Source organism: Sorex araneus, chromosome 2 (assembly GCF_027595985.1).
Source record: "Sorex araneus isolate mSorAra2 chromosome 2, mSorAra2.pri, whole genome shotgun sequence".
Classification (NCBI taxonomy): Eukaryota; Metazoa; Chordata; class Mammalia; order Eulipotyphla; family Soricidae; genus Sorex; species Sorex araneus.
This window is the reverse complement of record NC_073303.1, coordinates 105842151-105986329: the sequence shown is the minus strand read 5'-3', so window position 1 is coordinate 105986329 and position 144179 is coordinate 105842151. Positions and strand designations below refer to the sequence as shown.

General features: G+C 36.9%; 1 long non-coding RNA gene across 1 annotated transcript; it reads right to left on the bottom strand.

The window, feature by feature from the left end:
* Positions 1–23154: 23154 nt before the first annotated feature.
* LOC129402523 (uncharacterized) lies at positions 23155–143716 on the bottom strand. Its single transcript, XR_008628683.1, has 6 exons — positions 143622–143716; positions 40451–40612; positions 31485–31592; positions 30841–30930; positions 27038–27154; positions 23155–23604 (listed from the first exon to the last, which is right to left on the bottom strand). It is a non-coding gene; the product is annotated as an uncharacterized LOC129402523 (long non-coding RNA).
* Positions 143717–144179: the final 463 nt, after the last annotated feature.

Here is a 144179-nt window from a genome sequence, read left to right as displayed (position 1 = left end):
AAGAAATAGATCTTGGCACTTCGCTGTTTAAAGTATCCTTATATGTTATATTGAATTTTGAATTAAACTTTCAGATGAATCACATAAAGTACCTTATTATTTACCTTAAAGTTGAGGGTTGACATAATATGAAATAGTCTGATCCAATTTGCTGTAGACACAGTTTATCCTACTCCTTTAGTACTAGTTTTGTTTTTTGTTTGTTTGTTTGTTTGCTTTTTGGGTCACACCCAGCGAAACTCAGGTTACCCCTGGCTCTCAGGAATTACTTCTGACTGTGCACAGAGGGACCATATGGGATGCCGAGGATCGAACCCAGGTTGGCTACGTGCAAGGCAAATGCCTTCCCCACTGTACTTTCACTCCAGCCCCAGTACTGGGGTTTTCAAAGTGTTCATGATGAATACTTGAACCATTAAGAGGAATGATGGCAGCTTTGGTTCTAAGTGGGGATACTCTTTCTGTTAAACAATAGAAAAAGCTAATTTTCATGGGGAGGGTGGGGAATGAACTTTTTATTTCTGAAAAGGAAATCATAGGCCAAATAAGTTTGGGAACCTCTGCCAAAAGTCCAACCACTTGGACTTTATTATTTGTTTCTGTTTTCGTTTTGTTCATTGGCTGTTTTCTTATTTTTGAGGCTACATTCTGCAGTTCTCAGGGGCTACTCCAAGTAAATTACTTTGGTCACTCCTGGGGGTGCTCAGGACTCTTAGTAGCAAGAATAAAACCAGGGACTCCCAAATGCACTGCACTAGCCCTTTGAGCTATCTCCCTGGCCTCTTCTTTCTTGCTTCTTGTACCCATAAGTTAACTTCCTCAGAAGAATCTTTGAATAAGTCATATATATCTCTGGATTATTTATCCCCAAGATTATGATATGACTGGTTGCTTTCCAACAGTCAGATTTCAACTCAATTATATGCCTAGAACACCTTAATTACGTTAGTTAATGCTTTATGATTTACCCATGAAGGCAATCAGGATTTTTATATGATCCATAATTACCCATATGCCCTGTATAATCCCCTTCCTTTGAGTGTGTATGAGATCTGGGGAAATGTTCGGATATCACTGTCTTGATTATGTTACTCTATTTGGCACACAGAAGTAGGCAGATATAAGGAGGTCCCCTAATCAGTTTATTGTAATTATATAAAAGGATAATTTTCTTGGATGGCCCTGACCTATTCAAAAGAGTCCTTAGAAAGTAGAAATAATCTTTTGTTTATCTGGAAGAAGAAATCTTCCTCTTTTTCCTTTTAAGTCTGTGGAGGAAGTCACAAGACTTGCACCTGAGGCTAACTCAGACACGAAGATTACATATGGTCAATAATCAACAAGGAAACAAGGACCTTAGAACTTTCACTGCAAGGAGTTAAATCTGTCACCAACATGAACTCAGAGCTCAACATGAGACTGTACAACCACTTAACATCCCAAGTGAGTCTGTGAACAGAAGAGCCACTTATCTGTAATGTAGATTCTTCATCTAGAAAATTCCTGAGCTGATAAATAGCTTTACTTTCAATTGCTAATTTACTGGTAATTTATTATTCAATAACAGAAAATAAATGTACCCAATGTTAATCTCTAGTACATTGCATTATTTTTTCACATCTTAAAAACTTTTTGAAACTTTTTATATTTTCTTGTTGATCCCATTATCTCCCCCAAGAACCCACATTCTTACTAGAAAAGGAATTTGGGTGTCATGCTGCTAAGTTGATTCTCACCATTCTATGGAGAGATAAATTGGAATAAATTTTAAATCTGTTTCTATTTTCATGTTTTTTCATAAGAAGAACTAATATATTGCCATTTTCTCTGTTGGACAAAATTAACTTTCTTTGGTATTCTTCAGTTTACCAAATAATTAAGTATGAGGAATGAGGAAAAGATTTGATGCTTCAAAACGAGAAAAGCATCAAGCCAAAGTTTTACTATAAATCAGAGGCATGTGCTCTGTTACTTTTCAAATAATGCCGTAGTTTATAGAAGCCATGCAACATTTCAGCACAGAATTTTATTTTGCATAATGAATATTTGGGGGTGGGGGATTTCCCCCTCTGTTGTTATTGTGACCACATGTAGTGATGGTGCCAGAATATTCTTCCCTCCTGTGTTTCATGCCCAATGATCAGCAAATCACAGATGTGGTGGAGTTTTGTTGTTGCTCTTTTCTGTTTGGTTTTAATTGCTGTTATTGTTATCCTGACAAGATAATCAGCAACTGCCTGTGCCAAAGAGGAGAAAGATCAAATGATTTTTTTTTACCTTTAATGTGGAGACTTGAACTAGGACACTCTTCTTTTGCTAAACCATGGAAAAAATATATGTATATATATATATACATTATATAATGATTTCAGATAATATTTTATTATCTGGGAAACTTATTTAAATATATACTCTGCGACATTATATTTTTGCTGCAAGTTTTAGGACTAGAAAAAGAAATGTCTTGAACGTAACGAACTAACCCATTCAAGAAGGACTCTTAACTTTATCTAGTACATTGATGTCAGCAAATGCAAAGTTGTATAGCAATGTCATCTTCAAATTCTATGACTTCAAGGTTTTGTAGTATATTCAATCAATATAAACTCACTTCAGTTGGTAAATTGGCTTTATGAAAATTCTAAATCTGGTTCACCACTATTTTTTAACTAAATATGCATCACCATCACCTTATACAAAGTACTTCAAATTCCTCAGAAGTTAGTAAGAGTTCAAATTTTATATAGTAAATTATGATTTTCATTGTGATAACAGTCAAAAGTGAGCAATTAACATATGCTTTATTTCAATCATTTTCCCAAAGTATTTTGAGGTGTTATTATTATTCTCATTTTCAGATATAGAAACTCAGAAAGAGAATGATACTTATAGTCCTCTAGTTTGTTATTTCTGTATCCAACCTTGCTAGACACACACACACACACACACACACAGACACACACGCACACACACGCACGCACACACAGTTTCCCATTGCAACATTTTTGTGCACCTTTATTTAAATTTAGTTTTTCTTAGGGATCTCTTTCTGATCACTCCTTGTCACATCATGCTTAGCATTTTCATTTATGTAAACTCATTTCCATTTAATTATGTATTTATTTACAGATAAAAGAAATGTCAACTTCCTGGGGGTATCCAAGTTCTCTGTAATAGTGGAGTGATGATGTTATGTAATATTTAAATTTAAAATGTCTTGAAATTTTACCTAAACATGGACATCCAGAACTTTAAAAATATTTAAAATATTTTAAATATTTTAATAGAAAACTTACAATTCTCTTGGTTTTCTCTATATCTAAAATATAACAAGAACTGCATGCAATTAATATCTACCTTGTGATTGTACAATAAGACCCATTTTTATGGGTCTTTTTTTAAAGACCCATACCTTTTAAAGACCTTTTAAAGACCTTACCTTTTTTAAAAATTTATTTATTTTATTGAATCACCATGTGGAAAGTTACAAAGTTCTCAGACTTATGTCTCAGTTATACAATGCTCGAACACCCGTCCCTTCACCAGTGCCCATATTCTACCACCAAAAACCCCAGTATAGCTCCCAGCCCCCCACCCTCCAAGCCCCGCCTGCGTAGCTGATAAATTTCACTTCATTTTCTCTTTACCTTTATTACACTCCATATTTCAGCACAAAACTCACTATTGTTGTTAGAGTTTCCCCCCAAAATATCAGCCCTACTGACAAGGAAGCATTTGATAATTAGTTTTCCATTGCTGAGAATGAAGAGATATGAAGTTGCGTAGCTACGATAGCAATAGCACGGTTTAGGATTTCTGTATTTTAGTATTTTAGTAATTAAGTCCAGGGAGATTTATGTTAGAAATTGCATCATTTCCCTTCCTGGGGAAGCATGAGACGATAGCTTAGTTCACAGTCTAGAGACATGGCTGCAAGCAGTTGCTTGGACCAAAAGTAGTCTAGCTGGCCTCTGGATCATGGTCGATTAGCAGCAGAGCAGCCTCACAAAACTGTGGCCACCCAGGTCGAATCTCGGCGGACCGCGCACTGGTATCGCCCCCGGCCCGAGACTGCTCACATGTCCCGCTGTTTCAAGTTCATGACTCTTTTTTATTCTCCTTCCCATGCCACCAAGTTCATACCTGCTTAATAGTCCTCATAATATGGCAGACACCACTTCGCTTTTCCTCGAAAAGTGAAGAAAAACCTAGAAAGAAGGATCTTTCCCCTCCTTAGCTGGCGTGGGGCTATGCCTTAGTTCACAGTCTAGAGACATGGCTGCAAGCAGTTGCTGGGACAAAAAGTAGTCTAGCTGGCCTCCGGATTGTGGTTGATCAGCAGCAGAGCAGATGCACAAATGTGTGGCCATCCGGATTGAATCTCGGCAGAGAGTGCTCCGGTATCGGCCCCCGCCCGAAACTGTCCTTACTTCATATAGAATGCAATTCCATTCTGTTACTGAATAGAGTACATGCTGACTATTGTTTTTTTTCACATTTTCTCAAATAACTGGCGTCAGTGATAGTAGTTTGAATGTCATAGAGGCTTTTTTACTATCGCACAGCAAATTAATTACTTCTAAATTCATCTCTTTGGGTTATTTATATCTTTATGAATTTGAATCAAAACCCAGTGATTCTTAGGTTTTGCTTCTGAAAATGCTTATGGGACCATGTTGTCCCAGAGACGAACCTGGAATTTCAGTGTAAAAGATACATTCTCAAGCCTTTGAGGTTTCTCACTGGCCACCCACCTGTTCTTAAGCATTTCAGCATAAGACCTACACCAATTCTTTCACCTTTTCTTTTTTAATAACTTCTCTGCTAATTCTTCTCTTTACTTTGCTACTCACTTGCTTCTCTCTTTGTCTAATGGCTCTTAACAGTAATTACCCACTAGAAAAAAATTCTCATATTGCAAATAAATAATTGCAAAAATATGTTTGGTAGAAGATATGCTGAGTGAAGACAGTGAAGTCAGTCAGAAGGAAAGGAATAGGTACAGCATGCTGAAAGTAGACTAGAGACTGAACACAATGGCCACTCAATACCTCCATCACAAACCACAACACCCAAAAGGAGAGAGAACAAAATGGAATATCCTGCCACAGAGGCAGGGTAGGGTTGTGGGGGAGGAGACAGGATTGGAGGTTGGGAGGGATACTGGGTTCATTGGTGGTGGAGAATGGACACTGGTGGAGAGATGGGTTCTCAAACATTGTATGAGGGAAACACAAGCACGAAGTTGGGTAAAATTGTAACTGTGTCCTCACGGTGACTCACTTATTAAAAAATAAAGAAAGAAAAAATTTTAAAAAATAATAAAAAAGAAGGAATAAGTACAGAATGGTATTTCTCAACTGCAGAACTTTAAAAAAAACAGAAAAGTAGCAACAAAAGTTCAAAGGCAACAGACTAAGGAGAACTGCTCCATAAAATTGGGGTGCAGAGGAGGTACTTGGGGTCCTCATGAGAGGGTAGGGTGCAATAGTGTTGGGCGTGGTGTTGGAATTATGTGCATGAGAAGAATCCTTATTACCATTATAATCCACAGAATTTCAATAAAAAATTAAATTAAAATTTTAGAATATACATGTTTGGGTCATACATAAAGCAGTAAAATTAAAAGTTCTGGGGTTAGACATTTTTGTACTTAATGTTTTCATACATCTCTAAATTAATTAGGAATATATAGTACATATGAATAGCTTTGATGTCTTATAAAGCTATCCTAGATTATTACATTTAAATGCATGTAAATAATATGGAATGTGAAATCAACTACCTTTAATTTTCTATCCTTACAAACACTGACTACTGGAGTACTAGAATTTAAAATAAAATAAAATATATTTTCCCAACAAAAATGAAGCAACCAGATCTGAAAATTTAGTATGAAACTCTCATCAAAGATTGTTGTTATATGAGCACCAGCAAAGAGGGCAATGAGCTAATCTTTGAAGAAGACAGATGAATGCCAATAGGCAAATGAAAAGTGTTTATCATCACTTATTATGAGGAAAAGCTAAATCAAAACATCAATAAGATTATCTCATGACAGGGAGAATGATCTATGCCAAACAAAAGAAAAATATTGGAAACTATCTGTTGCAGAGATGTGTTGAAAAGGAACTCTCATTCATTGCTGGTGGATTGTTGTCTGGTTTAACCCTTATGAAAAACAATATGAAGATTTCTCAGAAAACCAATAAATGAGCTGCCATATGACTCAGCATTCTTACTTGTTCAGATCTACTCCCAAGACACAAAAACATTTATACAAATGGACATATACACACCATTATTCATTCCAGCACTTAGTACAGTAGCTAAGGTATGTAATTAACCCAGGTGTCCAATAGCATATGAGTGGATAATGAAGATATAATAAATATATTGTGGCATACACAAAGCTGCAAGGAATGATAAAAGGATGCAATTTGCCACTACCTGGATGAAACCAGAGGATATCATATTCAGTGAAGAAAGAAGATGAAGAACAAACACCAGATGATCTTATTTATCTATGTTATATAGCACTGTCACTGTCATCCCATTGTTCATCGATTTGCTCGAGCAGGCACCAGTAACATCTCATTGTGAGACTTGTTACTGTTTTTGGCATATCAAATATGCCATGGGGAGCTTGCCGAATTCTGTTATGTGGGTCGAATACTCTTGGTAGCTTGCCGAAAGTATGGAGCCCACACAGCAGAGCCTGACAAGCTACCTATGTGTATTGGATATGCCAAAAACAGTAACGATAAGTCTCTCAATGAGAGATGTTACTGGTGCCTGCTCGAACAAATCGATGAGCAACGGGATGACAGTGACAGTGACCATGCCATGAATGTGTAGTGTTTGGCATTTTTTTCCTAGTAATAGAATATTAATAATTTAATTTTTTATTTTTATTTTTTAAATTTTCATTTTTTTATTGAATCACCATGGAAAAAGTTACAAAGCTTTTAGGTTCAATTGTCAGTCATTCAATGATCAGACCCCCATCCCTTCACCAGTGTACATGTTCCACCACCAAGAACCCCAGTATACCCTCATCCCACCCCCACCCCACCTGTGTGGCTAATGATCTTCACTTTATTCTCTCTATACTTTGAATACATTCAATATTTCAACAGAAAACTCACTATTATTATTTGGAAGTTTCCCCCAACAATCAAACCTGCTGAAAAGGCATCATTTGATAATTTGTTTTCCATTACTGAGAATGAAAAATATATGAGCTCTTTTGGATTTCTGATATTTTAGCTCAGTTCACAGTCTAGATGCATTTCTATAAGAAGCCGCTAGGTGCCATAATTGGTTAGTAGACCTCCAATCTTTAAGGAGCAGAGGAGCTGTTTCATGTTCGGCTGCTCCGGATCTCATCTGGGTGGAGAGCGTGCCGGTAATACCCCCATCCCATGATCTCCTGTGCACCGCATCACTGCAAACTCATACCTTTGAATAGTGGGATCGAGAAGATGGCGGTCGCCACGTGGGTGCTGCTGCTGCTGCTGCCGCCTCCCCCATAGCAAGGAGGGGTTGAGAGAGAAAAACCTTTCCCCTCCTGGGGTAGCATGGTGTTGTAGCTCAGTTCACAGTCTAGATGCATTTCTATAAGAAGCCTCTGGATGCCAAAATTGGTTAGTACATCTCCAAGATTATAGTCTTTAAGGAGCCTTGGCATTCTTTTAATGCATTGTATATTGCAAACTTTATGGAAACCATGGCAAGTTATTGCTTTCTATCTTTTACCAATGATGAAATTGAGAGGCCAAAAATGTAAAGAGATGGTTTGTTAACACTAAGCTTGTAAATAATTCAATAAAGACTCAAACCAAGAGTTTTGTTCACTATATCTTGCAAACCTATAAAAATATCCTTAAGGAATGAAGGTCAAGATTAATTATACATATGTTAAATTTAATTCTTCTTTCAAACCTTTGGGTCTACATAGTTCCCTACAACAGTTCCATTGATAATTAGTCTTTATACAACTGAGGTATCAGGTTAACTGGTTAACATATTACAGAGTAAAGCAATTGTCAGTGTGATCTATGTAGGATCCAACACACTGCTTATTGAAAATTCTTCCAGAGTTTTGTTGGTTCAAGCATTGAAGATCATGTACAATTGTTAAGTTAAAACTACAATGTCTTTTGCCTTTATCCTCTTTGTTCTACTTTATGTCATGGCAAAGCTATGATGTTTTAAAAGCATATTTATCTTTTCTAGCCAAAAATACATGCTTTCTAACCTACAATCGAAGGAAGGTTTCAGACAAAGTGGCAGGGAGATGGCCAATTCAAACCTTGTTCCAGATGTTGGGTTTTGAGACAGATGGACTATAATTGGATTTGGGAAAAATGATTTCTACCATGAAGCCTGAATAAGTCATTACTTCAAGACAAGATCCTTGACAGAGATTTGATCCCAAAACTCTAGGGGAGAAAATGTCTCTCCTAAAAGAAGCCTCAGGTACACCAGAGGACTGATTTATCAAAGAATTTTTTTCTAAAAATCGAACAGTAAGATACTCCAAAACACCATATGCCGTGATGGCTCTCTAACCATGGAGGAATTGTTATTTTCATGCTTCAAACAATACAAGTTTCTTTCTGGCTTTAAGAGTTTATATATACTGTTTTCCCAAACCAGAAAAAACTCAACCTCTCTTAGAGGTGCTGCTTGGTCCTAATGGATTGTCTTCGCTCAAAAAGTAATCAGTCTCAGGTTTTAATTATTGACCCAGTCCTTATTATGTTGAGAAAAAGTTTGTGGTTGATAATGACTTTCCTGTTCTGTTCATCATGCTTGACTTTGTTTGCAGTTCCATATCTCCACAATGGGGATCCGGCTTTATTCTTTTTCCTTCAAACCATTTGCTAGGTACTAATAATAGCTTCTTTGTTGTATACCTGAACATTGTTTTTGTTTGTTTGTTTTGTCAATGGTAAGATTTCTTTTATATCTACAAGCTCTCTTGATTTTTTTTTTAATTTAACGAATCACCTTGAGATACAGTTACAGACTTACAAATTTTCGTGGTTGTTTCAATCAATGCTGAGTATCCATCCCTCCACCAGTGCCCTTTCTCCACCACCAATGTTTCCAGTGTCCCTCCCACCACCTCCAACCCTTTCCTTCCTCTGCCTCTGTGGCAAACATGTTCCTTCCTACTCTCTCTCTCCTTTTGGGCATTATGTATTGTAATATAGGTACTAAGAAGCCATCATGTTTGGTTCATAGTCTACTATCGGCATACTGCTACCATCACGTGGCTCTCTTGATTCTTGACAGTCATTTGGTCTGCATTCGTATCTCACAGTTATGCACTTATATACACCTCCTCCTCTTATTTCTATATTACAGTAAGTATGTCATGAATTTTAAAGGTCATTAACTCTTCCTATTTGGAGTCATGTTTTTAGACTGAACTTGTTCTTGGAAACTACAGATAGTCTTTATTTTTTCTTGACCCCAGTTCCCAGAGTTTTTTGTTTTGATTCCATCCAAAGGCATCACCAAACTTTGGAAAGACATAATGCATTGGATCTTATAAATTCTAACTGCTGAATATGCAGAGAAATATCCCATCTGATCGATGTGTGCAACTGCATAATCATACATACCATGTAGAACTGCTAGCATATTTTCTTGCAGGCACAATTCCTCTTCCTGTAAATAATCACAACCAGAAGCATTAAATTTTGCAACACCCTGGGAAACCGCTTGAATTATTCTGAGATTCAGGAAAATATCAAGTATCATTCTTGGAATCAACTTTCCTTGGAAGAAGGAGACCATGTTTGCGCTGTCTTGATCACAGCAAGTACTTCCTGCATATTTTGGAAAAAGAACATATGCTTACATCTGTTCTATACTTTCAGGCATATAGTACCTAAATGTCCCCAAATTCCAATTGCAAGCATATTTGAGTTAGTGCTTACTTCACCAGAAAGCTAGGAAATCAAAATAAAAAGTTCCAACTTTTCGGGGGATTTTCAGTTTGAAGTCAGTAATCCTACCCATATTTCTGGCTCTTAGTCAAGTTCTGTATCTTGAGGTAGCATGGTAAGGCACTCAGTTTATGCTTGAGTCCTATTTTATATATCATGTTCATAATTAGAATCATTAGAATAAAAACTACAAGGACACATGTATATCTATTACTAAAATATTTTATTATAGTTTAGGAAATGAGAGGACTGGAGTGATAGCACAGTGGGTGGGGCGTTTGCCTTGCATGCAGACATCCTGAGTTTGATTCCTCCATCCCTCTCAGAGAGCTCAGCAAGCTATTGAGAGTATCCTGCCTGCAAGACAGAGCCTGGCAAGCTCCCTGTGGTGTATTTGATATGCCAAAACAGTAACAACAAGTCTCACAATGGAGACGTTACTGGTGCCTGCTCTAGCAAATCGATGAACAACGGGACAACAGTGCTAGACAGTGCAGTGCTAGGGAATGAGATGCAGTTAAAACAGTGTTCAAGTTTCTGGTGTTGATGTACAAAGTTACTGCCCACCCTCACCACCAGTGTGGTACTCAAGTGCTATTAAGGCCTCCCTATTCTTAAGTCATCTTCAGTTCACTCTTCATTTCCTTTAACTCCCCCTTATTTGTCAATTGATAGTTATGGTTTGGGAGTGCGCTGTTACCTCTTTTACTGCCACCTATGTGCTCAAGATGCTCCACTTACATTTCCTTTAAACTTCCTGGCAATCTACTCTTTTCCCCACTCTCCATCCCCCTAACCTGGCACTCTTAGGTCTACATTCTAGTATCCCAGGATTATTATCAAGTCCGTAACTTTGACTTGTTTCTCTATATATCGTGGATAAATGAGGTCATTCTATGTTTGTTCTTCAACCTCTGACTTATTTTCTCAGCATAATACCCTCCAATTCCATCCAAGTTGCTGTAAACTGCATAACTCTTTTTCCTCTAGTGACTGCATGGTATTTGATTGGGTATATGTGTCACAACTTTAGCCACTTATCTATTGGTTGACATTTGGGTTACTTCCATATCCTGTCTATTATACTAAGAGCTACAATGAACATATGTGTGCATTTATATTTTTGAATTTTTATTTGTGAGATATATACTTGAAATCAGGTGAGAACTCCATTCTTAACTTTGAGAAACCTCCGTATTATTTTTCATAAAGTTCAACATTCTCACCAGTGAATATGGTCCCACTTCACCACCAATAATTGTTGTTCTTAGATTTTTTGATATATGCCTTTTCAATGATGTGAAGTGTTATCTTGTTGTTATTTTGATTTGTATTTCCTAGACTTTAATTGATATGAGAACTTTTTCATACACTTATTGAATATCTTCTATGTGGAAAGATCTTCATTTCCTCATTTTTGATGACGTGATTTGTTATTTTGTTGCTGAATTATGTGAGTGCCTATGGATTTTACACGCTAGTTGCTTATCTGAAGTATTAAGTCTGAGTATCTTCTTCCAGAGGTTTTATTTTAGCCAGCTTATTTTACCCATGTGCTTATCTTTATACAATTTATGATTGTGCATTGACAAGACATTTTACATAAAAACATCAGTATATAGTTTGTCATTATAATTCTCAATTTGGAACCCTAGGAGATAGTGCAGCAGGTAGGGTGCTTACCTTTCGTGTGGTCCACCAGCTTTGATCTCACTGACCTTTGAGGAAAGCCTTAAGACGGAGAAAAACAGGAAATATTAGCCTGTAGGAAGGAGGATCACGTGGAGGCAAGCTCTTAAGTAGGCCTTGTTTTATAGGATGAAAAATGTGATTTTTTTTTTTTTTGGTTTCTTACAAAGCATGAAATGAGCTGATTCCGTCTGGGAGGCATAAGTGGAGACCTCCTTGAGAGACTATGAATTTTAAATTATTAGGGTTTTCTTCCTCATCTTCTCCTCCATGAGTTTGCCTCTATGGCAAATCTGAAACATGCCTCAGCTATATTGTTCATGATAGAATCTCACCGCCTGCTCAGACGGTTGGCTTTAATATCTAGAGGATCCTAATTGCAGGCAATGGGGCTTCTTTTGAATGCCTGTGGGGCTTAGGAAAGCAAATTGTGTGGTTGTTATTTGTCCTCTCTAGGATATACAGTATCAAAAAACAAACCTACCTTCCAAGGCTTCAATCTCTTTTGTTGCTCCAGATTGCAAATGACATCCTGGTGTGGGATGCATTAGGATCCTTTGTGTCCCAGTATCAGCTGGAGGCCTGCTTAGTGTACACCCTGGCAGCTCTCATTATGAGAAATAATAGGCAACATGTTTCCTTAAGATTTGTTATCTTTTCTCACTCAGTCCCAGCCAATGTGTCTGCTGGGCATTTTCTGGATCCTGCTTTGGTGCCATGATGTGGAAGGCAAGATAGCATAACATTTGTTATGGGAACCCAGCTGTAAGTCTGACATCTGCTGAGTATTCTATAACTTCTTTGAACATAATTAAATACAATCACCAGTCTCCCTCTTGGCCTCCCACCATAGACCCCATTAGAAAGGGGAAGGATCTGACATCAAACCTACATGGAAAATGCTGAGCAATGAAACTTATTCAGTCTCAATTTATCCATTCATTTATGCTGAAGAAGCACTTGAATCATGATTTTCTATTAGCTTCTATGCTTTTGTTCTTTTGTTCCTTCGTTCTTTATTTCTCCTCCTCTCTCTCCCTTTTTCTTTCCCAATTTTTATTTTTACATATTTAATTTTTGTCAGGGGAGAGAATTACATGGTTCATAAATCTTTGCCATCCTCTCCTAATTCATTACCTAGACAAGTATTGATTCTGTACCTTGCAACACAAGATAACATCTCCCTATACTAATTTAAAGTTATTACTTAAAGTGAGTTCAAATATATAAAAGAACAATTCAAAAATTCAAAAATAATAAAGTAAAATAAATAAAAGAAAAGAACAATCAGTGGAGTCAGATATACTTAGGTATAACTGACATAAGTATGCTTAGGTCAACTATTTCCTAATACTTCTCAACTATTTCCTAATTTTTCACCCTCTGCATCACCTTCCTTCAGGAATAGAGTGGAATGGAATGTTCTTCATCTTCACTAGGTTATTTGCTGTATGATATATTTTAAATCTTATCACATAATCCCACACATTATAAATTACTTTCTTTTCTTATTGACTCAAGTAGTTGATTGAAAGAGTTTAGATACTCTTCATCTTCTGAACGAATATAACTTGAAAAAATTACATATTGCTTTCAGTGGTTATAATGGTATATTTCAATACTAATAGAACCATGACATTTCAAAGACTTGAAATGACTTATTCTCTATATATGTTAGAAAGTAGACAACATTAAGCATTATTCCACAAATGCTACATTAAATTGAGGATTGATACTTTGCGGGAACTCATATATCATTACTTTTTTCCTAGTATTCCTCCCATTTCATTGTATCGATCTGAGAGCAGAAAAAGCCAGGTCAAGAATCTTGAACACTTTCACTTTGGTGATATAGAGGTAAGGTAATTGTATGGATCAAAATTATAACCGTTAGTAGTAATGTGACCCAAACTACAATTAAAAAAAAAGTTTTCTGAGAAAATGAGGTGGAGAACTGACACATTTGGTAGGAAGATAATGATATTGGTAGTGATTTGGGATTGGAACATTGTATACCTGAGCTCTAGCATTAATTGCATTGTAAAATGTGTCTGTATAGGTATATATGTCAGGGGATATATATGGACATATGTGGTTAAGGGTAAAAGAGAAAACAGAGAAAACATTCTATATTCGGAGTGTATATCTGTGTAACATGTCACTGTATATGCACATCCCTGTATGTACTAACACATACATCTATTGACTGTCACCAGCAAAGAATATTTTGAAACTGTTTTCAAAGAATATTACTAACTTCCAATACAATTAAAATATCCCTATACTGTTCATTTTGATTAACAATAGCCTAGTTCAAGATTAAACAAATATTTATGCTAACTGGATTTTAATCATTTGTAGCTCCATCTGTAAGCCTCCTCATTTCCTCCTCTATGCCTACTGTACTTTGAGGGATCCTCTGAAGGTGATCTCTAAGTTTAGGTCCTTCTCCATCCTGCAGGTTCTCAGGATTTTGTCCATCTCCTCTCAGAGTCCAGCTAAGGAAAGCATTGCCCTTGCTGAGGATTTTATGTAGAATGATTCTCAACTCTTTCTATAGTCCCTCACTCTACATTTCACAAAAATCATTCCCGATTGTACGCTAGTTTATTTTTTGCTTTTACAATTTGTACCTAAGAGTTTATGGAATAAATAATGGAAATGAGAAGAAAAAAATTCCCCAAAATACCCAAAACCAATCAACAACTCCCTATTGTTGATTATTTGGCTTATTTCCAACATTTCATATTATGAGCTCCATTTTCATAACAATCCATGAAACTGAAGCCATTTTCCAAGGCATAGTAATTTTCTCAAAACACTTCATTTTAAATAGCATCACTTTACTAAAGAATAAACAAGTCCACTCTAAACATACAGCTTTTTGTTGTCCATTGTGTTCATATAGTAATTGTCCTTTTGACTGTCACAAATTGTCACAATTATCTTTTGAGGGCATTTGAATAGCTGTTACTAATTTTTTTTATGAGGAAACCGAGGATTGCAGTTTGGCTTCCAGGGCTGGGCTAGTTTGTGGAATGTCAGTTGAGACTTCTTTTGACTCAAATGTATTGCATTATTTATTCCTATTTACTTTCCATTCACTTTTTCTAAAAGAACAATCTTTTAGAATCACTATGAGATATACTTACAGAGTTGTTGATGATTGACTTTCAATCTCTATCTTTCTGTCTCTATTTCTGTCTCTGTCTCTGTCTCTCTCCATTCTCCTCTGTCCCTCTCTCTCTTTCTCTCTCTCTCTGTCACACACACACACACACACACACACACACACACATGCTTTCCTTTTAAGCACTATAACTTAGGCAAAGTAATAGTTTGCAATATTACTCTAAAGGGAATTATTCATATCATTTTTCCTCCTCTCAGCACTCAGTTTTTGTCCAGATTGATCATTTACAACTATCACTGACATAGTGATCTCTTCTCATTGTTATCTATGCCCTTTGCTTGTTTACAATTCACTGGGTTAATAATGGCAAGTAAATTGATGTTTACATAATTTGTATAAAATGCAACCTTGGGCGAATGAAGATTTTGTTTGCTTGGTTGGTTGGTAGGTTTTTGTATTTGGGCCATCCTTCAAGTTGTTCCTGAGTAAGCCCTGGCTTACTTTTGGTTCTGTGCTCAAGGATCATACCTGGCAGGGCTAGATTTCCAACAGCATCCAATTTGCTGTATTATCTCTCCCAGTCCCCTGAAGAAGTTCTTTTTAAATCAAACAGCAATACTAGGACAGATAAAAATTCTTAAATTTTAAAGGTAAGATTTCAAGGAAACAATCTATAAAGCATATAATTATAATGAAAATACTGAATGTTCCTTCTAATCCACACTAACATCACATAATCTCCACTACTTTCTATTACAGAATCACATTCAAACATGTCCTTCCCCTCCTTGTTCTTTTCTTTACCCTAAATGCCTTGACCATATCTATCCTTTTACATTACGTATGCAGTTTATTGTTTTCCAAGCATTTATTTCCACTTTATATAATTGTCAAAAACTATGATCTTTAAATCTTTCTCACTACTTATAATCCCATCCAAATTGTATGTCTTTCCTGAGGTCAGACTCAGTTCTAAAGCTTTGCTTTAAAGAAATCATCTTTAAAGGTCACGATCCTGACCTGGATATATCCAATGTAATGCATAACTTTGTCAAACTAACAAGTAGAGTCTCTTTAAAATCAGTTGCCTATCAGAATGCGTCCTTTTTTCTCATTTTTGACTATTTCAATATTACAATTTATTTTTATTTATCAATTTTAAAAGTTTTAGTCACTATAACTTACAGTTTCAATATTGTCAATATACCATTGCTAAAAGAAACAAAAGATGCAAGAAAATGGAAAAAAATTCCCTGTTCATGGTAAGGTTAACATTATCAAAATCGCAACCCTATCCAAAACACAATACAGATTCAATGCAATCCTGAGCCAGAGAGATAGTTTAGTGAATAGGGTGGTTGCCTTGCATGCAACTGACCCTGGTTTAATCCCAGAACCCCAAATGGTCACCTGAAACCACCAGAGGTAATCCCTGGGCACAAAGTTAGAAGTAAATCTTGGGTACAGTGTGCTCCCTTCACCAAAAAAGAACACAGATTTAATGCTGTTTCAATAAAATACCCGTGACACATTTAGAAGACACAGACTAAACACTATTGAGATTTATATGATGAACTCCCCACCCTAATTAATTCATGAATGTTTAACATAATCCTGAGAATTTTGTCAGAATCATTCCCTTTGCCATATTTTATCAATTGCAAGAAAATAGCAGTTTTCTGCCACAGATGAAGAGAGGATATAGCAGGCAGCTGTGTGACCAGTGAGCAGAGAGCATGAGAACCACTTCATATATGTCTGCCACCATAAGGAACAATTCATATTTTCACAGAGATATACTGAGCTTAAATTTGAGAGTCACTTTCTTTACATCTACAGCTTTCCTCTCTGGATCTCTGCCACACCTTCCTAATGAGGCTCTTTAATTTTAATTCTAAACATTATCTAACAAAGGTCATTAAAAGTTCAGATTCAACATGTCACAAACTGGATTCCCATCCCACATACTGTCTTCATGTTAAAGCTAGAAAATGCAAAATGGAGCTCCTGAGTGGCTACATACTCTCTCTTTGCCTCCAACTCTAGCAACCAGACATCAGCTCTTTCTCCAAGCGCACTTCTTACAGTTCCATTTATGTAATGTGCTATGTCATTCTTCAGCCTTGGTCATCACTTTCCCTCACCTCTCCTGGAATCTCCTTAGCACTGTTAGCACTGTCATCCCATTGTTCATCGATTTGCTCGAGCAAGCACCAGTAACATCTCCATTGTGAGACTTGTTACTGTTTTTGGCATATCAAATATGCCACAGGTAGCTTGCCAGGATCTGCTGTGTGGGTGGGATACTCTCGGTAGCTTGCCAGGCTCTTCGAGAGGGATGGAGGAATAGAACCTGGGTCAGCTGTGTGCAAGGCAAATGCCCTACCCGCTGTCCTATCGCTGCAGTCTGGAACCTCCTTACTGAAACATTTTAACTTGCCTTTTCATCAAAATTTGGCCCCTCTCTCGTATGAAGCCTTCCCTATTAACCACTTGCAAGATTCTCACATTCTTTCATACTTCTCAGCATTATATTGATGTTCTATATCATATTGACAATTTTTTCTCTGTTTCCACTTTGGACTAATTAGTGGAGTTCAAATTAGTCATTTTCAAAATTCTTATAGTTAACATTGTACAAATGTTATTTTAATGAATTAATGAATTGGTGAAGTAGTTCAGTATAGTAAATGTACAATGACAATTTTGTTTCAAGAATTTTTTCTCTGGGGCTGGAGTGATGGCATAGCTGGTAGGGCATTTGCCTTGCATGCAACCGAGCCGGGTTCGAATCCCAGCATCCTATATGGTCCCCTGAGCACCATCAGGGGTGGATCCTGAGTGCACAGCCAGGAGTAATCCCTGTGCAGTGCCGGGTGTGACCCAAAAAGAAAAAAAAAAGAATTTTTTCTTTGGACATTCTTGCTTAGAAGTCTAATAAAAGTATAGATGCTACTTTGTTGCAAATTTAAGTTTCACTATTGCTTTGGAAGAAATCTATAACTCATGATTTTTAGAAAATTTTAATCCTAAAATTAATAATCCAAAATAATTCCACTAAATTAGAAATAACCCCAGAATTAGAAATAATCCCATACAATTATATATCATTATATGTTACCTAATTTTCACTATTGTGCATTTGTCAATAGTTTCTAAACTAATATTTCTATATTTTCCTTTAAGTATTGCTGGAGCAATAGAACAGCAGGTAGAGCATTTGCCTTACACGCGGCCAACCCGAGATTCCTCTGCCCCTCTCGGAGAGCCTGGCAAGCTACCCGTGGCCCATTCAATATGCCAAAAACAGTAACAACAAGTCTCACAATGGAGATGTTACTGGTGCCTGCTCAAGCAAATCGATGAACAATGAGACGACAGTGACAGCGACAGTTCCTTTATTTCTGTGTTCTTATTTCTCGGTTACACAGGATATTAAATTGTTCTTGTGCCAAAGTAGAAGAGAAAAAGTTACTTTCTCTTTCCCTAACATTTTACCACCATCAGAATCGCCATGTTAGATATGTTCAAGTACATATCTTAGAATGCCTTGCATGCAGCAAATATTCAGTGAATATTGTTTGGATTGCTCTATTATTATTCTGTATCCACATACAACATCTTGACTTTACAGACATAAACAAATGTAGAAGTATCAACTTTCCCAATCGAATATTCCTAATTTATAAATCAAATGTGCTTCAACGTTTACCCCACAAAAATGACTGTATGAAGAAGTGCTGAGTAAAACTTAGTATTATATAAATAATATGTAAATGAGTATTTCAATAAGCTATGTTCAGAAAGGTTATTGATAGAAAGGGAAACAGTACAATGGATGGATGTTTGTCTTTCCTGCAGATGACCAAGAGTGGATCCCTGATACCACTCATGATCCTCTGAGATGTATGAGGGGTGATCACTGACCACAGAGCCAGGATTAAACCCTGAGCACCACTGCATGTGACCCCAAAACAAAACAAATGAAAAATCACTTCCATCTAGTCTATGGGTGACTGCATACCACAAATTCAGCTCAGAGTCAAAAGATTAACAAAGATATTTGTTGGAAGGAGTGGCAAAGACCTTGAGGCCAATTTGAATCATCAAATTCTTACAGATGTATTTGAGACCATTTCTGCATAGGTTCTATTCAGGCATTGGAGAATAAATCAGAATATATGAACTTTGTCTCAAGTAACAAGGAAACATTTTTAAAATGAGAATTCTGTATCACTGTCATCCTGTTGTTAATCGATTTACTCAAGCAGGCACAAGTAACGTCTCTATTCCTCCCAGCCCTGAGATTTTAGCAGCCTTGCCTTACTCATCTTTCCCAATGATTGAAGGCTCTTTCAGGATCAGGGGAATGAGACCTATCTTTACTGTTTTTGGCATATTGAATACGCCAGGGTAGCTTGCCAGGCTCTGCCCATATAGGTGGGATATTTTTCGTAGAGTGCTAGGCTCTCTGAAAGGTATATATCATCATCATCATCATCATCATCATAATCATCATCATCATCATCATCATCAGAGCGGTCTCAGTAATGTCTCCATTCGTCCTTCCCAAGATGACGCATTGGAGGCTCTTTCAGGTTCAGAGGAATGAGACCCAGCATTGTTACTGGTTTTGGCATATTAATACACCATGGGGAGTTTTTGAGGCTCTCACACATGGGCAGGAAACTGTAGGTAGCTTGTCAGGTTCTCCCAGAGGAAGAAGTAGGCTATAAGATGTCACTTCTGGGAGTTTGGTTTTATAGTCTCTGGATGTTGGCGGTTGATGGGATTACAGGGGATGGGATTACAGGGCATTGGGGGCAGTCCCTGGGTGTGACTGCCTAGCTACTGGAAAATGGGAAATCTGGGTGTAAGAGGCCCAGTCCTGATCTGAGCAGGCTTGAAGGTCTCAGGCCCTAGTCCCACACACCTGGATTCCTCTGCCAGTACCGTCATGTTTAAGGCTAAGCCGAATGTGTAGAGAGGGGCTAAGGCTCCGGAGGTCTTCAACCACGGAAGTGCTGCTCGGGGTGGGGAAGAAAACTGGAGCCCACACCCTCCGAGAGGCCCCAAGGAAGACAATCAGGCACGAGGGCCAGAGACCTCTGCCCATTTCATATATATATATATATATGTGTGTGTGTGTGTGTGTGTGTGTGTATACATACATGTATGCATATATATATATGTATATATACATATATATATATAACTCTATGATTTGTTGCCTACTATCTGAACTCCATCAAATATAGAGTGGCAATTATGGAAAATGGGTAGTAGTGTCTTATAATGTGTCGGCTGGAGTGTCCAGAAAACAGCTTGGAGCATGGTGGCGGTTGGGTAGTGGAGGTCCGCTGCCAGGGTTGGGTCCCTTGGGGCCGGGAGGGTTCTTACCTGCACCCCTCTGGGCACCCCAAGTGAAAACAGCCTGGCACGGAATCTAATGACAGAGAATTCTGTACTAGTAAGTAATCATTACAGAATTATTTTGTGTGTACTGTCACACATGGGGAAAAACTTAGAAACTGCCTTGGCTTTTACAACCACCAACTTGATTATCTTCTCAGACTCCTCACTTTGCTTTTATTGTAAATATATGTGTGCTCATGTGCATAGAAATATATAAACATGTCTTATGTACATATAAGCATGCTGATATTTAAAAAATATGTATAAATATATTTTATAGTGCAAAATATTTTAACTTTTTAATTCATCTCCTTTATGTGATTATATCAAAGAGAAAAGTAATATATGTATATATAAACAAAACCTTATTTTAAAAATTCCCTACAGCACATTATATAAAAAAATTCCCAATTGTTTGATGATATGATATGTTTTTAAGACCACACAGGATTTGTATCTATTTCTATCTGTCTCTGTCTCTCTCTCTGTCTCTCTATCTGTCTCTGTCTCTGTCTCTCTCTCTGTCTGTCTCTCTCTCTCTCCTTGGTGGTTTTGGGAGGGGGTTGGGGGCTATATCCAGAGGTGCTCAGCATTCACTTCTGGTTCTGTGCTCAGAGAACACTCCTATTGAAGCCCAGGGGACTTTATGTGAAATTAGGAACTGAACCTGTGTGAGCCACATGAAAAGTAAGCATATTACCACTGAGTATTTTCTTTACCCTCCATTTATATTTTTATTTACAAAAATTTAAAAGAAAGTTAAAAATCTCTTTTTTAAGTGACATTTTATATGGCTTCTTAGTAGGGGATAAATTAACAAAAATGTAAAAGTCATCTTTTACATGAACATCTTTTACAGAACATTTAAGTATCATCTCCAGCACCACACAGTGTCTGGCAAGAACTTCCAGGAGTGATCTGGAGCCCAGAAATAAGGCCTAAACAATGTCAGGTGTGCCACGCCTGCAAATAAAAAAATAGGGCAAACTAGGATATAAAATGATATTAACAGGAGAGTAGCAAAATAAGAGATTTTCTATTTATGATATAGTCATCTGTCAATGTCTGTCTGTCACTGTATCCTATTGCTCATCGATTTGCTCAAGCAGGCACCAGTAATGTCTCCATTGTGAGATTTGTTGCTGTTTTTGGCAAATTGAATATGCCATGGTAGCTTGTCAGGCTCTGCCGTGCAGACGAGATACTCTCGGTAGTTTGCCGGGCTCTCCAAGAGGGGCAGAGGAATCAAACCCAGGTAGACCTCATGCAAGGCGAATGCCCTACCACTGTGCTATTGCTCCAGCCCGATGATATAGTCATAAGGATTAAAAAAACATTGAGCAAAAGAAAACGTTTAGGAAGAAAAATTGAATACAAGCAAATCAAAATTTGAGTTACACAAACCATAAATTTATATATCACTAGTTCATGGATTGTGTCTAGTTTCTCCTAGCTTCTATTTTATGCATAATTGGAAAACATTCTCTGGTTAATACATTCTACCATGCAGGGGCAGAATGGGATAGGCATTACAGAGACCATATAGACTGTATGGCCTCTGCGATTTGCTAAACACATCTCTGGATTCCCTCGTCCTAGATCAACAGGAACAAAAAGCAGCACATGGTAGCAGGATTTATTTGTGTTTTACTTGGAAGAATACATTTATCACAATATTGTCAAAAGTTTTATTCATTTTTTTTCTTTTTGGGTCACACTTGGTGATGCACAGGGGTCACTCCTGGCTCTGCCCTCAGGAATTCCCCCTGGCTGTGCTCAGGGGACCATATGGGATGCTGGGAATTGAACCCGGGTAGGCCGCATGCAAGGCAAATGCTCTACCCGCTGTGCTATCGCTCCAGCCACAAGTTTTTTTTTCTTTAATTTTCAAATTTCTTTTTTTTTCTTTATTTTTTAATAAGTGAATCACTGTGAGGGTACAGTTACAGATTTATACATTTTTGTGCTCATGTTTCCCCTGATACAAAGTTTGAGAACCCATTCCTTCACCAGTGCTCATTCTCCACCACAAATAAACCCAGCATCCCTCCAACCCTCCCCAATCCCATCTCCCTTCACCCCACCCTGCCACTGTGGCAGGGTATTCCCTTTTGTTCTCTCTCTCTAATTAGGTGTTGTGGTTTGCAATAAAGATGTTGAGTGGCCATTGTGGTCAGTCTCTAGTCTACATTCAGCACGCATCACCCTTCCCCCGAGTGGCCTCCAACCACATTTAACTTGGTGTTCCCTTCTCTGAGTTGCCCTCTCCCCAGAATGTGAGGCCAGCTTCCAAGCCATGGAGTCAACCTCCTGGTACTTATTTCTACTATTTTTGGGTGTTAGTCTCCTAATCTGTTATTCTATATTCCACAGATGAGTGCAATCTTTCTATGTCTGTCTCTTTCTTTCTGACTCATTTCACTTAGCATGATACTTTCCATGCTGATCCATTTATATGCAAAGTTCATGACCTCATTTTTTCTAATAGCTGCATAGTATTCCATTGTATAGATGTACCAAAGTTTCTTCAACAGTCGTCTGTTCTAGGGCATTCGGGTATTTTCCAGATTCTTCCAGCCCCAAGTTTTATTTTTAAATTTTGGTTGGCCATTTATTATTTGTACAAATCTGAAGTGATTTAACTTTTTTTTCTTCAATCTCCAGAATCTCTGCTTCTTCAGAATGGGAATACATATGGGAATAAGTACTAGGTACTACCAACCAAAATAATTCTTAAAGTTTTATAAGTAAAAAAGCAATCTTTTTTCTTTCTTTTTTTTTTTTTTTGCTTTTTGGGTCACACCTGGCGATGCACAGGGGTTACTCCTGGCTCTGCACTCAGGAATCACCCCTGGCCATGCTCAGGGGACCATATGGGATGCTGGGATTCGAACCCGGGTCGACCGCGTGCAAGGCAAATGCCCCACCCGCTGTGCTATCGCTCCAGCCCCAGCAATCTTTTTTCTTAATTATTACTTTTGAGGTAACATGGTTTATAATAGTGTTAATATGTTTATACTATTATACTTATACATTTGATGTGAAGAGTTATTGCATATCTACCACCACCACAGCTTGCTTATGTCCCTTCTAGTCCACTCACCTCCTGCTCCCACATCATACTTTGGTACCTTCAGTTCTGCTGTTCAAGGATTCATTTATATTGTCACTATCATCCTGTTGTTCATCGATTTGCTCGAACGGGCACCAGTAACGTCTCCATTGTGAGACTTGTTGTTAACTGTTTTTGGCGTATCAAATATGCCACGGGTAGCTTGCCAGGCTCTGCCGTGTGAGCAGGATACTCTCGGTAGCTTGCTGGGCTCTCCGAGAGGGGCGGAGGAATCGAACCCAGGCCCACTGCATGCAAGGCAAACGCCCTACCTGTTCTGCTATGGCTCCATCCTGAAACATATTAATGTGAAATAATTTAATAAATATTTTTTCTTGCTTTTGAGTTTAAAAAATATCTGAAACACATTGGCTAAAACTTAAGAAATTGCAAGTTAGGTATTAACTTTAATTAATAATGCATTCTCATTGATTCACTCGGACAAGTGTACTATAGTCAAATGCAACATTAAAAATAGGAAAAGTTGATAGAGGCTTAATATTAACTTGTCAATTTTTATTCAATCAGGAAATATTCTAAATTTAAAAAATATAAGAAGATTTCTTAAGCAAGAATTCCTAGGCTCATATATTTTCTCAATTATCACAGCTATAAGGTCATATTAAAGTTTAAGAGAATGCTTCTTTTGACACATGACACAAAATTTCATACTTCTTGAATATATTAATTCATTCTACGAAGTATGTTTGAATAGATGGCTGAAAGCAAACCGTATACTAAACACTGTGCCAGACACAGATGTGTTGATGAGTAACTCAGAGTTTAATTGATTTTATCTTTTTCCTTTATTAAAACATAACCTCTGGGTGAATCTAAGCCGCATTTATTTTTCTCACACACTTATTAATATCATATATTTAAAAGACCGAAATGCTTAGTTTTCAATGAGTACCCAGATTGAGTTCAGGCATCTGTGTGACATGTTCCTTATGATTTCTTTCTGCAAAAAATAAGTGAATGTCAACCTAGACTGACCATCTCAGTCCAAGAGCAAAACACAAAGATCATTAAAGGAGGTAGAGAAGCAGGCACACATTAGTACAATTCCCTGGTGACAAGTAATCAGCAGCACATATCTATGTAAAAAGTTTTATAGTATTTCATTAATGCACCATGATTTTTAAAATTATCTATAATTGAGTCTTAGATGATATTTCAGAACCAATCCCAGAGCAAGTATCAACCTACCAGTGTTTTCAGGATCCCTCCCATGTCCACACCCCACTGCAGCCTGCCACCTTGACAGGAAAATCTTTAAGTCTGGCGTCACATATATTGCTAAATGCATTCAAGCAGAATAACATCTTACATGGAGATAAGTTTCGATATAAACCTCAGCGTTAGTAAAGCCAGAAAATGAAAATTGTACTTTCATTGACAGTTTAAATGACAGGATAGTTAGGAGACAGAGATAGCCACAGCCTTGCAACTTACCCCAACACAAGAAAACTGTGACGATGCAAAGAAAAGTAGGGGACAAGGTTGTAGCGCAGAAAGTTCAATGCTGAAGAAAACGGGGTTTTTCTGTTCTTAGTACTGGAAAATTTGAAATTGTTTCAACTATGTGTTCTATGTACTTTGTCTTCTGGACCCACCCAAACACATTTATATAAATTTTGTAGTGAGGGTACATTATTTATTATTTATCCATAATTATTTATCCATAATTCAGTCTTGGCCTGATTGTAGTTCTGTCAGTCTGATGGAAGAACATCATCGCCATGAAATTGTCTGTAGGTACGCAGGCTAGTTGGAGCTTACTTTTCAAGTTGTCATTTAGGTTTGTCAGATAATGTGTGGTTTTCTATACATTCTCATGATCAGACTAAGAGTTTGGAACTGCTCTTACCATATAAAAAAGGTAAATCTTGTTAACATAAGCCAAATAAACTGCTAACCACAGTCCTGAATATTAGCACTGAATCTTGACTCAAGGCTATTACCTTAATAGGTACAACCGAAATTCTGTTGATAAGAGTGGGTAAAATTAATTCTAGTCTCCTTATCTATGGAATGTTGTTCTAGGAAGAATTCTTGCTGAGGTATACTGAAGATAAAATACATATATTCTCACCAGAAAAAAATAAATAAACATGATGAACTGCTTAGAATCAGGGAGGTGGGGAGTCAGCTACTTTTCCAGTGTTAATCCTAAAACACTATCTTTAATGCTGGAATCCATAAAGGGGTGCTGAGAGAAATGAAAACCATGTAAGGACTTCCTTGAAAAACTACAATTGAATTAGCAAACTGGTGTCTGGGCAGTCGAGTAAGCTAGATTTATTGCTTTACTTTTGATCAATAATGCTTTCTTGGTCTGTTATTTTTGTTATTTTTATCTTCTCCAGACTGCTTTGTTTTTTAGACACTTTGTTTTCAAATGCAGCACATATTTAAACATGTGATGGACCTATTTGAATAATTACCTAATAAAGCAAACACTTGTGCAGTCAATTTGAAACCAACAGCTTTTTACTCTTTATCTTTACCCCATTGTGTTTTTCTGGAACAGATAGCCCCAACTCTAAATTTCATTTTCATTATTTTATTGTTTTTTTTTGCTACAGTTTTACTATATCTATCACTGTTATAACTCCAATTGATATGAAAGTAGAATGACAACATATAGAAATTTTATTCATCATGTGTACTTGAAGCAAGTTACTGTTGATAAAAAATGGATCCTTGCTGTCTACAATTACTATTTAATCTCATGAATATTTCACAATTTGTGTATTCATTTTGTTGGACTAAGTATCCTTCCTTCGTATTTCACTAATATTATATCATTTCTGTCAATATCCTTCTATTTAATCTCATGACCCATGGCTCATTTGTTTGTTCACTTAGATTCCACATCAAGGAGAGAATTGGTTATGTGTGATAGCATCAACAGGTTCACATTTACTAGGTAATTCCTATTTTTAGCCCTAAAATAGGTGAGATCACTACCACTGGCAGCAGATGATAATCCCTATTGCTCCACATAGTCATCAACATTTTATATAACCCAACTGCATATTTTGTCCAACTTGCTCTTTGTGAAATATTACCTTAGTCATTTAGTTTATATTTTCCTGTTAATACCATTGAGCCACATTCCATATGTTTCTAGGCATTCTTGTTTATTTTCCTGTGAGATGCTTACATATGTCTTTTAGTATTAACTTCTTTTAAATAAGGAAATTCATTGTATATTTTGTATAAGAGCTCTGTGTCAATTATAAGTGTCAAACATACCTTCTTACTCTGTGTGGTTTATCTTTTTCACTCTTTGGGGTGGGGTAGTTTTTGATGATTAAGGGTTTGTGTTTTTATTTTCAACATAGTTTAATTTGTTAGCTCCTCCTTTCTCTTCTGCATTTTTGTGTCCATTGCAATTTATTTTTTATCATTTTATATATATGTATATATATAAATATATATATATATGTATATACATATACATATATACATGCTTGTTTTGTTTTGTTTTGTTGTACTATGCTTCTCTATGTGTAGCAAATAGTTGTATCACTGAAACTCAGTTTTCAAGATTTCTGTTCACTCCTATACTCAAAAGTTCTTCTGACCTTTTATTTCCTACCTTACTGGTTAAAACTCCATTGTTAAATATGCCATAACAATTTAAAAATTATTCTAAAGCTGAAATTAATAATTACTGAATATAGACTTAAATATAATTCTTCATTTCACCAACATTACCTTTTCCTGAAAGTTCAGAGACTACAGTATTCTCCTTTCTTGGAAACTTATTGTTTTCTTAAATCATAACAAGTGGACTCTGGGAGCCTTTTAAGTCATCTAGGAAGGGATATTTTTCTAAGAAGAAAAGAAAAAAAAATAAGGTTTTCTTTCTAATCCCATACACACATACATTCCTTCTTACAGCCAGATTCACATCAAGACACAAACATCTGCTCTGATTTTTAAACACACTTGAATGAATTGTTTACCTTAAAAATGGCACAATTAAATATATTTTCATGTTTCTATTCAGCTATGCAATGTGGTTCTTGGCTCAAGCTTGTTCCCAACCAAATATCTTACCAAACACAGAGATATTTTTTATCTTTATAATGATACATATGAGGTTTCAAGTATATTTTTCTTATTAAAAAATAATATTCCAGAGAAATTCTTTAATCAAAAATTAGAAAATGTATCTCCTAACTTTTGATCTCAAATAAAGATCACTCAACTAGCTGCAGTGTACTTATAATCCAGTAGAGTATATTGAACCAGCAATTTCAAAGTCTTTGTTTTTTTTTTCTTCCATTTTATTGTATTGAGTGGATATTCATTGTTCTAACACATTTTGGAAGTAAAGGTCCCAGATTTTCAGTTAACACTTAGTATAAGTCCTTCTTCTTGATTAAGTGTATTTATGTCTTTAAATATGCAAGTATCTTTTGTTGTTGTTGTTGTTTAAAAAAAATTTCTAAATTTTCAGAAATCCAGTTTTGACTGATATGTGGTGTGAAAATCAAATATGGTTCTTGATTCAAATTAGATCATTTTTCAAATAAGCCTAAACAAATAAAACCAAAAGAAAAATGTATTTTTGAGTCATTTTTAAATCAATAACCTTTTATTTAGATAATTTGAGAGCACTTTATTGAAAGTGAGAAAATTCTGATTTTTGGGATAGTCATATAAAAGTCACTTCAAAATGTTAATTTATAAAAAGCTTGTAAAGGAAATAATTGTGTACCTCAATAAATAGATAATATTTCTTATAAAATCACCTTTGGATATTATCCTGGAAAATCTCTATTGATGAACAGGCATGGTTATGCACACAAGGAGACTCAGGAATGGCTAAAATGCTGAATCTTAGTAGTCAAAAAATGTAAAATTAGAAGTCATGAATGAAGAGATCATTTTAATCATTGAAAGAAGTTGAAATAATTTGTTCCTTGGCAATTACAGTTGGGAAGCTCAAATAGCTTCACTGCCAAGCAGCTCATTTAATATAAGTAGCAGCATGACACTCTTGGTCAAGTTATTGCTGAGAAGGGAAAGTTGATGGTGAACCTTGACATCAGACCTAAAAAATACACCCTGTTACAGCTTTCTATTCCAAACTTTTAATATGCATCCCAATTATTTGTGGCTCTTGGTAAAACGCAGACTCTAACTTAGCAGATCTAGGTTAGGAACAGAGAGTCCCTCTTCCTGACAGGTTCCCAGGTGATACTGACAGCGGCAGATTATGAAGCACCTTTGAGCAGTGGGACATCAGTAAGCAGATACTTTAAGAGAACTGTTACAATAAGTAAATAAGTGTGAGGCTGAAGTATTGCTCCATGCCTCCAAAAGTCTTCTGATGAAGAGATAGCAGTTCTCATAATGGAAACAAACTATACCACAGATGAAGTCCAAGAGCCCTAAAGCTCATAGGACTTTACAAATTGTTTGGGAGGAGAACTAAACTGAGGAAAAAGATGGCCCAACCAACCACCGTAAATCATGGTGTGCCCTGTATCTGTGTTCTACACTGTCACTACATTCACAATCCAATATGGCTAAATAGCTTGAGAATACATCATAGTACATGAGGCAGTACAAAAGGGTTGATGAAAGCAATGACAATTTCTCAGAATAATAATGAACATAAATCTAGTGACAAAATTACAGAATCATTACAGTGAGATGTTTAGAACATTAAAGCATTTTTTTTTACTCTGCTAAAAACACAGTAGTGCCATTTTAGGATAAAGATCTCACTTAGGGAAAAATATCACATACCTACTTTCTTGTTTTGGCAAGCCATTTATAATTCTCTCTGATAGTAAAAATAATAATAATAATAATAAGCATGCGATAACAAGTCTCCTCCAAGCCAGACCTATCTCTCAGATTCTTCTACACACCCTTCTTGGTGGATTCATGACCTCGAGAAAAATGTTATTCTGCCCCTTGATTAGATACGAAAATTGACTTGCACCTTAGACTGTAGGGTTTAGTCTTACAAAGGTCCCTATGTATCTTCCTGCATGTCTACTTCTATTTGGTTTTAGGGGCACACCCAACTATTTTCAAGATTTACTCCTGCAATCTATGCTCAGGATCACTTCAGATCATGTTCTGGGACCATATGGAATGTTGGGAATTGAAACTGGGTTGGCCAAATTTCTTAATTCCTTAATACTGCTATTTTATGATGTCCCTTGTCCAGTCCTTCCTGGCTACCACACCCCCCCCCACCCCATCCCATACACACCACCTCTCTCAAAGGAAGCTGGAATCTATATTAGTTTATAGTAAAGCAAGAACCTAATCCTGGTGGAATTTTCAGGACTAGCTTAGGGAAGTATGATTTCTGAAAAGATATTTTTTAGGGGGAAGGGGGCGGGGGTCACACTGACAGAGGTCGTTTTACTCCTTGCAGTGGTCAAGACTGACCCCTGGTGGTTTTCAGGAGACAGTGTGCAGTGCCTGGGATCAAACTGGCCCCAGCTGCTCTGAAGCCAAGTGCTTTCCCGTTGATGCTATTTCTCAGGCCCTAAAGAGAGTTTACAGGGCAGTTGGCTCTTGTTTGAATCTATGTTTTCCCTAGAGAATAGATGAGAAAGAAACCTCCAGCTGCACAAATCTATTCAGAATAACCATCATCTTTAGCTCTTTTTAAAGGATCCAATCTTAAGACTGTGATTTCGAAGTGGAGGAAAGAAAACTTTCTATCAAATACTTCCTCTCTTATTACCGATACCAACCTTTCACTTTGTACTATGGAAATATGGAACATTACAAGTGCCAACACTGTCTATTGTTGAATTATTTTTCTTCAAAAGTCTAATTTTTTTTCTGAGTGTCTTGATGAGTGCATCCCTTATGGCTATCATGGAATACGATTAACTAAGGCATGTTCTTAGCCCAGGTTTTTAAAAATGAAAAACAAAGATAAAGGAACGGATACAATTATTGACACTACATTTGGTGGTGACAGGGTGAAAGTTAACTGGTGTATATATATTTTTAAATACATAAAATAGGGAAAGAGGAGAAACAATTTGTTGCTACACTACAGACCAATTCCTTCCATAAGCTTCAAAAGGCTCTGAGGACATTTTCTAGCTCACAGCGTGTTTATTGGAACACAAAGAGAAAACTATATCTCAGAGTAGTTCCCAGACCAGAAAAAAATATGAAATTTAACTACCTGGTTTTCTCCTTCTCCTCCCTCAGTTACTTAGGGTTAAACCCATGATGATTTGATTTATTTAGTCCGTAACTTAAATGATCAGATCCCGGGATGGAGCTATAGTACAGCAGATAGAGCATTTGCCTTGCACGCAGCCAACCTAGGTTTGATTCCCAGCATCCTATATGGTCCCCTGAGTGCCTTCAGGAGTTACTTCCTGAATGCAGAGCCAGAAGTAATCCTTGTGCATCGCCAGGTATGACCCAAAAAGCAAAAACAAAGAAGAAAAAAAATGAACAGATCCCACAGTGATCAGTCAGTAAGGCAGATTCTATGTCTTATATTAGGATATTTGACCTACCTCAAAGGTACAAAGGCACATGGCATTACCAGAACATATAGAGAGGCTTCAAATTAGACTCCGTTCAGCTGCTTCAGAGATCTCCAAGTTCTATAATAAATGACAGTGTGATATGGGAATCAGGTAATATAAAAAAACAAAGTAGGCAGAGGCCAGTGAGATAGCTCAAAGTGCTTAGGTGCATTTAGAGGCAAGGGCCCGATTTCTATCCCCAGCACCCTGTGCTCCCCCCATGTGGCCACCACCAGGCTTGGTCCTGGGAGCCTCACCAGGCTCCAGCAGCACCACACTGCTAAACACTGCTAAACCCTAACCTAACACTGCTAAACCCTAACCTCAGGCCCACAATGCTGGCCACGTACTGCCTGGAGTGGGCCCTATATCCCTGAGCTCCACTGAGCCGTCCCCATTGCCCTCTCTCAGAACAAAGGAGTGCTCGAGGAAACCAGAGGTAGAGCAAAGGGTTCCTATGTGATACCATTCGTCCCTACTTTTCCCAAATATTATTATTTAAAAACATCAAGTTATCATGCTGTATTATAAAATATAGTGTTTTTACCCCCCCCCCCGGAAGAATGAAAATATCATCAATTCTCCCAAAAAAGAATAGTTAAAAGTCGTATCAGGAGCCAGAGCAATAGTACCTTGGGTAGGGCATTTGCTTAGCAGGTGATCAACACAAGTTCTGTCTCCACCTCCTATGGTCCCCTGAGTCCACTAGGAATGAGCCCTGAGTACCACCAGGGGTTACCCTGCAAAAACACCAAAAAAACAAAAGTCAGATCATATATAGACATTCTTCCAATATGGAAACCAGTTGTAGTGTCCTGGTGGCCTACAATGACAACACATTGAGCAAAGGCTTTTTACTCATTTATAAGAACTATCTGATCTAGGAACCAAAATCTGGGTTAAAAAAAACTCTATAATTCAGTGACAGAAGGCCCTGGCACTCATGTTCTATAAACTCACATTGTTGACCATTTATGTAAAACAGGGTTTAATGGCCTAAAGTGGTAAGGTTCTCCTTAATAGCCAAAGTAAAAATATTTGAATACTTAAAAACATGTTAGGCATGCAAAAGAACAATTTGTTTTGTAAATCAACTGTTACTGTCACTGTCATCCCATTGCTCATCAATTTACTCTAGCGGGCACCAGTAACATCTCCATTGAGACTTGCTGTTACTGTTTTTGGCACATCAAATACACTACGGGTAGCTTGCCAGGCTCTTCAGGGGCGGGGGGGGGGGGGTGGGACGAGATACTCTTGGTAGCTTGCCGGTTTCTCCAAGAGGGTCAGCCTTGTGCAGGGCGAACACCCTACCCACTCACTGTTGCTCCAGCCCGTTAAATCAACATGCTGTCTACAAACTATTCATGACTATTTCTATGGAGGCTTGGCATAGTATGAATGATACATGTCAGTTATTGCTTCTGCTTAGAAATAACTACACCATAGCAGTCACAGCATTTAGACTAAACTAGATTTGGCCTTTTAAAAAGGTGAACTCATTTGTGTCATCAAAGATCTGGATAGAGGTATATCAACCAGTCTTAAACCAACAAGCTCTTTGTGATACCAGAAAGAAAAATCAGGAGATGATAAGATTTTTACATGTTCAGAAAAGTTTCCCTTGTCCTAAGGAATTAGAGTTTGCCCTGGGGAAAATGAGCAGAAACTACTAAATAGCAATAGATCCAGATGGATGATGACATGCTGGAGAGTAAAGTCACCAAACTTAAATACCAAACTCTTGCTGGCTTCACTTCTCTATAATTTTAAGTGCTATCCTAAGAAAAAAATAAAATTTAATTATATAAGTTATTACACAAAGACTGACAACATTTTGTGATAAAAATGGGAAGACAAATGATATAGATAAACACATGTTCTTTGCTTCATTCTACTGACAACAGACTAATTATATTTATTTAGTATCAAACTTACTAAGGAGGCAAATAATCTCCAATCTGAAAGTGGCGATTGGGAACCCAATGAAAATTCTTTTTTCCTTCCTACATAGAAAGGTATCTTTCCTGGAATCAGTGCTATTTTTTTTCTTTTTCTTTTTTAGTACTTTTCTTAAAAGGTAGTAAAAATACAAATTTGGGGGTCCTAGTAATTGATTAAAATATAAATCACTAGATACATCATTTCCCAGGAAGTCATATAGAAGACAAGAAATCAAACCTAAAGATAAGTCTTGGGGTTGGAGAGATCCTACAGGGTTAAGATGCTTACATTGTATGACCCTGGCCCCAATTAAGTCCTGAGTAACAATGCCAGTGACCCGAACCCGGGCCCCAGCCTCTCCCCCCCCCCCATAAAAGACATGAATCTTACCCTTTTTTTCCTATGTATAGCTGAACTGGAAATATATCTACTGAAGGAGTCCAAAGGTCACAAAATTCTGGACAGGGAATTGTGTAAAATTGTGAAATCATGATTTCTCTTTATATAGGCCCACTACATTTGCGAAATATACATGATTGTGTAATCTATTCAAGAATAGTTGACTACAGATTACCATTAGTCTCACTTTTCAGATGAGTGAACCAAGGCTCAGGGTGTGCAATTGATTTGTCAAAGACACATTTCCTTACACCAAGTTAAAACAGAGGTCCAGATCTTAAGACTGTAGTTTCTATTACCACAGGCACCAGAGATGTTGAGCCTCCCTTAAAGAAAAGGGGGTGTTGTAGGTAAATTGGGGGTCCATACTGACACTGAATTTTTCCATTAATAATAAAACAAAAATGTGATTAAGTTACCTAGTCACCCTAATCTGAACTATCCCAATGGCATGAAGACCACATCCCTTTGAGATGCAAATTCAGAAAGGGTAAATGAAACATCACCCAGAGAGGGTAGATTCCCTCAGAAAAAGAGAAATTTTTAAGAGTGACTGCTGCAGGCAGATAGGCAGACGGTTCCTGGCAATGAGCTTTTGGGAAATTATAAAATTTAAGAAGAAAGTGTCCAGTCCTGAAGTAGCCAAAGGCATGAAGACTACATCTCTTTGAAATGCAAATCCTGAGGTCTTTGAAGATAAACCAAGGCACTGCCCAGAAAAGGGTGGACCCCTCATAAAGGACATAGTACATAAGAATCAGAAGACAATGGTGAGGCTATGAAATGACCATTAGCTGTCAAGGCTTAGAGATGCCTCCGAAACTTGTACAGGGCTGAGTCTCACCCAGGGCAACCCAGATGGGGGACAGATGAGTCCCTCCCACCTGCTGCAACAGGGCTCTGTCAGCCAAAAAACTCCAGAACTCAATTGCCACCATGCTCATAGCCAACATCCACGGGCTCGGATGAGCCTCATCCACGAGTGAATATTCTGAAAAACTCTGGTATGGCAGGTTTTGTGACCAAAATTTTCAGGCTTGCATGGAATCAGGAATAGACAACCGGCCCCGCCCCCCCTCCCGCCCCATCACCCTGTTCCAGGAGCCTGGCAGTCACACCCATGAACTGCCTCTGGTGCCATATAAACTTATTAGTGGCCATGATGCAGACTCACAAATAAAATTTGGAAGAGAGCAACAAGCTACAGAGATGCCCCTGGACCCCAAAGTCACCATTCTGTTAAAAATTTAACTCCAGCTGTATCACCCTTAATTATTTATTTGTTTGTTTATTTATTTATTTATTTTCTTTTTGGGTCACACCTGGTAATGCTCAGGGGTTACTCCTGGCTCATGCATTCAGGAGTTACTCCTAGCTGTGCTCAGGAGACCATATGGGATGCTGGGAATCGAACCTGGGTCTGCTGTGTGCAAGGCAAATGTCTTACCCACTGTGCTATCGCTCCAGCCCCCTGTATCACCCTTTTAAAATTTTTGAAGTCCTGGAACATGCAGCTGTGACATCTCATACTCTACACCACTGATGTACCAAGAGTGGCACACCACATTTGATGGAGTGTAAAGTAGAAGCAACCATTCTCGATAAAATAGTTGCGCACAGGTTCAACCTGTAACAACATGTTAGTAATCTCTTGTACAATGGCTTAATGGCTTCAGGCTGAGATACAATAATCTTCACACGCTTTCCTCTACGGAAATGTTTTTTATGATTTTCTGTAGATTAGTCCTATTAAGCAATACAAAATAAATTATTTAGGTCCCTCTGCAGTGGCAGGCTTTGGGGGTGGTGGGTGTTGGGTATTGACCCTAAGTGTTTTGGGCTTCATCAGTGAATTTTCCCCTTTCCTCCACCCAGAGAAGTTTGTGGTGTCCTGGCTATCATCCCTAATTTAGTTAAAGTTTATCTTTAACCTTACTTTTGTGTTGGATATTAACCCTAAGTGCTTTAGGCTTCATTAGTGAATTGCCCCCTTTCCTCCTCCCAGAGAAGCTTACTATGCTCTTGCTAGCAATCCTAATTTAGTTAAAGTTTATCTTTAATCTTTTCTTTGTATTTTACCTCTCATTGTCACTATTCCCCAAGTAAGTCTTGATCATTTATAAGCCAAAACTTTCTGGTAATTGTGAACTTTGTTCTGCTTGTATTTGAAGTGCTCTGTATTTGTACCTCCTTTACTATTTCCCCTGTAGCCTTTTATATTTTACTATAGAGAAATGTTCTTTGGTTAAAACACAAAAATACCATAAATGCTATGGTCCTAATATTAGGAATTTGATTGACTGAAATATACCTACTCCTGGGCTTAATTCCTTGCCCATAATTACTTGATTCAGTTGCTATAGTTCATATCACCCCAAAAGGGAGGTCCCCCGGTGGGACTGGAATGAACCTGGGGCAAGTGGCAAAGCTACCCTGACATCAAAATGGGACAATCTAGAAAACATAAATGCATGATCTTGATGCAAGTTGTTATGACTTAAGAGACAGAACCCCTCATGGGGAAGGACAAGCTGAACTGACCTGAGGACTTAGTCTGGGATTTATGGTAAAAACTTGCTTGCCCTCAGAGCCCAGTGAACTAAGTGTTGGGATCTTTGTCTCTTACTGTGTTTATCCAAACAACTACAAGTATTGATAACATACACAACTAGAGAGAAACATAAAGGCAGTGTAGATGTCCCTGGGAGACAGAGTGTCTCCTTGTGTTAATCTCCACAAAAGAGAATTTTATCTATGTAAATGATCTATGTAAACTTCCAGATGTCTTACCTTTGTCAGTGATCAATCACACATATGTTCTTACCTCAACCCCTCTCTAGGTGTTCTATAAGTATGCTAGCAGCTCTGCATTAAATGGGCCATTTGCACCATTCTGTGGTCCCAGTCTCTCTGTCTCTCTGTGGGGAGGACTAGAAAAAGCTCTCACCCAAAGCACAAAGGCACTGTCTCAGCACCCACACTACTTTGTGAATTCAAGTGGGAATATTAGAAATAATAGTAGTGGGAAGTGTAATGGTGGTGGGATTGGTGTTGGAATATTAAAAGTAATAAAATCTATATCACTGTATCACTGTAGTCCTGTTGCTCATAGATTTGTTCAAGCGGGCACCAGTAAGGTCTCCATTAATTCCTGTCACGTTCAAGGTCAGGATAATGAGGCACATTATTGTTATTGTTTGTGGCATATCGAATACACCATGGGTAGCTTGCCAGGCTCTGCTGTGCGAGATTCTGCTAATAAATTATTGTGAGTAATAAAGTATTAATAGTACTTAAAATTATTAATTAATAATCATTAATTATAAAAGTATACATAATGAATATATAAAAATAAAATAATTTTTTAATCAAGGCTTTTCCAGTAACTATGGCAGATTTTATGTATGCAGAGAAGTCCAGGTCAAGGCCATCTGGAGGACTTACATGAAACTTCCCAAGCGCCATTCTAAGCTTGCATGCCATTGTAAGCCTGTGTTCTCTTGAACATGTCTCTCTTCTTTCCTTTTTCTCTCTCTCCCTTCTTACATATCTCTAAATAAAAGTGCTTCACTTCTCCTGAAATTATTTTCTGTGCAGGGTTTAAAACTGACTGGAAGTCCCATGACCTCGTTGAGTGTCTTTCCTTTCCTGTAAAGTGCAATTCCTCATTCCAGCCTGAGTCATTGACTTCCTGAGAACTCAGGTGGGGGACCCATTCCCATGCCGGCCAGAACAAGTGGACTTGAGGCACAGCTTGACAACTGCCTTGAGGGCTTTGTGGGATGTGAGCATCTATGCTGTGTTGGGGCTCGTAGCAGATTTTATTAGTTCTGTCGCACATCAGGCATTTCCCCAGTGGATAAGGTGGCTTAAGCAGAGGTGGAAATGCTCTTTTCTAGAGACACCCCCCTTACTACTGACTTTACCAAGCCATTTGCCACAAAACTAAGCCTCCTAGAACTCTAAAGACCCTCAAGAACCCAAGACATCCTCTACACACCATCAGGACAATAGGCTCATACATCTTGCTTTTCCTCAGCACTGTCTAAAATTTAATTCCAGTGATAGTTACTAACCCATTCCCCCTAGTTATGAAGCTATTAAAAAGAAAAAAATATCTACTTTACTCTGCATTTCTGTTTAAGAGAACTCTTTCATATCATAGAAGGCTTTCTGACCTCTTCCTTTTCTTTATTTGCCCTTAAATATTTTTTTTTCTGAATTTGACTATTTTTTTCTGTCTTCTGATTCCAGTCCTGGCAGCTTGAAGAACCTGAGTATGCTATTACATTATGACTTTCAAATACATCACAGTTATGTGTCTATTATGGCTTGTTAATGGATAAGTGATGATACCCAAATCTGGGCAGCGACAGAGTATAAACATTTTCCTAATGCACCTCTAGAGATTCACCATGGGCACATACCCAAGAAAAACTATCCCCTGCAGAAGACTATAATAACAAGCCACAAAGACATATAACAGAAATCTGCATTGTCTATAGCTTCTTTGCCTAAAGAAGCTTAGACCTGCCCTCCTATTGCACTTTTCTGTTTCTCCTTTGTAAGAAAGAACAAGCAGAGAAGACTTGGGGAAATGAACTACTTTCAGATTTCTTTTCAGTCTGGGGTGATCATTGTACAAGTCTGCACTAGATGAGCTGGGAGGGTTTGGGGTGGGGAACTGAGAGAGAGAATGTGTTTTTGTTCCGCTGCAGTTAAGTTAGCTGCTGTCTGCTGTCTGTTGCCTGCTGGGGCCTCACTAAAACCTAGGTGGTTCTGATGTGTTGACATATGGGATGTCCATGAAGCTTTTTCTGACACTTAGCAAAGGAAGTTGGAAGTCTAACAGAAGAATGGCTATCCACTCATAGATTAGGTTTTAGATAGTATCTGGTCATAGCAGTATTTTGCAGGGGGAACAAACCCATGAATATTATGTAAAAGAAACTTTAAAGACCTCTGGCTCTAGGACAAAACTAAATGGTGAGGTATATTTTGTGATTAGTTACTGTAGATAATATATTTAAGGTGGGATTTTTTTTAATTGGAGCATCCAGCACTCAGACCATCTCAGAGAACAATGTGCCATTAATCAGAAAATTCTAAAACAAAATCTAATACTGGAAGAATCTAAAGTCAATTACACCTTGTTCTTCTCCTTCCAAATTCTTTATCTATCTTATGGAGTGAATTTACTAGGTTTATCTGTGATATTAAATTGAAACTACTTAATCTGTTTTCTTTTAACTTAATTTTGGGTAAAACATACTAGGGCTAAAGTATTGATTTATAGATGATAAATGGAAAAGATCTTTCAAAACAAACACTAAAAACGAGTTTATCTGATGAAGAACTTGAGACCTCCAGGTATAACAAGTTAGAGTTAATAACAAGAAACTTATGTAGGAGGTGTTTACCGTGTACCAGATATCGCAAATTACTTCACAAGATGCCCTAAAATTTCATCACAATTCATATTTTATAAGTAAATAGCATACAAATAAAGAAGTGAACTACTTTGATTAAATGGCAACAAGTTCCAAATTCATAGCCGCGAGATATTTTATAGCTTACTTCTCCCTTTGGAAGAACCTGACAAGCTACCGAGAGTTTCATGCCCACATAAGAGAGCCTCACAAACTCCCCATGGTGTATTCATATGCCAAAACCACTAACAAGCTTGGTTTCATTCCCCTGACTCTGAAAGAGCCTCCAATATGGCATCGTTGGAAAGGACGAGTAGAGAGAGGCTTCTAAAATCTCAGGGGTAGGACGAATGGAGACGTTACTGAGCCCACTCGAGAAATTCGACGATCAACGGGATGATAATGATGATGATGATGAAGTTCCAGAGAGGAGCTCCAATCCTAATGTGCAATATGAACCAGAAACACATAACCCTGGCTTTATATACTCGGTCAGACTTTTAAAGCACTTTATCTGCTAACTACTCTTCAAGGTAGCAGAACTGAAGAGTTATGGGAAAACATAAAAGATTTATCCTGTGGTGGGGCTGGAGCAATAGCACAGCTGGTAGGGCATTTGCCTTGCAAGCAGCCAATCCGGGTTTGATTCCCAGCATCCCATATGGTCCCCTGAGCAGCGCCAGGGGTAATTCCTGAATGCAGAGCCAGGAGTGACCCCTGTGCATCATCAGGTGTGACCCAAAAAGAAAAAAAACAAAACAAAAATAAACCCTCTGTAACTTCCTTTAAACCATTTAATAAAAAAAGATTTATCTTGTGGTAAAAACAATAGACATGGTGGGGGAAGGGTTAAGGGAAGAATGTGTGTGTGTGTGTGTGTGTGTGTGTATGGGAGTGGGGGGAGTATTGGGGGGAGTACTCAATTGCTGAGTACTCTCAAGTCAACTTTCCAGAATAATTATTAAATGAAAGGCCCAGAAAGATAAAACAGGGTTTAAGGTGCTTGAAAGAAGCCAATCCAAGTTCCATTCCCTGCACTGCTTATGTCCACCCACCACTCCCCCTTATACTCCACCAGGGTTTACCCTTAAGCACAGACCAGGAATAGCCCTCGGCACTGTTGGGAATGGCCTCAAAACAAAACACAAAACCTAAAACACAAAAAACATCACTGTCATTGTATCACTGTCCTCCTGTTGCTCATCAATTTGCTCAAGCGGGCACCAGTAACATCTCCATTGTGAGACTTGTTGTTACTGTTCTTGGCATATCGGATATGCCACAGGTAGCTTGCCAGGGACTGCTGTACGGGTGAGATACTCTTGGTAATTTCCCAGGCTCTCCAAGAGGGAACGGAAGAATCGAACCCGGGACAGCCACGTGCAAGGCAAACACCCTACCTGCTGTGTTATCATTCCAGTCACATCCACACTATCGCGACAGTGATACAAAAACATATTCCAGATATTGCAGTTATGTGTCATAATATGCTTCAATCTTCTCTCTAACTTGATTTCATTTGGAACCTTTCAAATGTTCCTATAGTCAGAGATGACTAAGCATCATGAACTTATCTTTCATTTTAGAGTGTTTCACTATGTTAGCTCCTGGATCATTATTTGAAAGCATAACTTAGATAGTATAATTTTACCAGCAAACAGAACTCCCATGCTTTGTCCTTCACTCTAACTAAGGACATTGTTCCAGGTCTATATTCCAGGACTCAGGGATGAGCCCATTCTCTTTTTCATTTTGATCTGAGTGTGCTATGAATAGATGCATAGAGCCAGATGCTCTGAACAACTTTTCAAATTCCCCTGTCTTACTTTGATCTTTGAACTTCCACTTCCTCTATTTACTTGACCAGAGTAGTATTTCTTTTCTTATTCTTCTTTCCATCACCATCTATTCCAGTCAAACTCCATGCATCCATGAAACTACATCACAAATGCCATCTTCCACAGGCAACAAGTTTTGGCTCCATATTCCTAAAAGAAATAAAGGAATCAGTACTGGGCAAAGTAGAAGCTAGACTGAAATACTGTCTTCATAAGCACCATAGTCAATGCATAGGAGCTCTGAAGCTCTGATGACCTCTTAGAATTGTCCTGAATTACCGCAAAAGGGATAGTGTCCTTACATTCCTTTGGACTCCAGCAACTAGCTCTCAGAGCCTTGGTTAAGAATGAAGGGCATTGGGGCTGGAGAGATAGCATAGCGCGTAGGGCGTTTGCCTTGCACTTGGCCAACCCGGGTTCCATTCCCAGCATCCCATATGGTCCCTCTAGCACCGCCAGGAGTAATTCCTGAGCGCATGAGCCAGGAATAAGCCCTGTGCATCGCTGGGTGTGACCCAAAAAGCAAAAAAAAAAAAAAAAAAAGAAAAAAAGAATGAAGGGCATAAAAAATAGGATCTAGCTGTGAATTGTCAGCACTCTTCGAAGATTATTTCTACCAGAAAAGGAGCAAAGACCTGGGTAGAAATTTGAGGAGCACACTACTGGTATTTACAGCATCAACACTGTAGGCTCTCTTACACTCCATGTTGTGGGTCTTGTCTTCTTTAGGTCATGGAAACTAGAAATTATATCCTCAGTAATCTTAGACACCTTGTAGCTTTCCATATACAAGTACATAAGAGGAACTGGATAAATAATTTGCTGAGATGAAGTTACTTTCTTTTGTTTCACAGAACTTTTTCTTTAAAGACATATTAATGAGGTGTGCCAGACATATGCTATCTTTTACAGAAAAAGATAGTGAGATATAGGGTGATAATTAGAGTTGGCGAATGACACAGTTAATTTAGAAATATAAATAAATAAACCTAAGTTTCAGATTCAGATTAATTTAACAAAAATAAAATTATTTAACCAAAGGGAAATAGCAGCTCAAAACAGTCTATAGTCAGGTCAAAAGTTAATAGCCCTGTTCCCTAAATCCCTTCTGAAAAAAAAAAATCCCTACTCTTGGACCTCCCTGAGGTGCTTCCATTTGATAATTTTTTAGACTTCCTTTGGCACATATTCACATGCAAAGAGCCAGAATTTTCAATTGAGATTTAAAGCATCATTGGACCAGTGCCAGGGTCTCGACTGTGGAGCAAGCAGAAAGCATCCTCCAAGAATATGTAAAACCGCCACAATGAGGAGAATGACCTGAGATACCATTCCTGGAATCAATTTCAGCAGACTCTTCAGAGTCATAAACTCAGGTAAAGTCATAAAAATCCTTTGTATGAAACAATAATTTTCTTTCCTCTCCATTTCTGTTCATGGCCCTTCCTCCCTGACCGCCCTATCACGTCTCATAACACACATCCTAAATCATATTCTTAGCCGAGAAAGTCCCTATGATGTAGTCTATTTCTAAGAAAACATGGGAAAGCACCCAGCTGCTTGACCCCAGGCATATACACGAACCTGTTTATGTTGCTCAGAGCCGGTCTATCACTTAGCAAGATTGTCAATTATTACCAAGCCTGGAACTCCAGAATATAAGGGTTTGGTAACACTCTCCATGGGATCCAATTCCCATGGGACAATTGGCATTGTCCCCTTGCACAATTTTCTCCATTTCTCTTGGGTTCTTGATGTATGGAAGGGAACACCTGTAGAAATCACTTAAAAGTGTGGTGTCTAGCAGTATGTGTTGAATGGTTGGACCTATTCTATTTTATCTCTTCAATGACAGAATGTGGATTTGTGTACACCATATCCATCAACTATTCGTGATCATTAGTAAAATCCAACATTTCTAGCTCAGCACCCCTGACTTACTAATTCCATGTTGTTTTTAACATTCTGTTTCCTACTTTTTGATACAAACCCTGCACATCAATAAGTTCTTATAATCAAGGTAATTCCGGTGATTGCCTATTTAGGCTCCTTCAGAACAGTACTCATTGATAGATACTTTATAATTCCTCTGCTGGGAAATAAAAAAGTCTGTATTCTCCTAATAAAAAAAATCCAGTGAATTTCTCACTCCGAATTATTGATGCATTTCACTGATAATTTATATGTTTGCTGGATTGGGGATGAAAATTTATATGTTTGCTGGATTGGGGATGTCATTCACAAGTTTCATATGAAATACACATATACTTTTTACTTCCACATACTTTTCCCACACACATAATACATTTTCATACTTGCAATGTCTTCAAGCTCTATTATTTTCCTCTGTAGAGAAGTGATTTCTCCTTCACATGGTTTCAAATCTCACTAAAAACTCACAACCCAATTCAAAGGCCATCTCTTCCTTGCAATTTCTGTTGATCATTCATGTAAACTATACGTAGTTCCTATCAGTTTCTGCCTTTGTATTATTCTCCAATTCTGTTTCTATTAAAAAGTTTTTGAGGACAAAAACCAGATATCAGCTACTGCTGTATTTGTACAATGTCTAGAAGAATACACAATAAAGAACTGAAAAAAACTAATCTGACTTTTTGAGAATCGTCCATATTGTTTTCCAAAAGGGCTGAACTAGTCGGCATTCCCACCAGCAGTGAAGAAGAGTCCCTTTCTCCCCACATCCACGCCAACACCGGTTGCTTTTGTTCTTTTGGATGTGGGCCAGTCTCTGTGGTGTGAGATGATATCTCATTGTTGTTTTGATCTGCATCTCCCTGATAATTAGTGATGTTGAACATTTTCTCATGTGCCTCTCAGCCATTCGGATTTCTTCTTTGGAAAAGTTTCTGTTCATTTCATCATCCCATTTTTTGATTAGGTTGGCAGTTTTCTTCTTGTGGAGTTCAACCAGTGCATTGTATACCCTTGTTATCAACCCTTTATCGGATGGGTACTGCATAAATATCCTTTCCCATTCTGTAGATTGTCTTTGTATTTTGGTCACTGTTTCTTTTGAGTTGCAGAAGCTTCTTAGTTTGAGATAGTCCCATTTATTTATCTTTGTTTTCACCTGGTTGGCCAGTGGCATGTCAGCTTTGAAGATACCTTTGGCTTCAATGTCGTGGAGGGTTTTGCCGACCTTATCTTCAATGTACCTTAGGGATTCTGGTCTGATGTTGAGGTCTTTAATCCATTTTGATCTGATTTTTGTACATGGTGATAGATGGAGGTCTAAGCCCATTTTTTTGCATGTAGCTGTCCAGTTTTGCCAGCACAATTTGTTAAACATGCTTTCCTTGCTCCACTTCACATTTCTTGCTCCCTTATCAAAGATTAGATGATCATATATTTGGGGGTGTATGTCAGAGCATTCAACCCTATTCCATTGGTCTGCAGCTCTGCCTTTGTTCCAATACCATGCTGTTTTAATGACTACCGCTTTGTAGCAGAGTTGGAAAATTGAGCTCCCATTTGACCCAGCAATACCACTCCTGGGAATATATCCCGAAGAGGCAAAAAGGTATAGTAGAGATGACATCTGCATTTCCATGTTCATTGCCGCTCTGTCTACAATAGCCACAATATGGAAAAAACCAGAGTGCCCGAAAACAGATGATTGGCTAAAGAAACTCTGGTATATTTACACAATGGAATACTACGTAGCTGTCAGAAAACATGAAGTCATGAAATTTGCATATAAGTGGATCAACATGGAAAGTATCATGCTGAGTGAAATGAGTCAGAAAGAAAGAGACAGACATAGAAAGATCGAACTCATATGTGGAATATAAAGTAGCTGAGAGGTACAAGCTTACAATGTTGCGATTCCTGGCAGACATTTCTCTGGACTTAATTACTAGATACTAAAATACAGAAATCCAAAACTATGCTGCTGCTAGTGTGGCCTCCTGACTTCATATCTCTTCATTCTCAGCAATGGAAAACAAATTACCAAATGCTTTCTTTTCAGCAGATCGACATTAGGGGGGAGAAACTCCAAATCAATAATAGTGAATTTTTTTGTTTAAATATTGAATGTAATCAAAGTAAAGTGAAAGTAAAGTGAAATTTACCAGTTACACATGCGGGGTGGGGGGCTGGGGAGATGGGGGGAAGGGGGGAGGTATATCGTGATTCTTGGTGGTGGAATATGTGCACTGGTGAAGGGATGGGTGTTTGAGCATTGTATAACTGAGACTTTAACTTGAACGCTTTGTAACTTTCCACATGGTGAATTAATAAAAGAATTTAAAAAAAACTAATCTGAATATTTGAAAAGTAAATTTGAGAAGTACTTCAAACAAATTTTTACATTGTTATTGAAACAAAATATCTGTAAAATAAACAAAAATGTGTAAGAGTGATTAAATACATGTAATCATGTCCAAAGCACATACAGAGAACATGTTTACATTTCAAATGATCTACCTTCCTCCTCTTGGTGGTTAACTCCCAAATGGAAACAGTATTCTATTTCTACCACCATAAAACATTTTAAACCTCCTCACATATATAGAGTAATAGTTGCCTATAACTGTTTTGATATTTTGTTCATTATTATAATTATGCAATTACAATTACACACAATATCTTATAACCTACTTCTCCCTCTGGGAGAAACTGGTAAGCGTCTGAGAGTTTCCTGACCACATGGGAGAGCCTCGAAAGATTCCCATGGTGTATTTATATACCAAAGACAATTAACAAACTGGGTCTCACTGACCTGACCCTGGAAGAGCCTCCAGTGTGGCATCGTTGGGAAGGCCGAGTAGAGAGAGACTTCTAAAATCTCAGGGATAGAACAAATGGAGAGGTTGCTGAGACCACTCTAGAGATTCGGCAATCAACAGGATGATGATGATGATGATGATTGTAATTATAACTTCATTAATTTGTTTTCTGTGTAGCTCTAACTTATTCTTTCATTGCTGAACAAATTCTTGATGGATAGTGGGCTTTTTTCCAGTTTTCAGCAATTATTTATGAAGCTACTATAAAATTTTCTATATGCTTTTGATGCATCTGTCTATATTTTTTAGTAAGTTCTGAAATTGCCAAGCCAAAATATTTCACATTCTCAGCATTAGTTGATATTGCTCTGCACTTTCTGACTTTGAACTACTATCAATTTTCAATTTGAATTATCATCAATTATAGAAGAGAATCTGCTGCTTCAATCCTGACATTGTTAGGTTTAGACATTTGGTTGTCTGTGTAGGACAAGATTTGTATGTTCTAATTTGCATTCCCTTGATTATAAATAGTGATAAAGAAAAGACATTTTCCTGTGTTTTGGCAAATAATCAGCATAAATACCTTCTGCTACTATGGGATATGCCATATAATTCTCTTAATGTTGTTTCTGATGGAATGAAAGTGATAAATTTTGATTTAATCTAATTAATAAATATTTGAATTTATGGTTAATTACTAACATATATGTATGAACATACATGCAAGTGTATCCTTATTTAATTTGTTTCCTCCAGTTCAGAATAATGAAGTTTTAATGTTATTGCACCACATTATTACCAAAGTGGAGGGTTTTATTTCATGTATATAATTATATTTTATCATATCATTTAGAGGGCTTCATTTATTTTTTTGTCTCAGGTTTATTATTGGTGATGAATTTTACTGAAAGTCTTTTATATAACTAGTAAAGTATACACATGGTTCTTATTTTTATTCTGTTAATTGGTTATTTAATTTCAAATATTAAAACAAGATTTTGTTGGTGAAATAAATGTATTATAAGCATAATATCAGCATTATTTTTATATACTAATGGATTCACTTTCTAGCATATTGTTTAGATTTTCTTGCATGCATGTTCATAAGAGATGTTGGACAATGTTTTCTTTTCTTTTTTCTATGGTTTTTGTCAACTGTGTGATAAGGTCATGCTGGGTCCATGAAATAAGTTTACAAATGTTTTTAATTTTTCTGTTTTCTGGAAGAGTTTAAGTTTTTTGCTTTCTTTTTCTTAAATGTTTAGAAGAATTCACCATTGGAAATATTTGAACCCTTAGATTCATTTGTGAATGTTTTTCATTAAAAATTCAACAAAATTTTCTACTTTATGTTCCTATGTTAGTTTCTAATTTGAGATATTTTTTATATACTTTGTAAAATTTCCCTGATTTCTTATTTTTCTATCTGTGAAATTCACATTTTAATCTAATTTATGCAGTGACATTTTCACTTTCAACTTGTAATAAACATAATTTTAGAAAAAAATTAGGTGTACAACAAAACTGAGAGTAAGATATAGAAATATACCATAAAACCCAGGCTCTAAGATATGTACAGTATGTACAACACTGTCTTCATTATCAATTTCCAAATTAGAATAATGCATTTGTTGCAGTTGAAAAACCTACAATGTCATATAATAACTGAACAACTCATTAGAAAATACAGAGAAAGATCCCAAACACTTTGGTAGCATTGGGGTTCAAACAAGTGCTGTAGACTCTATGTATCATAGATATATAACATGAATCCCCCACTGCAATATCATATAGAATAGTTTCACTCATGAAAATTCCTCTGTACTCTATTCCTCCATCTCCCTGAGTCTTTTATAATCACTGATACTTTTACTATTTTGACTATTTGCCCTTCTCTGAATGTCATTTACTTGCGATAATATAGTACACAGCATTCTAGTTAAATTTCTTTCACTTATTAATAGGTATTTGTCTCTCTATATAATAATAAATTATTTTTAATGATCACTTTAAAAGTATCTGTTATGACAAATAGCCTAAAAATAATAATAGATTATTCACTTTAGACACTGAGAAATATTCTTAGATTTATCACACTTTACCTATAGGAAGGGAACTCTTAGTTGTTTCCAAGTTTTTCAATTCTATATAAAGTTTCTATGAAAATTCTATGTGCAGGTTTTTATTAGACATAACTATTCGTCATAAGTGGGTATAAATAACAGACAAACCCTCAACAATAAAATAAGATGGACTTTGGGCAAGTTATTTTTATGAAAAAGATACTAATATTTAATGAATCCTACAATCTAAGCAAGCATTTAAAATTAATTAGATATCTACTAACTTGACTTGGCTTGAAGAGTCCAATAGACTTGAGGGTCTGTTTTGAAAGAGTGATATATTTTAGAACTTAATTTGCCTAAAATTATGTTGCAATTGAACCTATATATACATTAAGCCAGAGGAAGCACATGATTTCTTTTTTTTAATATATTTATTTTTAATTAGTGAATTACCATGAGGGTACAGTTACAGATTTATATGTTTTTGTGCTCATGTTTCCCTCATACAAAGTTCGAGAACCCATCCCTTCACCAGTGCCCATTCTCCACCACCAGTAAACCCAGCATCCCTCCCACCCTCCCCAATCCCATCTCCCCCCACCCCACCCTGCCACTGTGGCAGGGCATTCCCTTTTGTTCTCTCTCTCTAAATAGCTGTTGGGAAGCACATGATTTCTAACATATTTTTCTTCTAAGTTGATAACAGGCAAAGCATATTTACTTCCTAGGAACCAGTTAGATTCCAGTTCTATGTTTTCAGTTATTTGAAATGCTTCTCTCTTTTAAAGAGTAAGCTTGGATTACATAGAATTAGATTAATAAATATCTACTCAACAACAAATACATAACTGACCATAGAATTGGTTAAATATGTAAGAAATTAAAAGTTCCCAATATGGCTGTATGATTTTTAATTTGTAAGACACTGTTACTCCAGACCCGTAACATCTTTAATTGCTGTCAGTGTTATTTTATTAATAGGTATGTAGTGTTATTATATGGTTTCTTTGATTTCTATTTATTTTAGGAACTATGATGTGAAACATCTTTTTTTTAATTATGATTTTTTAATTAATTTGTTTTTTGATTAGTGAATCACCGTGATGGTACAGTTACACATTTTCGTGCTTGTATTTCCCCTCATACAATGTTCAAGAACCCATCCCTCCACCAGTGCCCATTCTCCACCACCAGTAAACCCAGTATCCCTCCCAGCCCCCAATCCCATCTCCCCCCACCCCACCCTGCCTCTGTGGCAGAGTATTTCCTTTTGTTCTCTCTCTCCAATTGGGTGTTGTGGTTTGCAATAGGGGTATTGGTATTGAGTGGCCATTGTGTTCGGTCTCTAGTCTACTTTCAGCATGCATCTCCCTTCCAGCGAGTGGTCTCCAGCCACATTTTACTTGGCATTCCCTTCTCTATCTGAGCTGCCTTTTCCTCCAGCATGTGAGATCAGCTTCCAAGCCATGGAGCCAACCTCCTAGTATTTATTTCTATTATTCTTGGATATTAATCTCCTACTCTGTTATTTTATATTCCACAGATGAGTACAATCTTTCTATGTCTATCTCTCTCTTTCTGACTCATTTCATTTAGCAAGATACTTTCCATGTTGGTCCACTTATATGCAAAGTTCATGACTTAATCTTTTCTAACAGCTGCATAGTATTCCATTGTATAGACATAGCAAAGTTTCTTTAACCAGTCATCCATTCTACGGCACTCAGATTTTTTTCCAGATTCTGGCTATTGTAAACAGTGCCACGATGAACATATAACTTCAGATGTCATTTCGACTATATTTTTTTGTTTCTCCGGGATATATTCCCAGCAGTGATATTGCTGGGTCAAATGGGAACTCAATTTCTAATTTTTTGAGAAGCGTCCATATTGTTTTCCAAAAGGGCTGAACCAGTCGGCATTCCCACCAGCTGTATAGAAGGGTCCCTTTCTCCCCACATCCTCTCCAACAACGGTTGCTTTTCTTCTTTTGGATGTGTGCCATTCTCTGTGGTGTGAGGTGGTATCTCATGGTTGTTTTGATCTGCATCTTCCTGATAATTAGTGATGTAGAGCACTTTTTCATGTGCCTTTTGACCATTCATATCTCTTCCTTGGTAAAGTTTCTGTTCATTTCTTCAGCCCATTTTATGATATGGTTGGATGTTTTCTTCTTGTAGAGTTCAACCAGTGCCTTATATATCCTTGACATCAACCCCTTATCTGATGGGTATTGGGTGAATATCCTTTCCCATTCTGTAGATTGTCTTTGTATTCTGGTCACTGTATCTTTTGTGGTGCAGAAGCTTCTTAGTTTAATGTCGTCCCATTTGTTTATCTCTGTTTCCACTTGGTTGATCAGTTGTCTGTCATCGTTGAAGATATCTTTAGCTTCAATATCGTGGAGGGTTTTGCCTACCTTGTCTTCAATGTACCTTATGGTTTGTGGTCTGATGTTGAGGTCTTTAATCCATTTTGACCTGACTTTTGTGAAACATCTTTTGATACACATGCTTGTTATCTCTATCTCTATTTTAATAAGTTGTCCATAAAAGTATTTGACCATCAAAAATATTTTTTATTGTTAGGTATTGAGTATTTTTAATTTAGAAAGCAGTCATTTATCAAATATTTTTCAGTTTGAACTTGACTTTGGATTACATTTCAAAGAGAATTTTTTAAAGTTTTAATAAAATTAAAGGAAAAATATATTACATTAATTCAAGAATCATAATTTTTTATATATTAAATTAAAAAGGACATTGCAAAGATTTCATAAATTTTTATATATCTTAAACTTAAGTCTATGATGCATTTGGGTTATTTTTTGTGAAGAGTGTTAAGTGTTTGATTAGATTTTTTTGTTATTGTCTGGATGAAAAAGTGTCATTGGTTAGAAAGACTATCTTTGTCCATTATCTTGCCTGTTCCTATATCAAAGATCTGTTGGCTATATTTATATGGTCCTATTCCTTGACTAATATATGGTCCTACTTATATGACTATTTTATTCCATTAATTATTTTGATTTTTTTACCAACAACACACTACTAAAAACTATAGTTTTGTAACATATCTTGAAGTCAATGTCAGTTCTCTTTCAGTATTTTCAGCCCACGTTCTATTAGAAAATAGCCACAGAACCACATTATAAAAATATGAAGATTTTGTATATTTTACCTAATTTTACCTAGTAATAAAACTGAAGTAGAAATTGTTTTCCTTTCTGCAGCTATTTTCTTAAATCTTCTGGCCCACATCAGTTTCTCATGTTCCAACTGTGTTGGTTTTAATTTGGTGCCTCAAAGTTTTCTTTTTTGTCTCTCATCCAATGTTTATAGTTGTTCCTTGCAGAAGGATTGGTCTTATAAAAATTATTCTAATATACATTTATAGATAAATTGTTTATGAATAATTATACAGAATAAGTATCTGGAAGGAGCTTATAAATTTAGGACTCAAGTGACTCTACTGTATGAATTTTAGCAATGAAAAGGAAAGAGTAGTTCAATTACATTGGATCTCCTTTCACAAATAAATAAGATCATGTAACTGAGAATTTTCCAAACCTAGTAAAGGAAATACATATATATATGTACATAAAATTAATAGAACACTCAATTATCTAAATGCAAAGATACCTGCACCAAGTTGCATATATGGTAAAACTATCAAGAGTCAAAATTACTGACAGAATATTAAAAACAGCTAGGAGTAAAAATCAGTAAATATTAAGTTTTTATTTACTTTTTTGGTCTTAGTTTTGGTTTTGGTATTGTCCATGTTTGCTTAGGGTTTACTCCTAGCTCTGTGCTCAGGGATCAATCCTGTGGTTCCTAGGGGTTGCAACAGAGATGGAAACATGCAAGTTATGTGCCTTAAGACCTGTACTATCTCTCTAGTCCCCAAAACAGTAATTTTGCTTTTTATGTTTTTAATGTATTTTCATAAAGTTGTTCACAGTAATGGATTACATTCAATATTTCGACACCACTCTTAACCCTTCCCACCACCATCATTTTGAGTTTTCCCACCACCACTCAATCCTCCTGAAAAGGCAGCACTGTAGCACTGTAGCACTCTCCTCCCCTTGCTCATGGATTTGCTAGAGCGGGCACCAGTAACGTCTCCATTGTGAGACTTTCTGTAACTGGTTTTGGCATATCGAATATGCCACGGCTAGCTTGCCAGGCTCTGCCGTGCAGGTGGCATACTCTGGTAGCTTGCGGGGCTCTCCGAGAGGGACAGAGGAACCGAATCCAGGTCGGCCGCATGCAAGGCAACCGCCCTACCCGCTGTGCTATCACTCTAGCCCCCATCTGCTGAAAAGGCAGATGCTAGCTAATGTATTTTGTATTGCTTATTATGAATAGCATAAGATGCCGCGCAACTGCTCTTGTGGCCACGCACTCCTGGAATTCTAAAATTTTAGATAATTAGGGTCTGGAAACATCTCAGCAGTGAGCTGCTCAGTTCCGAGATTCTTTTGTGTGTCTCTGGATCAGGGTCATTAAGGAGTTTAAAAAAGCAGCCGGAGGCAGTTCATGGGCATGACCTCCAGTTCACCGGCATGATCTCCAGGATCCCATAGGGATGAGGAGATGAGAAGGACCTGCCCACACCCTATCCCTTGATACCTGGAGTTTGCAGTCACTGAACCTACGTTCTTGTGCTTCTCTTTGGGTTCTGAAAGTTGGTGGCCACTGAGATTCTTAGGGGGCATATGGAGGGATGACTCCTGCTTCCATCTGAGGCACTCTGGTGAAATCGGCCTACCTTAAAGTTGAAGTATCTCTGCAGTGACCTGCTCGGTTCTGAGATTCTTTTGTGTCAAAAGCAGTAATTTTGAAAAGTACTCCATCAGGAAGTCATAATCAACAGACACCATCATTTCTATTTTTTAAACATGAGGAATATTATTCACTGGAGCAAATAAATAAGTCCAAAACCAATTTGTTCATAAATCAAGTATTTGTTGCTTGCACTTAGTGCTAAAGGCAGAACAGAATATAAATATTATTTCCACCACTAAAAAACTAAATATGTAATTGTGATGAATTGCAGGAAGTCAAGCATGCAACTAAACAACTTAAATATTAAACTTGTGTGGACAAAAAGTATGCCAGAATAAGCAACCAAACATTCTAGTCATGGAGAAGAGTTAAGGATAACTATAATCAAAATAACTATAATTCTGTTTTAATATTTTATTGCTTTTTCAATATTTATAGAAAAAGCATGATCACACTGAAGGATGTAGCCATCTAAGTAAGCTCATTCCTAGGCTAGCTTTGAAGTTAATAAATATATTATTAGAATCTTTGATAAACACTATCATCATCATTATCATCCCGTTGATTGTCGAATTTCTCGAGCAGTCTCAATGTCTCCATTCATCCTAGCCCTGAGATTTTTAGAAGCCTCTCTTTACTCATCCTTCCCAATGCTGCTGCATTGGAGGCACTTTCAGGATCAGAGAATGAGATCCATCATTGTTACTGGTTTTGACATCTGAATACATCATGAAAAGTTTTCGAGGCTCTCCCATGTGGGCAGGAAACTCTTGGTAGCTTGCCAGGTTCTCCGAGAGGGAGAACTAAGTTAAGAGGTCTTCTGGGAGCTTGGTTTTATAGTCGGTGGATGTTGGCCCTTGGTGGCAGTCCCTGGGTGTGACCATCTAGCTATCAGAAAATAGGGGATATGGATGGAAGAGGCCCAGTCACGATCCAAGCAGCTTTGGAGATCTCAGTCCCGGGTCCCACACACCTGCCAGTTCCTTCATACATGAGGCTCGTCCAAACATGTGGAGAGAGTCCTTGAGCATGGTTGTGGCTAGGCTCCGAAGGTCTTCAGCCATGGGAGCTCTGCTCCAGGCGTGGAGGGAAACTGAAACCCACCCCCTGCGAGGGGCCCCAGGGAAGAAAGCTAGGCTCAGGGGCAAGAGACTCTCTTGCAGAGATAAACATATATCATAAGAAACATATATATATATATATACACACACACACATGGGCACTATATATACATATATATACGGGCACTATATATGCATATGTATAGTGGAGGAAGAAAGAACAGAAGAGGAAACTTTTTTACAAAGAGATTTAAAAAGAACATTTTTAAACCGTGTCCTACAAGATTAAAAGAACTGACAGAAGGAAGAATGGATATCAGGTATTCATGACAACAGATATGACATCACACCTTACATTTACAATATATTTTACGTATTTTGCCATTGATTTTTCTGTAACTCACACTTACTTTAAACTAGTTATCTGTAAGGAAAATCAAGCGGAAAGATCATTAATCTCTTTTTGACAGATGAAAAGAATGAGCATCAGAATCAGTGACATAATCAAGTTTATCCAGTGAGTAAGCAGAGAGGGAATTAAACATGTCAGGCTTAAGATTGTTGCCAGAACCTTCCTGCAGGTACTTGTAGTGCATTCACGAAAAGCAACTTTGGGATGGTCTTGAAAAGAAAAACCAAACACTCAGGGTATTTTATATATATTTTTAAACGTTGTGTACAAATTTGCAATGAATAATTAAAGGTGAGTAGAGTGGTTAAAGTAATAACAGAGACATATGATTCCAGAAAACTTGACTCAGTGTATCCTTTGCAAGGTTAGAACCTTTTGTTAAGATCCTCACACAGCTAAACCTTCTGTTAATTTTTAACTCACTTTTTTTTGAAATAGTGAACACCGATCCTATCAACATTACACCTTCCCACCACCATATTTAGAACCCCAACCTCTGCCCCCAAAGCAGAACTGAAATATTTTATTTTGTATTATTTGTTATGAATAATCCAGTAAAAATGATCCCAAAAAGATTTCTTAGAGGACAGTGTATGAAGATTCTTATATTTCACCCAGGAGCCATTAAGCCCTTCTATAAGAGATTACTAAGATGTTGTTAAACCTTGAGCTGTGTGTGCATCTGTAAAAATATATTTCCCCCTAAGATTGGTTGCCTTCTATTTTAAGCCCCATCAAATGTGGTGCACTACTAATCTTGGAAATAGTAGTGGTATTAAGTATAAGATGTCCAGGAATAGGTTGACTCATGGGTAAGACTTGTCTGAGCATGTGGAGAGTTGAGTTCTCAAGGTTTTCAGCTGCCAGCTCCTAGCTCCTTGGGGCCGGGAGGGACTCACCTGTCCCCCTCCAGGTTGCCCCAGATGAAACGGCCTGGTGCAGGGTCTGGAGGCATGGCTATGGCATATCATTCCGTGCTCTCTTCTGAGAGATTTATTCATCTCTGGATTATGGCCATTGATGAAATTTTATGACACCAGCCAGAGGTGGCTCATAAGGGTGACTGCTAAGTTGCCGGAAACAGGGAGAGATGGGGGGAGGACACCTATTCCCGGTTCTGTTGAACCTGGAGTTTTCATTTGCAAGTCCTGCCTACCCGAGTTTTATGTGGATTCACTCATGGGTGGAACTCAACTCAAGCATGTTGTCTTCATTCTTGAAAAACAGTTTTTGTTCATATATGCAATTCTAGAATAATCTTTTTAAAAATTTTTCCTTGTTGCTATTGATTTTAGATGTGAGTTTCTTTCTTTCCTTCTTTTTGGTGGGGGGGGGGGTCACACCCAGTAATGCACAGGGGTTACTCTTGGCTTTGCACTCAGGAATTACTCCTGGCAATGCTCAGGGGACCATATGGGATGCTGGGAATTAAACCCAGGTCAGCTTTTATTAGTTACCTTTCTTTTATTTGTTACCTTTAGAAATCATTATAGTAGAGTATGCCAAAAACAGTAACAACAAGTCTCACAATGGAGCATCTGTTACTGGTGCCTGGTCGAGCAAATTGATGAACAACGGGATGACAGTGCTACATCTCGTTTTTTTTATTTATGATTTATACTCGGATCAGGACTGGGTCTCCTCCACTCAGACCCCCCATTTTCCAGTAGCTTGGCAACCACACCCACAAACTGCCCCCTGTGCCGTGTAATCCCATCAACAGCCAAGATCCAGAGACTATAAAACAATGCTCCCAGAATCATTCGACCTCTTATAGCCTAGTTGTCTCTCTCAGAGATCCTGGCAAAGTACCAAGAGCATCCTGCCTGCATGGCAGAGCCTGGCAAGCTCTCTGTGGCGTATTTGATATGCTAAAGACAGTAACAATGATGGGTCTCATTCCCCTTACCCTGAAAGATCCTCCAATACGGCACCGCTGGGAAGAACAAGTTAAGAGAGGCTGCTAAAATCTCAGGGCTGGGATGAATGGAGATGTTACTGGCGCCTGCTCAAGAAAATTGATGATCAACAGGATGACAGTGATACAGTGATACCTTGAACAACACTACCAAGAAACCATAGACTATTCTGGAGATAATAAAATGACAGTTGCAAGGACACATCAAATTATTTTTTAAATTTTACCCAGGCCTTACTTTTGTTAATTGAAAAATAGTTTGTCACTAAAGTGAGAAAAGTTACACAAGAGAACTTTTTTTTTCAGAGGCTAAGATGAAGGCTAGTCTGAAAAAGAAAATTTATGTAATTCTAACAAGCTTCTCCTAAGTATGTTCTAGTTTCTATACCTCCTAAGTATGTTCTAGTTTCTATGCCATCATGATGCTGTTAGAATAGAAATGTCACATTCATGCAAGAAAGTAATTGTGTTTGCTAGTGGGTATCTGGAAATTTCTAATATCTCTGTGTGAAGGGAAATAAATTACTTATATTCAGGTATCTCTATCTCTGTGATCATATTTAGATTTTGTATGAAGTGAAGTAACTAGGTGACAACAATTTTTTTAACTCAAAAGATGCCTTTTTTGTGGATGTGAGGATTACAACAAAATGTCTTATTGGTATGGGAACAATGGACATAAAATAATGGAAGTCAGGCAAAAAAGCATGGAATTTGTTTCACCACTCTTTTTTTGTATAACTGACATGTCATCTGCTCTCCTCTCTCTCTCTCTTTCTCTCTCTCTCTCTCATTATTCTGTGCCCAGAGTTGGAAGTTTTCATCCACAATTTTGCAATAATTATTTATTTTAGCTTTGCCCAAATTCCCAAATTTCTATACTTAAATAAATTATTTCTTTCTATAAAATAGATTATTTATAATAGAAGCTAGGCTTTTTATGTACCCCTTTATGCATCTTTGATTATTCTCAAAAAAAGTGAGTACAAGTATTTATGGACACAGATACTGGAATAATAAATCCTGTGCATGAGAATTATGATCTTTGGTGGGATGCATAAAGCAAGCACACTGACTATGTTCTCCCAGGTATTCGATGTCATAAATATGGTGGTGCTGAAAAGTGAGCAGAGAAGTTACATATAGTCTGTATCAAATTATGATTCAAATCCATTTCTTTCTAAAATTGCTGGGAGCCTGCAACATGAGTTTAAGAAATCTACTGCTACTATTATTTTTAAATAGTAGTAACACCTACATTAACACCAATATAACGAATCTCACATGAATTCATTCTACTAGAATTAGTTCTGTAGACTACAGTGGAATAGCAACATTAAATAAGAATTTAAATAAATGGAAAACTTAGTTATAATCTTCCCATGTTTTCTATAGTTAGTAGGATAAATCAAAGAAAAGTGGACAAATGAAGTCAAAATTAGAGATGAAAACAAAAAAAAATAACATTCATTTTTACAGAGGTTTTACGATGAGAATCTAAGAGTGAATTGGATTAAAGTTTTGACAAACAATACTCTAAGACAATAATATGAATCACAAATATGTTAATTTGATTAGAAAATTATTGATTAGATAATTATTACAGTTAATTATTAGAAAAAATTTGATATGAGAATAGTAAGCTAGTTATCTGGGTAGGATTAGTTAAAAAAAGGAGATACAGTGAGATATACATTATAAAAAGTTACTTATATCCATTGGATAATTTACTCTTGCAATAATGATTATGAAAATTTTCATAAAGACATTGTATAGACGAGACAGTATTCCAATAAGCTCAAATTTTAATTTTCAACATTTTGAGGTTTTTAACCATACCCAGTGGTGCTCAGGACTTACTCCTGGCTTTGTGTTCAAGAATCATACCTGGTAGTATTTGGAGTACTATATGGGTGATGGGGATTGAATTTAGATTGCCTGCATTCAAGACAAATGTCTCAATCTCTCCACTATCTCTCAGTTCCTAAATTAAAAATGTTATCCAAAGAGCAATAGAACTAGGGCCAGTTCTACTTGGTTATTGGTTGATATTTTACTGCACCACTTTTCTTTATTTTAGCAAAGGAAAAAAACATAAAATGGGTAGCACTGCACTGCACTGTGGTCCCATTGTTTCTCGATTTGCTCAAGCAGGCACCAGTAACATCTCCATTGTGAGACTTGTTACTGTTTTTGGAATATCGAATATGCTAAGGGTAGCTTGCCAAGCTCTGCTGTGTGGGCAGGATACTCTCGGTAGCTTGCCGAGCTCTGCGAGAGGGACTGAGAAATCAAACCTGGGTTGGCCTCGTGCAAAGCAAATGTCCTACCTGCTGTGCTATCCCCCAGTGTGCTATCACTCCAGTCCATAAATGGGTCAAACTTATAAATGAAAAAGAATTTGTTTTTTTCACTCAAATTTTCATATGAAATCCAAAAATTTAAAGTGCCCAAATCCTTAATCTTTTATATTTTCAAAGGTATGTTGGAAGAGAAATCCTTCAATTATACAATTAAAAAAAAAGAATGTTTAAAATGAGGTAACCACACAGTAAAATACTCATATTTCAATTAAATTTGTCCATATATGCGCATTGGAATTATAAAACAGATGTCACTAAATTCAACTTTGAAACATTCTCAAAATGGAAGAAATTATGAAGGAGAATTTTATTTTTTTATTTTTATTTTTTTTTTTTGTAGCTATGATATGCCTCTAAATTTTTTTTTTAAATTTATTTATTTTTAATTAGAGAATCACCGTGAGGGTACAGTTACAGATTTATACACTTTTGTGCTTATACTTCCCTCATACAAAGTTTGGAACCCATCCCTTCACCAGTGCCCATTCTCCACCACCCGTAAACCCAGTGTCCCTCCCACCCTCCCCAATCCCATCTCCCCCCCACCCCACCCTGCCACTGTGGCAAGGCATTCCCTTCTGTTTTCTCTCTCTAATTAGCTGTTGTGCTTTGCAATAAAGGTGTTGAGTGGCCGCTGTGCTCAGTCTCTAGCCCTCATTCAGCCCGCAACTCCCTTCCCCCACATGGCCTTCGACTACAATGTAGTTGGTGATCGCTTCTCTGAGTTGACCTTTCCCCGGAACGTGAGGCCAGCCTCGAAGCCATGGAGTCAACCTCCTGGTACTTATTTCTACAGTTCTTGAGTGTTAGTCTCCCACTCTGTTATTCTATATACCATAGATGAGTGCAATCTTTCTATGTCTGTCTCTCTCTTTCTGACTCATTTCACTCAGCATGAAACTTTTCATGCCCATCCACTTGACTACAAAATTCTTGACCTCTGAAGGAGAATTTTAAATCATGCCCTCTTCTTGCCTTATTAGTAAATAAGATATCATAGAAAACTAATGAAATAAATTAATTATTTCTGTTAGTGTAACTACTGAAGAATGTAAATTTAAAAATAATGTGCATCTCCAGGATATATTCCCAGGAGTGGTATTGATGGGTCAAATGGGAGCTCAATCTCTAATTTTTTGAGAATCGTCCATATTGTTTTCCAAAAGGGCTGAACCAGTCTGCATTCCCACCAGCAGTGAAGGAGAGTTCCTTTCTCCCCACATTCACGCTAACAGCTGTTGATTTTGTTCTTTTGGATGTGGGCCAGTCTCTGTGGTGTGAAATGATATCTCATTCTTGTTTTTTTTATCTTATTTTTTTTCTTTTTGGGTCACACCCGGCAATGCACAGGGGTCATTCCTGGCTCATGCACTCAGGAATTACCCCTGGCAGTGCTCAGGGGACCATATGGGATGCTGGGATTCGAACTCGGGTCAGCCTCGTGCAAGGCAAACGCCCTACCCGCTGTGCTATCACTCCAGCCCCTCATCCTTGTTTTAATCTGCATCTCCATGATGATTAGTGACGTAGAGCATTTTCTCATGTGTCTTTTAGACATTCAAATATCTTCTTTGAGAAAATTTCTGTTCATTTCCATCACCCATTTTTTGATGGGGTTGGAAGTTTTCTTCTTGTAGAGTTCAACCAGTGCCTTGTATATCCTTGATATCAACCCCTTATCAGATGTGAATTGGGTGAATATCCTTTCCTATTCTGTAGACTGTCTTTGTATTTTGGTCACTGTTTCTTTTGAGGTGCAGAAGCTTCTTAGTTTAAAGTAGTTCCATTTGTTTGTCTCCATTATCAGTTGCTTGGCCAGTGGTGTGTTATCTTTGAAAATACCTTTAGCTTCAATATCGTGGAGGGTTTTGCCAAACTTGTTTTTCATGTACCTTATGGATTCTGATCTGATATTGAGATCTTTAATTCACTTTGACTTGACTTTTATACCTGGTGTTAAGTAGAGATCTAAGCCCATTTTTTTGCATGTTGCTGTCCAGTTTTGCCAGCACCATTTGTTGAAGAGGCTTTTCTTGTTCCAATTCATATTTTTTTGCTCCCTTATCAAAGATTATATGATCATATATTTGAGGGTGTGTATCAAGATATTCAACCCTGTTCCATTGGCCTGTGGCTCTGCCATATATCCTGGAAAGGCAAAAAGGTATAGTAGAAATGACATCTGCATATCTATGTTCATTGCAGCACTGTTTACAATAGCCAAAATCTGGAAAAAAACAGAGTGCCCAAAGACAGATGACTGGTTAAAAAAACTTTGGTACATCTACACAATGGAATACTATGCAGCTGTTAGAAAAGATAAAGTCATGAAGTTTATATATAAGTGGATCTATGTGGAAAGTATCATGTTAAGTGAAATAAGTCAGAAAGAGAGGGACAGACATAGAAAGATTGCACTCATCTATAGAATATAAAATAACATAGAGGGAGACTAACACCCAAGAGTTGTAGAGATACGGATTAGGAAGTCTGCCTCACAGCTTGGAAACTGGCCTCACATTCTAGGGGAAAAGACAGCTCAGATAGAGAAGGGAACACCAAGTAGAGGATGTTGAGAGGACCCATTCGGGTTGGAAGATGCGAGTTGAAAGTAGACTATAGACCAAACATGAAGGCCACTCAATACCTCTATTGCAAACTTCAACACCCAAAAGGAGAGAGAACAAAGGGGAATGCCCTGCCACAGAGGCAGGGTGGGGTGGTGGGGGATGGGGTGGAGGTGGTGAGAGGGATACTGGGATCATTGGTGGAGATGAATGGGCACTGGTGGAGGGATGGGTAAATGATCACTGTATGAGTAAAAATGCAAACACAAAAGTTCATAAGTTTGTAACTGTGCATCATAGTGATTATCTAACAAAAAATTTTTAAAAAATAATGTGCAGCTTTAATATAGTTGAATAAATTAAATTTCATTAATCAAGAAAGGGAAATTAAGAGTACAAGAAAAATCAAAATATGTAAACTTATCTAACATATTTGCATAATAAATAAAAATAGCTAAATAAAATGGCAGTAATAATTCCATCCATATCTACCATCAAATTATAAGTGGATTAGGTTCATCTAGCAAAAGTAAAATGGTATGCAATTAGTTTAAAAAATAATATCCAAAGATATTATGTTTCAAAAATAACCCAAAAATATATTTTAAAGAAAACATAATTTTTTTTGTGTTATGGGAAAGATGAGTAAGGAAAGGCTACTAAAATCTCAGGGCTGAGTGTAATAGAGACGTTACTGGTTCCTGCTTGAGTAAATTGACGAACAATGGGATGACAGTGATACATTGATATAGTGATAATTTTTTAAAATAAAGGAATATGTATTTCAATTCGAGTTTACATAGGCTAAACAGGAATTTCTCACAGTTCTGGATGCTGGGAGCCCAAGATAATGGTGTTATTATGGCAGTAGCATTGTGTTCTAGTGAGGTGTCTTCCTAGATTACCTAGATAATATATAGCTACCTCTTCATTCTGTCTTTATATGAAATTTTGTAGTGCATGTGTGTGTGTATTTGTGGATGTATGTTTGTGTGCATGACAGATACAGACAGAAACAACAGAGATACAGAAAGATCATTTGCTCTCTTGTGCTTCTTCTTTCTCGTACTTCATATAAATCATATAAATCTAATTATCTTCAAAAGCTCCTCATTCAAACTCCTTCACTTTTAGTGGGGATCAGGGTAAGGGTGGGACTTAAGAAAAAACTAATTTGGAAGATCTATGATGCAGTACATAGCAGAGTAAAGATAAAAACATTATATGAATAATAATAACAGACAAGATAGAACTTCATCTCAACTGTATTTTCAAAGGATCTAGATTTAAAAGCTACTAGCTTTAGAGCAGAAAAGGAATTTTCACATGTTTCGAATTGGCATCTAAGAAAATCACCCCCATACTTTATGTAGCTCTTCTTGTGACACTATATAAACAATAAATCTCCTCTTGGTAATCAGAACTAGTTACTTAGTCTTACAGAATGATCATTTCTCTTAGTCATTTGCTTCAATAGTTTAAAGAGCCCAAAATGCCAGAGGATAGTTTTTACTTCTTTATTAGAATGACGATAGAATGATGATTGCTAGCCCTGGATCAACAATCTACCCAGAAACAAGAACTTTTGAAAGTGTCATTTAATGGGGCTGGAGCAATAGTGCAGTGGGTAGGGTGTTTGCCTTGCACCTGGCTGACCTGGGTTCGATTCCCAGCGTCCCATATGGTCCTCTGAGCACCGCCAGGGGTAATTCCTGAGTGCAGAGCCAGAAGTGACCCCTATGCATCGCCGTGTGTGACCCAAAAAGAAAAAAAAAGTTCAATGATATAAGCAGCCATTGTTAGTTTTTAGGAATTTTTGGAAATATTTTCAAGATTTTTAATAATTCTTTTGTAATTTGTACTTAGCAGTTAAAATAGATGAAATTGATTGTGAGGCAAATAATGAGAAAAGGCAGGAGGACAAAAGTAATGTATATTTGTGAAAAAACAAGTCCTCTGAAGTGTCTGAAGTTTGTGCATGAGTGTGGAATAGAACAGTGCAGAAGTTTATAGTATGAGGATTGTATGTGAATTTTTATGGGCTTATGTACAATTTCTGTAAATTGATCAGTTAAATTGAATTTATAAGTTTATCATTTGAGAATTGCATGATTGTTAGTATCTTTATTTTTGCAGCTATTAAAAGTAATACAAATATGCTGACCTTGTTGAGAATTATAAATCTATGTGAGAGAATGCAGGAAAATATGCTGAACAAGATTCTGGAGCATAAACTATCAACAAAACTTTGTTATTAACTAAAACTATCAACAGTGATTTTTAGTATCATAAATATTATTAGCATCATAATTGGTATTACCAAAATTACTATTGGTGCCAAAATTCCTTTTTAATTTTTAAAATTTTATTTTTATAAAGTAGTTCACAATTTTTGATTATATTTAATATTCAAACATCAATCCCACTACCATCACACCTTTCTACCGCCACATTTGGGATGTTTTCCTTCCAAACCTCAACCCCTGCCCCAAAGCAGAACTGAAGTAATTCATTTTGTACATTTTGTATTGTTTGATATGAATAAACCACTGACAGTGATCCAAGAAAGTTTTCTTAGGGGAAAGTGTGTGTAGATTACTGTATTTCACCCAGGGACCATTAAGCCCTTCTATAAGAGATCACTAACATGTTGTTGAAGGTTGAGCCTTGAGTGCTTTTATATATATATGCATATATATACATATATATAATATATACATATATATCTGTAAAATATATATTTCCCTCTAAGATTAGTTGCCTTCTACTTTAAATTCTACTAAATATGGTGTGCTAGTGTGCTACTATTGGCATGAGTGGTGTGAAGTATGAGGTGCTGGGGATAGGTTTACACATAGGTAAGGCTTGGCCCGAGCATACGGAGAGTATGGCTAAAGTTGAGTTCTGGAGGTTTTCAGCTGCTGAGTGTGGGTTCCTTAGGGCAGGGAGGGACCTCACCTGCCCTTCTCCAGGGTTCCCTGAATGATACAGTATTGGTGCCAAAATTTTGCTTCCAAGGTTTCCTTTGACTAGGAAGGGAAAAAATAAAAATGGCATCTTAAGACAATATTAGGAGACTAATTCTGTCATGATGAATATATTATTCAATGTTTATGAAGCTTAGTTAATGTATTTGTAAGATAAGTTTATAAACACAAAAGACATATGATTTCTCTGAGAATAAAGTAGGGTCATGTATATGAGCACTTGACTTAAAATGTGCTTGTTACATGATAACTTATCATAATCCAAAACAGTATTAATATTGTTGCATCTTTCATATGTGTATATGTTTAGAATTTAGGTCTTCCTTCAGTATTCAGTATAGTGATTACAATATAATTATGATTTCATAACAATGGGGTCTTCACTAAATACTCATATATTCCTTTGGTAATTAGAACTTAGAAAAGCAAATTTTTCTAATATAACATAATTAATATTTATAAAGAAAAGTTTTCCCTTACTCACTGGGTTGTAACTAAGTAATACAGCTCTTTTCCCCAACGATTTTGCTTATAACAGACATATGGAGTATTAGAACACTTTCAAGGGCTGGAGCGATAGCACAGCGGGTAGGGTGTTTGCTTTGCTCGTGATCAATCCAGGTTCAATTTCCAGCATTCCATATGGTCCCCTGAGCACCGCCAGAAGTAAATTCCTGAGTGCATGATCCAGGAGCAACCCCTGTGTATTGCCGAGTATGACCCAAAAAGCAAAAAAAAAAAAAAAAAAAAAAAAGGGAACACTTTCAGGGACAATGACAATGGTGAGAAGGGAAGATGGTGATTTTCCACACTGGTCATAATTCCATGTTGCTTGAGATTTCAAACTTTGTTTGTTTTCCTTCTTCTGGGTTTAGGGTTGGGTGTGTGTGATATATTAGTCTCTTGCAATCAAGTTCTCCTTCCATGGAAATGGGAAATGGAATGACCTAGCTGACCATTTGAACTACCCAGAGGTTCCTAATCATCTCTAGATAGGGTATCTTCTCTCCTCCTCCAGTTTCCCTTGTATTCCTACAAAGGGTAAAAATAAGTTCCGTGAGATTAAAGAATCCATACCCACTCTGTGACTTTTCCCAGACCCTAAACAAAAAAGGGTGATATCTTGATGTTTTCAAGAAATCAATATCAGTTATATGTCATGCAGTCTCAAATGGAAACGTTTTCTTCTTCTGTACATGAGACATATTCAACTGCTGTAGTTATCTAAAGATGACAGTGAGAATAGTGTTTAGCCAAAAGATTTTCACGCTGGGGTTCGGAAGAAGCGGGAGAGGCAGGATGCGGGGAGTGGAATACTGCCAACAACAGTGGAGAGAAGTGGGCGCTCTGGAGGTAATGGTGGTGTTGGAAGGTGGCAAGATGTTATGCATGAAACCCTAACAGTACACAATATTGTGAACACAGGAAAAAAAGGGAAAAAATGTACCTGTCATAGAGGCACATTGGTTGGTAGGAGGGAAACTGGAGACGTTAATAGAAGAAGTGGACGCTGGTAAAGGGATTGGTTTGAAACACTGTATGCCTGAAATCCAATAATGAGTCCATTTGTAAATCATAATGTCTCAATAACAATATTTTGAAGGATGAGTTTTTATATAAATGAGATTTTAAATAAATAATGTGAAAAATAGAAAATTAACACAAACTATATCATTTAACTAATACATTTAACTAATCAAGAGATTATAGTCTAAATTTTATTTTGTTCATTTAATAAAACTTACAGTTTTTGGTATGAAAGTACTAAGAGATGGAGATAGAAGAATACTAAAAGTGACTCTAAAAGTACTAGAGATAAGATAGGAGGATAAGCTAAATAGGATATGTTTAGTTATTCTCAGTGGGACTGATCAATGATCTACTTCTGTGGGTCCTTTAGACTATAGGAATAAAATACCCTTTCAAGAATTTTTGAGATTTTCTAATTCTGTCCACAGAAAATAGCGAAGGTGACACAAACTTGTATGTACAATTTTCCACCATTCATCTACCATTCATCTCTGATATAAGTTTCACCAAAGTTAATAGCTTAATCTTCAAGTAATGGGTGAAAGGCATGCATTATAAAATTAATAATAATAAAGTGCTACTAATTTATAAATTAATCATAATAAATATATGCTAACAGAAGAAATTATAATGTTTTTAATAAGAGGCCAATGGTGATTTCTTAAGGAAGAGATATTTGGGCTGTAACCTTAAGCATAAACTCAGCAGTTAAGAAGTCTTTGTGGGATTTCAGTGTTTTAAACTGTAAAATACAAGAGTAAAAGATCTATGAGGTTCTTTCAAGTCATGATGCTGTGTCATGTTCTGGTGTTCAAAAGAGAAGACAAACTGATGTCTTCTACTCATTGGGACCTCTTGACCTTAATTTTTATCATTACCATTGTTCAACTATTTCAGAAGAAAGAGGAGATGTAGTTAAAAACTTCCAAGTAAACTTGCAAGAAAGGATCCATAACTCAAGATATCTCCCTTCTATTTGAATAAAGAAACCTAAAACATTTCATTTTCTCTATCGTCTTCTACCTCTAGTGTGCCTCCAAATATTGGTTTGTTCAATAACTAAGAGGATGCCTCAGGCTGTGTTGTAGACTGTGGGCGGTGTCAGCAAAGACTGACCGCATAGGGCAGGAATAGAAACACTTCTCAGAAAAGAGCATCTGCCCCTTCACAACGGAGAACAATCTGTTTGGCTTGTGTTTAGTAATCATAGAAACTATGCAAATGAACAATCGGGATTGGATCATCTAATCATTCTTCCAGGGAACAGATGAGATCTGCAGTGTGTTCATTCAATTCTTGTCCTCTTTCATCAGGGGACTCTAGTGGGAGTTTTCACCACACTTGGGACAATTGCTCTATGTTCAAATATTAGTTTTGCAAGAAAGATGCTGTGAGAAAATACAGGGAAAAAAGTAATGCAAATTCAAAAAAGTCAAAACAAACAGTTTTAAGGGAATGATTAAAAGAAGTTAATTCTTTATGTCAGTGCAAATATTAAATAAATACAGAGGAACTATATGTCTCTCTATTGAATAATTTTCCTCAACAAAGAAAAATACTTCCAAATTGAAAGTTTATTGGCTTGTGTTATCAATTACTACGAAAATGTTACTATGAAAATGTTGTTTTGTTTTACTTTATAACGCAGAGTTTTTAAGAGTTTTTGTTACAAATTTTATTGCTTTTTAAAAATGTTACATGTTTATTTTAAACAATTTAAGTTTCTAAGGAATTTATTTTTAGATACATATTCTAAAAGGTAGAGTTAATTAGTAGACCATCTGGCCCTAGGCTTTTGGCCTTTCACCCAGGGGAGACTTTTGATTATGGATTCAACTTTGTAACTCAAATGCACCAATTTGAGTATTTTCTGTCTTCTAGAGTCTGTCTTAGAATGTCGTGTGTCTCAGTGGATTTATCCATTTCTTCTAGGTTGTCAAATTAACTTCCATTTAAATGTTCACAGTATTCTCTTAGGTATGACGAGTAAAGAGAGGCTTCTAAGATCTTAGGGCTAGGACGAATGGAGATGTTACTGAGACCGCTGGAGAAATTCGACGATCAACGGGATGATGATGATGATGATTCTCTTAGGATTGCTTTTGTTTCTGTGCTACCTTTACATTATCTTTTTGATATTTAATTTTATTTGTATTTTATCCCTCTCAGTCCAGTTAAAGATTTGTCTATTTGCTGATATTTTCAAAGAACCCACATATGGTTTCATTGTTCTTTATACTTCCTTTTTTGTATTTCTTTTCTACTGTGTTATATATGCTGTGATTTTAGTTTTGTCTGTTGATTTTGGGGAGTTTTCTTTTCCTGTTTTCTACCTTCTCCAGTTATGGGCCCAGAGTTTTTTTGGTGACCCTTCTCATTTCTGGAGAAAGACCTGTCTTGTAAAAAGCTTCTCTCCTGGCAGTGTTTGTGTTGCACCTCGTAAGCTCTGACACGTCATATCTTCATTTTCACCCATTTCCAAATGTTGTAAGAATATCTCCTTGGATTTCCTCATTGACCTGATGTAGAAAAGTGGACAATTATTTACCTCCACATATTTGTGATTCTCCTCTTTTGTCCTTTGCTTGATTCTAGCAGTTGAAAAGAAAATGTACTTTGGTGTTTAAGAGTTGGAATACTCCTGGGTCTTTCATCACTGTATGTCTGAGACTTAAACTGCTCTCACAGTGATTCAATAAATAAATAAATTTATAATAAAAAAAGAGTTGGAATACTTTGAATACCTTTTGTCTAATTTTTTATTGAAGGCCATTATTTACTTATAAAGTTTGTATCTGGATAATCTATTGGTTATTGTAAGTAGGTGTTAAAATGATCTGTGTCATCTTATGGTATATCAATTATCCAACCTCTTATATAAAATTTATCTGAAAAATGTACTAGTCTAGACTCTGCTTTCCTGAAAATTTTGTAGATACCTTTTAATAGGGCAGTCACTGATATTAGTTACATAGATCTGAATTAATTAAACAAACTTCTCAAGACAAGTAAAACATATGAAGAGAAAATTTCTCCCGAGAACTTGTATTGCATTGTATTCCATTTTTTCATAGGTAAATACAGAATATTTAACCAGTTAAATATAAATCTATTAACACTAATCTATCAACTAAAAATAATTTTCAAATCAAAGTGTTAAATTAAAATCTGCTGATTTTGACATGATATGATGGGTCCTTAAATTTATGGGGAAAAAAATCGGTCAGACTTTAAAAAATCAGTTCAAGAAACGTAGGGATGTGACTCAGTAGCCTAGCATCTGCCTTGTATGCATGAGTCCATGAACATGATTCCTGACACTGTCAAATGCAATCACCTGCATTGCCCATGTTAACTATGGCCCCTGGCAGGGTAACACAACCAAGTATGAGCACCAAAGCCAAGTGTGCATCCCCAGACATTGGAAGAACAGCAACAACAACAAAAGGATATAGGAAAGAGGGGTGAAAACAATCAGTTCACTTCTTTGGTTGACTAATGAAAAAAATTATTTGCAAAATACAGGTTGTACAGTATGGAATCGCTAATAATAAATTTGGTGTTAGAGAAAATGTAAGGAAAAAAATTTATATTATTATTATTAAGTATATAAATATTATAATAGATTCTAAAGCAATATTAAAATAAATAGATGCATTTAGATATAAAAGTGGAGTTTTTCATTTTTAAATTAACTTTAAAACATAATTAAAAACGTTAATAAATTCTTACTTATTTTAATACTTAAGTTGACTCTGGAAATTTTATTTTTGTTTTGTTTGGTGCAGTATCTGTCAATGTTCGGGGATTACTACTGACTCTGCACTCAGAAATCACTCCTGTAGGTACTTGACCGACCATTCGGGATGCTCTGAGATCAAACACAGGTCAACCAAGTACAATGCGAATACAAAGTACCCATTGTACTATCTCTCTGGCTCTTCAAGTGTATAACACAGAGACCATGAATATCATAGAATTAAAAAAAAAAAAACAATGGAGGCTGGAAACTAGTTAAACTAAACTGTAGTCTCCTCATCTTGAAATGGCTAAACTTAGTAAGTGTATTGCAACTTATATGTCATTTAATATAGTGGTTCTTTCTTCCCTCCCCCCCAGAAAGTATTAGTGAATTGCTGTTGCATATTAATATATGAATATGTCTTAAAGTGAATTAAAATTAAAGAAATATAAATGAGTATGTTACATTCTTATGTATGATAATTTGTATAGATATATGATTTTGACTATCCTTTACTCTTTAAATGATTAATGAATAACATATATTTTGCTATCTCCTTTCTACCTAGTTATTTTACCTTAAGAAACCAACCTAGCAGTCAGAGAGATAGTCAGAGGGTAAGACATTTATCTTAAACTCAGGTGACCTGGGTTGAATTCCCTGTCACTAAACACAATCCTCTAAGCACCACCAGGAGTAAGCCCTTAGTACAAAGTGAGTAGTAAGCTTTCATGAACACAGACACATTTGCATATGGCCCAAAAACCAAAAATAAAAAGTAGTGTTAAAAGATTTATGTAATTTGATGGCATATGTATATGTAACTTTCCACAAAGACTTATTTACTGCATACATATGCAAGCATCTGGGAATAAAATATTAGTAAAAAAAATCTCTTTCTTGAAGCCTAAAATCTAACCAAACAAATCCTTTTACTTTTCTATAATATGTCACAATCTTTCTGAATTTCAGCCTCTTCTTCTCATAGTGACAACAAAGTTCTCAGTAGCTGGGAGAAAATATCTGAAGTCTAAAGAATAAATTTCAATGTGACAATGTAAGCCTGTGAGGAAAATCAAAGAGTTTCTTTTGATCAAAGGGTTTTTTTAAAGTCTCACAATTAGTACCATATAATTAACTGAAAAGCCCATTTAAGGATTTGACTGTAGAAGATATGACATTTTCATGTACTTAATTTGAAAGGAAAATGTCAATTTAATAACAAATTCTTATGGAATCCAAAATATTAAAAGGATTCTGACTAGACCCATGAAGACTTAACTCTTTACCCAAAATTTTAGAGTTTACCATAAGATGCTTGTTATTTAGATGCCTGTCTTAATTTATCACTGTATCACTGTCATCTCATTGTTCATCCATATACTCAAGTGGGCACCAGTAACGTCTCTATTACACTCAGCCCTGAGATTTTAGCAGCCTCTCCTTACTCGTCTTTCCCAACGATTGGAGGCTCTCTCAGGATCAGAGGAATGAGACCTATCATTACAGTTTTTGGCATAACAAATACGCCACAGGTAGCTTGCCAGGCCCTGCCATGTGGGCCGGATACTCTTGGTAGCTTGCCAGGTGCTCAGAGGTATGTATATATCTGTTATGTATTTGAGATATGAATATGCCATGGGGGCAATAGACACTTGGTAGCTTGTCAGGATCTCCAAGAGAGAGAACTAGGCTCTTAGATGTCTTAATTTATATCCCTAAAAAAACATCGTGTTGGATACTTTAATTTTTATATTAATTGAAAAAGAGTAAATTTTATTTAAGTACTAACTACAGTTTCTGGAGAACCAGGAGACAGAATCACAAAATGGAAACAGTGAAGATATGATTGTATCCCAAATGTAGCTTTAGTTTTCCTTAGTCTAGATCTTTTGATTTTTAAAAAGATTTTCCTTTTCATCTCTTTGTGTGAACTTACACTGATACTTAGTAATTGTAAACTAGGTGTTGACAGTTTAGAACCATACACATAGTATTGTAAAATTATTTTACTTTGCTTATTTTCACTTCCCTGACAAATTTAGCAATCAAAATTGTTCATTTTACTCGTCTATTTTAATATGATGTTTCCACTCTCAACTCTTGTTTGTACTGTAAACTAGATTTTATGGACAAAGACCAGTATAATTTATATTCTGGCCTGCATGAGAATGAAGATTCACAGAGCTTATATCATTCAGAAAAGAGGTTATCAATTGATTGGTTGCTTCTAAGTCATTCCCAAATTCAAACAAGAAATATCCTTTATAAACAATTTTGCAACCTCTTCTGTACAAGGTGACCACTCTCAATATTTATATTTGTCTCTCAAAGCACATCTGTCTGGCTTTCTTCACAAGTCCCATCTCCATGTTAATGAGAATCTCATGCCTCCCCGTCTGAAAGCAGGACTTGGAACTATTTCTCCCTTGCTCATGTAGAGCATGCCCTTGTGGGATCTGTGCAGCATTACTTGCTTTTCTTACGGCTGTAGAATCTAGCTTGTAGATGATTTTCTTATCAAGGGGTTTAATATCTTAGTGTCATATCGATTTTTAATTCTTTGCTCTCAGAATCCAATGATCCATGGTTGATTTCCTAAGTAACTAAGGTGTTTTGTTTTGTTTTGTTTTGTTTTTTTTAACCCTGGATATGGGGCTTAGCACAGTAGTTGGGCATTCGCCTTTCACGCCCTACCTGAGTTCTATTTCTCCACCCCTCTCGGAGAGCCCAGCAAGCTACCGAGAGTATCGAGCCCGCGCGGCAGAGCCTGGCAAGCTACCCCGTGAGTATTGGATATGCCAAAAACAGTAACAATAAGTCTCTCAATGAGAGCCATTACTGGTACCCACTCGAACAAATCGATGAACAACAGGATGACAGTGACAGTGACCCTGGATATATCTGTAAGAAATGAAGGTGAGTTTTTTTTTATTAGTGAATCACCATGAGGTACAGTTACAAACTTATGAAATTTTGTGTTGCATTTCAATCATACGGTGATAATTTAGCCATCCCTCCACCAATGCCCGTTCTCCTCCACCAATGTTCCCTTCCACCACCCCCACTCCATCCCCCACCACCCCACCCTGCCTCTGTGGCAGGGCATTCCCTTTTGTTCCCTCTCCTTTTGGGTGTTGTAGTTTGCAATAGAAGTATTGAGTGGCCTTCCTGTTCGGTCTATGCTCTACTTTCAGCATGCGTCTTTCAACCCAAATGGGTCCTCCCAACATCCTCTACTTGGTGTATCTCAGCTGCCTTTTCCCCCAGTGAAGGTAAGTTTTAAGAGAAACAAAGTTTGAGGCCTTTTATTTGGTATTAGGAATAATTCTGTTCATAATGAATTAAATCTAGTCTGGAGTGATACAGAATGATTCCTCTCCCAGATAGAATATAAAGAAACATAGTAAGGGAATAACAAATGGTCAAAGGCAACAGCACAGCAAGAGAACTGGTCTACAGAATGGAGTTGATCAAGGTACAGGGGAGGAGGGGAAGTTGATGAAGGGTGGGGGATACCTTGTAGAGGATAAAATATTTTATACATATAATATTACTGTATCACTGTATCACTGTCATCCCATTGTTCATTGATTTGCTTAAGCAGGCACCAGTAACATCCCCATTCATTCTAGTCCTGAGATTTTAGCAGGTTCTCTTTACTCGTCCTTCCCAACAGTGCTGCATTGGAGGCTCTTTCAGGGTCAGGGGAATGAGACCCATCATTGTTAGTGTTTTTGGCATATCGAATATGCCACGCTCTGCTGTGTGGGCAGGATACTCTCGGTAGCTTGCTGGGTTCTCCAAGAGGGAGAACTAGACAATAAGAGGTCACACAGCCTCAAAACTCAACCCGCAAAACTCAACCCACCCCCCTCTGAGGGGCCCCGGTTAAGACAGCCAGGCACAGGGGCAGGAGAATCTGCTTGCTCTTTTCTGAGAGCTTTGTTTTTTAATCTCTAGATCGTGGCTGTTGATGGGATTACACGGCTCTGGGGGCAGTTTGTGGGTGTGACTTCCTAGCTACTGAAAAATGGGGGATCTGGGTGGAGTAGGCCATATAAATATTAAATTGACTCCAGTACATATAACATATTTTATTAACATAGAACCCTATAATTAATAGTATTATGAATTATGTATATTAATAGTATTGTATAGTAATAGTATAGATCATGTATATGTATACAACTCTATAGTTATATATGTAAAACTCTATAATTAATAGTATTGTAAGTTATGGTTCCTAAAATTTATAAATATAGAAAAAATATGCAGTAGAGTTATAGTCTGTAAGAAAAAAAAAGGATTTCCTCCTAGAAAATATGGCCCAGATAGCCCTTTGATTGATCCAAGTTTCTAGGAATACATTTGAGAAGCAGACACTTAATATACATCTTTCCTAGGAAACTTTGACATATTATGGTTTATTAAAAAGTGTGTGTTTGTGTATGTGTGTGCATGTGTGTGTGTGTGTTTGCTCAGAACTTACTGGTTCTCAGGGATTACTCCTGGCTCTGTGCTGAAGGCTCACTTTTGCTAGGGCTCAGAGGACCATATGTGGTCTCGGAGATTGAACAAACCTGCCCTGATGCATTACCCACCATATTTCTTGTCCAGAGAAATATATTGAACAGTAGTAAATAGGCAGAAACACTGTAGCCTGTCCCTATCTAAAGTGTAGGCATGCTTAGTTGAGCAGCAAAATCATCTACTTTGTCTTGTGATATTTTTCATAAGGTACATTACCTATTCAATGTACTGTGTCAACAGCCATTACATATACATCTAGGAAGAAACAAGTTTATAGATAACATCATGTTTTAAGGCTATAGCTTAGCAACAAGAGAAAAAATTGAACTCAACTTTCTACTCTTGACAGAATTTCAAAAACAGTAAAAAAAGAGGAAGATATCGTTTTGGAAAACCTATTAAATCCAGGACTAAACAGCAATTTTTACTCCATGTGAATTTTTGATTTGTTTTGTTTTGGGACCATTTGCGGCAATCCTCAAGGCTTACTCCTGGCTCTCTGCACAGGGATCACTCCCAGAGGGACTCAGAGTAACATGTTGGTACTGGGGATCAAATCAGGTTTGGCTGCATGCAAAGCAAGCACTTACTTCCTGCTATTATCTCTCCAGTCCTTCCTCAGGTAAAGTTTTGTACTTCCCTCCTTGATTAAAAGTTCATTGGGTTTTTCAAAAACTTCAAATTGCTAAAAATATTCTTCATGCATCATTGTTGTCTTCCTAGATTTATCTCTTTTATTTTCTAGAGTTTAACCCCTATCTATTTTATTATATTTCATTTTGTGAATAAACATATTGTATACCAGGCACATAGCACATTTAAGGGATTCCAGTGGATTTTTAAAATGTTTGTTCAACTGTTCATTCTTGTTCGAAACAAAATAGTTACTACACTTAAGCAAGTCTAACTTCATAATATATCCCCAAATACCTTTTATAACTGGAGGATGAATGTCTGGTGATGAATTGTGCTATATTGATATGCTATCTGTATTGGCTCCATTCCACTTATTATTTTCTTGAGGATAAAGACTCTGTAATAAAACTTTTGTTCCCCTATTGTTGCATATACTAATGTAATGTTTATCAAATAAAGAAATGCAGTGAACTGCTGGACAATATCTAGGTTCTTAGGAGATTAAATGCCTGAATTTCTCAATAGTATAAAACTCTAAATAATAAGTAGGTACAATAATAGAATGATAGCTATAATCTATTTAAATTGTGTACAATACAAATAAGAAGCTATCTTAGCTCAAAAGTACCCCTTCTACATCTGATTCCTTTACCTACACTGATATTAGAAGTGTTTTAATATTAAAATATATTTCATGTCAGTATCAGTTAGGCTCAGAAGTATGAGAAATGACTAAAAAACACAATGACTCGCATAAATTGCCAGTGCTTATGTTTTGCATAACGCCCTCTCCAGTTCTATCTTCCTCAGCTGTTCCTTTTTGAGAAACATCAGTCAACTCAGAGTTACTTGTCTCTGATTGCTTAATACATATTAAGCAATAACACTATGCATGGGAACTTTACATTGTTTATAAACTGAAAACACTCCATGGACACACTTGTGTGATGTTCATTTCAAACTTATGAGATTAGTAAAATTATAAACCCTAATTTAAACAGGAACAAACTGGGAGTGGGGAGCTTTATAAGTATCTTGACTTTACATAGTAAAGATCAGGGGTAACATTGGAACACTTTGTTTTCAGACATTATGGTGTAAGCTTTTCAGTCTCATGCACAGTGACAACTATTCAGTTTACAATGGCCAGCTAACATTTATACTGTATGGTTATAACAAATATAACTAGGGTCAGTGTCTGGAAGGTACCTTTTATTTCAATTATTGGTGCTCAGTAAAAGATTGATTGTGTGGTGCAGGGTGCTGCTATACATAGTAAAATGAGTCACTTGTAATTCATTAAACTGCAGCTGAACAATTCATTTGGAAATATTTAAGAACGGACCAGACATCATGTTGTTAAATTAAGTGCTTTATGTGCTTTCCAAATAAGATATCTAATTAGTTTATGATTATATGCAAGTTTCAGAGTTTAGAAACAAAATTAGTTCTCTAAACATTTTCAGTGGACTGGAGCTGGTTTAAGTGAGTCCACCATTTGGACAAATGACAATCAGTTTTATTTTGTTAGTGCTTCGTCAAAATGTGTTTATACAGTATTCAAGGTTGACATTTATTCAGGGATGTTGGATCTTTTTCCAAAAGAAGAAGGTCTAGACTTTTTTCAATAAAGTGAGTTAAACTGCTTAGTTTGGCACAGATTGTATAGTGCTATGTATTTTTTTACTTGAGCAATTGATTGACTTCTTCTTTTGCTTTGTTTTGATTAAATTGCCTTTACAAAATCAAATTTTTTAAAAAAAAATTTGGTAGAGTTACCATTTTCTCTAACTTGGGCCCAACTCCAAGGATCTTCCTACATTTCAAATAAAGCCACTTTTTCTTAACTGCTGTTTGTAACTGTTTCTGCCAAAGGCAGAATGTCTTGATCATGACAAATTTCCCTGAGATCATGACAACAAAAATTCTAATGTCTGAGTGATAGGAAGGGTTTGGCCATTGACACAATGTGTATGATGTGGGGTGCTAGAGTGATAGTACAACAGACAGGGTGCTTACTTTGCATGCCACCAACCTGGGTTTGACTCTTGGTACTTGGTATAGCACCAAAGTTCTACTTGGGATGATCCTGAGCACAGAGTCAGGGGTAAGCAATGCGCAATCCAGGTATGACCCAAAATCTCTGTAGCACTGAAGCACTGTCATCGTTTGCTGGAGAGGGCACCAGTAACATCTCCATTGTGACATTTGTTGTTACTGTTTTGGCATATTGAATACTCCACGGGTAGCTTCCCAGGCTCTGCTCTGAGGGCGGGATACTCTCGGTAGCTTGCTGGGCTCTCCAAGAGGGGAAGAAGAATTGAACCTGGGTCGGCTGCGTGCAAGGCAAACACCCTACCAGCTGTGCTATGACTCCAAAAGCAAAAAAAAACACAAAAAAGTATGACGTCACACCTTTCCCAACATGAGGGCTCTATTTCTCATAAGATAATTATAAAAGTCTAATGAGTTTAGAGTTAAAATTCAGAAGACAAAGAACTCCAGTGTGCACATTTATTTTGGAAAAAAAAGAGAGACATTTAAATTGCTGGAGTGGATCCTGTAATGAGATACACAGATCTTCCTTTAGCATGAGTCCTTTATTGATGACTGTGAATCATTCATTGTATTTATAAGCTACTAGGTCAAAAATGACTGTTTTCTTGCCATTGCCTCTTTTGAGGTTTTTTTTTTAAATTTTTCCAATTTTATTGAATCACCGTGATATAGTTACAAGCTTTCATGTTTGGGTTACAACCTCACAATGATCAAACACCCATCCCTCCACCAGTGCACATTCCCCACCATCAATATCCCGGGTATACCTCCCCTTTCCCACCCTCCCCCTGCCTCCATGGCAGACAATATTCCCCATACTCTCTCTCTACTTTTGGGCATTATAACTTGCAACACAGACACTAAGAGGTCATCACGTTTGGTCCATTATCTACTTTCGGCATGCATCTCCATCGTAACTAGTTCCTCCAGCCATCATTTTCTTAGTGATCCCTTCTCTATTCCATCTGCCTTCTCCCCTCCACTCTTCCAGCTCTGGGACAATCCCCCTGGCCCTTGTATCTACTGTCTTTGGATGTCAGCCTCATGTGATGTTATTTTATACTCCACAACTGAGTGCAGTCCCTCTATATCTGTTCCTCTCATTCTGACTCATTTCATTTAGCATGATACTATCCATGTTTATCCATTTATAAGCAAATTTCATGACTTCATCTCTCCTAACAGCTGCATAGTATTCCATTGTGTAGATGTACCAAAGTTTCTTTAACCAGTCATCTATTCTAAGGCACTCGGGTTGTTTCCAGATTTTGGCTATTGTGAACAGCACTGCAATGAACATATAGGTACATTTTTCCATCCTCAGGATATATTCCCAGAAGTGGTATTGCGGGGTCATAAGGAAGCTCAATTTCTAGTTTTTGAAGGACTGTCCATATTGTTTTCCAGAAAGACTGGACCAGTCAGCATTCCCACCAAAAGTGAAGGAGCGTCCCTTTTTCCCCACATCCATGCCAGCACTGGTTGCTTTTGTTCTTTTGAATGTGTGCCAGTCTTTTGAGGGATTTTTTATTATCTTTTTATTAATGAATCACTGTGAGGGTACAGTTACAGATTTACATATTTTCGTGCTTGCGTTTCAGTCATACGTTGCTCGAGTACCCATCCCTCCACCAGTGCCCATTCTCCTCCGCCAATGACCGCAGCATCCCTCCCACACCCCCTCCATCCTATTCTTCCCTCTTCCCATCCCACCTTGGTGGCAGGGCATTCCCTTTTGTTTTCTCTCTCCTTTTGGGTGTTGTGGTCTGCAATGGAGGAGGGATGTTTTTATGCCCATGTTTATAAATCTTTTATCAGACCAGCTGACACCTGCTGAAGGGTAAAAGGGTCCATTCAAGGATACAATGGCCTGCTACCTTTCCCTCAATTTGGACAAACCTGGACAGTCAATTCATTAGCACTCCCATGAAATGAGCAAGGTGCAACTTATATCTACATCACAGTCAATTGTTTTTTTTTCTGTTCTGTCCTGTCTTCCTTCTCCTTTAGAGATCCCATTGCAAAGATTACTGCTTAATAATTCATTGCTTAAAAATCTCCATCTCAGGGCAACTTTCCAAAGAAGTTATCCAAAGAAAAGATATTCCTCAATACTGATAATGATAGTTGGTTTTGGGTCATAAAGATGGATACTTCTGGTCCCTTTTGCTAGTATACAAATTTAATTAGTGGAAGAGGCAGACTGATAAGTAATCATTACCACAAAAGATGGAAACAAGAGGTGGGGGAGGGCTATACCTCACTCTATAGAGTTCTGTTATTCCATTTCTTTTTTTCTTAGCTTGCAATGTGTTCTTGATGGTATCATATTAGTTATATAATATTGTTATTTTGCCAAAAGTTGTGAATATTTCAGAGAAAAGTATTTAGTTTTTTTCTCTTTTTGTCTTACGTATTTCCTTCAATATTGCAGGAACAGGGAAATTTTTAAGTTTGGGAATAAATTTATTAACAAAAACTAGAAACACAACTGGAACTCTAATTTAAAAAGTCATACCATTGAATAATAATAATTTGGAAAGATGTAGAATTTGACATTTAGCAGATTTGAGGCATATTAGTATTTTATACTAAGCACATGGACTTACAGCAGAGCATGGCAAGCTCCCCGTGGCATACTCGATATGCCAAAAACAGTAATAATGACCATCCTCATTCCTCTGATCCTGAAAGAGCCCCCGATATGCCATCGGGCTACACTAGCATGCGACAGGGGCGAATGGAGATGTTACTAGTGCCCACTGTCATCCTAATCTATGAAGAACAGGATGACAGTGACAGTGACAATGAAGCACATAGACTATCTTATGAAAATACTAAGTCATATATTTTTAGCCATGTTAAAAATGTACTTTAGTTAACTTAAGAAATAGCAAGCATTTAATGAAACAAAGCAGTGTGTTTCTTGAAAGTAACAGTCATTATTTAATTTCACCACAGGAACTCAACAAAACTCTACAGTTACCATGGTTGTCACTAGTTTCAATCATTTTTATCTTATTATCTTTCTTTGTGGTTATTTTTAAATTTAAAAAAGCAGAATCCATTGCTTATTCTTGCACTTGCTTCCACCACCTTATTCATATCTCCTGTGATAGCCACAGTTCTTTTATCTATATCCACTGATTTATCTTTATTTTACCCATTCATATATTTTGTTCCCTTATATTGCACATACTGATAAAAATCATCCACTTTTGCTTTGCATTTTCCATGGAGATCCATTATTCTGCAAATGGCAATGTTTTGTATTTTTATAGCTGTTGATTTTCCCAATGTGTATATATACCATATCACCTATAACTAATCATCTGTCAATGGGCACTTCATTAGTCCACATTTTTTTGCACTTTCCAGAACAATTGGACCAATTTACATTTTTTTCCAATAGTATATTATAGGATAACATGTAGTTCTGTCCTTTCAGCCTTTCCTCAGGGAACTTAGTTTACCTTAAAGCAATGTACATTCTATATGAACACAGTAAGAGATATATCAAACTTAAAGTTTAGTTCTTCCTGAGGAGATCTCACTACATATTCCAGACAACAGTCCTCAGGTAAGATTAGTCATCCTAACCACAGCAGGGTCCTACTCTCATAGTTACTTTTGGATCACGACAGCATTTGTCTATGACCATGCTCATAACTATGTGAGGCTATGAAAAGAAGAGAAATAATTGGCTTCACAAAAGGCCAAATATCAATTTCCAATTCAATCTCACTTTTCTGCAGGCATACAAAGTTTATGCCACTTTGTGAGTGGCATAAACAAAATTGTTTTCTCAGCAAATTGGCATAGGAAACAATAGACATGTGAGACAAGAATTTTGAGAACTTGAAAAACTGAAGAATTTGCATAATCTACCAGAGTAATCTAGATGAAGTTTATCTAAGTCAACAAAAGGGAGATAGAGAAGACAAAAGAAAAGGGGAAGGAAGAAAATTTCAATCCCTTAATAGAAGATTGAAAGTGAAGGCACTCATTACCAAATGAGTGCCTTCTTGTTTTGGTAATGAAGTTCTCATTACCAAAACAAGAAAACAAGTTTTAGCATATGAGAATCCTTGCTGCAAGTAGTAATCTCAGTTTCCCCATTACATATGATAGGAAAAATCATAAATTGAAAGTTTATAAGTTTTCAAATAACCTGATCACAATTTCTCAGATATTTAAAAATTTTGCCAAATTTGGAAAAGATTTTACTTAAGATAAGGGAAAAGAAAAGGAAGCTCAAAATTATCAGAGGGAAGGAATTTCCTCTGAGGGACTCTCAGATCTTAAGATTTGTGAAAGGTCTTCTCTTCAAGATTCTCAAAGTGAAATTTAAAAAAAGCAAAATATTAAGGTTGGATGTTCACTGTGTCTAATTTACCCTAAACACAGTTTCTTAGAATGAAGTATATCCAGTTAATATATCAAGGACTCAAACCTTAGTTCCACTCTCTTTTTGAAAATAAAGTGTCTATAACCTTTTTTTTTCTTCACTTCTTTATGCATAAAAAAGGAATAAGAAAAATACTTTCCTCAAAGTGTTGGTGAGGAATTAATGTGAAAGACTTAGAACAGAGTATCTCATACACTGAGCTAGGTACATTTTAGTTGTTTTAACAAGTAAATTTAAAAGAACATATATTTCCTGACTCCTTTACATTACTTGGTATAGTTGAGATTTTTTTTTGGTATCTTGATTTGCAATATTGATAATGGCAAGATTTCATGCATAAAACATTCCAACACCACTCTCTCCACCAAAATTTTACTTCTTTCTCCCTAATTTGTCTGCCTCTCAAACAAGTCTTGGGCAAGGAACTTTTTTAATTAGAGGTTCCCAAACTCATTTGTCCTATCACCTATCTTTTCAGCACCATATAGCACTGTAGCACTGTCATCCCGTTGTTCATCGATTTGCTCGAGCAGGCACCCGTAGCATCTCTATTGTGAGACTTGTTGTTACTGTTTTTGGCATATCGCATACGCCACGGGTAGTTGCCAGGCTCTGCCGTGCAGGCGGGATACTCTCAGTAGTTTGCCGGGCCTTCCGAGAGGGGTGGAGGAATTGAACCCGGGTTGGCTGTGTGCAAACACCCTACCCGCTGTGCTATCACTCCAGTCCAGCACCATATATCAAACAAATACCAGCACCACCTGGATATGTACCTTCTTTGGGAGAACAAACAGAAAAGTAAATCCCCCACCATTCCCATTGCACCCATGGCTACTATAATCTATCTTTATCGTCTCAGCCTCTACCTTTGCCTTCTCTTCCTACCCACTTAAGATCAGACAATATCATACATTTTGGGAAGTACAATTTTCTATAAATATTTTCCGATTTACTTGAAGAATGCTATTTCCTGCCAGGAACAGTTCCCAGTGATTGTCTAGTCCTTGATTCAGATTTTGCTAGCCAGTCCTTTACCTTGAACAGCCTCGATGAGATAAACAAAGGCTTAAGGTCAAACTTTTATAAATGATAATTGCAATTACTAACTTCTGCAATGTTGTGTTTTGACTTTTTGTTGAAGTAATATTGATTACTTTGTGTTTTGACTTTTTGTTGAAGTAATATTGATTTACACAATGGAGTATGCTTTAGCAATATAATTTAATGTCTCATTAAAACATGCTTTCACACTGCACCCACTATCAAAGCATTAATAGCCTTCACATCACAGTCCACTGGATTTCCCCCATTTTGTATGCTTCATTTTCTTTTCCTTAATAGCTTCAGTTCTGTGGTGAGAGTCCAACGGTTTGTTTGCACTTGACTTTGTTGCCTTGCTTTGTTTCTCTCTGACCTACGAGTGAAGCTGGTCATTGGTATTTGTCTTTTTCTTTCTGATTTATTTCACCTAACATGACACTCTCCAGTTGTGTCCATGTTGCTGTAAAAAGTAAGATTCTTCTTTTCTTGTGTCTAGGAAGTACCCCACTTTGTATTTATGTGTACATGTATATACGTTTACATATGTGTACACATATATATACATACATGTGTATGTACATGCATATATGTTTGTATATGTGTATACATATATGTATATGTGTATATATAGATACGCTTATCACATTTTCTTTAGCCACTTATCTGCCATTAAACACATGTATTATTTCCAGATTTTTTTTTTTTTGCTTTTTGGGTCACACCCAGCGATGCTCAGGGGTTACTCCTGGCTTTGCACTCAGGAATTACTCCTGGCAGTGCTTGGGGGACCATATGGGATGCCGGGGATCGAACCCGGGTCAGCCGCGTGCAAGGCAAACGCCCTACCCGCTGTGCTATCGCTCTGGCCACTATTTCCAGATTTTGACTAGTATAAATAGTGCTACAATGAACATAGGTTTGCGTATATATTTTTTAAATTACTTTTTATGTTCTTTAGATAGCTACCACAAACTGTAATTACTAGATCTTATGATAAATTTAGTTTTGATATGTTGAGAAATATCCACACTCTTTTTTACATAGAGGCTGAAAGCTTTACATTTTATGTTTCTACTAAAGATATGTGAGTGTTATTTTTTTCTCCACACTCTGCCATCATTTGTATTTTTCTGGCCTTAAAAAAAATGCTTTGCTGATGACATCGTTCAAATAACACCAAACATTAGCCAAGCGGCACAAATGCTGGCTGACTTTGACCGCAAGTGTGGAAAGGTCAGTCTGCAGCTGCAGCTGAATCTCACCAAGACAATATTCATGAAAAACGAACTAGTCCCTGATATTTCATTTGCTTTCAATGGAACGAACATCTCCGAGTTCAGCAGCTATGTGTACCTGAGTCAAGAACTCAACATGATGAAGAACATGGTGCCAGAACTGCGCAGGAGGAAGAGAGCAGCATGGAACGCCTTCAAGAGCATTGAAGAAGTGGTTAAGAGGACGAAGAGCCTCCGGCTCCGGGCACATCTTTTCAACTCCACCTTTCTTCCTGCAGAAAGGCATATGTTAAGGGCATTAACATATGCCTCAAAGACCTGAGCCCTATGAAAACAGGAGAGAACGCTATTCGGGTATCCCAAAGAGGAATTGAAAGAGCTATGCTTGGTATATCACATTTCACTCGAGTGAAAGAAGGAATCTGAAGTTCCGACCTCAGTCAATGGTCAAGAATCAGAAACACTGTCTCATTTGCCCAGGCATCGAAAATCAGATGGGCCTGACACGTAATGCGATTAGAGATGACCGCTGGACTAGAGCTATTACCAACTGGATTCCACGGGATATCAAAAGACCATGCGGTCACCCACCTATGAGATGGTCAGACTTCTTCGTCAAAACCCTGAACAAATGGTTTGAGGCCTTTCCTGTTCCTGGAATGGACAGATACCATTGGGCTACATTAGCACGTGACAGGGATGAATGGAGACGTTACCGGCACTCACTCGAGAAAATCAAAGATCAACCAGATGACTAGTTATACAAGTGATACAAGACTTTATTTTAGTTGTGAGGTAATAAAGCTTTTTTATTGTTTTGATTTACATTTCCCTGATAATCTGATAATAGTGATAGTGAGCATTTTTAATATGCTTTCTGGTCATTTGTATCTTTTATTTAAAAAATGCTTGTTGCTTGTTCTTTCCCCTATTTTGATGTGGCTGTTTTCTTATTGAGTTTTTGAGTTTCTTAGATGTCTTAGCTATGGCCCTATGCTAGATGTATGGTATGTGAACATTTTGTCTATATATGAGGATGTTCTTTTATTTTTATAATAGCTTCTTTTTAAATTACATAGTCATAATAATCAAACTTGGATATTACTGAACTCAACATAGATACACAGCAATAGAATTTAAAACCCAAAAATCAAAATTAAACGCTCACTTCAGTGGCTCGTTAATCACAAATTAACTGCATACATATCTTTATGTCTCACTTCTTATTTCTATTTTCTTTACCAACACATAATTCTTTTAAAGTTTCCAAACCACATTTTTCTTAAATAAATAACCAATTATTTCATGTGTTATTTGTATGTGTTTTTATATGCATATATAAGGAAAGGATGTTTGTGTGCAGATAGATAAATAGGTAATCAGTCTAATTTGATAGGATTATCTTTGAAAATGCATCTTTCTATCTTATACTCTCTGGCAGGACTAAAACCATTTCATCACTCAATACAGATTTAAGTAATGAATCCCCAGAGTGTTCACTGTAAGCATATTGGATTCCAAATTCCATGATTAAGTAGCAACCCAAAGGGATCATTACACACTCTACCGTGAAAAAAGAACATCCTAAAATTAACTAATCATTTAGGTGGGCAAGCCCCCATGGTGGCCCTCAGGAACCAAAGAGATTTTTAGTGCTCTGTGAATTGAGGGACTTCATAAATGGTGGGCATACATGTGAGGTTATATACTACTTCAGGTAGATGGGCTTCCACATTTCCTTGCGTACATACAGAAAATGAAGCTTTGGAAAATCTGCATCTTTTCTAACATCCTTCTCAGCTCAGAGCTAGGCAGGCTGGAGGTGATGTAATACAAGAGCAAAGAGTTACTATTGACAGAGACACATCATCTCCAGAATCTGTTTCCAAACGTTACTCAGCAGCCTCGCCTCACATGATTGCTTTCTCTCTCTATCTCTCTGTCAACTCCAGAGGTAAAGGTCTAAATTTCATAACTGCAATCCAGCATGTCTGTCAGAATTCCCTTTGGTAGTAATTAACATTTATTTTACAAGTCTCTCGTTTGTTAGGGAAATATTTGGCTGGGATAAGCTATAGAAGTGAGAGGGGCAAGGACAACGGAATGCAAAGTTGAACAAACATTTAAAATGGACAAAATTGTAAAGTAATCCATGGTGGAGATGAGTTGATTTTTCAGAAGCTTCTATTACTTCTCTATCTGCTGTTTTTAATCTAGACTCAAGGCCAAGACAGAAGAGCGTCTCTTTGCTACCCATACTCACTGATTACTCCATGTAAAGTAATAAACACACAAAATAGAAATTTAGGATCTGCTTCATAACAAGGTTGACATATGGTTAATCAAGTTTAATGTGGATCTGAAGAAAAGTATATACAACCTGCTCAAAAATAACAACTGAACATATGTCAAGAATGAAACAGAAACCAGAATTGCAGAAGGGAGACCTTTAGAATTTTCCTCTTAAGTACATTTATGATGAAGAGGATTAGGTTTAGGGGGGAAAAACCGCAAGATTGGTGGGCTTTTGACTGAATTGAAGTTTAGTTTAAAGCCAAATTCTTCACCCTGTCTTCTGTATATTTGGCTCTCTGAGACATTATGCCACATAAGTGAAGCAAAACAGTACATTGTGGTAGTGCTTTATTGAATAAAAATTAGAGGTTGATCTTGGTGGTTAGAAACCTTTATAGATTAGAACAGGAGTACGGATGAGCAGAATGCATGATTGTGTTTGTGTGGGTGTGTGTTGTGTAAATGTCTTCCTGGGTCCTGTCACCTTGCATTATGTTTGATTTGATTTCGTTTTTGAACTATCCAGCCTCAGGTTCCATTCCCTCACTGAAGCTCATTATTCTTCTCTTCTGTATTCTAAAAACCTCTCTGTTCATATTTTGTACTGAGTAATTGAGAACAAACAGGAACTGAACAGGGATAATAAAAATTCAAGTCCTTAGATTATGTCACATATATGAATAATATATTTGCATAAGTAATGTAAGATGTGTGATATTATATGTACAATGTAATCCTCAAGACCAGGATTTGGTCCTTGGATTAGACTCCCCTAGGAAATTAGTTTTGCTTTCATTGGAATATGTTATCAATTACTTTAGACCATTAGAATTAACCTGTTAGACTGTGTTATAAGAATTTACTATCATTCTCACCCATGCATCAGTGTATTCATTTGTTATACTTCACACTGTCTTGATTCTGCTTCACTTATTTTGTATTCCATGTTTTATTCAAGAGCTCCTATGTTGCTTATTCTAGAATGTTACATCCACTCTAGTTTAGTCAATATCTTACTTCTCTGAAATTCCAAAGCACATTTCACTAGGAAATAATAATCTCTTAACTATGAACACAAAATTCTGTAATAATTTGTTGACACCTGGAAAGAACATTAATGTTATTTTTATTCATAAAATAGTATATTTATTTATTTATAAAAATCAATTTATGAAAATATTTATTTAAATATTACAATATTTACCCACTGAGCAATAGTACAGCAGGTAGGACATTTGCCTTGCATGTAGCCTGCCTGGGTTCTATTCCTCCATCCCTCTCAGTGAGCCCAGTAAACTACCAAGAGTATCTCGCCCGCACGGCATAGCCTGGTAAGCTACCCATGGTGTATTCGATATGGCAAAAACAGTAACAACAAGTCTCACAATGGAGACATTACTACTGCCCACTGGAGCAAATCAATGCACAATGGAACAACAGTGCTACAGTGCATTACAATTTTATTATAATATAAGTCATTTAAAATAAGATTACACCTCAAGGCTAATATAATAAATAACATCTTTCTTGTGGAATAATTCAAAAGACAGGAAAAAAAGCAGAAGAGAAATTGTAGGAGTATGGGGAGAGAATAAATCTAATTAAGATGATAGAATACAATACTATTATAGTCTTACAAGGACAAAAGTTTCAAAGAAAACTAACGCTAAAGATTTTATTTAAAATAATGACTGGAAGGATATTTGTAAGAAGACAGTTTCACTAGAGTCCTGGAAATATTAAGGTAAGTATAAGAAATAAAAAGCAGTAAAGTAGAGAACTGCTGTCAGCAATTGGAAATAGAAGGTAAGGTAGGTTTGGCTGTGTTATGAAAATTTGGGGGGTTGTTTTTATTTTCATAATAGGAGAGTGAAATGGTAGGTTAAACAATGGAGAAGGAGTGTAGATAATAAGATAAAGTCATTGAAACAAAGTCTCCAAAGAAGTAGGGAGCAAGTAAATTTAGAGGTGAATGAATGATGAATTATTTAAAAAAAAAAAAGAGTTATCATGAGAGATTTAAAAGTTGTAGTTAAAATTAAAGTTCATGAATTCATAGATGAAGAAGGTCAAACCATATTGCCCGATCAATCAATTAAGTTATAAGATTATCAACTAAAAAGACGAACATGTGACTGTCTTCCTTATTCAAGGATCAATTTGGAAGGATCAATAGGAGCACTCTCTTCAGCCCAAATCCCTGAGGCCAAAGAACCCAGATCGACATGAAACTCACCATTAAAGATGGTAGACAGATGAAAGTTAAAGGAAACATTATGAAAGCAAACACTTCAAAAGCAGAACACTTAAGTGTCAAGAAAGGGGCACATACATACAGGTCCATTAAGCAGGTGTGACCACGTCAGAGTAAATGTAAGCTGATGAATTAATGGACGTAAAATCTCTTAGGTTTGAAGTTCGACCTTCCATTTAAGCAAATGGAAGGCAAGTGCAATGGAGAAGAGTATGTTGCTTTTGTAATTTGCTATGTAGAGGCCAAGATTTGCTAATGGTCATGTGAAAGCCAGCTTTCAAAATGCTGAGACTTGTTGGACTTCAGTATACTCTGACACATACTTGTAGAACAATCCTAATTCCATCCATTTGCTCATTCCTTCTCTTGCATTATGCAGTGCTGACAGAAAAGACACATTTCCCAAGAGTTCCCGTTTTCTTAATGCAGATGTTGCACCAATTGTAATATTTAAAAACAAATTGTTTAAAAATTGTTTTATTTTTCCCTATTTACTAAGTTAAATAATCGATAAACTCTGACCTGGTTTCTAACAGTCAAAGATCTATTCTGTTCATCTGTCCACATAGAACCTCTTAGATAGTGAGGGGTTGTCCATATAACCAAATGAAACTTTCTTATACTAACTCATGGGGACAGATTTTTAGCACAAGCATTTTTTTAAAATTTCAGAATTGTGAATAATAAAGCCATAATAATAAAATGAAATTATTTTCTTGTTCTAGAAGAAAATATATTCTAGTAAATATGTGTACTGTCATTCCATCGTTCATCGATTTTGCTAGAGCAGGCACCAGTAATGTCTCCATTGTGAGACTTGTTACTGGTTTTGGCATATAGAATATGCCACGGGGAGCTTGCCAGGCTCTGCTCTGTGGGTAAGATACTCTCGGTAGCTTGCCGGGCTCTCCGAGAGGGATGGAGGAATCGAACCCAGGTCGGCCGCATGCAAGGCAAATGCCCTACCCACTGTGCTATTGCTCCAGCCCGATTAACAATGGGACGACAGTGCTACAGTGCTAAATATGTGCAATTTCTTCATTTTGTTTTATAGATCATCTTCCATCTTAACTAAAAGAATAATTTTAATATGTTAGTAAAAAAACTCTTTATAGACATATAGAAGCATTTTAATTATGGCATTTCACTGGTCAAAAAGGCACATTACTCACCTCTTTTCAGAATGTAGGGTGAAGTTTGGATACAACATGCTTTGAAATTGCTATTTTTAGGAAAACATTAATGATAAACTATATAAGGTGAGTGAGTGAGGGAGAGTAAAGAAAATCAAAGGAAAACAAACATAGACTAGCTGTCTTACAACAAATTTACAATCTTGGAATAAGATGCAAACACCAGGTGGGCTATCAGTTGACCTAGAAAAACATAATTACCAACCCTCCATGGGGGAAACCAGTGTCAACAAAGGCAGATAGTGCCTACATGAAAATGCTTTTCCCCTCTTCTCTATTTTTGTCTCTTTTTTATTTTGAGAAAAACATAATTATCAGAGACATTCAAATTCACAACAACCCAATTTGCAAGAGTTTAAAACTTTAGATCAGAGGTACACCTTCCAGCAGCTACTTATAAGAATGGTCAGGCATGGTTCGGAAATTTCAGAGAAAAAAACAGATAGTTAATTAAAGGGAGAATGAAATATAATTAACATAATTACTTGGGTTTTTCAATAATTTTTGAGTGCTTATATTTACAGTAAATGCTTGACTCAACCTTGGAGCAGCTCTATCAGGTAGTTAACATTTGTTCCTTGTTTTCCATCAAATTGAATGATTCAATTAGAGTATAAATACAATATGAGTTCCTTACATATAACACATTCTCCACAGCATCTTACACAGGGCTGGGAATATTAGACATTGACCAAATAATTGTTGTTTCTTTTAAATGTAAACATTCTTTAAAAATGAACTTAGTGTAAAAGGAGTTAAAGTTATGAAACAAAGACTCATTAAATATACAAAAAGCACCACAGAAAATACTACCAGAGTGCTCATATCCAGAGGCCATATTCAGGAACAACTCGGTCCTTTACTAAAACATACTCATTATTTTTACAGCTGGGGAAGCCTGAGAAAGTAGTCTAGTTTGAGAGATCACCTTTTTTTTCACAGGCTGATGCCAAGCTAAAATAAATTCCATGAAAAAAGAAATATTCCAAAGCAAACCAGGAAATAAGAAACAGAGAATGCTCTTTATTTATTCTTGTGAGATTCTTAACATTAATGCTTTCTTCTTCTTTTATTTTCGTGTTAAGAAATATAAAAAATTTTGCTTATATTTTCTACAGATATCCACTTTTTTCGTTTGTTGTAAACTTGGTACTAAGATTATTTGTCACAAGCACTTTGCTAAAAGGAAACACTTTCTCTCCATTTCAACCCAAATTCAAATTGGCACAACATTTCCTCCCTTTTTCTTCACTCAAGTAAGTGACTTATAGAATTATTTATCATATTTTTTACAGAATATTTATTTGTGATCAATAATATTTGATGCATAATAAAATATAATAAAAATTAAGAATATTTTAGTGTATGACATAAATTAAAATATAAAATAAATTTCTTTCTTCATTGAACAATTAGTTAACATGAATGAGACATTGGAAATTTTCAGGTTCATGCCAAGCTATATTTAGTTTCAGATAAAATAACCACAATATCATAACTTTTGAAAAAAGAAATAAATGTCTTTCTCCTGGGCAAATAAGTCCACAAGTAGACATTGCATTACTAATATGGTGGTTCCCTACTACCTTTAGAGACAAACTCCTACTTTTTCACTTAATCATTATTAGATGTGGCTTTTTGGATGGTGGTGCTCTGAGTCTTCAATTGGTGCTGGAAATCAGAAGATGAAAGGATTATAAGATAGCAAAATTAGACAAAAATTTTTCACGATGATCTATGCCAGGATTATAATTTTGGACTTTATTGCCTATCCTGCTTATATAGGTACTTGATCACATGTTTATACATAGTTCCAAAGGGAGAATGGAATAAAATCTTGCATGTTGGGAAGGCGCTGCCAGTGAAAATGAGAATTGTGTTACTAAGGAGTGAGAACATTTTAGATATTATTGTGGTAAATTATTAATTTCTTCAATAATCAATACAAGTATAACATTCAATTAAATTACTATTGAGTTGATTGGTCCCAATTTTCTATACTCTATATTTTTTATTTATCCCTCTGATAATTTCTTTCCTGGAGACTCTAGACTAGACCATATGAATTTCTTTTGACAATGGAAAAATTGCAGAATTGTCACCAGTGCATGCTTAATAGAAGACTTATGTGTATCCACTTTCAACCACTTTTGAACCACTGCCACGTACTAAAGAATGAACCAATACCAGTCCCTGGGAAGAGTGTATTTGGTACAAACTTTGTCATTCTAGTCAAGTGGATGCTAGAAAAGTCAACCTCCGTCCATCTAATACAGATCCATGAGGAAGCTAAACTGGATCACAAGGGCAGAACCAGAACCAGTGACTTAAGAAACAGTGATTTAGTACCGTTTTAAGTCACATTGAAGGTTGTTTGTTACATGGTAGAGCTGAATGTAGCTGATAGAAAAGATATCTATGTTAAATCTCTTTGCCAAATAAAGTCACTATGCCAGTTAGTAAAGGCACAGAGAACTTTTTAAGGAGGAATATACAAGGTTGTCAACCATTCTCTCTTTTCTATTCCCTCAATAGCCCTCTCTGTCTAAGCTTCAGGCTCTTAAGCCAGGCACAGATCAGGTATAATCAACAAAAGTTACTTCCCTATAGTATTTATTTGAATTTTACCTAACTATTTATCCTAGGCATCTCCATTCAGGTTAATATGAGCCTATCAACAAAATCATGCACTGTAGCATTGTCATCCTGTTGTTCATTGATTTACTCAAGCAGGCACCAGTAACATCTCCATTGTGAGACTTGTTGTTACTGGTTTTGGCATATTGAATACGCCACAGGTAACTTGCCAGGCTCTGCCATGCAGTAGGGATACTCTTTGTAGCTTGCCAGGCTCTCAGAGAGGGACGGAGGAATCAAACCTGGGTCAGCCATGTGCAAGGCAAATGCCCTACCCTCTGTGTTATTGCTCCAGTCCTGAATAATACACTGTTTTTAATGTAAAGCTATTAAATCAAATATTTATTCCTACTTTACCATGTAGCATAAGATTTAATAACTGGTCTTCAAATTTTAATGTGTTCAGAATGCCTCCTGAAAGTAAGTTACATATAATTTATATTACATGATTTGTGTGTAATATTGAAACAAAAATTATAACTTTTATATGTCCATAGAGTCTTCTTCTTCTTCTTCTTCATCATCATCATCATCATCATCCCTTTGATCGTTGATTTTTTTGAGAGGTCTCAGTAATGTCTCTATTCGTTCTAGCCCTGAGATTTTAGAAACCTCTCTTTACTCGTCCTTCCCAACAATGCCACATTAGAGGCTTTTTCAGGGTCAGGAGAATGAGACCATCATTGTTACTGGTTTTGGCATACGAATATGCCGCGGGGAGCTTTCAGGCTCTCCCACGCGGGCAGCAAACTCTTGGTAGCTTGCAACGTTCTTCGAGGGGGAGAAATAGGCTATAAGATGTCGCATGGCTGCAAATACAGCCGCACGCTTCCAGGAGCTTTGTTTTATAGTCTCTGGATCTTGGCCATTGATGGGATTACATGGTGCTGGGGGCAGTTTGTGGATGTGACTGCCTAGCTACTGGAAAATGGGGGACATGAATGGAGGAGGCCCATTCCCAATCCAAACAGGCTTGGATATCTCAGCCCTGGGTTCGCACACCTGGGTTCCTCTGCCAGTTCCTTCATGCTTGAGGCTCATCTGAATGTGCGGAGAGGAGCCTTGAGCATGGCTGTGGCTGGGTTCTGGAGATCTTCAGCTGCCAGGGCTCTGCATAGTTTCAAAGCCTAAATCTGCAGCAACCATCTTTTATCATGAGCTAAAACCTGAGAAGGTCTGAGTCACCTTATGTAACTGGGCTCTTGATCTAAAATCAGCAGCGATAGATTTTTTTATTGTTTGAAGAAAGAAAATTAATCAAATGCTTATTTGTTTGTCACTTTATAATAAGTTCTCCTGGAACTAAAACATTTTAACATCAAACGGCTGTTAAGATATTGTGTGTGTGTGTGTGTGTTTAAATCACATTTAACAAAGCCTTTATTTTAAAGAATAAATAAGACTACTAAGATTGACAATTGACAGCTTTATTGGACTCTGCAGTTAATAACATGCACTTGAGCAAAACAAAGAGTTTGTTCTAAGAATGGTTAAAGAGATTCCAGGGGATTGAGAAATGGTACAGGAGTTAAGGTGTTGTCTTGCATGCAGCTACCCCTCTGTTCAATCCTAGGTTTTGCATTGTTCCTCACCACCTGGAGTGACCATAGAGCTTGGAGTAGTGTTTGAGCACTGTCAAATGTGGTTTCAAGCCCTCGAGCCCTGCCCCAGGCACACAAATCTCTCTCACACACACACACACACACACACACACACACACTCCCAAAAATGTGTTTTAGTTAAGCTACTTCCAAAGAAATTTGACAGAATATGGAATAAAGCTATAAAATTGACCTCTGCCTCTAAAAGCACACCAAAGGGCGCACTAGTAAAAACAAAGTAGACTGTGTCTGAGATGCTCTTGATTATTAATAGAAAAGGGCTCAAACACTGACTGGACAGGTAGTACAACAGGTAGGCCATTTGCCTTGCACGTGGTCCCCCTGAATTTGATTCATGGCACTTAATATGGTTCCATGAACCCGACCATCAGTGATCTCTGGGCCAGGAGTTAAGTCCTGAGCACTGGCAGGTGTCACCCACCCCTACATGCAAGAAAAGTTTCGATCATCCTAGAAGAAATGCAAGCAAAGATTCATATTCAAATTAGATTTTTCACTGGATTTGAGGACATTAAGAAGAAAAACCGGAATGAATGTTATTAAAAATAAAATGGAAAGTGTATGGAATGTGTGGAAAATACAAAAAAAATTAAGGTTTTCTGTTTTGCCAATATAATAAAGTCAATGATATAGGAAAAATGAGTTGTTTTAGGATCAGGCATGTCTTTTCTTCAATTTCGTTAATAAATCACACAAACTCTCTCTCTTTCACACACACAGATGCACACACACAGATGCACACACACACACACACACACACACACACACACACACACACACACACACACACACCCCTTATGCACATCTAGTTAATGGCAGAGGGATACCTTTTGACTATGTTCTCTTTCACCAAATTAACAAACCAGGTGAAAATTTCTATTCAAGGGGCCAGAGACATAGTACAGCAGATAGGGCATTTCCTTCGCCTGGGGCAGACCCAGGTCCAACACCAGGCACCCCATGTGGTCCCCCAAGCCTGCCAGGAATGATCCTTGAGCAAGAGACAGGAGTAAGCCCTGAGCACTGCTAGGTGTGGCTCCCAAACAAAAAATAAACAAAAGATTCTATTCAAGATGCCTGTCCCATAATTTCACTATAATTTCACATTAAAGCCATCTAAATTCCTTCAGCTCCTCAGCATGCTAATCTACAGATTGCTAAAGGTATTTGTGAATAATGTGAAAAACTAACTTCTAAACTTTTACTCAGGCCAATTTGGTTGATAATTTTTTACTCTGAAGTGCACAAAGAAGGTTTCTTGGAACTCATCTATGTTCAGTGTCTGTATTTCATAACATTTATTAGACTTGTGCAATGCTTTTAATTCCCACTATCCCACTAAAAGTACTTTCACATGTGGACTTAGTTTTACACTCGAGACAAGTCAGGGAGGTGGGTAGGATGACCATATTTATCTGCATTTGAAACTTCAGAAGCTTCTTCACATTGGAAGTATTTAAAATCCTTTGACTGTATTTAGAGAATCAATCCAGTTAGAACTACCTGTATCTGCTCACATCTAAAAGTTTTAAGGCAAGTTCTTTAGCAAAATTGAATATCAATGTTCTGGAATTTCAACCTACCATGCTGACACATGCACATAATTTGACCTGGCAGACTTGTAATAGAAAAGAGGCAAATATAATCCACACAGCAGCTACATAACTTATATATTATGTGTGTTTCTAAAGGAAATAGGGAAGTGAGAGCTACATAGAAATATCTCAAAGATCACAATTAAAACCAGGTAGACTTTAAATCAACAAATATATTTTTCTTGTTGCTTCTCGAATAAAAAGTAAAAGAGAAGGCAAACAAATTTGAACAAGAATTGGCTTTATATAGGTATTTTTGTGACATTTTATTGTAAAATTTTTGCAAGGATCATAAATAAAATTAAAATTTTATTATTTTCATCAGAATATTAATTTTATATTATTTTTAAAAAATAGTCATGATTCCCATCTTCTTTAATGTCAGGAGAAAATTTAATGTCCTGAAATCTGACCCTAAACAAACATTTAGTATTTGTCATTTTAGTAAATCAAGACCTATACAAATTGATATACATACAAATAGTTAAAAAATTATATTAAAAAATGTTTATTATATTCTCTAACCCCTAAGAATGTAGTACCAAAACAAGTGAGTTAAACTACACATTTCACAACCTAAAAGTCTTTATCCTAGAAAAATGCAATTACTATATTCCTGGGGTTTTTCTTTTTAATCATGTGATAAAATGATAAAAGATGTGGTGTGAGTGAGTGTGTGTATGAGTATGTATGTGTGAGTATGTGTGCCTAATATAGAGCTAAATTGTGACATAATATTTATTTTTCTCTTTTATTCTCTCAAATAGCAGAAAAGAAGCCATAGAGATAATCTGGATTCCATTTTCAGATTTTGTTTCTCAAACCTACTATTTGTAGCTGAATTATTCATTTATCTCTCTCCTTTCCTCTATCTTCAAGCACTCTATATGACTGTTTCTATGCACAATACTAAGATATCTAAAAGAAACTTGTTTATGCCCAGAAAAACTCCTTCTCATAGAGTAAACCTAAATACTGTCATTTCTGATCATAGTGCTAGCTGGAGTTATTAAGCAACTAAGTGTGATTTTACTAGCACAGTACTCAGGTTTTTAGGTGCCTCACTACAACATTCTGAATGTAGATGTCCACTGATAAATGAAGAAAGTCAGAATTCCATCAGTACTGTGTGGTTAGGCAAATTCAAAATAAAAACCTTATTATTTTGTATGGAAACTCATACCATGTCAAAAGAATTTCTCAGATATCACAATGTTTCTCAACTACTCTAGGATAAAGTTACAACAGACAGAAACATTTTTATTTTATATCTGAAGAAAGAAATTTCACCTCTCATATAATGTCATTATTTCTCCTAGTATTGCCAGTAGTATCTCAAACATAAAGATGTAGTGTATCCTTGAAGTTCATCTTATTTGTTTTGGTGTAATCCATGGAGCTATCAATAGCCTTCATTTCTTTTTCCCCATTTCAAGTGCTGATGTTCCAAACTGCAAATTCTTTCTACATTTCCAAATTTTTCATAATTTTCAAATGTCTTTCTATCTGTATTATGTTCTCCTTTGAGGTTGTATTCATAAGTGAGACAGTTCTAGAACATTGGTTCATAAAAAAGAATATCCCAAAATAGCTCAGAAGCAAAAGTGCCTGCCTTGTAAACATGAGACCACAAGTTTAATCTTTGTAACTTCCCTAAATGCCTTAGTGAACACAGTCTTGGCACCAATGCTGTGTTGGATTTTCTGTGCCTCATAAAGTATTCAATATGTGACTACTACCACTGTGTGCATTTGAGCACCATAATCAAGTATGGCCGCTGGCAAGCACATGAGCAAGCAACATAATCAAATGTATGAATCCTGGTCATCCACCAAAGGAGCACAACAACAAAAGGAAGCGAAGAGAGAAAAAAAAAAGTTGTGACAGAAAAATAGCACTGTAGCACTGTAGTCCCGTTGTTCATTGATTTGCTCGAGTGGGCACCAGTAACATCTCCATTGTGAGACTTGTTGTTACTGTTTTTGGCATATCGAATATGCCACGGTAGCTTGCGAGGCTCTGCCGTGCGGGCAGGATGCTCTTGGTAGCTTGACAGAAAAATAGATTGCCAAATTGGAGTGTTCTTAAGAAACTGCAGATATTTAAATCACTGGAGATTGGAGTAGATAATTAAGGATTTGCATATGTGACATTAGAGAAGAAAATGGGCATTAGGTCATATGTAGGCATCTATATTACATGTCAATCATCCATAAATCAAAAATGTTATTAAGAATGTCACATATGAATATGGCAAAATAAAACATGAATGCTCACAAAATCAATCACACTTAGATTATAAAACAAAGTGAAAGGAAAGTCAATATAGTAGAGAGGATGAGAGACAATAATTCAGAAGCCTGTAGGACTAATATGGCCAAAAGATCATAGTATTCTATATTACTGTCACTGGAATGGGTTGGAAAAAACATAGGTTGCTTTAAAATATACATGCAGGACAGAGAGGTAGTATAGAGGATAAAGCTCTCGCCTTGAATACAGCCAAATGGGTTTCAATCCCCAGCATCCCATCTGGTCACCTAAGCATCATCAAGAGTTATTCCTGAGCACAGAGCCAGGAGTAACCCTGAGCATCACCAGATACAGTCCCAAACACATGCAAAAATAAAAATATACATACATAAATATAATCCCTCTCCATAATTAACAATTGAAGTAGAGGAAACTTTGGAAAACATCAAGAATAATTCATAAACTCACTTGAGAATGAGTTTGTAATGGTACTTGCTCTTTCTTGTATAAATAATATGAGCTTAAATTTCATCTAGAACTGATGGACTTAATGTACAAGCAAATGGAGATGTAACAAGGGCAATATAGTGTTTCTGATTTAATGTAAATATCATCTATACAAATTGAACAGGCATTGAATTCATCTACTGACTTCTGCAAGTACCATTTCAATTAGTCTGGATTGAGACATATCTAGATTCACCCAAAAAAAAAAAAAAATGAAGTCACCAAAGTGACTTCATTTCAGTTTGACCTTCTGTTTTGTAGCCTCCGGGAGATTCCTCTGCCTCAGTGTTTTCAGATCTGCTCTCCACTCCCTTCTGCTTTGTTGTTGTGTCCTGGAAACCTGATCTCTGCTTCTGCATGGTATTAACTGGGAAATGGGAAATATTCACTGAAGATTGGAAATGGGAAGAAAAGGGAAATTCGGTGTATTTCTCTTGCTCTGGGCAGAGATTCTAAATGTAATTAGGTGTCTTCCATGATTTCCACTTTTATTGTAACTACTGGTTCTTTTTTCTTTTTCCTTTTGGTTCTTGGGTCACTGTCATCTCCAGCACCTTTAAGTCTTCTCTAGGAATGCTGTAGACTCTTTCTGTTTACAAAATTTGGGGATGTTTCATTGTCCACTAATTAGTTTTTTACCCTTGCATACTGTCACTGTCACTGTCATCCCGTTGTTCATCAATTTGTTCGAGCGGGCACAGTAATGTCTCTCAATGTGAGACTTATTGTTACTGGTTTTGGCATATCCAATACGCCACTGCTAGCTTGCCAGTCTCTGCCGTGTGGTGAGATACTCTTGGTAGCTTGCTGGGCTCTCCGAGAGGGGCGGAGAAATCAAGCAAGGGTCAGCTGTGTGAAAGGCGAACGCCTTACAACTTGGCTATCGCTCCAGCCCACCCTTGCATACTATCCAACTATTTTTATTTTTATTTTTATTCTATGAAACTCTGAGGGAAGTAACTAAAGTTTTCCTGATAGCTTCTAAATCATTTTGTTGTATTTTTCACTTTGTTTAGTGCTTTGAAACCAAACATAGGGTTTGGTTTCCACAACCCTATGTTTTAGTCATGCATTTCACTCCACTGACCAATAAAAATACTCCTAACACAGTTGCCTCTGTGAGAGGCCTACCCCCTCTCCTCTTTAGTCTTCTCCTACTTCCCACCAATAGCCTCAGGTTTGTGATCAGATCCAAAAAAATTATTATCATTTAATTTTATCTACCCCTTGCTTTGATTTTCTACATATCACATATAAGTTAAAACATCTGGGTGATTTTTTTTCTTCCTCTTCTGACTTATTTCACTTGGGATAACCCCCTCCAGTCCATTTATATTTACAAGGGCAGTACTTCATTTTCTTAGCTGAGAAATAGTCCATAGTGTACTATACCACAACTTCTTTACCACCGGTCATTTAGTCATTGGTATTTGTTTGTTTGGGTATTTTTTTAACCATATAATGTTTATTGTGAATAGCATTCCAGCAGAATTTGAACTGAGTAAGGATATGATGGGTTGGAGCGATAGCACATCGAGTAGGGCATTTGTCTTGCACAAGGAGGATCTGGGTTTGATTCCTCCACCCGTCTCGGAGAGTCCAGCAAGCTACCGAGAGTATCTCACCCTTATGGCAGAGCTTGGCAAGCTCCCCATGGTGTATTAGATTTGCCAAAAACAGTAACAAGTCTCACAATGGAGACATTACTGGTGCCCGCTAGAGCAAATTGATGATCAATGGATGACAGTGACAGTGTGAGTGACTTTGGATTACTTTCATTTGTTCACTACCATATTAAATAACTTTTTACACTATGGTTGCTGTTTATACAACATACAGTATACATGTGAAGATTCTTACCTCTCTTTCTAAAAATGCTAGTTTAAACTCTATATACACATATTTTCATAGTGTCAATTTTACCTTGTGTTTAAATTTGGTTAATGTAGAAAATACAACTCTTATTTGTGTCATAACATTCTTTATGAGACTATAGCTATAAGTGAATACTAGAAAATTCTAGATATTTTTTAAAAATAATTTTTAATTGAATCACCATGAGATACACAGTTACAATGTTGTTTGCATTTGGATTTTAGTTATGCAGTATTCCAGCATCCTTTCCTTCACCAGTGTACATGGAACAGGTTTTGAAATTCTGCTAGAAGAGTGGACTTTATTTGCCTCCTTGGATTCTGAAAAAGGAAAATAAATTCTTCCAGCAAATGTGTCTCAATTCATCATACTGGCACACACACACACACACACACACACATGCACATGCACACACATGTGCACTCACACTAAAAACAATAATAAAATCATGGGTATACTTATAGGGATCGCGTTGAATCTGTATAATGCTTTGGGGAGTATTGCCATTTTGACAACATCGATTCTCCCTATCCACGAGCAGGGTATATGTTTCCATTTCCTCATGTCCTCTTTTATTTCATGGAGTAGCGTTTTATAGTTTTCTTTAAAAAGGTCTTTTACTTCCTTGGTTAAGCTGATTCCGAGGTACTTGATTTTCTGGGGTACGATTGTGAATGGGATTGCATTTTTCATGTCCCTTTCCTCTGCCTCATTGTTTGTGTATAGGAAGGCCATGGATTTTTGGGTATTGATTTTGTAGCCTGCAATGTTACTGTATAAGTCTATTGTTTCTAAGAGTTTCTTAGTAGAGGCTTTAGGCTTCTCTAGATATAGTATCATATCGTCTGCAAATAGTGAGAGTTTGATTTCTTCCTTTCCTATCTGGATGCCCTTAATCTCTTTTTCTTGTCTAATAGCTATCGCAAGTACTTCCAGTACTATATTGAAGAGAAGTGGTGAGAGCGGGCATCCTTGTCTTGTACCTGATCTTAGAGGAAAGGCCCTTAGTTTTTCCCCGTTGAGGATAATGCTTGCTGTAGGCTTGTGGTAGATGGCTTTGACTATCTTGAGGAAAGTTCTTCCAAACCCCATTTTGGTGAGGGTTTTCATCATGAAAGGATGTTGGACCTTGTCAAATGCTTTCTCTGCATCTACCGATATGATCATATGGTTTTATCTTTACTTTTGTTGACATGATGGATTATGTTGATTGATTTCTGAATGTTAAACCATCCTTGCATCCCCGGAATGAATCCCACTTGATGATGTATGATCTTTTTGATGAGTTGTTGGATCCTATTTGCTAATATTTTGTTGAGAATCTTCGCATCGGTGTTCATCAGGGATATTGGTCTGTAATTTTCTTTCTTAGTGGTGTCTTTGTTTGCTTTTGGTATTAGGGAGATGTATGCTTCATAGAAACAGTTTGGGAGAGTTCCTTTTTTTTCAATTTCCTGGAAAAGTTTGAGGAGAACTGGCAATAGGTCTTCCTGAAATGTTTGGAAGAATTGACCGGTGAAACCTTCTGGGCCTGGGCTTTTGTTTTTGGGGAGATGTTTGATTACAGTTTCAATTTCCTTAACATTGATGGGTCTATTCAGGTATTCCAAGTCTTCTTTGTTCAGTCTTGAGAGTTTGTAGGAGTCCAGGAATTCATCCATTTCTTTTAGGTTATCCTGTTTTGTGGCGTATAGGCCTTCAAAGTAGTCTCTAATGATCTTTTGTATCTCACTGGTTTCTGTCATGATGTCCCCCTTTTCATTTCTGATTCAATTTATTAGGGCTCTCTCTCTTTCTTTCTTGGTGAGTCTTGTTAGCGGTTTATCAATCTTATTTATTTTCTCGAAGAACCAGCTCTTTGTTTCATTGATCTTTCGGATTGTTTTTTTGGTTTCGATGTCATTAATTTCTGCTCTAATTTTTATTATTTCTTTCCTTCGGTCTGGTTTGGAGTCCCTTTTTCTGGTCCTTTTTTAAGGTCTTGAGTCGTGAAGTCAAGCTATCTATGTGGGCCCTTTCTTCCTTCCTGAGGAATGCTTGAATTCTTCAAAGAAATGGATCAAGCAATCCTAAAATTCATATGGAACAACAAATGCCCACGGATAGCTAAAACAATTCTTGGGAAAAAGAAGATGGGAGGCATCAGCTCCCCAACCTCAAACTTTACTACAAAGCAGTAACAATTAAAACAGCATGGTACTGGAACAAAGGCAGAGCCGTAGACCAATGGAACAGGGTTGAATATCCCTACACACAACCCCAAATGTATGATCATCTAATCTTTGATAAGGGAGCAAGAGATGTGAAGTGGAGCAAGGAAAGCCTCTATAACAAATGGTGCTGGCACAACTGGACAACCACATGCAAAAAAAATGGGCTTAGACCTTGACCTGACACCATGCACAAAAGTCAGATCAAAATGGATGAAAGACCTCAACATTCGACCACAAACCATAAGGTACACTGAAGACAAGGTCGACAAAACCCTCCACGATATTGAAGATAAAGGTATCTTCAAAGGTGACACGGAACTAAGCAATCTAGTGAAAACAGAGATCAACAAATGGGACTACATTAAACTAAAAAGCTTCTGCACCGCAAAAGATACAGTGACCAGAATACAAAGACGATCCACAGAATGGGAAAGGATATTTACATAATACCCATCAGATAAGGGGTTGATATCAATGGTATATAAAGCACTGGTTGAACTCTACAAGAAGAAAACATCCATTCCCATTAAAAAATGGGGCGAAGAAATGAACAGAAACTTTACCAAGGAAGAAATATGAATGGCCAAAAGGCACATGAAAAAGTGCTCTACATCACTAATCATCAGAGAGATGCAGATCAAAACAACCACGAGATACCACCTCACACCACAGAGACTAGCACACAGCCAAAAGAACAAAAGCAACTGCTGTTGGAGAGGATGTGGGGAGAAAGGGACCCTTCTACACTGCTGGTGGGGATGCCGACTGGTTCAGCCCTTCTGGAAAACAATATGGACGATTCTCAAAAAACTAGAGGTTGAGCTCCCATTTGACCCAGCAATACCACTGCTGAGAATATATCCCAGAGATGCAAAAAAGTATAATCGAAACAACATCTGCACATGTATGTTCATTGCAGCACTGTTTACAATAGCCAGAATCTGGAAAAAACCCGAATGCCCTAGAACGGATGACTGGTTGAGGAAACTTTGGTACATCTATACAATGGAATACTATGCAGCTGTTAGAAAAAAGAAGGTCATGAATTTTGTATTCAAGTGGATGGGCATGAAAAGTTTCATGCTAAGTGAAATGAGTCAGAAAGAGAGAGACAGACATAGAAAGATTGCACTCATCTATGGCATATAGAATAACAGAGTGGGAGACTAACACCCAAGAATCGTAGAAATAAGTACCAGGAGGTTGACTCCATGGCTTGGAGACTGACCTCACATTCTGGGGAAAGGGCAACTCAGAGAAGGGATCACCAACTATAATGTAGTTGAAGGCCATGCGGGGGAAGGGAGTTGCGGGCTGAATGAGGGCTAGAGACTGAGCACAGTGGCCACTCAACACCTTTATTGCAAACCTCAACAGCTAATTAGAGAGAGAGAACAGAAGGGGATGCCCTGCCACAGTGGCAGGGTGGGGTGGGGGGAGATGGGATTGGGGAGGGTGGGAGGGATGCTGTGTTTACTGGTGGTGGAGAATGGGCACTGGTGAAGGGATGGGGTCCCGAACTTTGTATGAGGGAAGCATAAGCACAAAAGTGTATAAATCTGTAACTGTACCCTCACGGTGATTCACTAATTAAAAATAAATAAATTAAAAAAAAACAAAACAAAAAAATATATTAAACTTTGTTATTTCTTTCCATATTAAAAAAACAATAATAAAATCATTTTTTCTTTGTGCCATTAATCATTCTGTCCAGGGTTTACATTTTTAACTGCTTCTAGCTTCTCTGTATATGGGTTACTTTTAAAAAGCATCCTAACCTATATTTTCATACAATATTATTTCAAGGTTTCTTTCCCATAAATAATAAGCTTTTTTAATATTTTAGCTCATTTCAGCATCTGGTTGCTCTTCTATAATACTTCACCTAAGGTAAATGTATAATAATTAATAATTATTTGTTGAGTAGAAAAACTAAACATCCATGCAAACTTGTTTAAAAATAAGCAGTAATTCTTTCACTGTGAAATACTGTTAATTAATTTGTTCATCTCTCCTCAATAGATAATACAATCTGGCTCTAAAAAGTACTTTTATTAAATGTTACCTAGGAGGAATAAGGCTTAGGACTAAAGAGATAGTACAACAAGCACTAGTGTTACACACAGGATACCTGAAATTGATCCTTGGTGCCACACACAGTCCCTAAGCATTGCCAGGGATAATCCCTGAGCATAGAGTCAAGAACAAGGACTGAGAATAATTGGGTGTGATTCCTCCCAAAAGAGAAAAGAGTATGGCCACGAACACATAATATTTTGTTAGAAATATCTTCCAGTACAACAATTGAAAGAAAGTAGAATATGAATAATAGATGCCAGTTGAAATAGTATACCGGTTCTGAAAGTTGTCTCATTCATGTTTATGACCTCTATTTTTAAATAAAAATGTTCTGGAAAATATTTCCACCACAATTTTATCTTTTACAATTCTTAAGGCATTTTCTCCAAATGCTTTACAAATTCAGTGAATAGCTTATAGAAATAGGTTCTTTTATTATGATTATTTTGAAGCCTAACAGTACATTTTTTTTTCACTTTTTGGGGGGTCACACCCAGTGATGCTCAGGGGTTACTCCTGGCTCTGCATTCTGGAGTTACTCCTGGCGGTGTTTGGGGGACCATATGCGATGCAGGCGATCAAACCCGGGTCGGCCGCATGCAAGGCAAATGCCCTACCCGCTGTGCTATTGCTCTGGCCCTAAAAGTACATTTTATTAATGAAAAATAAAAATTGATGTATTACTCCTTACAAAGAATTCTTGAGATTTAAACATCTTACCATTATAACAGAATTTTTGTCATGCAATTTGATGGATGACTCATGATCTAATCCCTATACTTGGAGGACAAGTATGATATCTGTATACTCGACAGTTATGTATGCTTTTTATGACTTATTATATCTGAATGCAGGAATAGTATCCTAGTCATCTTTATGTTTTACAGCTTCACATCTCATCACACTGCGCCGAAAGAACATACTAACTATATATAATAGCTGATATATTGAATTGATATTTGAATAAGTGTTATTGAGCTGATGCATAGTTTAATAAAAGATACAAGCAATTTCCCTATAAAGGAGACTGAAGCATCCAGAAAGACTTCCAGGAAGCAGCTAAGAAACTCCCTTTGGCATGCCCTGTTTAATCATCTTAACATCAGTCTTGAAGTTTGAGAAGTAAAATTTGGGCCAAACAAGCATAGCTCAAGCCAACTACTTTTTCATTCCCTAGACCACTGATTGCCTCACTAAACCTCTCACTTCGCTGAATATGTGAAAGCAATTATTATTGTAGAATGCAAGAAAAAGAAACTGTCTGGAAAATCATTTGACTATTTATAAAAGATTACTATTTCAAGGCAAGGATCGACACTATATACGCTACAGCAAGCATTATTTAAATTAAGTAGCAATGAGATAATACATGAGATCTTTCAGTCACTACACACAAATTCGTTGTTGTCAATGTTGTTTTGAACTTAAGAGATTTACTAGGGATGTGTCATGTGGTTTTCAGTGGTACTGCCCACTTGTCTAATGATATCTATAATTTCTTCCTGATATCTTTTCGTCTTCTTTCATAGAGTACCTATTTGAATATTTTGCTTATTTTAACAACTGAACTGTTTATCTTTTACTGATACACAGAAGTATTTGTATAGCCTACATATGCATCTGTCACATAGATGTTCAGGAGTCAGGAGCTGAATTTTTCCCAGTCTGTGTAGTCTTGAAGCCAGCCCTAGGAAATTAGGAGTTGAATTCAATATAAGAAACAGAAAGCCTATCTGATTTGGGATAGTTGGCAATGTTGAGAATTCCCCCTTATCCTTTCCCAAAATATAAAAGGATAGAAATCAATCTGAAATCTTTGTAGTTAATCCTCAGGGAACCAGATTCTTCATGAATTTATTGATTATTCTAGGACCCACTAGCTTATAAAACACCCTTCTTAAAAATGAACCTCCGTGTTCTTTTTCTCTATAAACCTTTGCAACCACTCAGTTAAGCTGGTTGTTAATTAAGTCATGTTTCCACCATCATCAGACTTGCTGTCATGTCCCAAGAAAGTTCTTAACTCAACCAACCAGTCACATTGCATAACCTGCAATTCAACCTTTTTTTCTCTCTCCATAGTGAAAGTTTTTAATTTAGGAGTTCAATTTATTACTCATTTTTCTGTTTTGTTCGGTTGGTTTGGGGTTATCCCCACCATTGTTCAGGAGTTATCCTGATATTCTAGCAACCCTCTGGCCCCCAGGTTATATAATCTTGAATATTTGTTTGAAAAATTTATTTGTACTCAAAAGTCACACTTGATTAAATTATGAGATCACCCTTCTTGCAAAGATTAAAGTTGATGATTTTTAATATTCCCCCAAAAAAGACTCTTTCTGTAATTGTCACCTTGGAATGAGGAACTGACATCAATCAAATCCCTCTGGACCTCTGAGAAACTGTTACAGAAATTGCCAGGATTTAGGAATGTTGATTTTTTTCAATTAAGCACAAGAATAGCTTGGGGGCTGAGATGGAACTTCTCACCTCAACCCTTCACTGTTCCCTAAATGACCTGGGACAATGGGATGATCATGCAGATCAAAGTTCATCAGTGACATACTCTCCGAGAAACCCACCTTTTTTGCTCTCAATAAAGTTGTGTGGAAGTCGATGTGGAGGCCTCGTTCTGTTCAGCAGGGAGAACCCTTCCTGGGGCTGAGAAGGGGACGCAGCCAAATGAACAGATGCAGAGCCCAGAGGAGGGAGAAAAGGCATTTATTCTATGGCAGTTACAGTATTTATACCTCCCTGCTGGGAGGAGGTGGTATAGTATGCAGCTGGCACCCCCAATAGAAATGCAGGGTGTGGCATGGGCTTAGCTAGTGATAAACAAATGGTGATAGTAAAGTAAAATGGCTCCCTAGAAAGTTGAAGTGAATGGAGGATAAAAACCCATAAATACCCTCAAAGACTATTCTATTTTGCTTTAGAATTGTGATGATAAAAATTCTCCATTCTCCATTTATGCAATTAAATCCATCGTCCTTTGTTAACCATCTGAAACTTTTTGGATTACTTTTACTGACTCCCCTGCTCCTTGGCAAAGAAGAAAAATTATTTTTCAGAGTTACAGTAGAGGTCTGTTGGGAAGGAGAGCCAGTGCAGGAAACAGAATAGCAGTTTCCCTTGCCTTTTTACCCTCCGCTGGCTTCTCTCCCGGACAGGTTCTAACCTTTACACTTGGGAGAGCAAACACAGTTATTCTCAATGGAGGAAAATTTTAGCTTAAATCATTTGAAGTTGAAAAGCATTTGTTGTTGATGGGCAAATGCTAGTTCCCAATATTCTGTCTAAAAAAATGCTCATTTTGAACTCAGGAGAGATCCACTGGAGGTGTGAGGAAATGCAAATTAGCAGCATTGGATTTTTGTGCAGGTGGACCTGAATCTCTAGAGCCCTTCATGTTGTGAGCCAGGCCCTTATAAAGCTCTCACAGTCACAGGGACAGATCTCTTTTATTTCATTTCCAACCTGATTATAAAACCACTACTAATTCATCTCTGTGCCCATGTCAGGGACTTTACTTCACACCTCTCGGTCTGAGCAAAACCCAGAAGAGGAAGGGGATTTTCCTAGAACCCCAACAAAGCCTTTTCATTCTAACTTGTTTGTGATAGACTTTGTGTTCTTTTTCTAATTATCTGATTTGGTTTTGTTTTTCTTGCCACACCCAGCTATTTTCCAGGCATACCTTCGGCTCTGTGTAAATGGATCATTCCTGGTGGCTCTCAGAGGGTCATATAGTGCAGGAATGGAGCCTTAATCAGGGGCATGCAAATCAGTCCCCAACCATCTGTACAGTCTCTCATACCCATACAGACATTAATTGTAGAGGATATCAGACAAGGACTGACATTTATCTCCAGCATGTGACTGTGTAATTATTTTAGCACTACAATTTGAAAAGACTGTAATTTGCTTTTGAATGATCTTTTCAGTTTTTCTGCAAATCAATAGTGTTTAATAATGTATAGACGTTTTCCTTTCAGTTGGATTAGTAGAGAAAGATCATGATTTTGGGAGGCCAGAGTATTGGTACAGCAAGCAGGTAAGGTGTTTGGCTTGCACGTGGCTGACCCAGGTTCCATATCCAGCAGTCCGTGTTTCCTGGAGCACCGCCAAGAGTAACTCCTCAGTGCAGAGCCAAGAATAATCCCTGAGCATTGTCATTGAGGTATGACCCCTTAAAACACAAAAAGTGGACACAAATGAACCTCGGACCCAAGCAACTTGCTATAGAGAAAGAGATGGCCCTGGACTTTGCAATAGGCAAAAAATAGCGGAAAATAGTTTCCGCTGGGCTGCTCCAGACCGGGGTAGGTGCCGTCCTTCTGCCTACCCACTAGGAACTCCACCGACCACCATTCTCTAGAAGTCAGAGATAAGCTCCAGGTACGAGTGATGGTGGCATCAAACGCCAGGTGTCACGGGACAGGGAAGGAGTGGGCACTCCTCCTTCCCCCGGCCCAGATGGGACTCTGAGATGATGCACCACCCGGTCACCTTCTACTTAAGCTCCCACATGGCCAGGATCCAGAAACTCACAAACGAAACTTGCTGCAATGATCTCTTCAGACCCGAATTATTAAAATCCTAGAATTCCTAGACTCCATTATATTGCATCCAAAACAAGCAATGCAAAACACTTTGTCCAGCATTGACTTTACGGCAGGTATGAGTGGTGGTGGATCCTGTCTCGAAATATCGAAAATAACTAAAGTAGAGAAAGAGAGTATTATGCAAATTGTCAGTCACACAGGCAGGGACAGATGTGGAATGGGGGGAGGGAGGATACTGGGGATTTTGGTGGTGGATAATGTGTACTGGTTAACAGATGGGTGCTGGATGACTATATAATCAAAACACATATAATCAAAGAAAGCTTTGTACTGTACCTCAGGGTGAATCAATAAAAAATACAAAAATTAAAAAAAAAACACAAAAAGCAAATAAAGGGAGAGGGCCTGGGAGTACAAGGGATAAGCCACTTGCCTTGTGTGTACATGGCAGGCCCTAGCTTCATCCTTGGCATCCCATATAGTCCCCCAGGCAATGCCAGGATTGAACTCTGAGCACAGTCAGGAGTAACTGCAAAGAAAGAATGGTCATAATTTTAGAATTATATTAATAAATTATCCTTTTTTCCCACTTTTTGGGTCACACCCATTGATGTTCAGGGGTTATTCCTGACTGTGCACTCAGAAATTACTCCTAGTGATATTTGGGAGACTATATGGGGTACCAGAGATGGACCCTGGGTCAGCTGCATGCAAGGCAAATGCCCTACCGAATATGCTATCACTCTGGCCCCTATCTGTTATTTTCTGTGTGTGTTTTCTAAGGCCATTTATTATGAATCAGTTTCTTCTCTACAAAAAAAAAAAGGTGATATGGATGTATTCTGTTGAGTAGTTTTGTGAAGTAAGCAAAATTACTTTATAATATCTGGTGGATACCTGGTTTTAGACAATATGTTTTTCTCCTTTCTTGAAACCTTTAGATAAGTGACTTTTTCATTTTTTAAGTGTTCATCCTTTTGTTCTTATTTATTTTTATTAAATCATGGTGAGATACACATCTACAAAGCTATTCATGGTTAAGTTTCTGTGGCGAGAAATAAATAGTGGTGGAGGGATGGGTATTATATCAGGAATTTTTTTGAGATTTTCGTTTTTTTGCACTTCTACAATGGGAGCTACAATCTCTGGGATAGAGGTGTTTTCTACTATAGTCAAAACTCGGAGGGAGGTTTGGATCTATATTAGAGTATCAGCACTGGCCATATGAGGAAATTATTAAATTTATCCAAGTTCAGAGGCGATCAAGAATGTTGGATATGGCTATGCTCCTTAATCATATACATATTGCTTTGAGTTATCCTCAGTTCATTTTTAACAGGACCTGAAATCAAACATTTATCTCAGTGATTCACAAAGATCCAAAGTGTTTTGTGCTCTATAGGCCACATATTTTTTTCATCCATTCCCTTAAGTGAAAATAAAATGTTCATTTAAAATTGCCAGAACTTCTATCCATTAGTCAAGCAAAGTCATTGATTGCTTCCGGCAGGGTATTTTGAAGCAAAAAAAGAAGGCAGAAGTACTTTCCTCTCAAGGAATATATCATTTAAACTGGACACAGCTATGTTTCAAGGATAGATTGTTGAACTGGGAGTCAAATTAGTTTGGTTCAGGTCCCACTTCTGTCTTTGAATTAAAAACAAGTTATTGAGCTGTCTTAACTATCAATTTTATTATCATAAATTGGAGCTAATTCACCTCAAAAGGCCTTTGCAGGCCTGGATGAGATAATAAATGTGATAGCACTTTGTAATCACTAACATCCTATACAAATATAAGTCATTGTTATTGCTAAGACTCAAAGCCAACTTTAGAAAAGAATGTTATTTGTTGATCAATGGAAATGACCCTTAGAGACCTCCTTCCCCAAATCAACCCACACTCTACTAAGATGTAATATTACCTGTCATTTTACCATGTGTAATGCATTGCTTTCTGTTAAGTAAGCTTTCTTGGATTTCACTGAAAATGGAAATGCTTTCTAGAAGAACAACAATTACAGTCACAGCTCAGCGTGAATAGGTCTTAAGGACTTTGTGTTGAATACCTGACACCTAGGCAACATTTCCATGTGTTTCCCTCTACTCTTTCTGACAATGAGCATTATAATATAAAACCACTGAGTCCTGAAATAAAAAGAAAAAAAAACTTTGAAGCTGGAGTCTGTTATGTTGGAGCACAGTCAAAAAAAAGTCTACTTTTTCAGTTGTTCAGGATAAGCCTATAAATAGCCGGCATTTTGGATATACTGCATGGATGCCAAAAATCAGGGGCAATATTTTAACAGTTTTAATGAGAAAAAATGAAATAAATAGCTCCTCTTATTTAAACCTGCAGTTTGATTAACTTTAGCTGTATAGACTCCCATTAAACCATCATCAAAATTCAGAAAATGGATAATTCCATAAGACCTCTTCCCCAATTTTAGTTTTCCTTGCCCCTTCCATTCTTTCTTTCCAATTGGTGATCTACTTTCTGTCTTTCTAAATGAGTTTGAATTCTTATAATCTGGTGTATATAAAATCACCTGACACTACTTTTTTAATTATCTGATTTTTTCCATTCTGTATAATTATACATTGATTCAGACACTAGTATTAGTGAAGTACTAAAGACATTTTTTTTCTTCTGATTTTTGGACCACACTTTGCTTTGCTCAGGGATTACTCATGGGTCTGCACTCAGGCATCATGCCTGGCAGGGCTCAGGAGACCATATGGGGTGCCAGGGATTGAACCTGGGTAGGTTACATACAAGGCAAGAGCCCTACCTACTATACAATCTATCTGGCCCCAAGTCATTTTCCTTTGTTTGAAAAGAGTTCTATTGTATATTCACAACTTGTTGAGTATTAGGAAGATTATAGAGCTATTTTGAGACAAGTTGATATCACATAAATATTCAAATCTCTGGATACTTGTTTTTATAGTTAATTACTGGGAGCAGAATGACTATATACTACAATGTATGTCTTTAATTTTATAAGGAACTGCCAATTCGATTCCAAGTGATTGTGTCAGCAAGAAGCTTTGGTTCCACTGCCACCTGAGTCAAGCAAACAAGAGACACAGTGATCATCCAAAATAAAAATCTTGACTGGCAGCATGCCAGCAGATTGGAAAATGGACTCATGTTCTCAAAACAAGCATCCTGTCTGCATGATCACAAGAAGTTCTTTGAGAGAAAAAGTACAGGAAAGCGCATTTTTAGAAAGTTTGTGTTACAGACTGGTGGGCATCACAGTATATATGAATTCCTATACCCTGCCTCCTGCTGTCCACTAGTTCAGAGCACCAAAATCCTGCTCTACGGTTTGCTCCAAGGGCTATAAGGCTCCATATTTGCCTCTTGTGGCCCATTTTCCCAATTGTCTCTTTGGTTTTCTTTGGTTCTCCAGCCCTCTGGGTGAGAACCACTGCCTATTGTCTGTTTTCTAGTGTAGGGTCAAAGAGAAAGTTTCCTAACCTCTGTTCCCCTTTAACATGTTTGCTCTCTCTCTCTGCCCTTAGTCATTTCCATTATCTATCTGACTGAATTAAAACAACCAATTAGATTTAACTGGATTGTCAGGTACCCTTTCCCTCTTCCCTAAATTTCTACCATAATAGCACCACTGTTATTAACAATTTATTCATAATTTATAATTACTTTATCTTGTACTCCTTGTATATGGATTCTTTTAAAGTTCAATTCCATTAGTTTCCCTCTTCAATGTTAAACTCACCTTAATCCCATCAAGTATCATTTTAACTCATGTATCATCATTTTTCTCAGTAATTTAAGTTTATTATTTGATCTTTTGTACTTCTAGTTCAAAACTGAATAAACTAAATAAGGATATACTAATGTTCTAATGTCCTTTTTCCCTCATAGTAACAACTTTGTCACTGGTGGGTTATTTTATTGATTTGAATGATTTCTTCATTATGTTGTATCTTCCTGACTCTTTTTTTTTCCTTTGCAGGCATAATTTTTTAAATGCCAGATATTATTAAACTTCACTTGTTTAATGGTGGATTTTATTTTACATTCCTTCTTGCATTTTACATGCTTTGTTCCATTCTTATACACAGAGAAATTTTTTGTAGGTAGAAACATGGGGGTGTTGGGTATGTGGTAATGAAGATTGGGAAAGACATTCTCTGGAATCCATCCAAACCAGTCCAAAGGCATTAAGAACTTGGAAATAAATAACCCCTCTGAGGATTCAGGAATACTTTTTAGATGTGGAATACCACATCTAAAGAATATGGACTCCCTTGGAGCACCAGGCCTAGGTAGAACAGAGGCCTTGCTAAGAATTTCAGAGTTCAGCAGTTCCAAGTTCTCCCCATTGCAATGGACTTTGGAATAAGTTTGGGAGAGCTGTATGCAAACTAACTTGACAAAGGCAGTGTATGTATTTCCCTACTCAATTTCTCTTCTCAATTTCCCTTCTCAAGTTAGATGTGCGTTCTCTATCTTTTACTTTGTGGAAGATATTTTCGTTCTTGGAGATGTGCCTGTGGCTCTATTCTGTGATGTGTACTTGACTTAGTCCATTACTAGAGAAGCCAGTGATCTCTCTTGAGCATATAACCTTCTTTCTCTCCCTTCAAATTTCCCAAATAAACTTATCTTACTTCACTCTCCATGTTCTTCCTCAAATTCTATCTGTGAATGTAGGTGGTAAACTGAGGAGCAGTTAGGATTGATTTTCCCTTTTCTGCAAAGAGCAATTCCTTGCTCTATCCAGAGCCCCAGGATGCCCCAGAAATCCTTTGGTGATGCTGTAAATTTCTACACTGGAGAGATCAAATGGTACTCAAGTGAGAAGTTAATGAGGTGCAAGGCCTGTGATGTGCAGGTATATATGCTAGAGTTTTATCCATTTTAAAACCTCCTGACACTCTCCATTTGACCAAGGTGGGTAAAGAAGAAAATTGAGACCCTTTGATGCCACCTCTCTTCTTCCCACTTCAGCGATTTTGGTTGAAAGAAAAAAGAAAAGACAGAAAGTTTAGTCATTTCCTTCTGGAGCCATATGAGGAAAGTTATATTTCTTGTGTAGCACATATAGGCTAAGTAATTTCTTTCTACTTTATTTTTATATCTCTGAAAGTAAATATTGGATATAGGTACTGAAAATTGTTCAGCTTAACAGATAATCATTAGCTAATTAAGAATTCATGCTTCCATACATGCTCTAAAGATAGAGTAGCTTAATAAAAAACTGATTGTCTCTGTGTTGGTTCAGAAATTCCTTTAGGGGCTTTCTGTCACTTGGCAAACAAACCAGATGAATAGTCAACTTTCCTCTGCCTTGGCTGCCTTCTTCAATTTATTAGCATAGTTCCCACTCTACTGGGGAGAATACAATTCAATAACAATCCTGTAACCAAAGAAACACCATGGTGCCCATCCAAGTTCTCAAGTTAGAGTAAGTTGTACCGGCATGCCACTATGTGAGGATTCTGGGGGACTTGCATAATATATTTTGCAGCAACCAACAGATTGCCAACATAATTTCATTGTTAAAACAGTCATTGTTTTTTTCATTAAAACTTGTCATCTTGAACTTTATACAGCCCAGATAATGCATTCTCTTCTAACAGACCAAGTGGCAGGAAGACAATACCCTAAGCTATTGTGTGGTTTTACAGAAGCCTAGTAATATAAGATTCTTTTATCTGTTTCCCTCATACATTCATCTTTTGATTCTTTTCTATAATATTTTTTTTGCTTTTTGGGTCACACCTGGTGATGCATAGGGGTTCCTCCTGGCTCTGCACTCAGGAGTTAACCCTGGCAGTGCTCAGAGGGCCATATGGGATGTTGGGAATCAAACCTGGGTTGGCCGTGTGCAAGGCAAACACCCTACCCGCTGTACTATCGCTCCAGCCCATCTATGATATCTTAAAGGATGCATCTGCTATGAATTAGCACTGTGTTGTTTACTGTTTTGTACAGCTTGGAGCATTTTTTTGTTTTTATTTTGAAAGGCCAAATGCTGCAGTGCTCAGGGTCTTACTGGCTTTGTGCTCAGGAGTGATGCTTGATGATGTTTGTATGATCATGGGATCTGGGGACTCAAACTGGAGGCAGTGGGATGCAGTTAATCCCTGTAATATCATTCTGAACTAGAAGCAACTTTAAAAAATTGTTTTTAATCATTTTTGATAAATTTATTACTACATAGAAAAAAGGTACTCAGGAATGATAATTTGTCTTCTGGATAAGGCAGAATAAGTGACAATGAGTTTGTGTTTGCTACCTGACAAAATCAACCTTTCTAAACAATTAAAAGTTTTGCAGATGGGGAAATAAAGACAATGAGACTATCCTTAGAAGATGAGCCAGTGAGATTATCCTAATGATTGCCTCAACTTATTGCCCTGAGAGGGAATCCCCAGGATTCAGTGCAGGGAGCAGAAACCCAGAGAACTTTCTGACTAGAGAAGGTATTGTTGAGTCCAGAAAGACTAAAATTCTGGAATTTCACATTGTAATTGATATAAGAGACATATGTAGAAAACAGGATATTCCATGTTTTAACAGTGAAGATATATTATTTGGGAGAAAAAAAGTAGAAATATATTCAAATATTTGTGTGAATATTTCCAAATAAATAAGTAAATTGAGTCTGCATAGATATGACAGAAAATGTGATACTAGAATATTTGTTCAATAGATATCTAATTCTGAAATAGTTAGATAACTGTAATTTTGATCCATATCTCAAAATATATGCAAAAGTTATCTCAAAAAGTCAGGCACTAGAACTTAGTCCTATACAAAGGTCCTCCTCCCAAGGGGAGTTTCTTTTTCTTTCTCTTCTATTTTTCAATAAAATTTTCCACTTTCCAAAAAAAAATCAAGCACTAGTCACAATACTAGAATTCCTAGGAGAAAATATGAGAGAAATTATTTGTCTTCATATGCTGTTTTATAACTCTACCCTCTCCCAAACACATTCTATTGAAAAAAGAAAAGTTGTTAAAATTAAGTTTCTCTTCTCCAGAAGACCAATGTGAAATATAGAAAATAATAGCTATAAACAAAAAAATGCACAAATAAAATATCTGCTAAGTAATTAATATCAGTAGCTCCCAAACATGAATTGAAAAGACAATCTGATAAGAACTGGGAGAGAAAAACATAAACATACCCTTAACTAAAGAGCAATTTAGCATGTGAAAAGAGGTTCAGTATCATTAATGATTAAAAAGATGCAAAACAAAATCACATAGAATTACACTTAAGCACATATTAATATAGCAAAAATTAAAATGATTGAGATACAAAGAGTGAGAAGGAGAATGAAAGAATTGAAACTCCTTGACACTGTTGATAATGATATATGGGATAGGAGGACTTTCAAAGTCAGCATAGTATGGACACTAAGATCCTGCCAATCTCACTATGACATCTGCCAAGTTGTATACATGACCTATTTGATCTGCCCGGCCTGGGAGTTTATCCCTGCCACCCAGATATTTGCGGAGTTGTGTTTCTTCGGCTGAAGCCAACTCACTATCTTCAGAAGAAAAGGAGAAGTTAATATCCAGTTCTACTCAGAACCCAGGTTCTTTGTCTGTCATTGCATAAAGGAATTTCAGGAGAAAATAAGCCATAAAGCAAAAGAGTTTTATGAAATAAAGAGATTTCATACTCAGAGAGCCATTTGCTTTTTCAAAACAAAGTGACCCTGGTGACTTTGGGAAGTTAACAGGGTCTTTTTCAAGCTACTTTAATTTGGGAAATCTGTGCAGATAAGACTCATTGCTCAGGCTGTCCAAAGGAGAATTTTGAGCTCTGATGGTCTCTTCATTTTCTGTATTATCAAGGTCCTTGTTATTTATCTCTTTCACAGGAGATGAGTCCTTCATTTCGATTTGGCTGAGCTAATAGCAGTATGTTACTTTTTCAGGTTCATCTTGCCTTTCTAAGTATTTTTTTGACTTTATGACTTCCTGAAATTTACCACCAAGGTCCTCACGCACATGCCTGCCTGTTACTTCAATCAGAAAGTTCCCTTTGAGCAAATATCTGAAGGAAGAAAGATGTTTGGTCAAGTGTGTGCTTGTTGTATGCCTGAGTGCATGCACACACACACACACACACACACGTGTGTGTGTTCTGAAGGAAGGAAGATGTTTGGTCATGTGTGTGCTTGTTGTATGCCTGAGTGCATGCATGCACATGTGTGTGTGTATGTGTGTATTAGAAGGATGGTAATTTTACAAACAGGGGAAGCAATTTGTGAAGACTCTGAGTTTGTTCTGTTTTGTTTTTGTGGTACCATGTATAGAAAACAAGTCCTCTCACATGAAAGACGTGTACATACCATTGTGTTTCCAGTGTGTCTGTGTAGATTGAGGAAGATTATGAAGCCCACATGTTATTTCAATGGTTTGAATAAGTAACTGAATCATAAGAAACATTGTGAGGTAATTATCAGGGGCTGGACATATAAAATTTGAAATTTACATTAAGGGCCTTGTGTCTAACTTTAAGTAGCACAAGAAACTATTGGAATGTTTTATAGTTACATATTAGATGGATAGGCTGGAGCGATAGCACAGCAATAGGGCATTTGCCTTGCATGTGGCCAACCCGGGTTCGATTCTTCCGCCCCTCTTGGAGAGCCTGGCAAGCTACCAAGAGTATCTTGCCCGCATGGCAAAGCCTGGCAAGCTACCCATGGCATATTTGATATGCCAAAAACAGTAACAAACAAGTCTCACAATGGAGACGTTACTGGTGCCCACTCAAGCAAATCGATGAGCAACAGGATGACAGTGACAGTATTAGATGGATTACGTTAGCTATATTTTGAGACCAGCTTGGTGGGGATGCAAAGACAAATAGCAGAACCTACTGAAGCAATGTTTGCAGTTATATTGATGTAAGTAAGAATGATGATGTGCTCAGAGAAGAAGCACTGCTAGTAGTAGAAATAGACTATATCATATATTTGTGGGTCAGAGATATAGTACAGCAAGTAGGGCATTTGCCTTGCAGGCAGAACCTCATGCGGTCTCCAGCATACCACCAGTAGTAATTCCTGAGTGTATAACTAGGAGTAACCCCTGTGCATCTCCACGTGTGCACCAAAAGAAAAAAAATTAAAGAAACAGACTATATTATATATATGCAAAATATATATTTAGGAGCCAATTATGGTAAATTAATTAGAAAGCAAAAAGAGTATAATATCCTAGGCATTTTGAAAAAAAAAAGTGTTTCAGAAGGAAAAGAATAGTCAACTGTGTTACTTAATTTAAGCAAAGTAAGTTGACAAGCAAAAGTTGACCACAAATTTAGCAATACAAAGTCCGTTTGTGACATTAATAAGGGTTTTTTTTTAATGATGCTTAATAACATCAAAAAGTGGTTTGTAGTGTTGAATTTAAGGAAGCATGCACAATTAAGAACTGGGGACAGAAAGTCCAGAACTGGGTTTTGCTTTATTTTGTTTTGTTTCAGTAGCAGGGGTAGGGCCCACTGAAGTAGACACTGGCAACACCTGGTAGTGCTCAGGGACTTTTTCGTGGAACTTGAAAGAAACTTTAAAGAGTGTTGGAGTCAGGCTAGAAAGTGGACAGAGGAAGGGCCTGAAATGAGGATTTTCTTATATCTGAGTGAGGGAAATTACTCAGTGTAGATGTATGTGTGCCGGTAGGATTAATTTAGGAGACACTAATGGTACAAAGGAGGAGCAACGGATAGAGAAAACAAAAGGAGATATATAAGTAAAAGAGAAGCTATATAAAAGTACTAGCAATAGAATGCAAGAGAATGGGTTATGCTTAACTATTGGTATGATTACTATATGGTAACTATGGGAATGGTAACTATAGTAACTATGGGTATTAATTATCAAATGGGGAATGAGAGCATAAGCAGACATTGATTCTAAAAAAAATTGTAAACAGGAAAGTTGGGACACAAGAGTAGAAATCATAGAATTTCTTTTCTGAATAACACTGCTGAGTGTAATGATGTTTTATGGTTATTTTTGTTCTACCATAGTGGATATTAAAAATTTGACAGAGATCTTAAGACCACAAAGCCTAAAATATTGCCAAAGATACTGTAAGTTCTGAGTTCCAATTTAGTCATGTATGTAACAAAATTTTTAAAAGTTTCTACTGTATACCTTGTAGATCTTTACAAGATAGTGAGGCAGAAAAGTCACTTGAAACGGACATTATCTCCTGTGACCATGAGACTATTTATTTACCTTCAACACACGGACCCTAAAGCAGCTCCTAATTGACCAGTCTTTGTCTTGTTCTCTTCAAAAAATGTAACCATATTAACATATATTTAAATAGAATGGAACCACAGTCCCTCTGAGCTTGGAATAACATTTCCATTCTCTGTGTGGAGAATTTCAGCTCAGCATTCAACCAGGGATAGTGATGGATAATGAGATTACTATCTTGAGAATTTGGAAGGTACTCACCAAGATAAAATACAAGAGAGGTATTAGGCCAATAAGATAAAGTTAGTAATAATTATTTGGTATGGAAAGGAAAGTAATTTCAAGACTCATTAACATGTAGATAATGGTAGAACCTATGGGAGTAGAAAAAAAGTGAAAGCCTGTGGGTTATTCAAAGAAGTTAAAAATAACCCACAGCCTAGAATGCAATGCAAATCATTTCAAGGTTAAACTAACTGATTAACCCCCAGTTCTTACTACTTACTAGAATAGGGGTAGAATATGTATAAAATACTGAAGCTTAAAATCAAAAAGAAAAGCCTCTTAAAGGTCATAGAAAACCAACACATTACCTGATAAGGTATAAGTTGATACTTCATTTGTTGAATTTTCAAAATGCACACATTAGCAATATTTTGAACTTATTTCTGTGCTACAAATTATTTAATGCTATAAATACATTGACACAGTTAAGCAAGTTTTCAAAATATATACAATGTATTATTCTGATTTAAAAGATTGCTTTTCAATTTATCCAGAAAATTACACTCCTTATATAGGTCTATTGCTAGTGGAGGTTACTCAAATTGGCATCTTTGCTTTCGTCAAGGCCACTTACCATATTTTAATTTATAGCTCCAAACACATCAAGAACAGCTGCATTTGTTAAATTCTTGCTGGGATAAGATTTAAGTTTGTAATTTTTCTCACTTATTCTTTAATCTTAAAGTATTGTTTCCCATGAGCAGAGTCAAAGTAATGCTTCCCTATGACAATCTTCCTGTCTTGTTGTTTCAAGTCATTAGGAGCAATAAAACTGTCATCCTATTAATTCTTCCTCTCCCACCTCTCACTTAATGACCTCCAAGCTCATTTATAATGGAAGGAACTGTTAGATACACTGTCGGTGGGCTAAGTTCTCAGAAGTATACAGTTTCACAGAGAAACCAGATTCTGGATGTTTCTCCTTTTTTTAATTAAAGAAAATCTTCTAAAATAAAGAAAAGAAGCAAGAGTTGGGGCATATCTCATTGAAAAATTAAAAATATTGTGGCACTGACTTCCAAGTTTCTTGTAAAATTATATATAAGCTAACAAGAAGAATTTTATTTGACCAAATGCATTTTTTAGGCAATATATGTTCTATCAGACATATAGATACCTTGTAATTCATTATGGTTTTAGTTTCTTATTTACAGTGGGACAGATAGTTGTTTTGCAAAATTACATCCTTCTCTAAAATGATTATAATTTCGATGATGGTACTATTGATATTACAGAGTAGAAATGTGTATTGGCAAGCAGCAGTCCTATGTATAAAGTTTAGCACCATGCCCGACTTCTCATTCTCCTAGACCTTCCCAAAGTGTAGCACTGTAGCACTGTTGTAGCACTGTCATCCATTTGTTCATCGATTTGCTCAAGCGGGCACCAGTAACCTCTCCATTGTGAGACTTGTTGTTACTGTTTTTGGCATATCGAATATGCCATGGGTAGCTTGCCAGGCTCTGCCGTGCAGGCAGGATACTCTTGGGTAGCTTTCCGGGCTCTCTGAGAGGAATAGAAGAATCAAAGCCGGGTCAGCCACGTGCAAGGCAAACACCCTACCTGCTGTGCTATTCCAAAGTGTAACTATCAAAAATGTTTCCAAATATTGTCCAATGCTTTCAGGGAAGGAAAGAGAGATAGGTTGTGGAATGAGGATAACTCATCTAAATTTAATAAAACTGATCTTATATAATAAATGCTAAAGAAAAAAATGTAATAAAGGGGTTTGAAGCAATGATTGTTTTTTCTGTTTCCTCCTTCATTTGTAATATTTTCCCTTTTTCTTCCTCCCTGGCACCATTCATCATTTCTCCCTCTCTTCTTTTTCCAATTAAAAACTCTTTGTTTTGGGACCATTCCCACAAACACTCAGGGGTGTCTTTAGGCTCAGCCTCTGGGAATGGTTGTTGGCAGTATTTGGAGTGTGTGTGCCAGGGATCAGACCCAGGTCTTCTGCATGCAAAGATTGTGCTCTAGCCTATTCATCTCTATCTTCGGCCCCCATGTTTTCTTTTTCCTTCTTTCATTCATTCCCTCTTCCTTTCCTCTTTCTTCCCTTTTATTTCATTTCCTTTCTTTTTACTTTCCTTCTTCCTTTTTTCCTTTCCTGCATCGTTTCATTTCTTCTCTCATTGCTGTAATGGATAAATTCTATTTGACAAAATTTTACATAAAAGTATGATGTGTATGGTTATATATAAATCTCTTATGCTGGGATCAAGGGTGCATGCTTTGTCTTGGAAGAATTTCTTACTGGCCTATCTATTGAGACATCCAGACCAGTCAGTGGCGTGTCACCAGGAATGGCCTCAGGGTCCACTATGTACTGCTTGGGAAACCCCAAAATTAATAAATTAATGTCATACCTAAAAACATATAAGAGATAGGTTGTGCTCCTTAGAATGATGTAATCTTGAGATTTGCTATACTGATCACCTTTTACATTTTTTTCCACACTTGCCCTCTAGATTCTGCTTTATTTTTTTATTTAGTCGAGTAACCACTGAAGAAGTGCTGTCTATACCTTGGGATTTAAAATCCTTATTACTGAATAAAGACATATTTTCATCTTCTTATAATAATGGGCTGGGGTGATAGCACAGTGGATATGGCATTTGCTTTGCACATGGCCGACCCAAGTTCAATTCCTCCATCCCTCTCAGAGAGCCCAGCAAGCTACGGAGAGTATCCCGCCCAAACGGCAGAGTCTGGCAAGCTACCTGGGGCATATTCAATATGCCAAAATCAGTAACAAGTCTCACAATGGAGACGTTACTGGTATCCACTCAGACAAATCTATGAACACAGGATGACAGTGATACAGTGATACCTTATAATAATAAAAGTACCATATTATAATAATATGATAATAATACTATAATAATAGAATCAAATGATAATAATAGAGGGAATAATAGAGCCAATCAGATAATAATATTCTAAATTACTTTAACTTTTTTTCAGCTTAAGTATAATTTTTTTCATTTATTTGGGGATTTTTTAATTGGTTTTTGTACTGTATCTAGTTGGCTTAGGGCTTATTCCTAGCTCTTCTCTTAGGGCTTATTCCTGGTGTTGCTTGGGGGATCATATGGGATTCCAGGGATCAAACTTGGGCTGGGGGCATAAAAGATAAGCACTTGGCCCACTGTTCTATCTCTCTAGCTCCAACGCACATGCTTTAAAAATGGAAACAAATGAAGGTGGGACACTACTAGACTTTAATTATATGTGGCATAAGTACCAATAATAAAGATAAAGTGTCATCATTTACTTTATGGATTAGTTTCACCTTACGTCAGCACTTGTTTTGGGTTTAGTTCCCCACAATTGACTATATTTAAAATAAATACAAACTTAAACGCATCACTTTCTCTTTAAACCTAATAATGATGGAATCACTCAGCATTTATAAATTAAGCTCATTAAGGTAGCATATAAATTCTCTAAGAAAGAGCCTCTGTGTATCTCTCCAGATATATATCTCATTCACTCTAACAGTTCTGAAATGCTCATATCTTTCTCTGGGCCTACTCCCATCCACACATTTACTGAATTCTTTGCCACTGAATGTCTGCTTAGAACAAACTCATTCTGCTAATTAGTTGCTTTTAATTTTTCATAATCAAACTTACAGGCTGTCAATCTTAGTAAAACCTTTCACATTAAGCGTCTATGCTTAATTCTGGGTGGTACCATTACAATTTTAATAGTCCTACAATAACCTCTGTCATAACATAGCAAAGTTAGTATCTCTTTAAATGCTTATCTTTTCAATATTTTAATGTTGTCTTTCAAATATAGGATTGTAGAATTAATTTATAACCGATGCCTAAATAGATCTATAGGTCTTCATTTCTGCTTTATTTTTTATTTATATTCACATATACATATATGAATATATATTAGTCACTGTATAAGTCCTTGTTGAATATATTAACTTATTTCATTTTAGTAGTCACTACTTACAACTAAGATAATGATTTAAAATTAACCTTTTGAAAAATGAGGACAATTATCTCTTAACCATAAGACAGTTTCCTTAAATTGTCTACAAAGTATGAACAAGATGAGAAAGTATGGTGCTCTCTACAGAAATCTATTCCTTTGTGAAAAATAATTATATAACACATTTTCCCCCTGACTGATTGCCACAGATAGACTCATCTTTGGGAACAAGGGGCCGCAGATGATATTTCAGGGACTTTCAATAACAATTAGAAATAGGACAGAGTCGGCTCAGTGAGCCTGTAAGTAGAAGGAAAAATAGTTTCAGGTTGCAGTTTCCAAATTAAATAAATCTATAAGCCACCTGGAAGGCATATGTGTTTTTGCTCTGAAATTAAAGTAAATGAGAACAAGAAAGGTAGTTGGTAGTATAAAAATAAAATAGTTTGTAGAAAGCATAGATTTAAGTGGTTTTGTTGAAGTAAATTGCATTTTCATGAGACCTAAAATTATTAAGATTTTAGGACATAAAATCTTTGGTAGTCCTCTAAATAAAGTCAGTATTTAGAAAAAATGAAGAGGTTTCCAATCAGGTAAACAAAGGTTTTGAGTTAATGATTGTGTAGAAACTTAGAATTGACCTGGTCTACTTATTTTGTCCTTTATGATTCCTTAGTGACTTCTCCCAACATTCCTTCGAACTCTTGTTATTCTGGCAATTCTTTCAATAGTAAATTCAGTAGATTTCCCTGGAAGCCCATAAGGAAATTGTGTCATACTTAACCAGGTAAATTTCTTTCTTTGACTCTCGTAATGAAATCTAAACTTTCTCATATTTGCCTAACAGGGTATCAGCTGCTCATGCCTTGATCACACAGCTTTCCCAGGGAGAGGCTCATCTGCCTCACTCTGGGTGTGTTAATCCCCGTGATTTCTTCAAATGTGGGAAACTCAACTGTGTAATTTGTGATAGCCAGAGACTGTGCTCACACTCTCCCCTGGTGATAATAAACAGGAAATCTAGACTCTCAATTACTCCTGAAAAGCATAGCTGAAATATAATTTAGAGAGATAAATCTTAAATTATCTATTCTCAAAAGGCATCTTTAGACTAAGATCAGTAATGCGCTGTCTGCTCACAGTATCTAGCAGTGATGTAGTCTGTGGATAATTAAGGGAGTCACTGTGATTTTCTACCTTAGCAAAAGCATTTGCTTTTGAAAACTATGTCTTCCAAATTATCTGCTCTTCCTCTTCTCAGTAACCTCCATGGCTCAGTATTCAATTTCAAGTCTTCCTTGATGTAAGTATAAATGTCTAAACTTTCCCAGCTACTTAACTGAAGGACATTTCTCCTACAAGTTACAGCTAGTATTTTGTAAAACATTATAGTGTTAGGTATCATATCATTAACTGTAAAATCATGAGTTGGAATTATTATGCCCATGTTACAGGTGATGGAAACAAATATTAATACAAGATTATGATTACCTTTCTCTACTCCAGGTCTATGAGTAACCTACATACATAACTATGGAAAGGGAACATTTGTGGTCAAAAGACAGTTATATCTTATCCAATAAGAACTGGCTGAGATCATATTGTGGCCATAAAATATCCTAACATTTATTATAATTCATTTACTATATTTTTCCAAATCTCTTTTCTATTTCTACACTTAACATAGTGGGCCACAGATTTTGTTAAGTAATACCAATTGTCGATGTAGTATACATATGCTTTGCAATATAGATAAAACTGGAATCACTGTCTTTCTACTCTGCTGTAAAAGTAATTATTTTGTGAAACATGGTATAGAAGGAAAAGAGCTCTTGAAGGAAAATAAATGTACTTTTTTCTTCAAAGACTTTTAAATCTCACTAGAGACATTGGGCATAAATATCTACTAGAGTAGAATTGGTTCACACAAACACAATGTACATTTATAGATTCTGAAGATGCAGATTATTGAATTTTGAGTGTGGATTTTTTCCAAATTATATATTTTTATTTATGACACTGTCTTTGGATTAATTCTATCTACTATTCAACATATTATACAAGTAGGTTTAATTTTATGAAGGAAAACTGGAATCTGACTTAACCAGGACATCAAAGGAGATCTATCTTTATGCACTGTGGTGCTGTCCTCTCTACCTGAGATCCCTGGAGGCCAGACCTTTACGTCAACAAACCAAGAAACCAGAATTTATCCTTCTCTCTATCTCCCTCTCTATAATTTCTACATTCTTTTATTTCCTTACCTTATTGCTCTTTTTAAATCACATATTTCTTAGCTCAGGTTGAACATAGCTCTCATGGACTATCAATGTATTCCTTTTCACATTTGCTGTCCTCTGATAGGCTAAACATGGTGACAGCAACTTTATTGACTCAATGTAATTTAACCCTGAATATCTCTGCTGAAAATACATTTATAACTTATCAGAGAAAAGCTTGACAGTAAAGCTTGACAAAAAGGCAAAAAGAATTAACTATCATATGATCCATAGTTCTACTTCTGGGCATCTATCCCAGAGTTATAAAAAGTCTTTTCTGACTAGACATTTGCACTATATGTTCATAATATCATTATTTGTTATAATCCAAAACTGGATAAAACCTAAATATCCAAGAACATATGAACGGATAAATAAGATATGGTACATCCACAATGGAGTATTACTCGGCTTATACAATGGATTATTAGCATGAGAAAAGACAAGATCATGGTGATTTTCCCCTCATGGATGGAACTAGACAATATGCTAAATGATGTTTGCCAGAAGAATGACAGAGAAGAGGGACAGATACTCTTATATGTCATCTCTATACAAAGATGCTTAGTAAGGAAATTACAAGGGCCCAAGGCATCAGAATCTGAGAACTCATCTAGGGAACTGAACTTACCATGGCCAGGAAAGTGGGCTGGGGGTGGGGGCTACTCAGGGAGTGAGCCTGAGACAATAGTGGAAGAAAGTGGACACTGTTGAAGAGGTATAAGGTTATAACAATGTACACACGAGGTTCTATATTGAACAGTAAATTAAATCACAGTGACTAAAATCATGTGCATACATACACATAAGCATCTATATGTACACATATATGTCTTCCATTTCCATATTCAACTTACACACTAACTTGATGTGTTTCTCTGATCTTTTATTTCCTTAAGATCATGAGTTTTGTTTGTTTGATTTTTGGTTTTTCTTTTTGGGTCACACCCAGCGATGCACAAGGAATATTTCTGGCTCTGCACTCAGGAATTACTCCTGGCATTGCTCAGGGGACCATATGGGATGCTGGGGATCCAACTCGGCTCAGCCCCATTCAAAAGAACATATATTTCATGACCCTGAGTTAAAAATCCCACTGATTCTTTAGATTTTATCATTTAAATGAAGGTTCTCTATTTCTATCACAGAAAGCTACACTAAGGATATCTAGAGAAAGCATTTCTGGCACCTCCACTCTTTTTTATAATTTTAAACACCTACTTATTTCCATATGGAATGCCGGGGATCAAACCCGGGTCCACTGCATGTGAAAGCAAACGTCTTCCTCTTGTACTATCTCAACACCAGCAGCTGCACAACCGTGCACAATTCTAACAGTCTGAAATGTCTGTAGACACTGTCCTTGACCCCAGGCAGGCAGAGTGTGCCCAGTCCATACAGTGACAGCCAGGAACACAGAACTGTGTGTGTGGAGTACTTAGGGACAACCAGGAACACAGAACTGAGTATGTGTGTACCAAGTACTCAGGGACTCCTGCAGCAATATTCTTAGAGGAGAGAACTCAGTCATCACCTGAGGTGTGAGTGGAGGATAGGAAATGGAAGTTAAGAAGAGACAAGAGTGTGGGGAAAAAACTGCCCGGGAGAGTGACACAGTGAATGGACTGGAGAGGTCAGTACTAGCAGGAGAGGGGTTTATGTGCTTGTGACAGGTGAACTGATCATTTTTTTTTCATTTGTTAATGTTTTTGATAAGGTAGCTAGCACTTCAGGCATCTCGTCTTTTGTGCATTGATGAAATTATTAGGCAGTTATACTTCTTTAGAGAAGTTCCAGGCTGGAGCCAGAAAGATAAACAAGAAAATCCCCCTCCCATAAAATTATGTTTATCTGTGAGGATACCAAAGAACTAAAGTTTAGAAGTTTTCTAAAGTTAAATAGAGGTGATTTAAAAAATCTGGATGAAAGTAAATTGAAATTTGCCAGTTACACATGCGGGGTGGGGGGCTGGGGAGGTGGGGGGAAGGGGGGAGGTATACTGTGATTCTTGGTGGTGGACTATGTGCACTGGTGAAGGGATGGGTATTTGAGCATTGTATAACTGAGACTTAAACCTGAAACTTTTGTAACTTTCCACAAGGTGATTCAATAAAAAAATAAAATTTTAAAAAATAAATAAATAAAAAATCTGGATGAGATCTTTTTTCTTTTAAAAAAATTTTAAATCTTTTTAAAAGACTCATTTTGGTAGTTAAAATATTAGCTTTTAGTAGATATTTTTGAAAAATTTACAGTAGTATAATACTGTGTATAGGAATGGAGCAATAGCATAGCAGGTTAGGGCTTTTGCCTTGCATGCGGCTGACCCGAGTTCGATTCCTCCGTTCCTCTCAGAGAGCCCAGCAAGCTACCAAGAGTATCCCGCCAGCATGGCAGAGCCTAGCAAGCTACTCGTGTCATATTCAATATGCCAAAAACAGTAAAAAGTCTCACAATGGAGACGTTACTGGTGCCTGCTCGAGCAAATCAATGCACAATGGGACAACAGTGCTACAGTGCTACTTATTTCCAATACTATATTTTGATTCGCTCTGTGTCACCAGAGTCTCCTGGCCCCATGCCTGGCTATTTTCATTGGGGCCCCTTGGAGGGGGGCATGGTGAGTTTCCCTCCCTGCCCTGAGCAGAATCTCAGCAGTCGAAGACCTCTGGAACCCAGTCACAACCATGCACGCAGCCACTCTCCACATGCTCAGATGAACCTCACACATGAAGGAACCTGCAGAACCAGGTGTGCGGGACCGAGGGCTGAGATCTCCAAGCCTGCTTGGATTGGGACTGGGCCTCCTCCACCCAGATCCTCTATTTTCCAGTAGCTTGGCAGCCACACCCACAAACTGCCCCCGGATCCGTGTAATCCCATCAATGGCCAACATCAGGAGACCATGAAACAAAGCTCCTGGAAGTGTGCGGCCACATTTGTGGCCGTGCGATGTTTTATTGTCTAGTTGTCCTTCTCGCAGAACTCGGCAAGCTACTGAGAGTATCCTGCTCGCATGGCAGAGTCTGGCAAACTCCCCATGATGAATTTGATATGCCAAGAACACTAACAATGATGAATCTAATTCCCCTGACCCTTAAAGAGCCTCCAATGTGGCAACTTTGGGAAGGACGAGTAAAGAAAGGCTGCTAAAATCTCAGGGTTAGGACAAATGGAGATGTTGCCCACTCGAGCAAATCAATGAACAACAGGCTGACAGTGACACAGTGATACAGTGATATTTTGATTAATGCTACTTAATTAGGACATCAAACTTTGAGATCTAAATTATGAGTTCTTTGAAAATGTCCTGATTATAAAATAATTAATTTCTAGGGTTGGACATACAGCTCAACAAGTTGAGAGCACGTTTTGCATGTTTGAGACCAGAGCTTGATTCCTGGTAAGACATTGTGTCCCGAACAGTGCCAGGAAATAGCCCCATGCATAGAGTGAGGAGCAGACTCCAAATATCACTAGGTGAGGCCCAGAAACAAAAACAGATGTTCAATTTCTGTAAATATTATATATAATATAATGAATATATAGTTAACAATACCATTTTATAAGTTTATACATTTCTTTACAAAATAGTAAAAAATTCTCATCACAAGAAATATTTGAAATTATATGTGGTATAGTTGTTGACTAAATTTACTGGGCTTATCACTTTTCAACATACACATATATAATATAATGCTGTATTCATTAAGCTTATATAATTTTGTACATAATTATATCTCAATCTAAGTGAAAGTAATTAGGTAAGATTTTAATAATATAAGGTAGATTAATATGATGCTTCATATAAAAATTTGTGTCAGTTCTTTTATAACAATCTGTACATAGCAGCTTCACAAAATACGTGCATATTGTTGATTTTTTCTTTTTCCTTATGCACATCTTCACAGTCATTATCTTGGATTTGTTTTGATTTAGCCACTATCTCAAGTTGGTACTCTGTTTCAATGGTCCTTCAAAATATTATCAGTTAGTAACTCTACTCTTCTAGCAATGTTCTTTGAGCTCTGGCATAATTTATTTGAAGTCCTCAGAGGGTACTTCTTGTAAGTAATTAGAATCAGCCATTGGAGGTCTTATGAAATGCGAATTTTAAAACAATCCTATCTTCGTGTATTGCTTTGTCAGCTTCCAGTTTACGAGTGAGACTATTAAACTGTAATAGGAGACACATTCTATTGAAACTAGGTTGACTCAATAGGATGTTAACATTTTTGAGGCTTAGTGTTACATAACGATTGTTTCATGTACAGAAACTGTCATCATCACCACATCATTGCTGGCAACTTTGCAGGCTAAACATATCCATCTTTTAAACATGAAAGTCTAGTGTATTCCAGCTACCATAGAAGACTGGAAAAATAGTAGTGATTTGGGGTCATTTAGGGGGTCCAGGGGACTTCACCTAACTTTGCTCGGGGTTTACTCCTGGCTCCTGGCTTTTCTAAATTCAAGGATCACTTATGAAGAGGTTCAGGAGATCCCCTGATTGAACCCAAATCAGCCACATGCATGGCAAATACCTTAAGTGCTGTCCTATCTTTCCAGCCCCAGTAGGCATTTTCTCATATTATATGATCAAATTGTGCAAAACCAAACAGAGAATAGAGAGTTTATTTTTAAAGACCCTACCTCTATTATTGCTTAGTCACCTGAAAATGAGTGTGGCTTGAGGGCTGTGCACTAATATATTTAACTTGCCAAAGAATAATGGCAATATAAAATAAAAACAGATAGATATATGTTAAATAAATTTTAATGACTTCCTAAGCCCTATATCTATTTAATTCTGTTTTTAATGTCTTTAAGCCCAGCTATAAAAGTGTACAAAATTTTAAGTTAAAAACTGGAAACTCCTTCCCATAAATCACTATATTTATCATTTGTCATAAAATGACCTCTTTCTATTACCATTTCTTGCCTACTAAGTCTAAAAGTATTGTAATATGTTTGTTATATATAAAGGAAGTTTTTTTTCCACAAGAGTAGTGAAAAACAAGGCACTGAAATTTAATTTGTTTAGTGGATCAATCAAGTATGGATAAGTCATACTTAGTGATTTCATGGATGTTTGCCTTCACAGAATTAATTGACATTTTGTATTTGTATCCTCATAGATGAGTTTAAGTAATTTTTTCTCCTTCACTAATGGAATGGTTTAAGTAATTTTTTCTCCTTCACTAACATTATATATCAATTCTTGTGTCTAGTCTCTTTCTAGGTTTTTAGTGTTTACTTTGTTCCTTTAAGCTCTGTACTCTTAAACTTCAAGGTAGAATATTGTAATGACTAAAAGCATAAATTCTGTGCCAAATGACTGTATTTACAAATTAAGTCTTCAACTTTTTGTAGTTATATAATAATGGGCACTGACTACAAAATCTTGATTCTTCTATTTCTGAAGTCATAAATCTGGGGTTTAATACACATCACTCAAAAAAATTGTGAGATTAACTAAAATAAAACTTAACATGATTAGAAAAGTGCTTGCCATACAAATAGTCCCAAGTCAGTAGTGGAGAATATTTTTCTCAGCTTTTCAATTATTGCTTTTGTACCAAAGCTATAATATCAGCAATGATTTGGTATCTCATTTTACAAACCATTGTATATTTATCAAAGTTTGATAACTGATTTGTGTTGAAATATTGTAGTACTGTGACCACTGTGTCAGTAGGAAACCAGAGCAAAAACAAACCACCTCCACATATTTCAAACAATATGGAACTATTGCTTGCATAATTATTTGATGAATTGGCCAAGTGAAAGTCTGAAAGACATCACCATGCCACTGAATCCAAGAGTATGACGTCATTGATATGACTCAGAAGGCAGACTGCTGCTTCTTCCCTTGTTCTTTCTGCCCCTACAAATATCATTCACACTTAGAAATCTGGGTTTTAGTTCTAAGAAAACTAAGTCACACTGCTAAAAGTGTTTCCACAAATTTCACACTATTATTTATTAAGAGAAATTGAAGTTCTGAGAATACCTAAATATTAGTTTACCTCTTAGCTTTTAGACAAAGGCATTTTGGAAGCACTGGTTGTAACTTCTTCATTGTTTTTTTTCTTATTCTAAAAGTTTTGTGCAAATAACCAATCCTTACAGCTACCAACCAAATATGCAGTGATAGCTCTGAAGTCATGCTCCAATTTCAAATACAAAAATTCCAAGAAATATTGAACATTTTACATGTACTTATGCTATTTTATATGTACTTAAACTATAACATTAAGTTCAATGTGTTTATAATATATGCAAACAAAATAAAATCAAATATGGAACCCCCTCCAACTATCTTTTTTATGCATAATATTTTTAGTGATATATTTTCTCCAAAGTGTTTAGTTGCAAAAGCTATGTGTGTCACAAAGTTGAATCCTCCCACTCTTCTCTGATGCATAATTAAATGGTAGAAAATCTAAAATTATGAATAGACTTTATAGTCTTCGAATGATCTTAAAATATAAAATCTCGTACTTTGTCTTTAAAAATAGTAAAAGTAGAATTTATAGTCACTATGATAGCATAATTTTACAGTAAAAATATTTTTGCTTTGAGTTTCAGTGGATTTTTATCTTTAACAATATCCAATTAGGAACATGAACATTCTATTCTCAGAATTAAGGAAGTTAGGAGAGTCTCAATGAAGAGAGAAATTATTACAGCATAAAACATGCAAGTACTGGCTTAGAGTAAGATAAAACTAGGCTCACATTCTATATTGGATGCTCATTAGGTGGGGTTCCATTGTGCAATGGTTAGTACTCTAGACTCACGTTAATTAAATGTGTGATGCTTGGAAAATTATTGAAAATTTCTAAACTCAGTTTTGATTCACTATAAAATGGAGGTTAAAATACTACCCACATGACTGTTAGATTCTTACGGAGATTAAAGTGTGATAAAGGGCTTACTCCAGTACTATTTTGAAGCAAAACAAATAATAAATTTTTATTAGTAGTATTAATAGTATCACTGATATTGATGCCATCCAATCTTTCTACAGGCCATGTTCAGGTATAGCTTTAATTTGCATTATTTTTAGAGTAATACAGTTTGTAGATTCATGAACAAAATGGATTAGAAATTCTTATGAACCTGTGGTACAAGAAAGTGTAGTATTTCCAGGATCTTATTTAGTTAATGATGCACTATGTTGAGTGGAATTCAAGAAAAGAAATAAGTCTGGCTCCAGCTCCCACAGCCAAGTTATAAACATTGGCATTTATCATAATTATTTTTTCTGTGTATTGGAAGATTTAGATTCTAAACAGAATTTGAAAAATATTGTTCTGAGTCATCCATAAAAATTGTTCTCTTTTACTACCCAGAACGATAATTTTTTTCCTGGGGTAGGAACACCCAGCAGCACTCTGGGCTTACTCCTAGGTCTTTGCGCATAGGTCACTCTTGGCAGTGCTCAAGGGGACTATACGTGGTGGCAGGAAGCCTAGATCAGCTGAGAGAAGGCAAACACCTTACCTTCTGGACTATCTCTCCAACTCCCAGTAGATAATTTTAATATTTGCTAATAAAAATGTTCATTTTCGGTTCAGTAGCATACCACAATATTTCTGTCTGTTTTTTTTTTTCCGAGAGGGGGGGGTGGTCACACCCAGCTGTGCTCAGGGATTACCCCTAGCCCTGTGCTCAAAGATCATTCCTGGCACTGGGGAACCAACCTTGGTTGAATCACATGTGAGGCAAGTAACTCAAATTAAGTCTTCACAATAATGCAATGTCAAATTCCTATTTATGCCTTCATTTCTCACTGTTTTCTTACTTTTAAACATTTTATTTTTTCTATTTTCCTGTTTTAATTTACAGGACAGTACTCAGGGCTTACCCGTGGCTCTGTGATCAGAGTTCACTTCCAGACTCTGGATACAATATGAGGCCTGGGGAATGAACTACAGCTCTCCATGTGCAAAGCAAGGACTTTAAACCGTATACAAGCTCTCTGGCCTTATTTTTTGTGTTTTTTTTCAATAGTGAGTTTGATGATATGTTTAAATTATTATAAGAGCTTAATAAAATTTCCTTAAATAAATGAAGAGATCTATTTGTTAGCTAATTAATTTGAACTTTATTTACCACTATACTTTCTCTCCCAATTTAAAATTTGGAAAAAAATTACTTTTACATTAAATTTCTAATCACAGACCTTGTGCAAATGTGGCCACGTTTCTTTCCTATCTAAAGCATCAGTTTATAGAAATGTATTTCTCTTTTAGAGACTCCTTTTTGTGCCCACTGTGTACAACCAGCCAAAGAGGAGCAGGGTGGAGGATATAAGAACTTCGTCGGGAGGAGGAAATTATCACCAAAACCTGAGCACTTGTTGTTCCTCTGCATCCTCTAAAAGCTAGGGAATCTCAAGAGAGCATGTGTTGTTGCTCAGCTTACCAGAACAGAGCATGCCCTGAGATACCCGCAGTAGACAGATTTCTGGTTTCTAGGAGATCAATCAGTTGACAGTCTTGACTTCCTCATGCTATCAAGAGACTTGGCTGAAAACTGATAACATTTGGGCTTTTTTCCCTGCAAGAAAAAAAGTCTTCTATCCCAAAGAGTCAACTGTCCTCTCCTCTCTGAAGAGTGGGTGGGGGCAGCTCTGCCTGCTTGGCACAGATAGCCCTTTAACGGGAAGGCAGCAGAGTTTTGCAAGGCAAGGGAGCTGGGGGAATGATCTGAAAGCCACACCTCTGCCTTTTGGCACTGGATATCAACTGAAAAACATTCTTTGGGGACTCGGTTTTGGAAAACTTTCATGCTTATGATGAAAGCACAAGTACGAACAGAAGCTCTGTTGCAGTCTAGGGTTCAGAAATTAAACTGAAAGAGGGCATTCTTAAGGAAAACTCAGTGTTCTTTGGAGATGGTAACCCACTGAGAACAGATGATGAAGGCTACATTAGGGATATAGACCATGACATGAAAGCCTCTGGAAGAGAGATGGAGGTGCCATACACAGAAATAGAACTGCAGTAAGAAGTAGTGCATGCTGAATTTAAGGTGCAAATCAATTGCTCCTGGAGTTAGTGGAAAGAAGAAAATTTTTCCCCATTTAATGATATGACAGAGAGAAACCTATGAACAGTACTCTGTAAAGCATAAAGGAGATATATAAAACTAAAGGGATAAATTTAAATCTTAACCATCTCAGGGAAAATAATTTTGTATCATATTATCTTACCTTTACTGAATTAAAAGTAATTTGAATTTGTTCAGTTAAAACATTCAATTTGAATTTTGAATAGGATTATATTACACCTATAAATTAATTTGAGGAGAATGGATATCTTAAAATATTTAGTCTTAGACTACAGGCTTATCTCTCTGAATTAACCTGCTTTTCTCTAATTTGATCAAGTGGAATGTTCTGGATTTTTACTTTCTCATGCAGTATCGATTTTCTATTGTTTCATTATACAGTTTATTTGTCTTGGTAACTGTTTAGATTTCTTGTTATTAAAATATTATTGGAATTGGAATAAGGTCACAGAATGACCCTTTCCAAAAAAATAATGCATGTCTTTGTGTTATATAAGTGTAATATAGAGAACTTCAAGACATTAAACGATTTTTCATAGACATTAATTCTTATGTGTTTTCCTAACCTTTGCTACTTCATCTTTCTATGTCTCCTATGCCTTCATAAGTCTAAAAACAAAACCTAAGACTCCCTGATTTTGATTGGATTAAAAGGATGTATCTAAGCTTTGAAATGCATTTTCCTTTGAGAGAATTTTTCCCTACCAACCTCACAGGGGCACACCTTTTGCAGCTAGCTATTTTCTTTCAATATTAAGAAAAAAATATTGCAATCAATTTTTAAATTTCATTTTAAGAAATGCACTTAAAATAATGCCCGGGATAGTAGAAACAAGGGCCAGGATAGCGGGTCCCTGGTAGGAAGCCTTCCCATCAATTAGAACAGAGAAGGGACCACTATTACAATAGTAGAGGGAAATGATCACTCTGGACACAAACCGAGTGCTGAAAGGAGGTAAAGTGACATGCATGATACCCTTTTAGTAACAGTATTGCAACCCACAGTGCCTAAAGGAAAATAAGAAAGAAATAGAGATGGGGTGAAGGTGGGGGTGGATAAAGGGAACTTCTGGACACTAGTGGTACAAAATGCACACAGGTGAAGGGACAGGTGTTGAAACACTGTGTGACCAAAACTTAATTTTCAATGACCTTGTAACTTAGTGTCTCTCACAATGATTCGATTAATAATTTTTTTAAATACACTTAAGGTAAAATGCACAAATATATGCACTTGAGGATTCAACTGAAGAATTTTACTATGAGCCTGAAAGCTGCAGTTGATCAAAGAGTGAGTAGTTGTCAGGTTAGGAATCTAAAACCCATGTTTGCGATTACTTGTAAACTTATCAGTTGTAGGTGCAGTTAATAGAGCAGAGCTCAACCGCAGTGTCAGATGATCACAGCCTGATGCAAACTGGACAGGGTCTGGCAAGGAACAGTACCATGATTAAGGATTCAGAAAATAGTATTCATCCAAATCTTATCATAGAAAAGAGAGAAAAAAAGTCTTAAGTTATTTTATCCCTATTCATCTGCTTTGGAAATAAACCCATAATTTTATCATGCCAGTTATTTTGTATCATGTGTTACAAAACTAGATAATCAATACCAAATGTCATTTTAATATAAGAGTAATCAAATTTTCATTTTAGAAATTCAACAGTATTATTGTGTCTTATACAGTAATAAGAAGCTAGTCACAAATACATAACTGCTTTAAAAAGATAACATGAACTATTAATTTTGTGCCAGGTCAGAGTGCCGAGCAAACAGCCACAGGGAACTAGAAACTCCTGTCAGCTAAGGTGCCCATTTATATCCCTAGACCAAAGACACCCCAGAGGTTTTAGAAGCGCACCAAAGGTAGAATTCTAATCCTGCACCAATGGGCCTCTCCCCCACAGGTACAGCAGCAACAGGGGCATGGCCTCCAGGGAAGCTGAAGTTATTTTACCCTTTCATAGTGCTTTGGACACAAATCTCAACCTCCATTACCTACCTCCTACAAGGACAGCCTAGCTATCCCAAACACATTAGGCCAATAGTTTACTAGCCTTTTCCAATCAAAATACCCCCCAAACCCACCAAACTAACAGTGAACACAAGAAACTGAGCAAGCTTAACGTAAAAGAACACATCCCCTGAAGCTGCAGTAAAGGCCCCACATAAGGCACACAGGAACACCAAATAAGAAATTAGTATTCGTGAAGAGGGAAAAGGAGAAGACCATTGATGGAATTCATCCAGAGTCCTCCCTCGAAGCGAGAGGAGGAAGGGGGACAGTGGTAGTGAACTAGAGGGATCCACCGCCATACTACTACAGCAACATGAAACAACACAGATTCCTACCATAAGGGGTGGGTTAGGAAAAGAGCCAAGAAGACTCAACATGGAACACCCACAAATACAATCTCCCCAATAAAGAATTCAGAGATGAAATGTTGAGGATGTCCAATGAGCTCAAAGAAGCAGTAGAACAGGCACCCTATAAGTTAAAAGAGGGTATGAAAGAAACAGTGGAACAGACAGGCAATAAAACACAGGAAGAAATGAGAGCAGAAAGAAGAAAGCTTACAAACAAAAGTGTTACTAATAAAGAATTCGGTAGATGAAATTAAAAACTCAGTGTGTGCCCTCAACAGTAGAATGATAACAGCCAAAGACAGAATCAGTCAGCTTGAAGATGAGCTGCAGAAAGCATACAGGCTACAATAGATAATGGAAAAAGACCTCAAAATAGCTCAAGGGTGAATAAGAGACCTACGGGATGAATTCAAGAGGAACAGTGGAGAATCGTGGGAGGACAGAGAGGCAACCCCAATGAAGTAGTAAATGTTAAAGTTATTGTGAGAAGTTCTCAGAGCTGGAGAATGCAAGGCATCCAGATCCAAGAAGCCTGAAGGGTGACAGCTAAAAGAGACCTTAGTGAAAAGACTCCAAGGATCACAAATAGACACAATACAGCAAGCAGCAAGGTCAAAGAGGGAAATCACATACAAAGGAGCATCCCTTAGATTTATAGCAGACTTAGCAGAGGAAATCACCTGAGCCAGAAGACAATCGTGAGTTATAGTGAAAAAAACTCAATGAAATGAGCACCTCACTAAGAATACTTTATCCAATTAGATTCTCACTCAGACTTAAAGGAACAATACACAATTTCATGGATAAACAAAAGCTCAGGAACTCATAGACTCAAAACCAACCTTAAAAGAAAAACTGAAGGAGCTGCTGTAAGACAATACAAACCCCACAAGCACAACAAACCTCTACAGAAAGATGGCACAAAACTCCATGACAATAATCTCTCTCAATGTCAATGGTCTGAATGCACCAATTAAGAGACACAGAGTGGCAACATGAATTAAAAAAACTGAATCCAACATTCTGCTCCCTACGAAAACATATCTGAACAGTCAGAGAAAACACAGACTCAAAATCAAAGGATGGGAAACAGTCCTTCAAGCAAACAATTCCCTCAAAATAGCCAGGGTGGCCATACTAATATCTGACAACATAGATTTCTGATTGTAAAGATTAGAAGGGTCAGGAAAAAAAGCCATTTTTTAATAATCAAGGGACATGTACATCAGGAAGAATTCATACTCCTAAACATATAGGCACCTAATGGTGAGCAAAACACTTAAAATGACTGCTAATAGACTTCAAGGAGGACATTGGTAGCAACACAATAGTAGTCAGAGACTTTAACTCTGCCTTATCACCTCTTGATAGATCAACAAGACTAAAATTCACCAGGAGAGTACTGATTTTAAAGAAAGAAATGGAATAGAGAGGGCTAATTGATGTACACAGGGCTTTTTCATCCCCCAAAACTGAATACACATTCTTTTCCACTGCACATGGAACCTTTTCCAAGATAGACCACGAGGTGGGTCACAAAACACACCTCAATAAAATCAGGAAGATAGAAATTTTGTCAACTGTTTCTTCAGACCACGATGCACTTAAGATAGAAGGTAATCAAACACAGAAATGGAGAATCACACATCTGAAATTAAACAGATCAATGTTGAACAAGCAGTTGGTCAGAGAGAAAATCAATAAAGAAATCAAAAGATTACTAAAAACAAATGAGAATGAAGACATGAGATACCAGAACTTGTGGGACACAGTTTAAGTAGGGAAAATTTGTAGCTCTTAGAGCATTTCACAGGAAGGAAGAAAGGGCCCACATAAATAACTTGACTTCACAGCTTAAGATCTTAGAAAATGACAAATAAAAGGAGCCCAAACCAGGCAGGAGGAAAGAAATAATAAAATCTAAAGCAGAAATCAACAAGCTGGATTCCCAAAAAACAATCCAAAAGATAAATGAAACCAAAAGCTGGTTCTTTGAATAAACAAGATTGATAAGACACTAGAGAAACTCACAAAGAAGGAGAGAGAGAGAGGGAGAGGGAGAGAGAGAGATAACCCTAATAAACTAATAAACAGAATCAGAAACAAAAAGGGGGACATTACAACAAAAACCAAAGGAATTCAAAAGATCATTAGAGATTAATTTGAAATTCTGTATGACACAAAACAAGAGAATATATATAGAAGAAATGGATAAATTCCTGGATTCCTACAACCTCCCAAGGATGAACCAAGAAGATTCGAACCACCTGAATAGACCTATCACTATCAAGGAAATTGAAACAGTAATCAAAATACTTCTCAATTATAAAAGTCCAGGTCCAGATGAACTCACTAGCTAATTCTTCCAAACATCTAAAGAGGAGCTGTTGCCAGTTGTTTTCTTTTCCAGGAAACTGAAGAAACAGAAGCAGTCCCAAGCAGTTTCTGTAACATGCTGAGTGAAATGAGTCAGGGACATATATAGAATGACTGCATTTATTTGTGGAATATAAAAAATATCTATAGTAGAAGACTAAAATTCATGGCAAGGGAAAACACAGGTTAGGAGTTCTGGTCAATGGTTGGAACTAACCACAAGTATGTGGGGGGTTGAGGGTAGATAAGATAGAGAAGATAAGCTCAATAATAGCTGAGAATGATCATGCTGGACAAGATCTGAAGGTTACAAGTAGGTAAAATGATATTCTTGATAATTGTTAAGTATCAATATTGCAAACCACAATGCCCAGAGAGAGAGAGAGAGAGAGAGAGAGAGAGAGAGAGAGAGAGAGAGAAGTAGCTGTCATAGAGGAAGGCAGTTGTGGGGGATGGGGGTTGATGGAAGGGAAACTAGGGATATTAGTTATTAGTACTGGGAAATGTCCACTCATGGACAGATGGGTTTTGGAATACAGTATAAGTGAAAGCCAATCATGAACAGCTTTGTAATGGTCTATCTCACAGTGATATAATGAAAAAAGTTTTTAAAAAAGAGAAAAAAATTGTGCCAGGTATATAACATTAATATATTTTGAGATCCATTATTACCATTAGAGGTGATACTGTGCCTTTAACTATAAATGACTACATACCCTAATGATAAGGGACAATCAGAATTGTTGGGCCAGAAAATGAAGCTCCAAGCTTTGGAAAGGATATTTGGCTAAAAGCAGTGGTTTCTTATAAGTGGTAAGACCGTTTCTCAGAGAATCACTTTTGAGTCTTGCTCTCACACCCCTGAGGTCAGAGAAGAATTATTGGGAACAGTTCTTTGGTGTAGAGGCCAGTACTCCTGACATTCTATCACCCTGCTCCAGCATAGTGATGAGGTTAGAAAAACTTGAAGCTGAAAACCTGAAAATCCAGATAATGAGGGGTCCCAGTATTTCTGTCGTGAACAATAAAACCCAAGAAAAATAGCTAACCAAACCCAATGAAAGAAACTCAGCTTCCACTCAAAACTTTGATCAAGTTACAGAGAAAAAAATCAATAGAGTAAAATTAATTCTGGCTCTCACTTAGAGCCAATGCCCAATTTACACTGAACATGGGGCCAATATGAAAAAGTTCAAAGGGATGACTAACACCAAAGGCAGATCCAGATTGTGTGGGGCTTGAGCTTATAAAATTTGTAGGACATTGCTCTTAGAAAATTAATTTTAACAGTGATACCTTAGTGGGATATGAAGGACTAAAGAAGTGAAGATAGTCAAAACTATTGTGTATTAAATATCATGGTGATGTAGTACAAAATGTGGTGATTCTAACCAACCAAATATATAGTATTTTATGTTTGACAATGCTAAAAGAGTAAATATTGTATTACATTATATTCTCAACAAAAGAAAAACATGTGCTGATATATAGCATAACTTGGAGATATCACAGCAGGTGGGGTTCTTGTCTTGCATGCTGCCCACCCAAGTTCAATCCCTGGCACCCATATGGTTCCCTGAGCCCTGTCAGGAATGATTTCATGGGTGCAAGCCCTCAGAACAGCTGGGTGTAATCCCAAAACAAAAATAAAATGTGATTATAAATGGAAATAGATATTAGGTGGACAAGGTGGTCATTTGACAACAAATACAAGTATTGATGTTGTATACTTAGAACTAATACAATAACATATATCAAGTATACTCAAAGAAAATGTTATATATTGTATACTACATTATATGTACATGTACATATGAATATATAAAGCATATATGTGCATAGATAGACATATTTGTATATGACACACAACTATATATAGCAGATATAAATTGATGGTTATATATAGCACATATAATAGCATAAATGTATTATGCATGTCATATACAAATTTAGAGAAAGTGAAACATTTGCATAATTATTTCTTCAGAAGATATAGCCTTAAGAATTAGGGACAAAGCAATAAAATCAGAGAAAACTTCACTGTATCACTGTCATCCTGTTGATCATCAATTTGCTCGAGTGGGCACCAGTAACATCTCCATTTGCTCTAGCCCTGAGATTTTAGCAGTCTCTTTTTACTCATTCTTCCCAGCAGTGCTGCAGTGGAGGCTCTTTCAGTGTAAGGGGAATGAGATCCATTATTTTTACTGGTTTTGGCATATCAAATATGCCACGAAGAGCTTGCCAGGCTCTGTTGTGCAGGCAGGATGCTCTCGGTACCTTGCCAGGTTCTCTGAGATGGAGAAGTTGGCTATAAGAGGTCATACTTCCGGGAGCATTGTTTTATAGTCTCTGGATCTTGGCTGTTGATGGGATTACATGGCGATGGGGGTGTGGCTGCCAAGCAACTGGAAAATGGGGGGTCTGGGTGGAGGAGGCCCAGTCCTGGTTTGAGCAAGCTTGGAGATCTCAGCCCCAGGTCCCGCACACCTGAGTTCCCCTACTGGTTCCTTCATGTGTGAGGCTTGTCCAGACGTGTGGAGAGGGAGCTTGAGCATGGCTGTGGCTGGGTTTAGGAGGTCTTCAACTGCTGAACTTAATAGAAACAAATTAATGCTCTTTCGGTTCTTTACTAAATTTCTTCCAAGTTGGGGATTTTCTTTTCTTTTGCCTTTTACTTTCCAAATTTTTTTCCGTTTAACAAAATACCTTTTGAGAGAACTAAAACAGCAAAATTACAGTTGACTTTCACTACCTATGCATATGTGCTCTTTATCCACTTTTATACTTTCATAACACTAAATTTATCAAGTGAGAAAAAATGGCATGATCATGACCTTCCTGAAATTTTTTTCCAAACACAATATATTCTTTGACTCTAGTATTAGAAGTATATATTACACAGACAATACATAATGCTCACTAGTCTGCTGAAAAATCATCTTGTAATGTTAGCAGAATGTTCCAAACTATAAAAGTTAAATGTATAGTAGATTTTCTGTGTTTCTATCTTTTCATGAGAGGATATTGTTTATTTCAAAACTCTCCAAATATCCTTTACGTCTTTTATACTTCCTATTACTGTTTATCAAACAACTACTTATGATGGCACTCTTGCACAAGAAAGTAAACCAATAACTGATTGCCCCAGGAACATTTATTTGGTTTTATAACAAAAGTAGTATTAGTGGTAGTAGCAGCAGCAGCAGCAGAAGTAGTAGTAGTAGTAGTAGTAACAATAGTAGTAGTAGTAGGTAATAGTAGTAGGTAATAGTAGTAGTGGTAGTAGTTTATATTGATAAATAAATGTACAACTGTTTTGTGAAGTTTCACGATAATCTCTGGGATATGGTAACAAAATGGCCTGAGGAACTATTTGTCTCATTTTCTGGATATACTATATCAGATTATACTGTTGTCATGGGTTGACAATCTTAATGCTTGAAAATCTGAAAATAAGTGATTAAGTCTTGAGTTTCAGATTCTGAGTATGTTTAAGTATCTTCTAATCAATTCAAAACTTTCTGAATTCCCATAAAGAGGAAACAAAGCACTTGAAAAGGCAATAACTATCAAAGAAATGGCCATCAAAAGTTGCCTACAAAAGGTTGTACCCAGATGGGCTTCCTGGAGAGTTCTTTCAAAACTTTAAAGAAGATCTACTTCCAATGCTCTCCGGTATCTTTTTCAGCAAGTTACAGGAATCCTCCAAGACAGTTTCTATGGAGCAAACATTACCAATACCAAAAGGAGACACAGACATTACATAAACAAACAGCAAGGCTTCCACATCTGTATCTCTGAAGAACACAAAATAGGTGGCACCCACAGGTGGCTTATGTGAAGTGGAGAGGTGAGGAATGATAACTTGCTCTCAATCTGCCTCTCAGGAACCTGAGAAGAATAGAACTGATCAAGTCTGCAATGCTCCCCTGTGCAGCGCTGGTCAGAGCCCTGCCAGCCCCACCAAGCGGCCTTCAAGCCACACCTGACATCCGCACTGTCTTCTTTGCAAGAGAGTTGATCCCCAACAGCTAATTTCTTGGGGAGGGAGCCACGGACTCAGGTTGGGATGAGGAGTTGTTCTTTACAGGAAAGTCTGTCCTAGGCTCTATCCACAGTTTACCATGTTCTTGTCTTGCCTCACAGAAAAGAATTTAAAGATTAGATGACCAGTGAAGTAAAAAAGATTTTATTTGGAGGGTCTTAAGAGGGAAAGGAGGGAAAGAGAGTGAGAGAAAGAGAGAGAGAGACAGAGGCAGAGAGAGTAACGCAGTCAAGAATGAATGTGGGTTTCCCAAAGGCAGAAAGAGGGAGAGAAAGAGAGCCCCTACACACATTCCAGCACTAGATATGAAAGCACAAAAGTACACATCTCCAGAGGGTGACACATGTGCTTGGCGATATGCGCCCAAGTAGCACATAGACTCAGCATATGTGCACACTTCCTTTGTTCAAGGTGGCTTTTATAGGGTTTTTCCAATCCACCCCAACATGGGGCCTTCTGGCTAGGTAAGAGTCTATTACTAGGGTTGTTCCCAAGGGGGTAAAGTTGGCAGTGGTCTCCTTTGAAACTCCTTTTCTTGACCTTTGTTTTTGTTGGATATTTTCTTGGAGGGTAGGTCCAACCTTCTCTGGTCTGGGCTAGCTGAGGGTTAACCAGATTAAAGGAAAGAATTGAGGGTTCCTGAGTAATTTTCTTCAGGTTCTCTCTGTAGAGAGAGGTCCAGTCTCCTCAGGGTTGCTGGAGAGGGTCTTATCAGGTCTTGCTTTCCACAAGGTGGCTCAGCCTTAGAACTTTACTTCCTAGAATCTTCATGGTAAACCCAGGTGACTTTATTAACTAGATAATTTCATTGTCCTGGGGCCTTTCCTTTTCTATCTGCATGCCTACATCAAACAGAGGCAAAATCCTCAACAAAATATTAGCAAGCCAAATTCAACAGTACATCAAAAAGATCATACACTAGGACCAAGTAAGATTCATCTAAGGAGGGTAAAGATGATTGATATACAAGTCAATTAGTATAATACACCAATACAAGTCAAATCATCAACGCACAACAAAGTAAAAGAACCTTTATTATTATATCAATTAGGTTCAGAGAAAGCAGCTTCAAAACCCAACACCTATTTATGATAAAGATAAAATGAGAATGGAAGAAACTTTTATCAATGCAGTCAAAGATATTTAACTATAACTCACAGCAAATGTTGTATTCAATAGCAAAAACCTGCTGGTTTCATCCACATAACAGGAACATACTTGCTGTTTTGTTATTCTAAAATCCTGGATGGCAAATGACACATTTCTATACTTTTAATAAATTTCGGAGCATCCACATTTGTCCTTTAAGAAATGTTGCTCTTATTTTAAAACGATGATAACTACATCGTAGTCCCAAAAAGTTCACTAACCTCACCAAAGTCCATGGTACCAAGGGTGTGGAGGAGATGTATGGAAGTTTCTCTTCGCTCTACCTCCTGGGAAATTCCCACATTAGCGCTGTCTCAGAGAGCAATGAATGGATTCTTTCAGAAATAGGGTTGTCACAGGCTAAGTTAGCAAGCTTTCATTTCGTGTAGACAAAGAAAACAAAAACTGTTGGGCTGGCTTTCCAGCCTGAGGGCATTGGAGAGAAGGAAGCTGGCTAGAGCAGTGTTCCTTTCAGCTAAAAAAAAGGAATTAGCCAACTAGAGAGTACAGGATATGGGCACATCCTGCTCATTATTTACCTCACTGGAGGGCAGGTAACTTGAAGATAATAGGCATACGTAGACTTCAGCATATAGAGAAGAAAATGGATGTGACCTTGTGTTTGTATACATCTCTCAGACAAGATGGCCCAACAGGGTTTGGGAGTCAGTGTCAAAATATAGCTGGGGAACGCTGTCTTTCCATCATTAAATATACAATCATTAAATATATTAAGTATAAATATACAAGAGAGCCTGAACAGTGGAAATAACCTCTTT